Raw genomic sequence first — 122118 nt, forward strand, 5'->3', positions numbered from 1 at the left:
TTTTTTTTATTTTTTTTTGAGAAAAATATTAAAAACACGTGGTTATGAAAAAGCGAATTATACGGGACGAAAAAATCGTATCTTGTATTTTTATTTTTTAAAAGATATTTTTTTTTATACTTTCTAAAAAAAACATATGGTTAACAAGAAATATTACAAATTAGAGATGGAAAAAAATCACATCTTCCTGTTATCTCTTTGAAATCAGATCCGCTAAATCTTCTTGCGTTTCCAAATCTTGCCTGAGCCTAAAAAAGGAGTATCCAAATCTCTACAAACAGAGCATGATTAGGGTTTATTTCTATCTCTAAAATTAGCTCCACTATCTCTTATTGCCTTTTCCAAATCTTGCTACAACCATAAAAATGAGTACCCAAATCTCTACCAACTGTGCATGCATGGTTACGGTTTTTTTTCTCTTTCAAAATCTTTAAAATCAGCTCTACCAATTCTTTTTGCCTTTCTAAATCTTCCGGAGCCATAGGGTTTCTTTCTCTATATAAAAACAGTGATCCCAAATTTTGCCTGATCTTGATCAAGGTTGTTTTCTCTCTCTAAATACAGAGCAACGAAGTCCCAATTGTTGTCTTGCCTGAGCCCTATTTGTAGCTTCTTCAAGACATTTCGGATTGGAGCTTTTCAATATTACTGATTTCACAAAAATGACAGACAAAAAAATAGAGGCCTAGCCTGATCTGAGAAGTGCTAATTCGGTTAGAAGCCCAAGTTCCAAAGGAGTGGTGGCAGGCTTGCAACATGTGAGACCTGTCCGTAGATCCAAAGCATAGCTAGCCGGATTCTCTTTCTTCTTTGTTCCCTTGCGCTTAATGGGTTAGGGTTAGGGTCAGGTTTTCCTTGCCGGTCTTGTCTTCCTTGTTGCTTGCCCAAGTTAGGGCAGCCCCGGATGAAGGAAGAATAATATCACTGGGGCGCGGCTTGTATGAGGCTCGTACTACGGAACAAGTATGGGTTTCCACCATTGTTAAAAATGTGTCCAGTTGTGGCGATTCAAATTCCAATGCAATTTGTCTAATATGATAATTTTTCGAAGTCTCATCAAGCTCTTATATATGCTGCTAATATGCTCTAAGAATCATAGTGTACTTCTACACTTAATTATAAAACATTATTAGGATTATTGTTAAGGGACTATGCCATTTTATGTTATTGGGATTATTATTAAGCTATTGTGCTAGAAAACTATAATACAAATTAAACATATATTTATCTTATTTTTTGCCTCCGAATTTTGAACCTAGTCCGATGTATTGCCGATATCTTTACATTAAGAATTTTTCTTGATCCGTATTTTTGACCCAACTTTTTTATCCGATTTTAAAAATAAAAACGATTTGTTTCCAATTTTATAGTAAACCGATTTATTGATTGTCCTCGACTCGCTAAGTATGCACTCAAGTCTCTGACACAAGCTTCCACCACCAAAGTTAGAACAAGATTTCTAGTCTATTTTAGGCAAATCTATGGCAAAGCTCAGGCAATAGGTGATTTTTTATCGACTTTAGTATTTGTTTTATTATTTTATCCTAGAAAATTCAAAATAAATAAAAATTATGCACTTGGCTTGTTGGGTTTATGAAATTAGGCTTTTCATATTGAAACGTATTTTGAATTATTGGTTACGGTTTTATGTTATTCTTGAAAGGCTTTTACTATCTGCAAAAGCCCTTCGGAATGTTATCCGAAATTATAAAAATTCCACTGGTTGTTCCCATGGTTAGCATGTCGGGAACTATCAATAAATCGGTTCACCATAAAATTGGAAACAAATATTTTTTATTTTAAAAAATTGTATGAAAAAAGCGGGTAAAAAATACAAATCGGCAAAAATACTTCATATAAAGATATCGTTAATATATCGGATTGGGCCCTAAAAATTGGAGTAAAAAAAGCGAATAAATTTATAATATTATAAATTTTGAAATTCTAAAAAATAAAAATTATGTCAAATCCATCAGTAACCAATGGGTGTGGTTTCTATAAGGTTGCAACCTTAAACAATTCAATCAAGAAGCACCTCCAAAATTTATCATAGCATGTAATTTTAGTAAAAAAAAAAAAGGATTATCTTAAAATATATTTTCATCTCTAATTATAAAATTTTTATCCCCATAAATGGTTAAAATCAAGTAGATCTATAAACATGTGAAAATCCTAAAAATATGCGGTCTAAATAATGTGTTGGGACTCAAAATCTTTTTTTTTTTTTTTGCATATTTAGGCATCGATGATGTCGAGGTGATATATTCGAGGGCATTTTAACATTAAAACAACATTTTCTACTTGATTTTTGAGGTGCTCATTTAACTTTACATTTTAAGGTTGTAACTTTATATAAACTATTTCTATAACTAAATCATCTAAAATTTTTTTATTAGACTAATATAATTAAATCAATTAATTTAGATGTCTCGTGACTTTCATCTAATCTTCCAATACTAAATACATAATTAACTAGTATATACAAAAAAAAAATGTGCCATATAAAATCTACCCATTAAATACTATAAAAAACACATACCAAAAACAAATATAGTATATAAATTTATTCATTAAGTACTTTAGTTATGATATAGTGACAAATATAATATATATATTTATTCATTAAATATTTAAACATTACATCTACTTAGCCAAAGAAGAAAAAATACACGGTTTTGGTTTTCTTGTTCCAATGATTTAACTATGTCAAGTTGACCATGGTCATTCCATAACTATAGTAAAAGTTTTATAATTTTTTTAAATGAAAAGAGGTTCGTAGTAGTTTGGTTTTAGCATCTCTGTAATTACCGTTTAGAGAGATAAGAAATAAGAGAAAACATAGAGCTGGGCTCATAGCCATTAGGGTTTATAAAGATAAAAGAATGAACCATCAGGGTTTATAAAGTGAGAAGAAGGAAGAATGAATCATTAGGGTTAATAAAGAGAGAAGAATGAAGAGATCAACCCTAATGGAAGATGCCTGAATTGATTTTTAAAGAGAGAAAAGGAAGATGGGATGCTAATTTGGGGTAGTTTGAAGAGGGTGTTTTTTGGGATGTTGTTTTGGAAGAAATCCCTTATTGTATTACTTTGTGAAAAGGCCCTAACTTATTTTTAGAGGAATTTTAGAGAGAGCAGGAATAGGGTTTTTAGAAAACAACAAGCAAAGCTGAAGGATTAAGTTTGGGAAACTAATCCTATATGTACAATGGCTTGCTCCTGTAAGTTTACAGTTTAAGCTATATTGTTTATCTTTGTTATCACATAATAAAAAACAAAATATTGACTACTTGGTCCAGTAGTCACATTCTCTATTTCTCATTCATCAGTAAAAGACTGTCTTGAGCTCTAATTTTTGCCATAAACAGTATTTTTATGAAAACAATTATTACAAATAATCACAGTAATTTGCTTGTATATGATTTTCTTTATAGAATGATTTACTTTATAAAATGATTTGCTATAAACAGTATTTCATTTACACAATGATTATCTATAATAACAACTAATTTTACACAATGATTTTCCATAATAACAGTATTTCATTTACACATTGATTTTCCATAATAATAGTATTTCATTTACACAATGATTTTACACAATGATTTTCCATAATAACAGTATTTCATTTACACAATGATTTTCCATAAAAAAGCTTGATTTAAACGTCTTTATGAAAATTACGTGATTTTTTCTGACCTTTTCAAAAAGTCGCCGTGCGATTTCTAACTATGGCGGTTCCTCTATATATACAGTATTTATTTATTTACATATCTGGGTTTACTTTTAAGGTTTGATAATGTAACTTGTAAGGGTTTTTTATTTGATATTTGTAGAAGCCCTTAATTGGTAAATCTGAAAATCCAAAAAAAAAAAAAAATTTTTTGTTGGTTGCTATTATTTCTTATACTTGTAATTTTTAGATTGCAACAAGAAAGGGCTTTTATATTTGGTAGAAAGCCATTAAATAAGAAAATGAACTGAAAATGCGTAAAAACAAAAGAAAAAGTGATATGTTCAAAACACTTTTTGTCATTTTACTATTTTCTTCACTTTTAGATTGGAAAATGTAAAAGAGAATAAAGGTAGAAAAAAAATGCAAACAGTTGAAAAATGTATTTTCTCTATATTTTTATTCTCTAATTTTATTATTTCAATTTTTAAATTTTCTAAAAATTCATAGACCTGCAAAATTATTTAAAATGATTTTTATTATTTTCTCCATTTTCCCTTTTTTGTATTTTACTAGTTTTTATTAATTGTTTAATTCCATAGACCGGTCGAACCCAGTGAACCGGTCCGGTTTGACAACACGGGTTTCTTCCACTATATCATATATGGCGCCCCATTCTCTTCACTGATATCTCGCTATCACTGCTTCTGCAGCTATAATGGTGCCCATTGCTCGCATGGCGAGCCTCTTCCGCTCCTCTCTCCGCTTCTCCACCATCGCTTCTCATGAACTTGAGCTTCCTCTTAGTTGGGTCAAGGCCTCTGAGCTTTTACATAGCGATTCGCCCTTGGAAGAAAACCTTGGTCAAAGCAACATCGAACCCACTCCTGAACTTCTCTCTCATCTTCTCAATACGTCCCCCAAAGCTGGTCGCAAAGTTCTAGGGTTTTACTCTTACGCTCTGAAACACCCATCTTCGTTTATCCCCTCTGATGAAACTTCAAAGTCTCTCGTTGATTACTTTGGTCGAAGAAAGGATTTCAAGGCCATTAATCTTCTTTTTTCAGAGACCCCACCTGCTCCTACTGGTCCAAAGACCTTCGCTTCAGTGATTGATCGGCTGGTTCGAGCTGGTAGGGCAAAACAAGCGGTGGGTTTCTTTGAAGACATGGAGAAGTTGGGGTTTTCAAAGGATAAGGACGCTTTAATCGTGACAGTTGGTTCTCTGTGTAACCATGGATTTGCACGCGAGGCTGAGGAGCTCGTGAAGAGAATGGCTGATTCAATCTTTCCTGATCAGGCGATCTGCCATGCTCTTGTCAAGGGTTGGTGTGTTTCAGAGAAGCTCGATGAGGCAAAGAGGCTCGTTGGTGAGATTTACAGAGGTGGGTTTGAGCTTGGTCCCACGGCGTACAATTCGATTCTCGAATGTGTATGCAAGTTATGCAGGAAAAGAGACCCTCTTAGGCTAGAGAGCGAGACTGAGAAAGTCTTGTTAGAAATGGAGACCTCTGGTGTGGCTAGAAACACGGAGACTTTCAATGTTTTGATCAAATCTTACTGCAAAATAAGGAAGACCCAAGTGGCCATGAACCTTTTCGAGAGCATGAGTGAATGGGGTTGCAGCCCTGATTCAGAGACTTACACTCTTTTGATCAGGAGCCTCTATCAAGCTGCAAGATTAGGCGAGGGAGATGAAATGCTTGAGGAAATGAAAGCCTCTGGTTTTGGTGTAAACATTAAGACTTACTATGGTTTTCTGAAGGTTTTGTGTGGAATTGAGAGGATTGATCATGCAATGAAACTTTTTGAAATGATGAAGAAAGATGGATGTGAACCAGGGAGCATGACTTTTGATTTGCTTATTTGGAAACTCTGTGTTCATGGCAGGGCTGAACAAGCTGATAAGCTTTGCAAAGAGGCAGAAGAAAGAGGGGTCACCATTAAATCTGCTGTGTATGAAGTTGATCCTAGGTTTGTTGAGAAGAAGAAGGTTAAGAAAGAGAAGCCAAAGAGAGAGACACTGCCTATGAAGATGGAGAGGAAGAGGAAAAGGCTTAGGAAACTCAGGCTGAGCTTTGTGAAGAAGCCCAAGAAATTAATGAGAAGGGCTTATTGATGATGTTGGGTTGGGATCCAATGCTATGCTTCTGAACTAAGAGTTCAGGTGATTTTTCTTAAAACGGAATTGCAGGAAGTTTGTTTATTTCATCGCAAGAAAATGTTGAACCAAGGTTTCCTGGGTTTACAGTTAGTGTGTTTGCATTCCTACCGCAAATGTAGGAGAATGACCTCACGCATCGGTAAAGAATTTAATGAAGCAATGTCTATTGCATTGAGTTTTGTTTCTCTGTTTTAGTTTTGTGCTTCAACTGAGGTAGAGATTACAATGAAATAAAACAACATATGATTCTTAAGTTGGCTAGTTTCTGTAGGATGAGAGCTTAGTTATACATGTTTGAAATAGTTTTGGTCTCAACTTCTTCAATTATGAGATGTCAAGAGATTGAGAAATGGAAACATGAAATTTTGGTCATGGCCATGAAGCTTTGTTTATTGACTGACTCTTGTTTTATTATCTGTTTTTATGGGATGGCGGTACCGAGTGTCGTAGATCTATATTCTCATTTGGATGGAGTTTTTTGTTTAAGATGGGGCTTATGAATCTGGATAACAATGTGTTGTTGAAGTTTTGTGTATTTGCAAATTGAAATAAGTAAAGCGTTATCATTTTTGTTTCAAATTATTAACTCAAGATGATAACTGTATATGATACAAGCATTATCATTTTAGTTTCAAATTATTAACTCAAGATTGTAACTGTATATGATACTCTTTTTCTGAAATTCTATTCTACTTCAATGCTTTATATAATATGATTGTCCAATATGTAGCATTCTATTCCTGGGAATTAGTGACTTTCTAATGTCTTTTTTGTGTCATAGCAATTTTAAATAAATCCCTAATTCATACATTTGAAGATAATTAGTGTAGTAACTTAAATGTTGGGGTTTTCCATGTGGCCAAGATCATAATACTATACTTGTTTTGTGTCTCGTTAACATTTTAACATATGATAGTGTGCCTAGATGAAAGTCCCAATTTTTTAGTTTATTAGTTATTCTCGGTTTAATGGAAATAGTAAAGTTTTGGGTTTTGTTTGATAATAGAGCAAGAGGAGATTGTCAGATCGTTTGAGAAGAAACGTGAACAATAAAACACTCTATGGTGGGCAATCAAATGACCACCCTTGAGCTTTTACAGGTTGTTATGGTGAAAGACCTTATTAGGAAAAGTTTGTAGGATAAGGTATCATTGTTATTGGTGGTTTCTTACTTGATAAATGGGCTTTTTAAGGGTGTTTTTGCAGTTCTCATGCTGTCGTTCGCTGTGTTTTACATCTTCTCTCTCTTTCAACAGGCTTTGTATACATGGGAACTGGTAAGAAATATAATTTATTCGCATCTTTTATTCTTTCTTTTTGTTTTTCTCTATGTTTGTGTCCTTGTTCATTTGGGAAGTTTTGATAGATAAGTTTGACTGAATAAAATTATGTTTAGATATTCTTGAGCTTGTCCTTGCTTATATTGAATTTCTACCCAGCAATCTTTGGATCATATCTCCTACAAGATGATGGTCGTGACATTATTGCTTATGATTTTGGAGTTCCTGTAAGTATTCTAATGAACTAGGTGTTCTCTGTGTTTAGAGATATTATTATTTTTAGCTGATTAACTAGCCCTGACTAGTCAAATTGATTTTAGTGGGACATGAGTGATTGTATTATTCTTAGGGATAGAAAGGTGTGAATTGCTTACACTTGCTTCTTTAAAATGCAATAATTTGCCCACATACAGTTATGGACATGGATATGGAGAATGTGGTTAGATCTTTGTGCATTTCTCCCAATGCAGGATGCTGTCTACCTGCCACTTTGCTAAATGTATAGTACTACCTAATACATAAACATATGTATCCCACACTTTCTTTCTTTTTTTTTGATTGGTCTATGCATGCTGCACGGTGATACACATATACACTACATCATAATGCATAATATTATGTTGTATTCTTGTGGTATTTTCTATAGTTACATCATTTATAATTGGATGAAGTTTCTATAAGGCCTAGGCTTTATGAAAGCAAAATAAAGCCTCACCTCAAGTCCTCATCTGGAAACTGAAATCTCCATAATGGCTCTAAATCAATTTCCAACACCGGTAATGAAATTTGAAACTCAACAAATAGTAGAGATCTTTTGGATCTATGAACACTTTTATGGTGAAATTAATGGTCTAGATAATTTATTACAATAGACACTATTTTTAGAGCGTAAAATCCTAGTTTTTTTCACAAGCATAATTTTAAAGCCAAGATGATCATTGTAAATGTTTTCTAATACTTGAATGACAATTTTTTGATGAGTTATGAGGTGAGGCTTTATTATTTTAATAGGGCTGCAGCCTATCAAACCATTTTCCTTTATATTTACCTGTATCCTTTGAGTAGCCAGTACCTGTATCCTTTGAGTAGCCAGTGTCAGTATCGGTTCTGACATGATAGGATGCCAGTATGTTAAGGTTATACAAGTATCCTTGCATCATATGAAGGGTGTACTCCATACACCTGAATCTCAAGAGCCATCCTCTATATAAATTATATTTTGACTGCTAATTTGGAATATTTTATAGGAATGGGGTTGAGGTCAAGGTGGTAGTACCCCTTTGACTCAGCTACCGGTCTCGGTTTCTATTCCTATCAACGCTACCCCCTTTCGGAAACTACTAACGGTTTAAAAAATTGCTGATCCACTACTAACAGTTAATGTTCAAAAAAAAAAAAAATGGAAAATTTTAAATTTATTGCAGTCCAATTTACGGAAATATTTAGATGAATGACAACTGTTGTACCTTGATTTCATGTATAATCAAAGATAATGGTTTAGCCGTGAAACTTACACTCCTTATCATGCTCTGACGACATTGTACAAAGTGGAGAGAATTGTGGCCACAAGTTAAGCATGGATTGTAGAATTTTCTATGATTAGGATCTTGGGCATATGAAGAATGCATTTGGAACACATGCAAAAAGCAATGGACTTTTTATTCATTAACATTTTGTCACTTGGTGAATCACAACCGAGAAAGTCCTTGCTGGTTTGTGTTTTGAAACTTTTTGTGGCCACTATCGGAGAACAGCCTACCAGCCCATGAAAATGAAGCATCTCTTATTCTCTCATATATTAATATGGGAAGTATGGAGCCTTGCGAATCCTCAATTTTGACTCATTTGTTTAAATTTAAATGGAAGTAGATGTCATTTTGGCGCTGGCCTTCTGTTCAAGATGCTACTCTATGTATTAGACTCCAATAATGTTGTTCCTGGAGGTGGTACTTCTAATAGGTGAAATTCTTGGCCTAGACTTGGGTGGTGTTCCACAATAGTAGATTTATCTTTAGCCCCTATTTCCTCCCATGGTCCCATGTTGCTATGAAGTTGATGTATTGATTTGTAACTGATGAATGTAAAGGCTGATTGTTGTTTCTGGGCTTTTGTATGAGGTACTCATGACAACTCTGAATATATTGTCTTACTTTTGGTTTTATTTTTCAAGTGGAACTTTTATTTAAGGAAAATCACATGGCTGATAGTCTGGTTGATTCGAGTGTACCTAAAGTGGTATTCAAGGTTTGTTTTATTTTGCTGTGACCTGTGTATTGATGAAAAGGTTATTCAGCATTGAAAAACATAAGTATCTCCCATATTGCTATGATGTATTGCATTTGGGTTTTGAATCAATGTCCATGTGTAATGGTTATCTAGAGTTTAAGTTTAGTTCCCTACATGACTGGCCATTGGTTGTTTTTGCTTTTTTCTAGGACTTCTCTCTAACTGGAGCTGGAAGCATACATTTGAGAGGGTCCCGAGCCAGGGTCAGCAGGTTCAGTTCGGCCGAGTCTTTAAAAATCTAACAGAGGAGGCCCAGAAAAAAGGTAAGACTTGGGCCGGTGCTGCATACTGGCTCGGGATCCATGATGGTCTCGAGCCGAGCCAAGTTGGGCAAGTTCTGAGTCAGCTCGGTGAGGTTTTGCGCACTGGCTGACCTCATTAGCTGGTGCAGTGTATTCCATTATGGAAAATTGTGCATGCATCTATTGAGCAAGTGTAGTAATAATCTTAATTGTTCTGATGAGCAGCGGTATCATGCTTATTTCATGGATGAGGATGGATCATGGATAATCATTCTGGCTTGTATGTTTTTGTAGTTCCAAGATCTTCGTAAGTCTTAGTTAATTAGTTTATATTGTAAAAACAAGGTGCATATGTAGTTTTGTATACTTTCATGTGACAATGTTTGGCAGGGATCTTTAGTAACATAATGATGCTAGAGAACTTTGTCTTTTCTCTTATTCCTTTCTTTATTCTTGGCTCCTCTATTTTTTCTCTCTATCTTCTAGATTCTTCCTTCGCTAACCCCAAATCTTTCTAACAACAAACTATCATCCCATATCTTTTTGTACCTCAAGGGATATTATAGGTCTTTTCTTTTGTTCTTGTTTTACTGTATACTTCTTAGCACCCAGCATGTGGGAAGCCGTCACCCATTACTCATGGTTTTGTAAAACACAAACTAGACTTTAATATGTGGACATCTTTTCTTCAAAAAATTAAAAAAAATAAAAAGAAAAAAGAAAAGAAAAGAAAAATTGTTCTTTATCGCCCCAGCTTTATCTTAATATCTTCTATGCCTGTTTGATAATTATCCCTGCTGATGTAAATTATCCATCTACTCATTTCTTTTACTTCTTTTTTATTTCAATATCTTCTTTTACTCCTTTGTTATTTCAAATAGTTTATCTTCTGTTTGGTGGGGATTGATCCTTATTATCATGGGAAATATCGGATTTCTTTTGGTCTTCATTCACTATCTTTTTTGTCTTTTTGCTTTTTCTTCTGGCATGTCAAATGTTTGACAAGAAAAAGCTTATTTATTGATCAAATGTTGTTGGACCTTTTGCCTTTAATTTGTTTGGAATTTGGGTGTTCCTTGAAGCAAGAGTTCTAGTAGCTTCCACATCCCACTTCTAGGATTTTAAGATTTGGATAGGGTACATTACTTTGTATCATGGCCAGGTTTTTTTCTCTATTAGCTTAAACTTTTTCTTTTACCCCTTGGTTGAAATGAGAAAGAGAGTTCAAAGATATTTTCCATTTTGCACCTTTCTTCCGATGTATATAATGGAAATTGTTTTTAGAGACTGTCTGGTGGCCAATCAAGTCAAAGGAGTTAACCAAACATGCACGATTAGGTGCTACTTGAGTTGACTCTTTGTAACAAAGGTTCAAGTGCAAAAATATTAAGAAATCTCTTCCTTGATGCTTTCAGTAGAATTCCAGAAATGTTATTCCATTTTTTCTTTTTGTGCTTTAATTTTATTAAGTCAAATGAGTTGTTTGAGGGTGTGTTTTCTATTCAAGCATTTCTTAATTGATGTACTTATGTGATTTTACTATTTTATGATCATCCAGGTAGGGTATTTCCATAAAAATCCATCAAGAAAGTGAGAAACAATGAGTGACAATCCTCAATCGCTGCGTTCATCAGATCTTGTGACAGCTTTGTTTCTTGGTGGTTATGTACTATTTCACTTGCTTCAACGCATATCAACCGGGTTCTACGGGATGCTAAAGATGTGAAAAGGTTGAACTTTTGTATGAGAACGAATCGGCAGCCGGCAGCATAAATAGATACTTTGGGCTTTGTGGGAGCTTTTTGTTGTAATAAATTCCGTTGAGTTATGAGGCAAATTTAAGGCTTGTTCGGTTGCACATGTTATGTTGCTCTGGGCTTTGCGTTTTGATATATAGGTTAGAATGATACTTTTAAATATAATCACTTTTTTCTCCTTGGAAAACTTTGTGGAATTAATCCTTTTTTTCTTTTGTTTTAGTGAGAATAGATGTTCTCCATAATAGGGGGAGCGTCTTCCTTATCAATCATTTCCTTTATTCCTCCTTGGAACTTTCCTTGGAGCACTATAAAAAGCATAGGGAATTATAATTCGTTTAATTTTTAAATTTGAATATTAATTGTTGTTATTCTCTAATGAAGTTTGCTGCCATGCTTGTTGCTCTCACCATCGTATAAGCTTGATAGAATTGATTCTGGTTTTCAACTCGTTCTTCTGTCTTCTGCACTCCATTTTTCTTTCTGTTTAGGAGTTTAATTTTTTTATTATTATTGAGGCATGCTGTATGTGCTTAATGTTCTGTGACAAGAGAGTGAGCTCTACGTAATTCGTGGTTGTCCTTTTGGGTAGTTCAGGCATCAGGATTTGAAACTTGGGATGCAACTTAATGTCTCAACATAATGTCCCACCCCACATTTCCATGGTTAATATATTCAAAAAAAAGAAAAAGAAAAGAGCTTGGGATGCAGCTCTTATCCTCAATAAGAGAGGATACTTTAATGTATAGGAATAATATATTCTTGGGAATGTATACTATGTGATCATTTATCTTTAGTACAAGGAGGTCGTAATTAATCCTACCAATTATATAGCGTAGCGTGGGGTGTGTCACGAAGCTTTGAGGAATTTTTTGTTGGTTTTTGAGTATAGTCACAAGTACATTTATAATCATTTGATTTGAAATTTGATGGAAAAGAATAATTGTGACTTCTTTGTACTAAAATTAAACGGTCTATTTGTATATTTTTTCTATATTCTATTATACTTCTCTTATACTATGTTACAAATTGTATAAGCCAACATTGGATTCCCCCTCCATATTCTTCCTAATGAGCTTTCGTTTGCCTAGTGGATTGGATACTAGTAAAAAGGCTATATGATAAAATGTGTATTTGTTTGGGAGAGGGGGTGAGAGAGCCAACCTTGCATTTTGTTAGACACGATCATTTTGTTAGGTATGTTGAAGATTAGGAGTGTTAAATTTTTCTTTCGTATCGGCCTCATATCATTGAAATTGATTAAACGGTTGAAACTGGCTCATTTATAGCTCTCTAAAAGCCAAATGTTTTACGGTCAATCAAACATAGGTATTCAAAACTTCTTTAACATTCTAAATCAGTTATCAAATACATTATTAATAATTCCATAAAGCTAACATTCCCTTTTTTACCTTTGAGCAATCAACATGCTTTGGATCCCCCTAAATCCCCTCCCCCTTAATCTTTAGTTTGATTTATTTAATTTTTGATATTTTCTAGCTCCCTAATCACCGATCTAATTGTCCGACATCAGACATGTAAGTGAACCTGATGGTAGTTTTGAAAGGAGCCAAGAATTTTGGACGGCTTAAGTTAATATGTGGAAAAGTATACAATGAGATTTTTATATTTGGTACAAGGGGGTTATAATTAATCTTGACCATTAAATGTCAAATTCGGTGGCTATATTTATTGTATTGACGAAGCTCAAAGTATAATTTTTTTTTTCGTGACACATTAAAGCTATCCAATTTCACATTAAATGCTTATGTAAGTAAGAATTGTGACCTCGTTGCATTAAAGGTGAATGGCCTTGGTAATATGTTGGGATTTAATATGTTTTACTAATGACACGCTTCCGAAGTTCAAAGCCGAAATTCGGCCCGAAATTTCGTATCGTACGAACTTCCCGAATCGGAAATAGAAAGACGGCCATGACGCGCGAAAAGCTCGTGTATGAGCTCCGGACCCACACCTGGTCGTCATTTTTAGAGGGCAAGAGCGAGCTTCACTTCTCTGGTGAAAATAGTGAGAAAGAGAGATTCGCTTTGGCAGAGGGAGAACCTGATGGCCTCCAAAACCCTAACAGAGTTCTTCCCACCTGCAAAGCGCCTTAAACCTCTCCCACCCGTAGAAACCCTAAACCCTCCGTCTTCTCTTTCAACCGTCTGCAACTCTTACAACAAGGATTCCTCTTCAAATCTCACCCCTGATGAGAAATCGAGGATCGAAATCAACCGGTGTTTTGCCCTTGCAAAGAGAAACTTGCGCATTTGCAATGAAAGAGTCTCGAAAGCCAGAGGTATATGATTATTCTCCATTTTCTCTATCCTTAGTTTTTCATCTGCTACACAGTGTAAGAAATCGACCTTTCTTGAAAATCTACATTTGGGGAAAATTCATGAAATTTGGCAGAAATGGGTGAAAAATAATCTTAAAAAGCTCTTTGAATATATCTTCGAACTGATTTAAGAATGTAAAACTAGCTTTCTCTGCTTAAGAATTCTCGTTGAAAGTTGATAAATTCTCGGTGTTTCTCATGTTGATGGGTGATAACTGTTGATGGGTAATAAATGTCTTAGTGTTTTGGGCATTTTTTTAAGGTTCTCCTAAATTAGCTTTACAGTTTGGGAAAGCTTGAGCCATTCTCTGAAAAACATCCCGGTTTTAGTATGATTTTTGTTTAAAAATTATGTTTATCATTGGTTATTCATATGCTGTATCAGCTGAGGGGCTCACATTTGTAAAGTTAGAAGAGCTTTTGGTGGAGAAAACATGGTTAGAAGCTCTCCCTGGTGAGCTTGGGAAACCCTACATGAAGAATCTATGCGAGTTTGTGGGGCGAGAGGCAAGGGGAAGCACACCTATCTATCCACCGCCATTTCTTATTTTCAATGCTTTGAACTCGACCCCTTTTGATAGGGTGAACGTTGTAATTCTTGGTCAGGTATTCTTTGGTCCTCATGGGTTTGTTATGATTGATGTCAGGTTGTTTTTGTTTATAGTTGGATTATGAATGTCGGAATGTTATTGTCAATGAGGTTTGTTTATTGACATGGTTTAAGATTTCCTTTTGCTTTTTTATGTCTATCCAAGAGCAATACCACACATTTTGATTAGTTTAAACTATTTAGACTGAATTATGCCATGAAGTAGACCATAATTAATTGATGTTCTTTTACAGACACTGCTGTTCAAGATTATGGCAAGTTATTTAATGTGGACTCATGTCTCATTTTTTTAGCATTTGCAACCAGTCTTGCAGTTCCTATGTAAGATGATGATGCTGTTATGTTACTGATGTCTAGTTGTATGACTTGAAATTGGGCATTGGTTTTGGTTGTTGAGGTCAGAAAATTGGTTATATAAAGAAGATATGTTAATGTCACTCAACCTGATTGTGGGATTTGGGTCTATTCATTGTGAGGATCCCTCTGTACGCACTTCTGTTGATTCTTTGTTTATATCTTGTTCTGGTGTTCTGTTGATTTTCATATGCCTAAGACTTCAGTTTGAAATAATTCGCATATTGTTTGTATTTGTCTTCACGTTACACGTTACATCTTTGTTTCTTGCTCCTTGTCATTATTAACAAAAGTTTGCTTGATTTTCTCTTAGGATCCCTACCATGGACCAGGGCAAGCAATGGGCCTTTCATTTTCAGTGCCACAAGGGGTCAAGATTCCATCGAGTTTAGTCAATATCTTCAAGGAACTTCAACAAGATGTGGGCTGCTCTATTCCATCTCATGGAAATCTTGAGCGATGGGCTGTACAGGTAGGCTTGTGCTCATGATCTCTTAAGTAATTCACATGGTGTTATTAATATTGAACTTCTTTATGACAAATCATGTTTTGTTCGAAGCTCATTCTTTTTATACATAATGATGACCTTTGTTAGACTCTAGTAGTTGCAATATTAACCCTTGTTTTTGATTTCTAATAATTTGATTTTAAATATTTATTTATGAATGCTGGAAACCTTGAAGATTGTCTTCTCACTTCATTGTTCAAACTAAACTGTCTATAAAGTGGTTACATAATTATAAAGTTAGTAAACCATTAGTAAAATGTGGACTTCCATATTGTGATCTTGGGTGATGTCTTATGGTAAGAATGATGGACCAACTGTGCACATCTGAGGGGTAGAAATTTTCCTAGACTCTAGGTTTTCTCATATGAAACTTGAGTATGATTGATAAAAAGGTGCTTTTTTTTTCTCATATGAAACTTGAGTGTGATAAAAAGGTGCTTTTTTTTTCTTGTATGAAACTTGAGTGTGATAAAAAGGTGCTTTTACCCTTGACTGAGCTGCCCTATAATGCAAGAATTGGTGGTTGGCATGGTAACATCTGTTTTTCGGTTGTTTGTGTTTTGTTTAGAATTCAAGCTTTTTCGTTGAGGGCTTGAAAGCTTGGTCGAGTGCAGTAGGCATACACCTGTGAAAACGCAGAGTCAAAAGCTTGAAAACCCCCAACTCCCTGGTACTAGCTTTCTGGAATGCCAAATGAAATGCTTTTTCCCTAACATTATTGAATGGCAGTCCAGGAAGTTGATGCCCGAATTAGTACTTATCAACATTCTATACTGATCCTGTGTCAATGTTTTATGTATTTATCCTTGACTTTCCTCGTGGTCCCAAAAGCTTTGAGTTCATGTTCCTCATGGCGGTGAATTGTCACGAATTAGTACTTCATTTATTAGCTCATTATCCTTAAATGCCTTGTGATGTATTGTTACTGAATTAGGTTGCATTTTCTTGGGAACTATCTTATGTAATATGCTTTGTTTCAGGGTGTTCTTTTGCTCAACGCTGTTTTGACTGGTGCGTTTCTTTCTACAGCCCTTGATGACTGTCATTCTATTTCTTGCCATGGTCGTAATGCATATTTAGGCGTATGGATATTGTGAAGGTGTCTTGGGTGTCTTAATTGCTTTTGAGTGAGTCCTTGAATGCATACACTAATGCTAATCTTTCATAGACTTTTAAGTGCTGCAATATGTTTGCCTATTGGAAGTGGTACATATTTACTGAAAACATTCTAGCATTCAAGGAGAAATATATGTTGTCTAATCAACACTTGAGTGTGGTACAAGTATGCAAGCATCATAGCCATATATTTGGAAATGGATTGTTGTAAAATTTCTGTAAAATGCCCCTTTTTTCACTCATTGAATAGTTGGTATCTTAGTGGAGTTGATACCTTAGATGACTGGCTCTTCCAAAATGGGCATTGTAATAACGGATCAGCTGCTTAATATGCATCATCTGCTATTGCTGCATTTGATATTTTCTGAATGCTGTCTCTCAATCTATTCAGCTTGTAGAGAGGAATTCTTTTAGTATTTGTCAAATGGTGGATCCTTATATGGTTGTTCCTGACTTTTTCTTTTTGCAGTGAAACATCATCAAGCCAACTCCCATGCAAAAAGAGGTTGGGAGCTATTTACTGATGCCGTCATTCGAGCAATTTCACATAAGAAAACTGGAGTTGTTTTCCTCTTATGGGGCAACTCGGCTCAAGAAAAGGCCAGGTAAATCTATAATTGACATTTATCTTCAATGGATTATGTCTATATTTCAAAGTAGATGATCTGTTGAGTAGTCCTGACACATATTCCTTGGATATTTAATGTTGTTTTTATGTCTAAACATATGGCATTCTTTATGTAGAGGCTGTTAGTTTTCTTGAACTGCGTGTTGACCATTCCTTATTGTGGCCCTCCTTTCTTAGTTGATCTAAATAGTCCTGAAACAATAAAAAGATGTCTTCATTTCTGAAAAGCTCATTTAATATATATATATATATATATATATATATATATATATATTTTTTTTTTTTTTTCCCTTCTAAATACTGAAATCCAGTAGAGTTCTCTGGTGTTGGTGTATGATCACGCTGTTTTCTTGCTAGAGTGCTTTTATATTTAGGCATGTATGATTTAAGGTTAGGTTAGGTTATTCAGTAAGGTGCTCTGTTTTATTATGTTACCGAGAATATAGAGAGTTTCATAATTTTGTTGGTATGGTGGTTCTATCATGGAAATAGAATGGGGGTTTCTTTGACATTTTGCAGTTCCACTTGTCTATTATTCAAGCTTAAGTTACTCTTTTCTACATAAAAATATATTTGCCTTGTCTCCTCAGGTTAATCGATGCCTCGAAGCACCATGTCTTGAGATCAGCTCATCCATCTGGTCTTTCTGCACACAAAGGCTTCTTTGGATGCAGGTATTTTACTAACAACTTCTATATGAGGTGCCTTAATAAACCATTAATAGAATTGCCATTTTTAGCAGTCTTGGCCTGAAATGTAAGTCGTTGCCTTCTTTGGCTGAAATTATATAGATTTGGTCTATGAGTCCATGTAGAAATGAGTCACCTCTTAAAAATCTATTTTTGAGATGGATTTTTGGACCTAATTTTTAAGGACATGTAAAATCTCTAACATGGATATCATGTATATAAAAAAATAAATAAATTTTAAAAGTTAAATAATAATTCTATTAAAAAAACATTTGGACCGGTAGTTTCAATTGCTTTTAGATAGACCACCTATTGGCATCCATCTTTAAGATGGATGCTTTATACCTCGAGGACCACAAATGTAGAAATGCGGTCCCCGTTGCATGAAATAATTTTCCATTTGACAATATTGGCAGTAGGAAAGCAACCTGAGGAACTATTTGATCTTCTAATGGCTAGTGTTTCTAGCATCCCACTAGAGCAACAAGCTCAATCATATCGAAGTGAATGCAAGGCTCATTTTGAGAGAGAGAGAGAGAGAGAGAGAGAGAGAGAGAGAGAGAGAGCACTAGTTATGTAATTGTTTGTTGCGAATTGACTACCGAAGCTCTAATTTTCATCTAAACATCCATGGGTTTTGAACTTTTGATTATTGCAACAGGCATTTTTCTCAGACGAATCTGATATTGGAAAAAGCAGGGGTTTCCCCAATTGATTGGCAACTGTAGTTGTGCATGAGTCATCCCATTAAGTGACCAGTACGCTCTATATCTTAAAGGTTAGAGCTTACACCTGAAGAATTTGGGATTTTGTGGAGATGGAAAACCAGCATGTACTGGAAGAAGAATTCTGGCAAATCAAGAAAGAATGCTTGGGCAATTTTGTTAATTTATATGTAATATAGCAGTCTTTGCCCTAGGTTCAGATATGAATAGGCAAGCCAAGGCTTGTCGGCACTTTTGATGTATAAATTAGGCTTCCAAGACTGTTTGGCAGTTTTTGGCAAATCAAGAATGCTTGGGCAATTTTGTTAATTTATATATCTCAGTTGGGTTGATCCGAATCAGAAAGGTCCATGTTGGACTTAGACCCCATTGCATCTGGATCTATTGAAACTAGAGGGGACCTGTTGGGTCCTTTTTCAAGATGCATGCTCTTTGGTTCGAGTCGGTGAGTCATTGGGTCGACCAACCCCCACCGGATCAACTTGACCATGTTAGCAGCCCTAATTGGAATAGCTTTTACCATCTGATGCACCTTATTGATGAATGGTGGAAGAAGCTATAATTTTATTTGATGGATAATTTATTTTCAAGTGTATTTACAGATCATCTTCCATTCTCAACCAAGCGTTTTATGAGGTTTTGTATGTAACATTTGTTTTTTGTTTTTTCGATCTTGTTTTGCAGCTAGTTCTCATTTGGTCACAGTAAGTTGGCTGGTTCCATTGGAATTGGGAGCTTTCATTGACCTTTTCTAGGGCGTGTTATTTCATGCATGAATAGGAAAGTTTTAGAGCTAGAGAGTTAATGGAAATGCTGGAGTGACCAGTTTCATTATTATTTCCTTTATTTGAATTTTGAATAAGCTGGTCCTATGTGTCTCTCACTTAAGGTGAGGGACCAATAAGTGATAAAGGCGGTAAGATGAGATTTAGGTGGACTGGTTATGTGCAATGGCAATGTAGGCTATCTATTAAGAGGTTCGAGTTAGTTCAAGTGGAAGGTTAAAAAAAGACAAGAGGTAGGTTTAAAAAGATAGTTAGAAATAATGATAAACTATATGGGGATTTATAGCCTCATTGATAGTATAATATGTGATAGAGTAGAATGGTGGAATAAAATTCGTTGGGAAAAAGCTTTTATGATGATGATAATCTTATGTCTCCTTTATCGGAGGAAATCTGGGGATTTTTATTGGTATTATGTGTAAATTTTAATACATTTACGAGTTATTACCGCTGAAATTTTAATGCTAAAAAAAAAAATTATATATACTACAACTGAAATTTCGAAACTTAGCCATAAACCTTTTTGAATTGGTAAATCTAAAACGTTACAGGCAGAATTTCATTTTCTTCTATTGGAGCATTAATTCTTCATGAATGCTTTATATATTTCAAGCTTAAAAATAAATTACATCTCAAGTTTCGCATGATTCTTTGATTAAGTTTGCCATTACCCTTTTTTTTTTGAACGGTAGTTTGCCATTACCATTATTAGGAAAATGTTTCATGAGCCAACATGCCAAGAGAACAATGGGCAGCATGGGTAGGAGGTGACCTAGATGGTCAACATTAATTGAAAACAACTGAACAAAAATTTGTCAACCTGTTTCGTGCATATCTTTATTTTTTTATTTAGAGCACTTAAATGAGCTATACATGTATTGTCAACATGTTTAGTGCATATCTTTATTTTTTTATTTAGAGCACTTAAATGAGCTATACATGTATGGCTGAACAAATTTTTGCGAACATATTTCATATATATCTATTATTCTTTTTATTTAGTGCACCTGATGAAGGGTACATGTGTGTCAAATTTTTACAACTTTGTCCGTAACAAAAAATTTATAATACATAGATTCATTTTTTTGAGTTTTGATTTGCTAGGAGTGCCTGGTTTGTGTACTCATAAGGTATTTGCTTTATGGAAAAAATTTATATAAAGTATGAATCTAATATTGTAAAAAATATGGCGCGGCTCAAAAAATCCATAAAAAAAAAGTTATTCTGAAAACCTTATAGATATGAAAAAATAATTTAAAATAGTGCATCTTGTAACGTATTATCTCAATTGTCGACTTGTAAGATTTTTAAGGGGCTGTTTGGATACCTGGAAATATATTGTTTGCGAAATATACTGTAGGTATAATATATTACCTGCAAATGAATTGGTATTGTTTGAATAGTATTTAGATGCAACTTGGGAAATACATTGCTAATGTTTGGCTTTGGAAGAAATATGAGAAATACATTACCATTCAAATGTGAAAAATATGGCTATGTTTGGCAAACATGGTTAGACTTTAGTTTCAACATGATAAATCATTGGAATAACATGATTTTATTGTGATAAGCTTTATTTTTATTTACTTTTTATATAAGTCTTTCAAATTTCTCTATATATATACTTTCAAATAAGCAATAAATATATGATACCAAAATCAAAATCTTTATGGTACAAGTTAAAAAATAGGAAAAAGTTTGAATAGTAAACTAGAAGTTTTGGTAATAGCCGTAGAAAATTTTGAAGCATTGGATTATGTTGTGTGAAATTTTTTATTATGATTGTGTTGTATAATTTATGATCGATTACCAATTATTATTTTTATTATTTATGTTTTTATACAAGAGCTGATGACGGGCTACAACCCAAATTGGGATAGAGGGATGTAGAAATTTTTTTATTATAATTGGAGTAGAAATTGTCGCTCATCAAATTGTACTCATACAACTGTTCAAATCAATTTAAATTTCTCTTTTCGTATCCTCTATTTTCACTTTCAACTTAACTTAATAATTATAAGGTATAGCATATACTTGAGAGAGAGAAATGTTTATTTTAAGCGGGGATAGGGGAGAGAGATGCATGTAAAATATTTCCAAAGATTACCCATTAATAGATTTTTTACCTCGTATATTTTTGAGGAAATTTTCGATAATATCGGGTAATATCTTTCCTATTTTCTTACTATTTACTGTAAATGTCATATTTTTTTTTTTGGAACTTATGATCCTTTTTGTTCCGTTCGTTCTGTGCTCACGAGAGAAGTTTTGTAATCTATTGTCACGTAATAGATTTCTACTTACCAAAACGGCCAATAGATTCACTCAACCTGTATCATATTTGGAGCTTTGAATGTTGTAGTTGAGGATGAAAACAGTTTCTAACATTCAAAAATACTTCTTTGAAAATTTGCCGTAGAAACCAAACCTCTTCTCAATTATTTTCGTTCTTATTTTGCACTCGGCAGTGGCTGAATTTAAAAAAGAAAAAGAAAAAGAAAAAGGAAAAAGAAATTTTGAGTTTCAACTTAAAATCCAGAGAAGTAGTAATTCATAATATCGGTAGGTAATTTTCTGTGTTCCATGAGGATGAGCTTGACATATCAAAGAAAGTCGGGATCCCTTTGTCATTTTATAAAATGTTTAGGTTATTTGACTATCACAGTTTCGTTTATTATTTTATTTGACCCTAAAAAGCCCTTAACAAGTAGTGAGAGAGGGAGATCCAAAGCACATTGATCAGAGAGAGAGAGAGAGAGAGAGAGGAGGTCCTCCTTTGTGCAGACAAAATGATGACCTTCACCAGGCTTGAGGACTCCCCCATGTTCCGGAAACAGGTCAGTTCTTTTTACTTTTTAGAGAGAGAGAGAGAGAGGGAGGGATTATTTCTAGAGAGAGATTATTTCTCAGCAACCTGCTAATTATGCTTTCCTGCTTTTCTAGGTCTCTGTTACTTGCTTATATGCTTTCTTTTCAGTGTTTTCAGTTCTGATGCTGTTAATGGTTACCATTTACTGTGGCTCCTGGTGAATCATTGAGTTAATTTATTATCCTCCCATTTGAATCATTTTCATTATCTGAGTTCTGAAACTATGCTTCAATTATATAATCAATAATTGGCATACTCTGATTTATTTCAATACCTTTATTTCGATGATTTAATGGATTTTGAAGGTCTATGTGATTCTGCAATGTATAAACGAGCTTCTTCTGTAAATTCTTCATTTTTATTGCTCAAATCTTCGTTTTAAAACACGATTTTGGTTGAGGAAACTGTTTTTTTTTCTTGACAGACTCGTTGAGGCAACTGCTGAGTATGAATAGTTTTTTTTATAAAGCTTGAATAATATAAATTGAACATTATACCTAAGGAGTAGCTTTATCATTGTATGAAGAACCTTGTCTGAGCTTCTCGATTGGTTTGATTCATAACATTATGTCAGTTTGGATACTATCTTGCCTATCAAATATAAACCATGATAAACTGGGGAGTAATATGTGAGAGGGTAATTTATTCAGTAAGAACTGGATTTGTTACCTGATAATTGAGATAAAGATTGCGGGGTTCTTCATTTTTCACTTTTTCCCTAGAATTAGCATTACCCTTTGGGAGCTCAGCACAGAAATGGTCAAGATGAAATACCCCACTTTATATGAAGCAATTTTATGTGGTTATATTCTCTTCGGAGGCTTCTCTAGTTTGGTTGGTAAAAGGAAGCTCTTCACCAGATTCAATTTGTTTTTCTCTTCAGTATTGGAAAAAATAAACAATAAGAAATAGATTTTTTTTTAAATCTGACAACTCATAAAAATAAAGACAAAAATGTAGAAGTAATTTTCAACTCAAGCTGACAATTAATATTGAAATATCATTACTTGTAGTATTGAAATTTGAAATTCGGTAGCATCTTCCATATGCAAATGGGGAGAGAGGGATATAATCTAAATGATATTTTTTTCAGTAAACTTATTTATTTGAATATATGCCCCTCTGTAATTCCTGTTCAAATTTGAGTTACTGATCTATGAATTCCATAATTAATCATGTCCAATTTCACTGCATTAGGTATATTGTATGGGAGGGAGGGAGGGAGGGAGGGTCGACCACAAGACGTGATGAGCAAGGATTGCCTGTAAAAAAGCTTGATTTCAATTTCGAAAGAGGGGAAGCGGGGGTTTCAAATTTCCAATTCAAGTTTGAAAAATTACTAATGGAGAAGGAGATTAAAAAAATAAATACTAATGGAAAAGGGCTATTTATTTTTTAACTTTTAAGTAGTGGGTTTTTCTTTTTCATATTTTTACATTCTTTGGGCTATTTTCCCCCCTCTTCTATTTCCACCAAAATTGCCTGATGAAAAAAAGAGGTCAATTTCCTTCCTGTTCGGGTTCAGTTGAAGAGGGCCTCTTTGGTTTCTTCAGTGGAATCTCTCCGAGACCCTGAAAACTTCCGAATCACCCCGAAATCCATTTGGCTTCAGATTCGCTTCACCTCGGTTTGGATGTAAAACCCAAATATTTCAGCCAAATTCACTGAAGTGAAGTGAATCTAACAACATTATTTTGGAGTTTCTTCAGTCTATTCTTGTTGTGTGGTTTGTAGTTCCTTATATGGTATTAATTTTGAAGAAGCTGGATTGTGATGGAAACTTGATTAAATCCTAAACAGATAAATGGAAAGGTCTAATGCTTTTCATATATGTGAATTTTTCTAGATCCTATGATCGACTACTCTCTCTCTCTCTCTCTCTCTCTCTCTGAGTTGCTTTTGATTCAACTGAAAATGATTTGAACTTGTACTCCTTTGCATTTGATGCTTGAATAATTTCTTCCTCAACATTCTGGCATTACTATCTTCGTCTCCAGAGCATGTTTTATGGGGTACATGTTGGTCTTCTATTATTCCTTATGGCACAGATATCCCAATTTTGAAATGTCGAGCATGATACTGTATCTTGCCATTTCCTTTTTTTGTTCACCTTCTGATGAAAAACATTAAGGTCCAGTTTTAAGGACTATTTACCAAAGAATAATTTCATCTCTGTCCTGCTCACTCATGAGTAGAAAAGGGTATTGTTTGGGCCCATCCTGCTGCTCATCAGTAACGTCCATTTCTCTCCCCTGCTTATCTGGAAAGTGCCTCAAAATGCTCCTTGCCTATATAAGGAAAAGAAAAGCCCTTGTTCATTAATAACCCCATTCCTTGATAGAATGGGGGAATGCCAAATGGGGCCTATAATTTTTGTAAAAAATTATCGAGGAAAATTTACTCTCTCTTTCTTTTCTTTTCTTTTCTTTTGGTTGGCTATGCAGATTCATTTTGTAGAGCAAAATACAGAGGTACTCAGAGAGCGTTGCATAAAGCTGTACAAGGGATGTAAGAAATTTATGTGAGTACCTTGATACCTGATAGATACTTTGTCTGTTTTTATGTACCAAAGTTTATGAGTTTGGTTGAGTGCAATTTTTCTTTTTTGTTGTTTTTTTAGGTGCAGATTTCTTGAGGTAATTTCTGTCTGTGAGGAAAAAAAATAACATCTTCATTTATGTTGGTTTCCTATCTTTATCTACCCTAGACTCTCTACATAATCATCCACTTATGTGAAAAGTTCCTTCACCCATAATATACCGTATACTAATGTTTTTCTTTCCACCCTAATATAGGAAGGAAAGTGGGAGTTTGAATCTACCTATTTTCCAAACTTTAAACAAGAAAATCAGCAATAATGGAGAAAAAACATGAATGTAAATCAAGCCAAAAAAAGAACTTTCTTTTTTAATAAAATAAAATTCATTCCATTAACATAATTATCCCAATCCGACCTTTTATAAGCATATGAAAACCTAAAATTAACTTGAGACCCAAGTACATATTTAAGACTCTAAATTGCCCCTAAACAATATGAAAATTTAAGAAATACTCCTAGAAACAGTAACATGTAATAGTATCCATGAACAGTAATGTAAACAGTAATCATGAACAGTAATTATGAATAATAATCAGTGAATAGTAAATAAAAAATATGAAAAAAAATTCTCGAATTCCCTACAAGACTTAAAAACCTAATAATAAACCAAAAACTAAAACCAAAATATACATCATTTGAAATAAATAAAAATAAAAAATAAGAACAATAATGGCCTGCATCACACCCTCTGTGTAGCGAGAGATTTAGAAGCTGTGACATTAGCTAGAGATTTAGAAGCTTTGACATTTTGATTTGTCTATGTAATCTCATCTAAATACTCCTTAATTATTTGGTCTACAATCTCTGTTAGTTATTGAACTTCTTTGGGATATTTATTGCACATAGTGATCTAATAATTTTGTAATAGCTAATCACTCTACCGAACAGCCTGACTGCATGTGCTTTGTAAAATTTGGATATGCTTGCACTAGTGTTATACTCATCAGCCATACAGATTTGGAGTGTCTACAATGTTTTGGCTATTGATCTGTGAGAAGATTTTCTGCTTCTCTTCACCTTGTGGGCGGAGGTCGGTAGGTTCAAATCAAGAGTAGTCATTCTAGCATGAAACAGTGTACTAGATTCTTAACACCATGATGTGAGAGGATGTTTGAACTATAATGCTTTCCACTGATGAACCATTCTTTCCATTATGATGTGTCACGTGTTTTATGAACTACAATGGTGTTTGTATTTGGGGATCTTCTTGAGGCATCATATGGTGAATCCTCTTCCAAGAATTAGAGGCATCATATGGTGAATCCTCTTCCAAGAATTAGAGGCATCATATGGTGTGCTTTTGGTGTTGTATTTCACATCATATTGGTGCTTAAAGTTACGTGTTTAGTGTTAATGTTGGTAGATTTTGCACTTTCATAGTGTAAACCAGTGTTTATAAAGCGGTTATCCAGAGGGATCTCCCGATCTGGATTAGGAACCAGTGGTGACTAACATGGTTCCTTGTCGGAACTAGGTATTGGCCTGGTTCCCATGGAACCGCCTGGTTTTGCAAAGGAATCGGGTGGTTCTATCAGGGAACTTGCGATTTGGACCGGCCGGATCATGCAGTTCCCACATATTTTATTTTTCATTATTTTTACTTTTTAATCTTTTCAACTTTTTTTTTTTTTTGTTGGCTGATTCTCGGATTGGCAGTCTGAATTTGTGATTCACTAATCTGGGCCGATTTCCTTGCTGGCTAGTTCATCCGAAGGGTCTGGGTTTTAAAACACTGGCATAAACTTAAGTTACTTGTATTTATGTTGTCAATAAGATGAGGGCTGTATTATTCTTGTGTTAGCTACTGTCCCCAAGTATTGCTTGAGCAATGAACACTGGAATTTCTGAGCTTGAGGACATATTTAGAACTGCTTAGATTTCTTACATGGTGTTTATTATTTTATTTTTTTGGATTATTACAACTTGTATTCTTTTCATGAGGGTGACAGCGTGGAGCCGATGTGCTAAAAATTTCTAAGTTTTATCCTTTCAGGGCAGCTCTTGCAGAAGCATATGATGGTGATATTGCTTTTGCAGATGCATTGGAGGAATTTGGAGGTGGACGTGATGATCCCATCAGCATAGCTATAGGAGGTTGTTTGAATTTGAAAGTTATGATTGTAAATTTGTTGATGGTAGGAAACTAGATGGTGCATCCTAAATTCAGGCAGTAGCATGTTTAAAAATAGACATACAGGGCATAAAAAAGAGCAAGACATACACGATTTCATAAAATGATGTGATGCTTATTAGAGTTTTCACTATATTTAAGGAAGGTTAAGTTGCGTCTGGGATTCCCATTCTTAACAAATTTTTTGGGAATGGCTCAAGTTGAATTTTATTATTACCAATCTGCCTCTTTCCAACATCTTTCCTCCTCCCTATGTTCTCTCTCTCTCTCTCTCTCTCTCTCTCAAAACAAACACCCATCTGCACATGCGCACACCCTTGTACCGTTTTTCATCTACTCCCTAATCCCTCTACCCTGGGCGTGTTCTCGCTTCATTGGTTGTTTACCTGTGCGGAAAATCAACCTTCTTTTTCTACTCGGTCCCTATCATCTACCAACTCCATCCCTTTTTCCTCTACTCATCATGACTTCTCTTTTCTGTCCTTTCGCTTTCTCCTCCTCTCCTCACCTTTTTACCCACCTTTATTGTCCTTTATGTTTTCTTTAATGCATCTGGTGGCTGTGTGACCAACTAATCCCAGAACCTTTTTCTAAAAACATGTCCGGCCAGCTCATATATCTAACTTTCATTTGCATTATTGATGCTTTGAGCTTGTCACACCCTGACTCTGGAGGGCATTATACTTTTTTCATCTAGCTCCTTGGTCTTCTGTCTAAGCTACTTGGTCTATATGATATCTCCATGCCTCGGTTTTCTCCCATGATTGGGAATGTTTCACTGTAGTTTCTTGGACTTGTTTTTAATGACTTCCAGAATATTTGCCTTTTCACTTTTCTATATGTTACTACTATCTGTTATGTCCATACTTGAAGAATCAAAGTGATGCTTTCCTTAGTGGTCAACCCCTTACTTGTAGGTTTGGTAGATTAGAGACAAATCTTGGATGCTATCGTTCTTGGTCCTCTGACCGGAGAACTAGCAAGCAAAAGGGATTTCAACAAGATTTATGATCTGCAGTAAGTATGTTGCTTCCTGAGGGACCAGACCAGCTATCTTGATGTGTATGTAAAGAGGCTCTTGTGTGAAAGGAGTAGCACAAGTTGATTCAGAATCCCAATGTTGGGAGACAATTATTTTCCAAACATTTTTATTCTCCTTCTAGCTTCCCCTACCTATCTGGGTTGGCCTTTATCCCTATACTTAGTAGTTTAGCCAATTTATACAATTGTCTGGCTCAGTGTTGATTTTCTTGCATAGTGGTTTTTGTCTCCTAATGATCGGTTAAATGAGTTTGCTAGAAGTGGCTTTGAGTGTGATCTTGTTTTGTATCTTTGGTATACTTCTCCACCTGAATTATTGTACATCTGATATCTTCTTGTCTACATGGTTGTGTTTTCTAGGGCCTGTCATATCCAAGTTCATTACTGCATTTCGTGAAATTGCTAACTACAAGGAGCTTCTTCGATCTCAAGTAATGCCCTTAATGCTGTCTAATCTTTTGCTTAATTTATTACTGTCCAGCCAAAAAAAAAAAAAAAGAAAATTTCTGACTCTTAACATCTCATAACTGTTATGCTCTTTGTTTTTCTTTTCAAGTTTTAATTAAAATGTAGTTAAAATAGTATCAACGTTGATGAATATTCATTGTTTTTCTTTATTATTACTATAAGAAATGTTGACTGTATTATTTATGAAAGTATAAGTCAGTATAAAAATCAGGTAAGCACAATAAGTGGTTCTCTCTACAACCAAATTACAAGACAAAGTAGCTATGGTCCAATAACAAAGTAGACGAGTGGGTGGAGAAAGGCTAAAAGAGGGGCAAGGTTGATAAGAAAAGAAAAGGGAAGAATGTGAACCATAGTTCAAGCCTCACAATATTGCTATACGAACCAAGTTCTTGGGGGCCTTGAGGTCCTTACTTTGCTCCTTTTAGTGAGTTCGCTGAGAGATAGCTAGGGAAGTGCAGTCGGTACCCTCCTTAGCAAGCGAGTCTGCAAGGGCATTCACTTGTCTCCATGTGTGATGAATATTGAATCTCAATTGGTTGCAGAGTTTGTGGATTTCCTTGGAAACATGTTCTACGCACCATGGGCAGGGCTTTCTTGCCCAATTTATGGCATTCATGGAATCTCCCTCCTCCAGCAAGGACGTGCCCCATACTTGCTGGAATAGCTTATGCCCCATGAGAAGGGCTTTTGCTTCAGCAGTGGCTCACGTGGGTTGCCTGAGGGTCCTGAATAGGGCAGCAGAATAAAAGATGAGAACAACTATCGAAATTCAATTTGACGGTGCCTGGATTTGGAGGGATCCAGTGCATGGACCTCGGAATTCTTATGGGAGTTAGCCTCAAAATGTAGTACCAGTTCCACAAGAGATCCGAGGTAGAGAAACATGGAAATTCCAATTCCTTTGGTGTTCAATCTGTCACTGGTCCCTTAAACTTGTGATTCTTTTCCTTCGGAAAGTCTTCTGTTCGTTCCATCCAAATGAATGGACCAAACCAGGTTCATCTTTTTTTTGAGTAAATTGGACCAAGCCAGGTCCATCATAGAAGTTTTGAAAGGAGTAGCCCAGAAGCTGGGAGGGGTATGTGAGAGTACAATCTGTCAACAATCTGTCAAAGAGTTTTATTAGAGTCTCAGAATTGGCCAGCCACATTGCAATGAAGGGAAGGTGGGGGTAGCTGTTTCCTCACTTGTTTTACACATGGTGCACCAGCTTCCTAATTGTATTCCTCTTTGGTGTAAGTGATTCATGGTAGAGGGCCCTATTGTGTAAGAAGCCTTTTCTTTTGGACTATTATTGTATGATTGTTTTTTTTTCTTTCTTTCTTTATTTTATAGGAATCATGTAGCTTTCCTCTTTTATTCAATAAAAAAAAAAAAATCCCCTAAGAGGGGATTAGATCCTTGGAAGCGTTGATGCCTAATATGGCCACTCTACGATACCATCCCTTGGACTGTGATGTTACAAAAGTAACTAATTTGTTATATAACAATAAAATAACACACATAATATATGATGTTTAAGAACCGTATGGACATATCGGGGAAGAACTGTGATTTTTGGCCTACATAGTAGACACCTAGACATGTACTAAATACTGACATCCCTGTCGGTGTCCATGCAACATTGATCACCCCTTATTGGAAGTTCAGCAAAAATGGCAAGATGTTTGGGGTGCGAGTGTCCCAAAACCTGTAAGAGGATCGTGGGGAAGCCATTGGGTTTATTTCATCTACTTCAAAAGGTCCCTCGAGCCACGCAGCCTGCTCACCCGGAATGGATCTTAATTAGAGGTTGTGGATGCCAACATTAGTCCTAAGATGTGGCGTGAACAAGTTCTAAAAAAACTGAGTAATCACACCTTGTTTTTCTGCTGGTTCTACTATAGTGCAAACCTCATGAATATTTGGGTGATGATAATTGCTCTCCTATAGCTGGCAATTTTGTGGAATAATGCCGTGTCTCTATCTCCTTGCAACCATTTACTTTTGATTTTTGTAGCCAATATAATTTATCTTGTTTGAGGACTTTTTAGAATTTACACTTGGATATCACTGTCTTATGCCTTCCTTCTTGAGATAAGTTGCGTGCTTCCTCCGTGAGGTCTAGATCTTCTATTTCCCTGAGAAGATTATCATTCTTTAGCCTAATATTACCAAAATTTTGGGACCTTCCCTTTGAACAGCTGACATTTTGGAGATCAGCCCACAAAAACAGGATAGGAGGACCAGCATGAAGGGATCAAGCAGAGTAGTTCTGCCTCTTCAAGCCTGGACAACCCAAAGTGAAAAGGTTTAGAGGCCCTAAGAACAGGCTCCATGCCTAAAAGGATGGGCATGTAGTCCAATGTGGCCTTGTGAAGGGTTCTAGAGTGCGCCTCAGGGAATAGTTCTTCGCATTCGGATAAGGAACATATCCAGCTTTGTCATGACTGAATTTTGGACCTGGTCTGACAAGGTGAAGGAGGCTCTAGAGACTGGTATATTCGTAGGCCCTTTGTGATGGATGAAGTCTGAGAAGTGAAACATAATTGATGTAAGCGATGGATGTTCTTCTCATGGGACGACCATATGATGTTGATGTTACGACCTAAACACTACATAGAGCGCTGTCCCGGGGCCATTGAGTCTGATTCCCCCCCCCAGAAATCTGCTCTTTGATTTGGCCGATTGGGGCCGTAAAATGCAATGGTTTTCCAGTTGTGTCCGTTAGAGCATCGTTTAGGGCCTATTGCGACAGAAAATGAACCAAGGCTGCAGCAGAAAGGAACCAAGGCAGGAACTGATTTTGTCAAAAGCTGTGGGGTCCCATATGACCGAAATGACACCAGAGGCTTCCTAGGCGGAAAGTGGCTCCCAATCATAGGGCCAAAAGGCCCCAAACACTATGGATCCATGCAGTTTGGACAGTGTTCAAAAAGGCGGAGATGGCCACCTAAGCGCTGCTTTGCCCGTCGTGCCTCCTGATTGAGGCGCCCCTAAGGAGGGACAATTTGGGGGGGGGGATGTATAACACACACACATTTATAAAGGTAGTTAGTATATGTATATATAATATGTAATATAATTTACAATTTTAAAAAGAAAGTAGCAAGTTAAAGAGAGAAAAGGAGAGAGTGTAGAAACCCATCATCTACCTCTCACTCTATTTCTTTATATAACATTTAGTACAATATAATTGTACTACATAATGGTACAATATAAATTTATAAGATAGAAAATGAGGGAGTAAAGGCCAGTGTTGCATGGACATGGACACATGTGTTGGCGTCCAGTTCGTGTTGGGGTGTCTAGTATGTGGGCCAAAAATCCTAGTATATCCTAGTACTTCCCCAACACGTCCATACAATTCGTTATGATATATTGCATGTATTATTTTATTTTTATTATATAAATAATTAATCACTTTTATAAAATCATCATCCAAGGGATAATATGGTAGAGTCAACTCATCCTAGGATCGAATCCCCTCTTGGGCAAATATTTTATTAAATAATAGAAGGAAGCTACAACATTCTTATTTAAAAACAAAAAAAAGATCTAGCGATGGTCTATGAGCTAACATGGTAGACTATCTTATTTGAGGTCAACATGTCTAGGGATCAAATGCTCTCAACCTCTTTTTATAAAATAAAAAGGAATTCTAGAATCTAGTTCTTTTAAAAAAAAGAAAAAGAAAAAAGAAGCTATATATACAACAATTGTGGCTAGCCTGTGTGGTAGATGAGACTTTATCTGATCTAGCAATGCAAGTTCAAATCCAACTGGGTTTACTTTGAAAATAAAGTGCGCATCATGTATGTGATGTTGGCACTTATGTGCCGACACTTCCAATTGTGACACATACTAGGCACATGAAAAGATATACAGCACAAGTGTTTGTCCCTAGTCTAGGGGTATCGACATGTGAGACAACGTGTCGACATGCGACAGAAGGCCCCTGGAGGAGTCTAGGGTAATACTGGTAGAGACCCATCTCCACCCCCTGTCCTATTTTGTACTATATATAGTCCTATTGATTATAGTAATATAATTCAATGCTATAGTATTACATATAACATATTCTATAGCACTGTAATGGATTGCTAATTTATTGTAGAACTATAGTTCTAAATAATTCTATATAACATATAATAAAGTAGTGACTTGCTATAGTATATTTTATATATATATATATATAGATACTAATATATAGCATATACTATAGTAGTAACTTGATATAGTACAATGGTACTATATTATGTATATATATATATATATATATATATATATATATATATATATATATATATATATATATATATATATATATATATATATATATATATATATACTAGTTCTATAGAACTAACTTGGAATGGTGTCTTGGTAGCTCTGCCGAGAAGAGAGCTTAGGGGCTGGGTAGCTGTTGAGGAACTCTCAGGTTTCTCATAGGATATGTTGGAGTTAATGCCTATGAGTTCTTGAGTGCCCTTATGCTTTTTAGTGGAGTTCTTCAATTCCTCCAGTATGTCTTCTGTAGTATCTTCAAGTTTGAAATCTATGGCTAATAGTAGGTCGTGGATGTTGCCTCTGATCTGCTGTGGTCTATCCCCTGGATTTCTTCCAAGTCAACTGAGTAGAAGAACTTGGTCTCAAAATCTGCAGGGTGGGTCGGATTCGTCTGTCAAATTCTCTTTCTGGTCATAGCTTCATGGACCGCTTTTTAGAGGGTGTGGCTCTGAGGACTGTTTCTGATAGTTCGTGGAGGAAGGGGATTACAGAGAGTGAAGGGTTTGAATGGGGAAGAAGTTGGGAACTTATAAGAGAGAGAAGAAGAAGTTGGGAACTTGTTAGGGAAAGAAGAAGTCTGTAGGAGATTGGTGCAGGGAGGGAGGGGGAAGAGAATTTTATTTGAAGGAGGTGGGAGACTGGGGGAATGTGCATGATAGAGAAAGGGAGTAGAGGGATGTTAGTGCCTGGGAACCCGGGTTGTAATTCAGAGTGCCATCTGTAGTGCATTGGGCGGCTGAGTTGTAAGGGGAGTAGCATTGAGGTGTGGGAGCGTTAGAAGAGAGAAGGTGGAAAGAGGAAGAGAGGTGGGCGCTAGAGAGACGAGTGGGGAAGAAAAGTGAATTGCAAGAAAGGGTGAGAAAGAAGAGGGGATAGGGGAGGGCATCTTGGGGTTGAAAGGGTCTGCCCATAATGTACTCCTGGAATCTGTCCATTGGTTATTTGCTGATCAAACCTACTTCCGTCCTCGCGTGACATGACCTGCCTTTTGAGAGAGAGAGAGGTTAGTGTGGTAGTCGATGTGGCCTGCATCTATCCTTTGGCGACGTGGCCTGGATCTGATCTTTGGGGCTGTTGATGAGAAAAAACAAAGATCTTCACTGTCATTCCATGGTTACTCTTTGACAGCTTTGCCTTTAAGCTTGAGTTGTTCTCATAAAGGGTCAATCTAACTTTGTTTAATGCCTCTTATGAAAATTTTTACAATTTCATCATGTGCTAGGAATAATGTACTGGGGATTTTCTTTCCTTTCCAAAAGGGTTTTAAGTGACCTTGACTTATGTATGTATTTGTTTCCTTTTTAATCACAACAAGTGCCAAGTTGATTTTGTGTACTAGAAATACTATATTTACTTTCTGGGTCAAATAAGGGTTTTGACCTTGTCTTATTTATGTTTCCAATGATATTTTTAATGTTACTTTTATGATTTTGTAGCCTTTATATGTCCATGCTTTATCGTCCATAACTTCTTGTTCATTTCTTTGTCATTAAGAATGCCATGTAAGACTTCCTCACTATATGTTATTTGTCATGATCTTGGGGGCTTCGTACGTCACCTCGGCCTTATTCTGGAACTCTGCGATTTAAATTGTTTGGTCGATTGCATTGCATCCCGATAATTTGGTAATAAGATACTGAAACTGCGTTCCATGTGGACTTTAGCTGTCTTCTTTTGCATTCATTAGGCATACTAGATAAATTCCTTTCATGTAACTTATTGAAATCAAGTATTTGTTGAAGAACTTGAACTGGAATACATGGTTTGTGCTACATCTCAATTTGAAATCTAGTATGGCTACTTAAGTGCTTTATTTCCGACATTTAAAGCATTTGTTTCCTTGTGCTGAGAGCTAGTTACACTGAACAATATTGGCTAGCTAAAATTTCAACAGGAATGCTGCTTAAGGTTTTGATTTATTTTGTTTGAAGTGACAAGCACTGGGCCTTTGTTTTGTACTGTTCAGTGGAATTAGCTCTCAGCACATGTGGTGACTTACTATAGTTCTTATAAATGCATATGCTATTAATTGTTTCATCGGCTTTATGAGTTATTTTAACTGGAAGCATGTTCTCAATACCTATTTGCTTAGTTGATATATGGATTCAATTGGTATATCCTTCTGAATTTAGTATTGTAATATATTGTAGATATATGGATTCAATTGGTATATCTTTGTTTTACATTTACTATATTGTCGAGTTGTTTAACATGTCTTCACTATTGTAGGTGGAGCATATGCTGAGTAATCGACTAATTCAGTTTGCAAATGTAGATCTGCAAAATGCTAAGGTATCTTTCTATTTGGTTTCTATTTTGATTATCAGTTAGACAATTATGTATGCAGTTCATGTAGTTGTTATGGAGGCTGCTATTTTCTGATATCATGACAAAATGCAATTTTATTTGCCTTGGTAGGATTGTCGGCGACGCTATGAGAAAGCTGCATTTGGCTACGATCAGGTACTTTTATTTTGTCACCTCAATGTTTTTCCTTTTGGATATGATAGCTTGATATATAGTTTTAGAATATATTAGGATGTGTTTCTGATTAGGTTGATTACTTGTTAGAATCAGAGCGCTGTAACTTGCTCAATTGCTGAGGTAGAATAGAGCTTATCCAATAGTGGTGATGAACTTACTTGTCTCTCGTATATGATATTTGAGGTTTTCTTCATATTCATTTTCCACATTTGTTGTAGAAATCATGCTATGTCTTCTGTGGCCATTCTAGTAGTTTATGCCCATACTAAGCACATTGAATTGATTGTCACGTTATTTATGAAAGTGTTTGGGTCAAGGACTTGTTCTATTATGTTACTTCCCACCAAGCATGTTAAAATTTTTACCTAGCTGTATGGGTTACTCCTAATACAGTTATAAGTTGTAACATGGATACAATTTTGTTATGATGATGCCAAGCTGGAAGAAATCCCTGCGTACCTGTCAATCTGTTGTTTTATCTGTTTTCTTCCACTTCAACAGGATAAATGTTAGTAGTACATGTGGAAACATAAAAGTTATACTCTGATGTTGAACTGCTATTAGAGTAATGCAACTAATCAAGGAGCATGATCAAATATCCTTTTGAGAATTCCATTTATTAGAGGCTATTTGTAATATGTTTTTTTGGAGAGCTTTCATTTTGTATAATACAAATTGCATCATTTTTTCTGTGCCTCTTGTAACTCTCTTTTGGTTAAGTTTTGTTCCTTGAATTGAGTAAATGCTCTTATTAGAATCTGGCCCATGAAAATGTGTAGGGAATATTGTTTTGTTCACTGTTGATTTCAAGTTGGCAATATATTGAATTTTTCTTAAAATATTTCATGATCGAATATTTTAAGGAAATTTATCAAAATTCACCTAACTTTTCCACATTTAATACTTTACCCTTTTGTACTTATTCCAACTCATGGTCATGTGTATTTTGATGGGTAATACACCTAACTCTTCCACCTTTAATACTTTACCCTTTTTTACTTATTCCAGCTAATGGGCATGTGTATTTTGATGGGTATTTGGAAATTAAATCCGAAGATATGATTAAAATGTTAAATAGCTGATTTCTTATGTGTATTTTGATAAATTTCCCAATATTTTATTTTCTTGGATTGAATGTGATTCACATGTGTATGCATGGTCAGAAATTCCATCGCTCCCTCTTATCTTGACTACTCTTCAAGAAGCGTGTGTTGATGTTGTATTTTGGTGGCTCGTTTCATGCCTCACAAGTTTTCACATTTGGGGCTCCTACTTTTTATGTGCGTTATAATGTTATGTGGAGTCATTCATTGAATTCGTTGTTCATACTAGCTGTACAGTTCTATGTGGAGCTGGAGAGTCAATGAGATGGTCCTGCTTTGTTTTGTTGCTGTCATTTGTCAATAAACATTTCATGTCATACTGTTTTGATTGGGCTATGGACTTCCATGATGTATTAACTGTCATATTTCAGGCACGTGAAAAGTTTATGTCAATAAAGAAGGGCACACGACCAGAGATTGTATCTGAACTAGAAGAAGTGAGCTTTTGATCTCTATTTTTTGGTAATGACCATTGGACATTGAGCTTATGATTATCTGGCAGAATTTTCACACCCTGTTTTGTGCAGGATCTTCAAAACTCGAGGTCATCGTTTGAGAGATGTCGTTTCAATCTAGTAAGTATGATAAGTTTTTCTCCAGTTTGTTTTTTCATAGGGACCTACTTTTCAACGTTTCCAACTATTCAGTTGGTCGTTAAGGAATTCAGGTGAATGCTCTTACAAGTATTGAAGCAAAGAAAAAATACGAGTTCTTGGAATCTCTCAGTGCAGTGGTGGATGCTCATATGCGTTACTTTAAACAGGTTAACCTTGCAATTATGGTTTTATTTCAGATTATTTTCAGAGTGCATTTCTTATTTTTCTATACATAGGTTAGTGACCTTAATGATTTTATGACCATTAGGGCTATGAGTTATTTAGCCAATTGGAACCCTTCATTTATGAGGTAAGACTTTATCTCTGATGTACCTGAAACAATGTCTATTGAACATCTTGAACATTGAAGCAATCTACAATTTCCACATAAATGCTAATTCTTTTTTCAGCAGCTAATGGATTTTTGGTTTTGTTTTAAGGTTCTCACATATTCACAACAATCAAAGGAAATGGCCCATGTTGAACAAGATGAACTGGCAAAGAGGATTCAGGAGTACAGAACCCAGGTGGAGCTAGAAAACCAACGTGCTTCTGGTGATATAGAGACTTCAACGAGCGCTGATGGTATTCATGTTGTTGGCACAAATTCATACAAATCCATAGAAGCCCTGATGCAGTCCACTGCAAAAGGAAAGGTAGTTTCTCGCAACCAACACTGTTTCTGTGATTGTGTCACTTGGGGAAAGCATTCTATAGTTGCTGTTCTTGTGGAAGATCAAGTAACAAGGTTCTTAGTGGAATTTGCATAGTGAGATTCAATTCTCCATTTTGATGTTTTGATAGTGTGGATCTAATCAGTGTCATCTTCCCTTGTACTTGTACGTGTTGTTGCTTAAGAATTTTTATAGAGTGAATTCAAGCTCTTCCCTTTCTTTGGCAGGTCCAAACAATTAAGCAAGGTTATCTCTTGAAGCGATCGTCAAATTTGAGAGGCGATTGGAAGAGAAGGTTCTTTGTACTTGACAGTCATGGAACATTGTATTATTACCGAAATTCAGGGAGCAAGCCTATGGTATGGTATAGAGCATTTGGGTTTCTCTTTAAAAAATTTTTTGATATATAGTGCAACAGCAAGAAACTGCTAAAAGATTTTCTCTTATTTACTATTGTGTAATCAGGGCGGTTTGTCTTAATTTTGATTGTCCCACTTTACAATCAGAAACTATTTCAATGCTGTCTAATTATGCAAACAAGTTGAGTCAAATCATTAAACTGATCGATGAACTACGGTTGTCTTAGTTGGAAGAGTCAAATTTTTGTTGTCGTAGGTTCACCTCCATGTCCTGTACTAGGCATGGAAGTGGATGCATTTGATTTGGAAACGAATTTAGTGGCATAATTATAATCAAAACCCAAAATTTTGAGGGAATTATTATCTCTAATAAGTTGCAAGTCTTGTACACACGCACGCATGAATCTTTTAGTCTTGAATTTTTTTCATATTTTAATATCGCATTAATATTTTTGAGGAATATACTATTGACTTTGCAGAGCTATCTCTTGGGGGCATAATTGTTAAATACTTTTTTTCTCTTTATATTTGCCAGGGATCTGTATCACAGCACTCAACGTATGCATCTGAGCTTGGCAGTGGAATGTTTGGTAGATTTCGGTTAGGTCACCACAGATCATCTCAGAGTGATGAGAATCTTGGTTGCCATACTGTGGATCTTCGAACTGCAACTATTAAAATTGATGCCGAGCAGACAGACCTTCGTTTTTGTTTCAGAATTATTTCTCCCTTGAAAACATATACGTTACAGGCATAAAAACCAACCTTTCCTTCTACATAGAGCGTAGGGCTTGTTTGATGCGTTGAAGAGGGGGACTACCAAAGCCCCCTCATCCTCAAATCATGGAAGGAGCGGCTTCACATGGTAGCTAAAGCATGGAAGCTGCCCCTTACTAAAAAAGGGGCTTTTGATGCTGAGCATGGAATGCCACACTTCTACTTTGCGGCTTCCATACTCCTGAAACAAACACAGGAGATGTTTTGGTGGAACTCGGGTCTCCCACTACCCAAAATGTCACCAAAACAAACATGCCGTTGTAAGTTTTTGCATCAAAGGATGCTAAAAAGCATGGCTAAGTTTGTCATCTTTTATCTCTTTTAATAGGCAGAAAATGGTGCGGAGCGGAAGGTTTGGGTTGATAAAATAACAGGAGTTATTGTATCCCTTCTGAACTCTCACTTAACTGAGCAGGTTAGTGTTTGAAGGACCACACTTCGATGTTGTTATTTGAAGTCTTTGAAGCTTTAGGTTTACATGTACAATTTGTATGCCTATGAGTATCTAACATGACTTCAGGTTGGTCCATAGCAGTATGATGATCGAAAAATGAATATTGAGAATAGTGGCTTAAGTGACGCGTATGGATCTGGTCCTCCATCAGGAGAGTTTCATACATCCGTTGTGACATCAGAGGATGACCCGACCCTTTCAGGGCATAATAGGGTTGTCAGAATTCTCAGGGAAGTTCGGGGAAATGATACTTGTGCAGAATGTGGTGCTTCTGAACCGGATTGGGCATCTCTGAATCTTGGGATTTTGATATGCATTGAATGCTCTGGAGTTCACCGGAATCTTGGAGTTCATATCTCGAAGGTATGAAAGCCCTGCGAGCAGTTTTCTTCAGAAATACTAAATATTCTAATATTCTTGTATCTTCAGATTTTTATTTCCTCCTAGTATGTAATATTGACTGTTCTTTTCAGTGTGCTTATCCTGTCCTTATAGAAGCTAAAGTGCTCTTTAATTAGCATGCCGATAGTTTATAACTTTGCAGGATCATGTGGGTCTGATTGCTGGAAGTATCTTTCCTAGAAAGGATATTTATATAGTAATATACTTATGTTTAGTGGGATTTTTGGGTCGAAATCTTCGTTCTTTATGGCAAAAGCTGTTTTATCATGGTCTGCTATAGAAACTATTAGAGGAGCGTATGCTCTTATCCCTTTCAAGGATTTATATCAGCATTGTCCAAAATAGGGAAGAGAGAAGTTGAGAGTTAATAGCTGTTATCAGTGAGGAAACACTAATTGTATGTATATTTTTGGATCCTAAAGGCTGCGCTTCCTATTCATCTGTCTCTTGCTTGTAAATTGACAAGAATGTCTAGCGTTTGTGAAATCTGGTTGCCTGTCAAGAAAGAGATTCATGTGCCTTGGTCCCTTATTTTTGCAGGTCAGATCGCTAACATTTGATGTCAAGGTGTGGGAACCTGCTATAATGGATTTATTCCGTGAGTTGGGCAATGCTTATTGTAACTCAGTGTGGGAAGGACTTCTTCAAGTTGAGGATGAAAGGTACATAAATAAAGAAAAAGTGGAGAGCTATGATGCAACTTTTTCCCCCCCTCTCTGTTTTTTGTTTTTTAAGGCATTTTACACTTAGATGTGGACAACGGAGTATGATGACATTAGATTTTGTGTAACTCATTTTGATTGGATTGATTTCATGTAGAGGAGATGTTTCCAAAATGATCACAAAACCAGTCCACAGGGACCCCATTTTGGCAAAGGAGAAATATATCCAAGCAAAGGTATGATTTCCATTGGCTCTTCTTGTAACTATGCGGGTCAATAGAGATTTGTCAAATTAGGTGTCTCTGAATCTTACAACTAGCAGAAATGATATAGTGGTAACTTTTCTTTTATTATGCAGTACATGGAGAAACAATTGGTTGTTAAAGTAAACACTAAACCTGATTTGCCTTCTCCCGCTGCCCTCATTTGGGAAGCTGTCAAGGCTAAAAATATACGAGAGGTTTATCACCTCCTTGTGGCTTCTAGTGCAAGTATTAATATCATCTATGATCAGGCAAACCCAGATGATATGCATCATGTAACAGACCAGAGGGAGCTAGATGGTACTAATTTAAGAGAGAGAAAGCCAGTTGATCCTGCATCTTGCGAGAGACTGGTGAACTCAGGAGAAATATCAAATTGCCTTCAAGGTTGCTCATTGCTGCATTTGGCTTGTCATGTGGGGGATCGCACAATGCTCGAGTTGCTTCTACAGTTCGGTGCAGATGTAAATGCCCGTGACTTCCATGGGAGAACTCCTCTTCATCATTGCATATTGAGTAGGAACAATCCCTTTGCAAAGATTCTCGCCAGAAGGTAAATGTAGCAAAAGGAAAGAGACATGGATTCTCATACAAACAGTTGGAATCATTTGCCTATTTGATCTCAAGTAATGTTGCACAATGTAAAAACCAAAAAAGGATCACTCATGTTTTCTTCTGAGCCCGATGAAGCTGTGTGTGTGTGAGAGAGAGAGAGAGAGAGAGAGAGAGAGACGATCTCTTTGCACAGAGCCAGGGTGCTGGCCTTGGCAGCTCGTTACAATTGTATAAAATTCTCTCCCTTGTGGTTTCGAGGTCCATTGATGCCAATTTGTTGGTTGTATCCGAGAAAATCTATTGGGTCCTCACATCTGAATTTTGTCTTAAGAAATGCGAGTTAGATGTGTGCCCACTTGCTTTGACCTGAGAGCGTTGTTCCTTTACTTTATGGAACTGATTAACATGATTTTGACTGTTTATTTACGTTTTTCTGTATAAAAGATCTCGTTCCTTGTTTGATGTCTCAGGGGATCAAGCCCATCAATTAAAGATGGTGGCGGCAAAAGTGCTTTAGAAAGAGCAATGGAACTGGGTGCTATAACTGATGATGAACTCTTCATTCTATTGGCGGGTTCGAGCTGAATTCATAAACCATGCTTACTTCTACTATCCATCCAGCCAAATTGCCTTCAGTAATGTGAGAGAGATTTCAACCATGAAGTTTTAAAGGTAGGTTCTTGTTCCAATACAGTTGCCATGGATCAGATCCCAATACCAGTAGCCATAAGTCAGATCCGGGCGCTCATCAGTTGTAGCAAAGAGGAGATGTACCATTATTACTATGAACTGTGGACAGCAATGTCATGATAACCTGTACTATTTTATCTAACTTATATTGTACTTTGTTATTAACGTTAAGCAGAAAAAAAGAAATTACTAAGGCACCGTTTGATTTCAAATTTCATTAAATAGTGATTTTTTTTTATCTGAATTGTAATTGATGAAATACATTTCCTTGTCGATTATTGTTTGCTATTTAGGGCCTTCGATTGTTCTAATTTGAATTGCAATTTGCATTGTGTGGTGTGATGGTGGGGCTGATGATGGCAAAATGGTATTCACCCAAAAAAGATGGTGTGATGTGGTGGTAGTGGTGAGCAGTATGATAGTGGCACAATGGTGGTCATGGGGGGGTGGTGGTGGTCATATGTCATATGGTGGCGGAGGTATGGTACTGGTGAGATGCTGGTGGGGGGTAATTGTGGTACGAATGGAGTGGTGGTGGTGGTGAATGTGGTGAGCAGCAGTGGTAATGGTAGTGGTGCAACGGTGGTGAAGTGGTGGTGGTGCAACGGTGGTGAAGTGGTGGTGGTGCATGTGGTATTGTGGTGGCTCAATAGTAGTAATGGTGCGGTGCTGACAAACGTAAGATTGCAGTTGTGACAGGGAAGGGGTAGTGGAGAGAGAGAGAGAGAGAGAGAGAGTGTGTGTGTGTGATAAATGGCATTTTTCAACGGAGAGTCCACTTGAACTTGGAACCAATTTGAATTTAAAAATCAGAACACCTTTCAAGGCTAAATTGCAACATGGATAAATGAAAATTTGATCCGGCTGATTCCAAACAATAATTTGATTTCAATCAACACCTTTCAAGGGATGATATGGAGGGATTGTAAGATCTTTTTTTTTTATGTAAGCACATGACAATTACTTTTAGTCATGAACCATGGGATGTAAATCACACCATGTAGATCTAAAAACAATAATGCATTATAGCTATAAAGGAATTCATATTCTAAAAATAATAATGCAAACAATAATGCATTACAAAATGTGACATAAAATTCACACAATGCAGATGAAAATAGGGAATTCATACTTTTAAAATAAGGACATGTTATCACTGTCATTTTTAAGTATTCATAGATCCGTCAATTATGCATAACAGTAAAAATTTAAGATTCATAATTAAGGGTAAAAATAAATGGGATTGTTTACAAAGAGGCCATTTATCTTTTGTATATGAATGTCACATTCATGCTTATCCTTTAAATTTGAAATGGTTTTTTTTAAATTTGAAAATGGGTGGTTGTAAAAGTGTCATTGAATAGGCATAATGTTTTTACATTTTTTTTTCTTGGAGTTAGTAATGTATCTCAAGCTATTTAATTTTACATCTAATGAGTGAGAATAATTGTGATCAACATATACAAAAAAAAAATAAAAATAAAATTTTAAGACATTTCAAAGGCAAGATTGGCAATTATGGCTTTGCTTTTCGTAAAGTTGTGCTGTAAACCGAACCCTTATTTTCTAAGCCTCCTTATTCCTTTCCCTATGAAAATTAAAGTAGGAGACATCAAATATTGTAGGAAAAGTGGAAAAAAAAAGAGAGACCGATTTGACTTCGAATAAATATGAGCGATTGGGACAAAGATAAAGGTCTCATTGTACACAATTCTTTGATAGTTTATCCATTTTGGGTATTCCAACTCATGGTCTTGTGTATTATGAAGATTTTATGAAATTAAATCGAAAAGGTAAAATATTAAATAATTAATCCTTTAATTGTCTTGTAACATTTGGGAAATTAATGGAAAAATCTCTCTTTATTTTTGATATTTAAGAACCGTCTCATGTATTTTAAGAATATTTGGGTTAGTTTGTATAAAATTGAGGCTCTAACCTCTAAATAATATTGAAATATGATTTTTCGGTTGCAAAAATCTTGGTGATAGTCTGAAAATCTATTTTCATCTCTAATTATAAAATTTAAAGCTTCAAGAATAATATTGCTTTGATAGATCTATAAACACTTCAAATATTGAAACTTGACAGCTCAGATAATGCATTACAAATGCACTATTTTATATACTTGAAATTTATTTTTTCACATATATAAATCTCGAGGTCGAGACGATTGATTTGAGGGTTTTTCAACATAGAAACAACCTCTTCTAGTAAATTTAATTGTTTCAAGCCTCAACCTTATATAAAATTTTTCTTTTATATTTTAAAAAATTATATAATGTCGTAACTTTAAAATATAGAATTAATGTGTACTTAAAATATCCATCGTAAAAAGCTATTTTGAAGTTAAAAAATCTTCTAATTGAGCACCTTGCCATGGAGATATATGAATATGGAATTTTTTTTTTTTGAGTCTTAAATATAGTATATCTTGCAATACATTATCTAGACTATCAATTTTTAAATCCTCATATGTTTATAATTAAAATTTAATTAAAGATGAAAATTGATTATCATGCCGTTATAAGAATTTTTAACATTAAAATTATATCTCATAATAAAATTTTGTGGTGCACTTGTACAAACCGCACGCCCCTCGTATTTTATAGCTCAGTCTCTTTTTCATAGTGAACACCGTATTTATTGTTTTTGTTTTTCTATTTATTTGGCTTAAGGACAAATTTGGGCATCCGCAAAGATATTAAGCAGAGGACAGGAGCTTGCCTCTCTCTGAGAGAGAGAGAGAGAGAGAGGGAGCTAGTAACATAGAGAGAGAGAACAAGTTAGTTAGCGATGGCGGAAGCTACTCCTCAACTACGCATTCTCCTTCATCAGCAGCAACCCCAAAAGGAACGCTCCCCCATCACCGTTTCCAGCCACGCTGATAGAAACCGAGTTCTTGTACTTCACTTTCTTAATTTACTTTCATGAATTTTGTCTATCAACTACGAAATCCCGTTAAATTAGGGTTTTTTTTTTTGGACTGCGCAATATTGGTGTTTTTCCTGATCAATATCTGTATTTCTGGTCTTTGTTTCTTGATTTATTGTCAGTTTTGTTATGTTCTGCGCCCCTGACTCACGGTACACGTTTCCATACTTAAATATGATAGTCAAATAGAACACTACCCTACGGAAGAAATAATTTTGCATTGCAGGTGTTCAAATAGTGTACAATTTCATTTTCTCTAGCTGGAAAAAAGGCAAAACAATTTTACCATTGGGAGCTTTTGTCATTCCAAAGTGAATTACAGAAGATAAATCATGTTTCATGCGGAAAATAATTTTATTTAATTTGGTTTCAATGATCAACTTGGTGTGCTGTTTTCAAAATGATTCAAAGAGGGTTGGACATAAGTTTAATTGTACCGTGACAGCATAACATCATTTTTCCATGGTATGTGCGCTTTTGTTTTGTACCCAAGGTCTTTAAGTTTGGGTTTTGGGTTTTGGGAACTCTTAATGATGCATCTATAACATCTTCTATTCAATTTTCCCTTTTTAACAATTTCCTTCTTTTTTTGAAGAGTTTCAACAGTCTCCTTTATAAACTCAATTTTTTGATATAAGGATGCTTCGACAAGATCATATGCATTTACATAGCACTATTGATTGTGTATAGTCTACATAGCACTATTGATTGTGTATAATCTACATTTATCATATTTTTAATATAATTCTAAAAAGGTTAGAATGCCTTTCTTTCATTTTTCTACTTATACATGAGATAAATGGAAGTTCTACTTTTGTTCCAGGAAGTATTTAGACGTGCACTATCGCAAGTTGGTCCACCTGCAAATTTTGCTTTGCAGACAGTTCAGGAAGCCATAAAACCACAGGTCATAATCAATGTTCTCGCTAATGTAAAATTTCTTGTGTTTGAGACATTGTCCAGGGCCGCACTTCTTTACGAGTTCCATCATTTAAATTTGTATGGCATCATAGTGTTTATTGGCTTATCACTTTCTATGCATTCACTTGTTAGTTGTCAATGAATTGGAAAATTATATCCCTGCTAAAGCTTGAAAATTAGTCTTGCTTTGTTCATTTTTCTCAAATGCGACATATTTTGGCAGAAACAAACTGTGTTGGTGCAAGATGAGAACCAATCCTTGGAAAATGCTCTACGGGCATTACTTCAGGAACTAGCAGTAAGTTATTACATTCTAAAGATGTGTCATGCGCTTTTCTGTGTGCATATTTGCATGTATGTGTACATGCATAAATGACCTGGTATTTCTCACATGCTACCATATGCTAAAGTTTGGCTTATTTGTCAGTTTCGCTATGTAATGTAATTGACATATATATTCTAGATTTTCATTTTCCACTTTCTTTTCCAACTTGGCCTTATTGAGTTCTCTTAACTTGCTTTTTGTCTTGGACATGTAGTCCTCTGCAGTTCAGTTAGGAGAGCGCACTATGCAATATGGACAGTCCATTGATGGTGCAGGGAGTATGCCTGGTCTCATACCTCGGCTTCTTGGTTCGTATTTCTTGCAACTGCATAGTAGACGTATAAAGTGTGGCTCACTTGTAAGATTTATTTATTTGTTCTTTGAATGTTTGGATTGAAAATTCTCCGTCTTTGGAAGCATTAAATGATCACTCTCCTTGCAATTTTCCCAATTGATTGTGCTCCTTCATCTCTCTGTAGATATTGTCCTCTATCTTTGTGAGCAAAGTCATGTGGAGGGTGGTATGATATTCCAGCTGCTAGAAGATTTGACTGAAATGTCAACCATCAGAGATTGTAAAGAAGTTTTTGGCTATATCGAGAGCAAGCAGGATATCTTAGGCAAGGTATGTACTGCACTTTTTGTTTTTGTGGGTGATTGAATGAACTGCTGTTGTGCGGCTCAAAGTCTATTTGACTTTACTAGGATTTGTTAAATGCATCGTTTGGTTTCTGGGCATTATGGAATTTCTACAGAAGTGGATATGTTTTCTTGTTTGCAGCAAGAACTCTTTGGCAGAGGGAAGCTTGTAATGTTGAGGACATGCAATCAGCTTCTTCGTCGACTTTCTAAGGTAGCCAATATTATACAATTGGGATCTTGAATAATTATTGTACATAGAAAATTAATCTTTCATGAAAAGTTTTGTTGCCTTCTATGATCCACATTTCTCATGACTTGGAGCCCATGTATTCTGATGACTGCTCTTTTTGAAAGTTATAATCTGATGATCTTTCAATCTGCATCTTTCTGTCCATCAGGCAAATGATGTGGTCTTCTGTGGCCGTATCCTTATGTTTCTGGCTCATGTCTTCCCATTGTCGGAGCGCTCAGGTATTGGCTGCCATTGTATTCTCTGCAGTCTCTGTGTTTCTTTTGTGTTTTGTTCAATTGTCTGTTTAAGTCACTTTGATTGCAATCCTCTGCTCGTTATTGTCAGCTTTGAATGTAAAGGGAGTTTTCAATACATCCAATCAAACAAAGTATGAACAAGAGCCTCCTGAAGGTATTATTCTAATATTTATTGAGGTTTTCCCTGAGGAAATTATTTAAAGGTTTTCCCTGAGGAGATTATTTTCCCAACTTTACACAATTGGTTTCTGAATGGGATCCATTCCTTCCTTTTCCTGACATTTCTTTTTTATATTTCAGGAATTTCTGTTGATTTCAACTTCTACAAGACATTTTGGAGTTTGCAGGTCGACTATGTCACTCACTGCTCTTATTATCCACAGATTTGGTCTTGCTATTATTTTCATTAGCCTTCTGTATGTATGATGAATGACTCATGCTAGAAGCTCGGTTATGGGGTTTGCTTCCTTCTTTTATCTTTTTCAAATGAGTGATTATGGGTTGTAATTTAGAAGAAAGGACCTCATCTTTTCTCTTTTGGAGCAGTCATCCAATTCGCTATTAGCTCTAGTACAAAGCAGTTTTTATTTCTAGCAGCCCTTGCAGTTATACAGAATCATTCTGTAATATGCTATTAATAGTTTAATGCCATTACTTGGTGTTTAGTTCTGAGTTTTAGATCAGAAAAGGAAGCTCAATATTGCCAACTTTGGAAGTACTTATTAGCATATTATGCTGTTCTTTTACTATGTTTCAGGAGCACTTCTGTAACCCTACTTCCATGACTCTAGCTTCTGCCAAGTGGCAGAACTTCACATCCAGTTTGATGGTATATTGGAATTAGCTACTGTTGTACTTCTCTTCTGCTATTTCTTGAATACTGTATTTTCTCCATGTAGAATTTCCATGAGACTGCCTGTCCTGCTTAAGGGTGTCTCATCAGATATTTTTGCTCAAGTAGCATTTTCTAGAGTTAATATAATGATTGCTTATTCACCCAGGTTGTGATGGATACATTTGAAGCTCAGCCTTTACATGAAGATGATGGAAGTGCAAATATTCTTGACGAAGAAGAGGCAGTAGCATTCAGCATTAAGTATCTGACCAGCAGTAAATTAATGGGACTAGAGGTATATCTTTAGCTCTAGATGAACTGTGCCAATGTATAGTGACTTGTCTTGAACATGATGGTCATTTTGATTTCTCTCATTACCCTGCAGTTAAAAGATCCAAATTTCCGCCGCCATATCCTTGTTCAATGCCTTATATTGTTTGATTACCTTAAGGTATGCTAGTCATTTCACATATGGATCTAACACTAGGTTTTTCTCTGAGAAAATTGTAAAAGATGCTGCATTCCATGGTTGTGACACGGCCACATATATGTGTGGAACATACATACATATGTTCATGCATATATGTGTACGTATCATACATGTACCAGCTTGCTGCATGGAGCCTAGGGGCTTGGGCTGGTTCAGGCTCACTTTGGTTACTGAAAAGCCAGGTGGAAATAGCTTTTTTTGGTAATTATTGTCATTAACGTAGCACCAGCCTATACTTGGACGTTGGTTGAGTGATGTTTGTTTTCTGGTATGACATCCTTAGGTTGTGATTGGGTTATTCTCTCCTTTTCTTGTGTTCGCTGGTTCAGACTGGAATTGTCGAACTAATGCCCTGAATGGTCAGTTCAGGGGCACCAAACCGGGGTTGGGATGGCCATCAACCCGGTCAAAACTGGTTTGAACCAGCTAGTTCAGATTGGTCTTGATTAAATTTAGTGTATTTTGTTAATATTTTTATTTACATTTTTCAGACCTATATGATAATGCTGCTTTCTAATTATTTTCTTGATTTCTGATTTTCCACTTTTTTAGGTTTTTTCCTATTTTTCTCTATTTTTAATTTTTGAACCTGTCTGGTTAATCGGTCTAGTTCGACTGGTCTGACCAAGGACCCAGTCTGGTTCAAATGGCCCGACCAAACCAGTACCCCACCAGTTCGACCACCTGTCAGTCGTAATAACATTTAGGAGAGCTCATCAATCGATGAGGCAATGGAACTGGCTTTCTTTTTCTAGACGAGGATTCTTCAATCTTTTGCCGTAATCATGACTTCTTTTTGTTTATTTTCTGATTAAGAATGTTATACTACTGTCAGTTCATTTCTGTTTGGGTTGAATAAACACCAGCAACGGATATACTAGTATTTATTCTTCCATATTTTATTGTAGGCACCTGGAAAGAATGACAAAGAAGGACCAAAGGAAATCATGGTTTGTAGCTTCAAGTTTATGATTTGTATGGATAGAATCAATAAGAGATGATGATTTCTGAATGCCTGAGTCATTTTCTCTAACTGCATAAGCTGGTGTGTTTTATAGCTTGACATTTAATGCACATACTTGCAGAGAGAAGAAATTAAATCCTATGAAGAGCGTGTGAAGAAGCTTCTTGAAATGATACCTTCAAAAGGGAAAGAGTTTCTTGAAAGGGTCGAGCATATATTAGAACGGGAGAAAAACTGGGTGAGTTTTTCTTGCTGCCTTTGTCAAGGGGATATAACCCAGGATCTTAGAGATCATCTCATGTGTGATTTTTCCCCAACTTTGTCTAACTAATTGCATGCAACGTTTTTAAGGTTTGGTGGAAACGTGATGGATGCCCGCCTTTTGAAAAACAAGCAACAGAGAGGAAGACAAACCAAGATGGCGCTAAAAAACGGTTCGAAATTTCATGTGCTGATTGATGATATTCTTCCCTGACTAAGAATTTGATATTATCTGGATATCGTTTAACTGTTTCTGTTTTGCATTCTGATATTTTAATTTTTCTGTAGCAAGCCACGTTGGAGACTTGGAAACAAGGAACTTTCTCAGCTGTGGAAATGGGCAGATCAGAATCCAGTATGTTGTCTATGTAGCCTAGACACCATATTAATAATAATGTACTTGCTTATAAAGGACCATTTATGTCTTCCTATCCTATGAAAGTAAAGATCTAGATTCTAGTACGAGTTTCATGATGTCTAGTCGCATTGGCTGCTGCTCATGCTCCTAAGCATATTTCTTGGAAAATTTGCGTACATTCTCCATCAAGTTTGTAGTGCTAAGACTGTTGAGTTTCAATTATTTTTTCTGGATATCCAAAAAAAAAGAAAAGAAAAACTTAAACTACTGCTTGTGAATTTCGTTTCAAAAAAAAAAACCTACTGCTTGTGAATGTCTTTCTGTATTTTATATCCTTTGCTCTGAAAAAAGTTTATGGTATCCAAAAACGTTTCTGCTTGTGGATCTTCTTGCCTCTTAGAAGAATTCAAGAATGAATGTTGGTGCTGTGAATTTTGTTCTGTGTTTGGTGTGATGCCCAGCTTTGTTGCGTGGGTGGGTCTGTAGTGAGGTTCCTGTATTGAGTTCATAGACAATATTTGTTGCATTGGAATCAAAACCACATTAAAAGTATTAATTTTATCATACTGCTATGGTAGGGCTTCGCAACTGATACTTCATAGATAAAATCTGTGTAGTTTTCTTTTTTATCATCTCAAAATGCTTGACTTTATTTAATACAATATTACAATCGCTATGTAAAGATGGGGTTTTGTTTGTCGGTTCCCTTCTTCTTTGGTTAAACATATTCTTTTGGTTTTCTCCAGAATGCTTTGACGGATGCTCAACGTGTAAGAACACCCTCGATCACGGAGTACTGGAAAGCTCTTGCAGAGGATGTTAGTGCCTCTACTCATTTATAGTTGTCTTAAGTCATGAGAATATCAGAATCATAAACTGCTAAGCATATTGGTTGTAAGGTTGAAATTGAGTGCTCAGATGCAAGTTTTACGTATCTTGCACCATATAGCTATAGATTCACTCAGTTGTCTAAATTTATTTACTGCCTGTGATGAAATGCAGATGGATACTTCTGCAGGAATAGAGGCTGAATATCACCACAAGAATAATCGTGTGAGTTTTAAGTTTTGTTAATCTATTTTTTGTTTTGATATGGATGTTAAGAAATAAGCATGGTACCCCTATAGACGACACTTGAGACCCTATATAAACAATATTTGAGGCGTGATGGTGGGATTTTATTCAGGGAAACAATTGCTCATTTCATCTGAGATCCTTAATCTTTCCATTGCATGTCCATTAAAGAGTTTGGCTGTGAATATTTTATAGTGTTCTTTTTTGTGGTGATTTGTGTTTTTTTTTTTGACGAGGTTACATAGGAATTGATGATGATCCTTGACTTCTATTGTCATTAATCTAATCACTCTTAACTTCCTTCTTGACCAAGTTAGCAATTCATGTCATATTCTTAGAAGTTAAAGCTTTGAGAAATTTTTCAATTGAAAATGAGTGAGATCTTTGTGTAGGAACCCTTAAATTGATTCTTATTTTGTTATGATTAGAATTGTTTGGTTCTCTAACAAATTTATTTTTTCCAATGAGAAAAACGATTAGTTTCTGATATTTGTTATATAATTTCTTTAAGAAAGACATGTAAATTTGTTGATGAAGTATCCGCTTACCTAATACTTCACTAGATCACAAGCACACCTTATGTTTCCATCTTGTTAATTAAATCATTGTGTCATTGTTAACCAAATAATTTATATCCTTCTTTATTTTTCATTGACCCTCAACCTCTAAGTTACTGATATCTGAGCCCCCACAGATATAGGATTTCTTTACCACAATTTCATCTAGGAAAATGACTTTTCATTGCTGTTCCATTCTGCAGGTTTACTGCTGGAAGGGCCTACGATTTTCAGCTCGTCAAGACTTGGAAGGGTTCTCTCGGGTAAGGTTTTCTTTCAAATTATTTATGCACATGGTGATTGTAATGAAACAACAAAATTTATAGAAAAAATTGGAAAAAGATTGTTTCCCACTCAAAATGTCACTCAGATGGGAGTCTTTGAATTTTGAACTGCTGATGTGCTAAACCATTTTACGGTCTTACAATAAGTATAACCTACCTGCCTTTTTTTCTTTTTTTTGAGAATAACCTCCTTCCATGATTTATGCCTTTTTTTAGGATTTTAAGGTTGGGTTGTGACCTTAAAATGTAGAATTAAGGTTGCACCTCAAAAATCCATCGGAAAATGTTGTTTTAGAGTTTAAAAACCCTCTAATTGATCATCTCGACATCGAGATGTATGAATATGAAATGAAAAAGATTTCGAGTTTCAGAAATAGTGCACTTGCAACACATTATCTAAACTGTCCATTTTCAAGATTTCCATATGTTTATATGATTTGAACTATTTTTGGAGTTTAAAATTTATAATTAGAGCTGGAAATAGATTTGGGAAAGTATAAAATGACATCATTTACCTTTGATACAAGGTTGTCACATTAATCTTGACAATTGGATCTGACATTGGGTGGTTGCAATTGTTCCATTGACTAAGCTCAAACTTCAAAAGAAATTTTCACATCCAATGGTTGTAAGGAATTGTGACCACCTTGTATCAAAGGTAAATTGTCTCATTGTATACAATCCCAATAGATTTTCAGGCAATCCTAAAAATATTTTACACCAAAATTACATCCTATTATAAAATTTGGAGGTGCGCCTTAATTGGATTGTTTAAGGTTGCAACCTCATGCAAACACACCCTTTTTTTATGCTTAAAAGACTGCTTTTTGATGCAGTTCACGGACCATGGTGTTGAAGGAGTTGTGCCACCAGAACTTCTGCCACCTGATATACGATCAAAGTATCATGCTAAAGCTGGTGACAAGTCTAAACGAGCTAAGAAGGAGGAGGAAGTAAAGGGCAATGCCCCACTAGTTGAGGACAACCAGGTAATAATGCATCATTGCATCTTCACCTTTTTATGTGGATTTTTTTCTGGTATGTTAAGTGCCTATCTGTTTGTTAAGGAGGATGTTAAAGCAACTCTAATTCATAGAGCTAGATTTTGTAAATATTCCTGATGCATTTGATCATGAAAACATGGCTAACAGGCAAAACAACTTTAGGTAATTGTACCACTGTTTTTTTTTTTCCCTTGAAAAAAATGCAAAACAACTGAATGTTGCCCTCCAAATTGCATTAACTTTATTGCAGGCAAACATTTTGGAATTATTTGCTCATAGTGCAATTTAAGAAGTAAATTTTTTTCTTTGAAAAAAAATGCAAAACAACTAAATGTTGGCCTCCAAATTGCATTAACTTTATTTCAGACAAATATTTTGTAATTAATTGCTCATATTACAATTTAAGAAGTAATTTTGGTTTTCCAAGAGGACTTTCTGGCAATAAAGGGGTGATCCTCCCCAAAGAAATGAATTTCTAAATGCGTAATCATCCTCTCGCTTTTTAACATGACTAATCAACTTCCTGTGAATCAATCTGGTTTCAAAAAGAGAAAAAAGAAGCTGGTTCTTTCCATCGCATGGAGGTTAAATGATTATTTTCATGAGTGTCAAAATCTACTGTCGCTCCTGTTGCATACAACCTTATTATGAACCCACGTAGTTTATCTCAGATTTCTCCTTATTGCTTATTTCATTTGACCCAAAACAACAGATTATCAATTTATCATTAGTGATTTGATTATTCTTTTTCTCCTGTTTCTTTTTGTGAGTGGTCCATCTATTTTTCTTTTGTTTCCTTGTTATCAAATTAATTTTGCAATGATTTTCTTCACTCTCCTATAGCTAACGACATAGTGCCTATTTCCCCCCCTCTTTCCTGCCTAAAAAGAATGCTGGTGCCACAACTGAGCTAGAGGGAAGTGGCAGTGGTGCTGAGCTGGAAGACTCTGCAGCCCCAATGGACACCGATGTGGGCGCAGTGGGTGCAACAAATAGTGGCGGTCCATCACCCGATGAGGCTCAAAAGCAGAGCCCAGATGATGAAGTGGGTCAAGAGGTGGTTCAACCGATACTTGATTCTGAGCCTGAGCCTGAGCTCGATGCTGAAGGCAAGCCCGAACAAATGCTTGAGCCTGAATTACCCAAACCCGCCACTATAGATTTGCAGGATGGAGTTGAGGAGAGTCCTCAAGAGCCGATTGCTCCCTCTAATTAAGGTTAGCTTCTCAGCACAAGAGTTTATTGCTCCTATTCAAAGGTGAACTTGCAAGAGGAATGAAAGGGAAGAGAAACTGTTTTAGGCATTCCAGGGTGGGAAAGAGAAAATTAAGAAAAACAGAGGTAACTGGAGTAAGGCACTTTAGGAATGGACCAAATTTTCGAAGTGCACACTATGTGGATCTTAATTTGTGTCGGAGCTGGACACCAAGTTCTATGAATGGTCCAGTTTTTATGATGGGATTATTTTCTGGATGGGGCTTGGGCATATTCCCACATTTGGATTTGAAAAGTATTGAGAGGTCTTCTTGCAGGGGCTTCTAGAAAACGTAATGGTTGGATTGTCCCTCAAGGAGTGGTAAGGTGCTATTGACTCAGTGGGGATCTGGTAAATGTTGTGAGATATTTTTTCATATAAATTATTGTGGATTATTCAGAGAGTATTGCAAGTGACTTTATTTATTTTTTTTACTTTAAAATCTCAGTTCTTCTGGTTAATTATGTGGCACTGAGAAGTTTAATCTGGACATGTGACGGGTGTTCCTCAAACTCCTATATTCTTTTTTAGAGTAAATTAATAGAATTTTGTATTAGGGATTTATATTTTATTAAAAATGTATTCCTATTATCCCCTAAAGTTAACTTGTGACCGTATCCTGCATCTATGAATTAGTTACCCAACTCTCTATAGCTAATCTACTAGCTACGGTTTTAACTAAAATATGAGTTTTTGTATTAATATTAAGTAAACTAATTATTAAAACAGTACAATGTATCATGAGGACAAGAAGTGTCGTCTCGTATATCCCTCATGTTTCCGGTAGCAACAACCATCGATGCTTGATTTTTGAGCCTGAGCTTAATTGCTTATTTTTCCATTGGGAATTGGTTTTATATAAATTGGGTCTATTTACGTCTAGTATAAGGAGGTCATAATTACTTTCAACTATCCAATGTGAAATCTGATGGCTTCGATGTGTCATAAAATTTGAGAAAATTTCTTTTAGAATTTGAGTTTGATTAATGAAATAAATGCAACTACCTAATTTCATGTCCAATAGTAAAGATTAATTGTGACTATTTATACTAAAAATAAATAATCTTTTTATATATTTTTCCATTATACTATCTACTTTTCTCTCTCTCTCACATACGCACACATGCGCGTACGTAGGCTACAGAATGACTTTCTGAAATTGGTAATGTGCATTCCACCCTGTTTTAACAAATGAACTATTTCTAGTTGCATCAGTCCCGTGTTTACATCTCCATATGTAATCATTTTCAATGCAGTCTAATTGTTTTGGAGTACAAAAAAATTTCATAGTCATTGCACAAGGGGAGGCCACAAAAGATTTTCAAACCTGGGTACCAATGAAATAAAAAATACCAAACTGATGTCATATAGACCATTCATTATTCTCAGTTTAGATATCTACATTTTGTGCCGTCCATATAGTTTGAAACTACAGGGAAAAATAAATGAAACAAATAACAATAGTGTGAGAAACTAATCCTATCTAACCTGCCAAAAACAAATGTCTGAAAATAGATAGAAAAAAAATACAACAGTAAATGAGTTCTGCCTGATACTAGCTGCAAAATTATCTGTTTTCGCCTACTGCCTTTTTCAGCAAATATAGAATACTTCTTTCAAATGCAAGCTTTCTAAATCACATTACCATACGGTTCAATGGCCGATCTCAATCCACTACAAATCCTCATCAGAGCGTAATGCTCGGCGTGCTTGATATTGCATATTAATCAATAATTAATTAAACTTTTAACAATAAAATAATAGTACTAGTTAATTATCATCATTTTAATAATAAAATTGTTGTAAATAAATAAAATTATAATTTGGATAGACTTGTAATTACATAAGTAATTATTATATTAACTACATTATTAAATATTTTTTATTATTAAATTGGTATAATATAAAAGACCTGGTTTCTATGCGGCAAAACCTGCATATGTAGAAATACGGGCCTCTTAATAAATTTAATTTTGAGATGGATTTTAAGGCTTAATTTTTAAGGACATGTAATATCTATCATGGAGATCATGAATATGAAAAAATAAATAAAAGTCATATATTTCTCTTTATCCAATCGTCTCTTATGAATGGAGGGATAAGATTGCCCCAATCACAATGTCACGTCTCTACACGATTTTATTTTTAATTTTTTCTATAAACAGTTTTAACACCAAAATTTGGACGTTCAATCCTCTATTAAACTCACACTAGTAAAAAATATAAAAAAAAATATTTTTAATAAAATAAAATGACCAAAATATCTCTGAAAGATTCAAAAGGTATTTTGGTCACTATATTTTATCAAAAATTATTTTTAACATTTTTTATAAGTGCGCTCCAATGAGAAGATGACACGTACTAAATTTTATATTTAAAAAATTTGTAAAAAAAAACTAAAAATAAAATAATTTGAGGTGCCGGATCTAAAATCAAACGATAAATAGCTCTCTTGATCAAATTGAACGGTTGGATAGTAGAAAAAGCATAGACCTTCTAAACTGCAGGGGAAGTATAAAAACCTCTCCCTCTTTTTTTTTAAGATGGATGCTATACACTTTCTAGACCGCCTATGTAGAAATGCGGTCGAGCCCGTATGAAACAATTTTTCTAATAGAAAATATAACTTCAAATAAAGGTAAGTAGATTTATATGGGATTGTCTACAAAGATACCATTTATCTTTTATACATGGATGTCACAATTATTTTCACTCAAATTAGATGATTTGGGGTGAGTCATGAAGTTGGAGAATTTTTTTTTGGAACTTTATGTCTATTCAATGACTTTCTTACAACCACCTAGTTTGAAATTTTAAAAAAATAATAATTGTGATATTCATGTAAAAAGAGATAAAAGATATGTTTGTGGAATGAGTGGCGTAGGAAAAACAACTCTCATGAAAAATATCAATAATCACTTCAGGAACTCCGTTAGTTATTTTGATATTGTGATATGGGTGACTGTGTCTGCCCATCCGGACCTCAAAAAAGTGAGGAGGATGATCTGGGAGAGGTTGGGTTTGCCTTATGGCGATGATCATACTGAGGATATGGAGAGCCATATATTGTTTGATATCCTAAAGAGGAAAGAGTTTCTGCTCATCTTAGATGACCTGTGGGACAGGGACAGGTTCGATATAAAAGAAATAGGAATTCCTCGACCAAAGAATGGGAGTAAGATTGCGATAACAACACAAAATGGAGATGTATGCAGCGATATGGGGGCCGACTCCACAGTGGAGGTAAAGAAATTGTCAGAGGATGAATCATGGGAATTGTTCTGTGCAAAAGCAGGTCCTCATGTCGCCTCCCCAACAATAGAACCCTATGCCAGGCCTCTTCTCAAAAAGTGCGATGGCTTGCCTCTTGCCATCGTCGTCTCTGGAAGAACCATGAGAGGTATACAATCAATAGGGGAATGGGAGTACGCAAAATGGGCACTGGGGCATTCTCCATCAGATATGGCAGGTGTGAATGACGAGCTATTTCGCGTCTTGAAGTTTAGTTACGACAGGCTAGAAAATGCTTCCCCTTAAATCCTTGTTCTTGTACTGTGCTTTGTTACCTGAAGATTATTTAATAGGGGAATATGAGCTTGTGAATTATTGTATAGAAAAAGGATTATTAGATGGGCGAGATAGTCTCAATGAGGCTCGTGAGAAGTGCTATGCAATGCTCGGAAGCCTTGAAATTGCATGCATGGTAGAAAGTGGTGGTACTGAAGACACCATAAAAATGCATAATTCGATGCGCGAAATGGCCCTATGGATCACTTCTTCAGGGCAGGGGCAGGGGCACGGTCGATGCTTCCTAGGGAAGTCTGGCATTGGATTGAGGGAGGCACCTGTGTTTAGGAAATGGCAAGAGGAGGCAGAAAAAGTCTATCTGGTAGAAAACGATATAGAGGCTCTCCCTTTGTTGCCAGAGGAATGCGCAAGACTCGTCTCCTTGTCACTTCGAGGCAATAATCTCGTGAAGGAGATCCCACCACACCACTTCTTTGAAAGCATGAGTGCCCTTCGTGTACTCGATCTAAGCCTAACGAGTGTTACCCTCCTTGTCTCACTCGGTGAATCTCCGTGCGCTTCGTTTAAGCGGATGCTTGTATCTAGAAGAGTTGCCCCCAACAATAGGACAGCTTCCACAACTCCAATTGTTGGATCTATGAGGTTGCAATCGATTGGGAGAGCTACCTGATGGGTTGAGGAAGTTGATCGATTTGATATTTCTCGATCTGTCTGAAACATCCCAACTATTCACATTCCCGAGGGGAGCTTTATCAAAGTTAAGGAAGTTGCAGGAGTTGAATACCATGAACAGTGGATTGACATTTCATGTGGGACATGATGCCACAGGGATAAACCTTGCTGAGTTGACGAACTTAAATGCCACGAGCGTTTCAGTTGAAGGCGCGGCCACTTGGGACTGGCTCCAGGAGTGTGTTAAGACAGTAAATGACTTGAAATTAAGCGACTGCACCATCACAGAAGGTGCCTTAACCACCCTAGCCAGGGCCCCAAGCATGCGATGCCTGACCCTGCAAAGATGCAGGGATTGACAAGGGTCCCAACCAACGTCTCAAAGGGTCTTGAGCTAACAACATGTCAAGAGTTGGTGAGTGTGGTGACTGCAAAGGGGAGGGGGGCGTTCGAAAGATTAGAGGAGCTGCACCTCTATTCCCTGTCTGGGGTTGAGAGTTTATGCATTGGGGTGCCATGGAACACATGCTTTGGAAACCTGAAGACAATAAGTATAATGAGATGCCCCAGATTGCGGATACTATTCACACACGGTATGCCCCAACTCTTCAAAGGCGCTTGAAACCAAGCGTTATAACTAGTTTATCTTTTTCTTTTCCATTTTCTTTGTTGAATTGATGCAATGGATTGTCTTTTTTTTTGTTTTTGGTAATATTGTAAAAATTAGACTGGTTATTTTTACATTGGACGTGATAGTTCAAAAGACTGGTTATTTTTACTTAATCAAAGTCATTTTAATTCCCCTCTTATATAAATGAAGGAAAAAATTTATATAGGGCCGAGGCTCTAAACAATCAAATTAGAGCCCACCTCAAAAATTTCACTAGAAGAGGTTGTTTTGATGTTCAAATATCCTAAAATTGATCATCTCGACATCAAGATGGATGGACAACAGAAAAAATTAATAGGGTGTGATAGCAAACGTTGGCTGCATGAATGTGATATCAATCACATTTCCTTATGTTTTAAGTGACTTCTATTTTTGACTTAATCAAAGTTTATCAAAGTTATTTTTAATTGTGTATTATATAAATTAATGGGAGAGTTACCTGCCCCAAAATTAAAAGAAAAGATGGCATGGCTTCTCCGTTTCAAAATTTTTTAAGTGAATTCTATTTTTACTTAATCAAAGTCATTTTTAATTCCCTTTTATATAAATGAAGGAAAAAGTTTATATAGAGCCGAGGCTCTATAACAATCAAATTAGAGCCCACATCAAAATTTTTACTAGAAGAGGTTGTTTTGATGCCCAAGTATCCTAAATTTGATCATCTCGACATCAAGATGGATGGACAAAAGAAGAAAGTAGATTTCGAGTTTTAAAAATATTGCATCTTGTAACGTAATTTTGCACCGTCAATTTTTAAGATTTTTAAGTTTTTATAGATCTGCTCGATCTACACTATTTTTGAAGCTTTAAATTTTATAATTAAAGATGAAAATATATTTTAAAGCTATCACAAAGATTTTCAGTATTGAAAACATACTTCTCGACACTAATTGAAAGTGCGCTTTACTTTGATTGTTTAGAGCCTCGGCTCAATACAAAACACACCCTTGAATAAGTAAGTTGCAAGCGTGGCCAGTTGGACATGATCCGCAAGGGGCGGCTTTGGAAAGATGGAATTGCCTGTCTAGGTAGTTGCTTGCTGTTGCTTTTTTTAGAGTCATTAACGCGTGGACTCTAAAATTTCTGGTAAAATACGGAATGTTTTACTTAATATGGTGATATTGGTTGATGCGTCTTCGGATCAAAGCTTATCAACTGTTCAACACGTGATTGGAGAACGGTTGGGCTTGAAGCTCTCAGGTACACGATTCAGACCGTGAGAGGGAAATTCTTAGGATGCGTTTTCTGCTGATCTTGGATGGTGTGTGGGACAAATTGAAAATTGAAGATGTGGGGATTCCTCTTCCAACAGATGAGAATGGTTGTAAAATTCTATTAACAGCACGAACATCAAGTTTGTGTAATGAAATGAGCGATTCCTCTTCCAACAGTTAAGAATGGTTGTAAAATTCTATTGACAGCACGAACATCAAGTTTGGGCAATGAAATGAACGCCACCCACTCTACTCAGTTGAAGTGAAAACGTTGTCACCAGAAGAAGCATGGAGTCTGTTCGTTGATAAGCTCGGCCAATATATTTCACTTCCACCTATAGAATCCTATGCCAGAACTGTTCTCAACGAGTGCGAGGGATTGCCCTTGGCCATCATTGCTGTCACAGTAGCAGCGGCGAAGCATAAGACGTACAAGGATTGGGAGCGTGCTGCAAATGACTTGGAGCAGTCAGTCTCAAGTCTCAAAGGTATGGAGAAGAAAGTGTTTGGCATCCTCAACTATAATTATGATAAATTAGATGACAAAGCCCTGAAGCACTGCTTCTTGTATTGTGCTCTATATCCTCAACATTATTTACCAGGAGAAGAGGAACTTTTAAATTATTGTATCGAGGAAGGATTAGTAGGTAAGAATCTCAAAGATGCTCGTTCTATTTTCATGGGTCACCTTAAAACAACGGGCATGCTTGAAACTGGTGATCGTGAAAATACGGTCAGAATGCACGACATGATGCGTGAATTGGCCCTGTGGATCACATTCAATGGATCGCAGGATAACCCTATGTTCTTAGTGCACTCCCGTGCTGGATTAGTAATGGGACCAGATGCACAAAAAGTTTCCTTGATGGGGAATAACGTAGAGGCTTTACCTGAATTGAAAGCGTGCCCGAAGCTCCGCACTCTGTTTTAGAGTGCTTCAAGGCAATGATTCCCTGGATGAAGTCCCACGGAGAAATTTCTTTAAGCATATGACAGCTCTTCGTGTACTCGATCTGAGTGGCACGAGGTTGGAAACCCTCATCAAACATCTTGTCACAACTGGTGGACCTCTGCATTCTTTGTAGAAGTGGATGCCGCTTCCTTAGAGGATTGCCTTCAGATTTGAGAAATCTCAAAAAACGCCAAATACTGGACCTTAGTGGGTGTGATGTGATCAAAGAGCTTCCCGTGGTTGTTGGGGAGTTGGCCAATTTGAGATGTGCTTCTGGTATCTACAGAATCCCACCTGAGATACTGTCCAAGTTGCGCATGTTGGAGCAGCTGGTTTTGATGGATAACAATCTGAAATGGCACATTGGAGGGACTGGACAAGGGGGGGGAGGGGCGAGCACAAAAGAGTTGACACGGTTAAGCCACTTAACTTCTATTGACATTTCTTTAACAGATGTAGACATCTCCCACTGGCTTAAGTTGCTAGCTAGCAGGACAAGGGACAATGTAACGAATTATGCGTTAGATCTCTTAGAAGGGGCCATGAACCTGCAGCATTTGTCGATCTTCTTGTGCACAGGTATGATACACGCCCCCACTCGTTGCTTGGAATCTCTTGGGATTGACAATTGTGGAGATTTGGAGCATTTGAAGGTTGGAACTCAGGCCAAAGAGGACGCGTTTCAAAGGCTCGCAGTGTTGCACCTCTCTCTGTTGCCTAATCTAAAAAGAGTTTGTACAGGTGTGCGACCAAGTAGGTGCTTTGGAGTTCTGAGGACGATAGATATAGAGAAGTGCCCAGAATTGCAGATTCTCTTCACAAAGGGCATTGCGCAAAACCTTGTGAGTTTGGAAGAAATAAAAGTCTTAAATTGCGAGGGAATGGAGGAGATGATAGAGGATAAGGAGATTGGAGATTGGAGTTCATGTCATCCCAAAACTGAGGAGAATACTGCTATTCAGCCTGCCTGAACTGACTGCGATATGCCACCATGTCTTGAACTTGCCATCCTTGGAAGAGGTAAACATATGGGAATGCCCAAAGCTAAAGAAGCTCCCTCTTGGTGTTCGTAACCCAAATGAGCTGCTGAAGATTGAAGTAGAGAGACAGTGGTGGCAAGTTTTGGAGTGGAAAGATCATAACATCATGTTTCTTCTCAAATCGAACTTTGTCAAGTTCAAAACTGAACAGTAGTGGGGCTTGGATCACCAGGTAATTTGCTGAGTGATGGCAATGACTCCAAGGCTCGTAACCTCTTTCTTCTTCATTTTAATTTCATGGGGGTGATTGCATTCTAATCTACCGTTTGCATGGGAAATGCATCTTCAACTGTTCTCCTTGAAAATGGCCGGTTTAGGTCGCACTTACCAGACCTTGTATGGTAAATGCAACCCATGTTTCGTTTCTACGAATTGAACTACTTTATGGTCCTTGCTTTTTTTTCCCAAACCGCTGGCACTCAGGTATATTTCAAAGTTTCAGTTTAGTCGCCGGTGTTTTCTTGTTACCTAGTTTGCCTTGTTTCTTATCTGATCTTAATTTGCCCACAGTTCTTTTGATCAACGTTCAAATAGCCCATCAATAGACACATCAAGATGAGTTTTGAAATTGATCAAATTCACCTCAGGTAAAATGTTATATAGTTCAAATGCGAGATGTATTTTCATAAACTTTCCAATAATAAATCTTAAATTAACCATTTGTGCTTATAGTATCACTTTACATTAAAATGCCATTTTTTAATTCTAACAATTGTTTCTAACTCACAATATAATAATTAAAATTAGAATTTAACAAAGTCTAAAATTAGTATTTCCACCAATAGCTCTCTCTTTAACTATATCTATTTTTTGCAATTGCAATATCATTCTATCTCTTTCTAGACACATCTTTTCCATCTCTAATCATGTCCATATTTCTTCCTTACAATAAATTGATAGAACTGTGTTCTGGATATATCTTATTAAAAATGTATTCCTATAATATTCTAAAGCAACTTGTGACCATATCCTACATCCATGAATTAGGCGCCCAACCATATATAGCTAATCTACTTGCTACGATTTTAATTAAAATATAGATTTTTGCAGTAATATTAAGTAAACTACTATTTAAAACAGTGCAATGCGACATTTATGAGGACAGCATGTGCCGTCTCACATATCCCTCATGTTTCCGGTAGCAGCAACCACCAATGCTTGATTTTTAGCCTGAGCTTAAGCTCTACGCTGAAGCCAAGCACGAACAAATGCCCAACCCTAGATTTCCCAAACCCACCACCAAAGGTTTGAAGAATGGAGTTGAAGAGAGTGCTCATGGGCCTATTACTCCCTCTACTGAGGGTTAGCTTCTCACAAGCATGTATTAGGCTTTACTTGAGGTGAGCCTGAAAGTAGAGGGATTAAAAGGGGGCATTTGAGGGCAAGAAGGAGCAAAATCAGAACAGAGGTAACAAGAACATGACAGTTCAAATTTCAGGTTCTTCTGGATAATAATTTGTCGATGAAAAATCATAGTTTTAATCTACATATGTGACAAATGTACTCTTTAACTTAAAATGAGAGCTGGTTAATTGCTTATTCTCTCATTGGGAATTGGCGTTGTATACAATCAGTTCATTTACGTCTAGTACAAGGAGGTCACGATTACTTACAACCATTCAAAGTAAAATCTGATAGTTCAGGTGTGCCACAAAGTTCAAAAAAATTTATTTTGAACTTTGAGCTTGGTTAATGAAGCAGATGCAACCACCCAATTTCACGTCCAATGGTGAAGATTAATTGTAACCACCTTATACTAAAAGTAAATGATCTCTTTGTATACTTTTCCATCGTACTATCTACTTCTGTGTGTGTGTGTGACATACACACACATGCACACGCGCACACAGGCTATGGAATGACTATGTACTGAATTTGATAATGTGCCTTCCACTCAGTCTTAACAAATGAACTATTTCTAGTTACATCAGTCCCCTGTTTACATCCCCATATATAAACATTTTCAATGCAGTCTAATTATTTTGGAATACAAAAAAATTCATAGTCATTGCAAAATGGGAAGCCATAAAACGTTTTCAAACCTGAGTGCCATTAAAACCCAAAATACCAAACTAATGTCATATAACCATTCACTATTCTCAATTTAGACATCTACATTTGGTGCCGCCCCTATGGATTGAAACTACAGGGAAAAATAAATGAAACAAATAACAACAGTAAGAGAAACTAATCTTGTCTAACCTACCAGAAACAAATATCTGAAAATTGATATAAAAGAATACAACAGTAAATGAGTTCTGCCTGATACTAGCTGCAAAATTATCTGCTTTCTCCTGCTGCCTTTTTGAGCAAATATAGAATACTTCTTTCAAATGCAAGCTTTCTAAATCACATTACTATCCGGTTCAATGGCCGATCTCAATCCACTACGAATCATCATCTGAGAGTAATGCTCGGCGTGCTCCTGCTTGAAGAAAATCATTCACAGTCCATGCCATTAGGGGAAATTTTGAATCACTGAAAAGCTTTAATGAATCATTTTGTTTTAATTGGTATGATATTGATATGTAACTAATAATTTACCTTCACAGTTACAGTAACTAGACCAGCTCCAGTCTGTCGAGATTCATGGAAACACCTCCTCGCATCAACAGGAGTAACAGATGGTACAACTTTTGGCAACACGGTTTCGACTGCAAAGAAATCATAAATCACGCTTGCAAGATATGACAAATAGAGAGAGAGAGAGCAGAAGTTCTGGATTTCGAATATAGAGTTTGCTTTTTTCAGTAGCTTTTATACTATGGATCTGATGAAGGCACAGAGAAGATTCATTCACTCACCTTGCTTTTCAGTATGGCGTTCATGATCAAGCAGCAGTACTCTGTAACTATCTCCACTCCCTGGACCTTTTTTATCACAAAGCCTCCCCATCTCTCCTCCTGCAAATCATCTCAGATGCAGTTCACTCTGTTAATTGATTCAGGATTACCTCCTTAATCTATGGTGTGTAGTAGTAATGCACAGTTTGAATTCAAATTCCATCAAATGGTGTTTTATTTCAAATTGTATTTTACCAAAAGGTAAATTGGTCAAATATCATTTCACGTCTACGGGTGTTTGATTGTTTTTATATGAATTGTAATTTGTTAATGTGTGGTGTGATAGAGGATGGTAGTAGTGTGGTGCTGCAGTGGTGGAGGCGGCGGTGGACAGAGCAGGGTGGTGGTGGTGGTGGGGGACAGGCGGCATGGTGGTGGTGTAATAATCGTGCCATGATGGTGGAGGTAGCAGCAAACTGGTGGTGGTAGCTAGGCAATGGTGGCGGAGTGGTGGTAATGGCGGCTATAGGGCCGATAGTGGTGGCATGGTGGTGGAGGAAGAGAGAGAATTTGGGTTTTGAAAAACAACTCCAAATTGTTTTTGCAAAAAAATCCAATTTCGAAGCCCAAACTACCACTCGGAATCAAAACACATTAAAAACCACCCTTTGATGAGATCAAATTGCAACAGTTTAAATGCACATATATCCCATATTCAAATGCCTAAATTCAAGATTTGAAACTATCGTTTTCTCTAAGTAAAAGGAGAATTTGAGGCAAGAAAGCAGAAAGTGGTTGGATTCCAGGAAAATTATTTACCTTCTTCAACACTGAGAGAAGGATCAAACTGTGACTGGTCGAATGTTGGGCGCTCCAAGAGGCCTGCTCCTCCTTTGCTTGATCCAAACCTCCCACTAATCTTCATTGCTGCAAAAGTTTTTGGGCTTTTCTCCACAAGCAGAGGAAACACAGATGTTGGGGTACGAGTAAATGATGTTTTAGAATAAGAAACAAAAGATACAGGAACTGGCACATTGTTAAGGGCCATCTCGATATTAGGAATAGCCTTCAGAGCAGAGGAAGAGAGAAAAAACCACTGATCTATTATACAATATCAAAAGAAAACTCAAATGAAATACTCAATGGCTTTGAAGACTAAGGCAGAGAGAGAATAAAGAGATAAAAAGCACAAATGGAGTGCTCAGTGGCTTTGAAGACTAAGGTAGAGAGAGAAAGTAGAGAGATACAAGATAAATTATGGATTCAGGGTTTAAGTAGCAAAGATGGATGGGCTTTGAAGACTGAGGGTTTAACTGTTTAAGGTAGAGAGAGAAACTTCTAGAACAAAACTAGCAGCCTCTCTTGCACAAGATTTATCACCGGTGTTCGTGGTCCGTATTGGATGCGTAATCAGGGGGTGCAATTTTGTCTGTTTCAAAAGGAATATACGATGCACGGACGAGACATCCACCATTCATTCTTAGGATAGATGGTGGGGATGAATACTCACCAAAGAAAGTTGTATGTGCAAATTTAAGGAGAAGATTACAAGAAAAATGAGAGAAATTTCTCCTACTCGATTTTCAATTTGAAGAAATCTGGTAAATAAATATAAAAAATGGGTAAGCTTTAAAATTCTGTGATAACGAGTGTCTGGTGACAAAAATTTTTGTCCCTTAGCGAGAGAAAAATGTGACTAGCACAAGGCTGAATTATATCACCCTTTTACAAAGTGAGAATATGTCAATTAGGTAGAGAGAGAGAGAGAGAGTTCCAGCTGCGTGCTAGAGAACTTAGTGAGAGAAATTCAATAAAGCTGTGTTAGTGAATCTAGAGAGAGAAAATGGATTGGGTGGTGTGTGTGTGTGTGAGAGAGAGAGAGAGAGAGAGACAGAGAGAGAGAGAGAGAGAGCATTTCAACTGGGTGGTAGACAACTTTGAGAGAAATTCAATTAAGCTGTGTTAGTGAATTGAATTCAAACAAAAAAAAAGCTAGGTTAGTGAATCTAGAGAGAGAAAATGTGTTGGGTGGCATCACTGCCATGGACCAGGGACCTCAATTGCAAGTCCAGCCCATGCACCACCAAGAAAATCTCCTCCATTAGAGAGTGTGATCTCTCCCCTGCCACAAACTCGTGAACAACTCCATCCACCTCTACCAAACTACAACCAGGAGTCTTCTTTATCCTGTTCTCTTCCATTCTTTTTCTCACCTTTGAAACATCTTCCCACCTATTAGCTGAAGCGTAAATATTTGACAAAAGCACATGAACCCCACCATGATCAAGCCTCAACTCACTTAACTTTTTAGCCATTTCCTCACCCACTGTGACATTTCCATGCATTTTAGAAGCACCGAGCAATGCTCCCAATACATAGGCATCAGACTCCATGGGCATGCTTCTAATGACATCCATGGCATCATCGATGAGCCCCGCTCTCCCATACATATCGACCATACACCCGTAGTGCTCAACGCCTGGTTCGATGCCATGAGCTTGGCTCATGGCCTCGAAGAAAGCTCGCCCTTCTCTCACTAGACCGGCTCGGCTACATGCATTAAGCACCGCTATATAGGTTACCTCATTGGGCTTCACCCCACTTCGCTGCATCTCTCGAAAAGCCTCGATCGCTTGAATGCCATGCCCGTGCATGGCGAGACCCGATAACATGGCGGTCCAAGCATAAACATCTCTTTCAACCATTTCGCTGAAGACCTGTAAAGAGGTCTCTATGAACCCACATTTCGCGTACATGTCCACTAATGCAGTGCCCAGTATTCGATCGAGGCTAATCCCATGCTTCCTCACATATGCATGAATCCATCTCCCTTGCTCTAAGGCCCCCAATTGAGCACAACCTGATAAAACACCCACCATTATTGCATTGCTCAGAGGAATTCTATTGATTTGCATCTCATTGAATAGTTCTAAGGCCTCTTTGGCGCACCCACTTTGAGCATAGCATGAAATCATGGCACTCCATGAAACTATGTTTTTCTCGGGCATTTCATCGAAAATCTTCTGTGCTTCGTCGACTCGGCCCACTTTTGTGTAACCACTGAGCATTGCAGTCCATGAAATCACATCTCTGTGAGGAATTTCTTCAAATACCTTGTGTGCTTCATAGATACAATTGCAGGCACCATACATATGAATCAACCCATTGTACACAAAATCATACAAGACCCATCCAATTTTTATGATTTGGCCATGGACTGTGGCCCCAGTTTTGGGTGAAGAAAGCTGAATCAGAGCTCTGATGATGAAAGAGAAAGTGTAGTTGTTGGGGTGGTGGCCTTGTTGGAGGAGGCATTTGTAGAGAGAGAAAGCTTCCTCATTGAATTCTCTCTCTACACAACTTCTGATCATTGTGTTCCACATGAACATTGTGGGGCGTGAGATGGCGTGGAGCAGAGTGTGAGCGTAGCTCAGGTCACCATTTTTAGAGAGAGAACAAAAGGCTATGATTTTAGAGAGAGAAAATGGGTCCTGTGCAGTTCCTGTGATGATAAGATTGGCGTGGATTTGCTTGACCTGTTTCATGGTGAGACCTTGTTCGAGGAGAGAGAGAGACCTTTGGCTTGATTTGAGTTTTCTTGTTATTGTGTTGATCATGAGCAGGATGACTTCATCAGAGCACAAAATCTCCTGGATGATTTCATCAGAGCACAAAATCTCCTTACTTAGCTGCGTGCTCCTGTATTGAGTTGCACGCCCGTAGTGAATATTGTGGTCCTGCTGGAGCACAGAATGTTAAATCTTTAAATCTTTTGACTTTTCCCTCCTAAAACTAAAGCAATTCTCGGCCTCACCCCGGCCTTTCAAATTGTGGATTAATGATGAGGGGAGACACTTTTTCCACCATTTTTGTCCTAAATCCTCCGCCTCTAATGGCGATCTTCTCTTGCAGAGCCACTCTCTTCAAGACCTCGCCAATTTTCAACCACAAAACATGCCCTAATCTCTCCATTTTCAGGGGCTTAGCTGCCAATGCTCAGCAACAGAAAAATAAATGGATCCCAACATTAGGGTTTTCAAGGACACGGATCCCTGCTTTGAATTTTCAGAATCGGATCCAACGGAGCTCTGTAACAAAAAATGAGGCTTCGGCTTTGCGCTCTGAGAAGGCAGAGGGTTTCATAGTAGTGAATTTTTATCGCTTTGTTTGCATTGAGAATCCAGAAGAGGAGGTGACAAGGCATCGTTTATTCTTGCAGGTTCTTGTTGATATCATCTTATTCGTTTTAAAGACTTGTGTTTATTGAAGTATTTGCCGATAAATTGATTTAGATGGCGTATGATTGTGTGCTATTTCAATTACATTATTATTAGTTCTTTTTATCTTCTTCTGTTGTTTCTCTTTATACTAAACTTGTGAATTGAGCAACTTTGTATGTACCATGTACTTATATTGCAATCTTTGAGCTTGGACTCGGTGAATTTTTACATCTAAAGATATTTTGAATGATTTTTCACCTTAACTTTTTGAGGATATTTGGTTTTATGTGTAACTGCGAGCTACTGATTTGACATGAGAGGGAGGGAGGGAAAGAGGGAGAGAGAGATGGTTTTTCATTCCCTTAATAGACATCATAAACAACCAGCGCATAGTTATGTGCTTCATAGTTTGCACTTTGGTGATGAAAAGATTTATCAAGCCTGACATTTAAACTTTTTGCATTTTTTCAATTTTTGTTTGAAACAGCTTATAAAATGTTTGTTTCACCTTGGGGTACGCTTTGTTAATGGAGAGTTGTCACCTGATTTTACTGTGTTAATAATTTTGAGATGCATTTTGACATAATTTCTAAGATCACACAGTTTTCCAGGGCCGTGATATACAAGGTCGGATATATCTAAATGAACAGGGCATCAATGCACAGGTATGTTTACTGGTTCCTTGAATTATTGGATTGCAGAGTTTATGTTTGATGAATTTGTTCTTGCTCTTGATAATTTCCTATATTGCAATATGCTTGTAGTTAGCTTTGTGATGGTGATGCGAAAAGTTCAGAGGGATGTTCCTATTTAACCGGTTTTTCCATAGATGGTAGGCTAGACCCAATTTGCAGGGAATTCTAAGCACCCTAGCGTAGAATTGATGAGGAGTTGTTTAGCTGAACGTTCTAGAATTTCTCTGTGATTCATTGGGATATATGAGCGCAGTAAGGATCAGCATTAGGTGATTGATATCCTCAAATGTATTGTGCTTAACTAACAGATAATTATTATACCTTAGAAGGACATAAGTTTCTCCCATGATGTACTTTTGAAGTACATTCTAGTTGGCCAATCATGTAAAGATTGCAAGGTTATCCCTGGAGAACATTTAATCATGCAACATAGGCTTGTGATTATGGATGTCTGCCTAAAGAAATGGAAGAGAATGAGTGAAACTAATGGGTATTCAAGAACTAGGTGGTAGAATTTTAAAAAGGAGAACATACAGTTATTTATGGATAAATTGGAAAGAAAAAGGAAAATAGGATTGTGAGCATGAAATTAATGTTATGTGGAATAAGATAGTCGACTATATTAAGAAAGTGGCAAAAGATGTTCTAGGAGAAACTAAAGGGAAAACAATTTTTGACAAAGAAACCTGTGATAGGGTGAGAAGGATCAAAAGGCTATTAGTGAAAAATGATCATGTTATAAAGCTTGACAATGTAATTGAAATGATCAAAACTTAGAAGCTTATAAAAATGCCAAAAAGAACGCTAAGAAAATAGTAAGGCTAACTTAAAGCGTATGATAATCTATACAATAAACTTGAGATAAGAGAAGCTGAAAAAGATGTCTTCAAAGTAGCAAAAATGAAAGAGGAAGTGTAGGGATCTATCTCACATTAGATGCATTAAGAGTGAAGATCAGAGGACCATGGTGAAAGATGATGAATGCAAGGTGGAGAATTTATTTTCAAAAATTGTTAAATGATGAACACTACGAGAGCACAACGTTAGGAGTAACCTTTGACATAAATAAAGGTGGGGTCATAATTGCATTCACAGGATTAGGATATCTAAAGTGTAAAAAGCTTTGAGAAAGATAAAGATAGGAAACGATTTAGGACCAATTGGTATCCCGATAGAGGTTTGGAAGTGCATAGGGGAGATTGGTATACGTTAGCTTGACAAGCTGTTCAACAAGGTATTGAGAATAAGGAAAATCCCAGACAAATGGAGAAAAAGTATTTGGTACTTATTTACAAGAATAAAGAAGACATACAGAGTTATACGAACTATCCAAAGATTAAACTTATGAGCCACCCTATGAAGCTATGGGAGAGAGCGGTTAAGCAACAACTACGGTGTGAAACTAGTGTATCAGAAAATTAGTTCAGTCTTATGCTGGGGAGGTCAACCATCGAAGCCATTTTCCTACTTAGACAACTAAATGAGAACTTTAGGGCGAAGGGAAAAGACCTCTGCATGGTCTTTATACATGTAGAGAAAGCATATAATAGGGTACCTAGAGATTTAATTTGGTAGGTGTTGGAAAAGAAAGGAATCACCAAAGCTATAATGACATAATAAGAGATATATATGAGGGAGCCGCTAACTAGTCTGTGGGCAACTTGTGGAAAGACAAGTGAGTTCTCAATGATAATCGGCCTACATTAGGGGTCAATGTTGAGCCCATATCTCTTTCTTTTAGTTATGGTCGAGTTAACTAAGCACCTTCAAGATGAGGTATCGTGGTGTATGTTGTTTGCGGATGACATAGTTTTGTTTGATAAGACTAGAGGCGGCGTCAATGCAAAGTTAGAATTTTTTATGGATGTTCTGGAATATAAAAGTTTTAAAATTAGCCAAACTAAGAAAAAATATATAAAATGCAAGTGTAGCAATAATAGGAGTAGAAACAAGGAAGTAGTTATGATTGAAGATCAAGAAATATCTAAAAGAGACTATTTCCTATATTTAGGGTCGATAATCCAGAAGAATGGAAAGATTAAGGAGGATGTCACACATAGGATAAGAGCTGCGTAGGTGAAGTGGAATGTGCATACGGAGTTTTATGTGATCACCGCATACTGTTGAGACTAAAGGGGAAGTTCTATAAGACGACTGCAAGACTAACCATACTTTATGGGATGGAATATTGGGTAGTTAAACAATATCATATTCATGAGATGAGCATAGCTGAGATATGGATGTTAAGATGGATGAGTGGAAAGACAAAAAATGATAGAATTCATAATGAATATATACGAGAGAATTTAGGTGTGGCTTCAATAGGCGATGAAATGGGGGAAGGTAGATTTAGGTTGGATGGTCATGTGCAGCGTAGACCTACTACAACACAAGTTAGGACGTGTGATTTGGTTCAAGTGGAAGGCTCTAAAAGGCCAAGGGGAAGGCCCAAAAGGATATGGATAAAAGTAGTGAGAAAAGATATGGCGACTTTTGGTCTTACTGAGGGTATGACCCTTGATAGAGGAAAATAGAGGACCATGATTCATGTAGCCAACCCCAAATCATTGGGATGAGACTAAGATGATGATGATGGTGATGATGATGTCGAAGAACTTGAGCTTTGATCTTACTGAATAAGCATACCAAATTAGAATATTTGGATACTAACCTTTTGCATAATGAAGTGGCAAGCCTCCTTAGGCTTAATGAAATACTTCATTAATTTATACATAACTGATAACTTGAAATGATATAGCCATCTAGTACTACCAACAAATGAAACAAGATATGGCAATCTATTACTTTTCTAATATTGTGGCATGTGAGTGACCTTAATAATTTAGGAGCACTATCAAAAGTCCTTAATATTGTGATATTCAGATAGCGATTGTTTGAGGTGGTAACTCTATCTTCACATTGATCATAAAAGGAATGCACAAATGGGAGGCTTACCTTAAAACAACTAGAGCATGTTGCTCTAGGGGACGTCTCACTGCTGCCTGCTGATAGAGCTCTCCATAGTTATCAATCTTGCATATATAAATACAGAATAGGCTTATTTAACAAATTAAGCACTTCCATTTGGAGATGACTTTTCTACAAACTTCCAAAAAAAATTCTCATCCAAGAAGCCCAATAATAGCCCTAGAGAAAATTTACCTTCACATTGATCTCTTTGATAGTCAATTTTAGAAATTATGCAATTCACTACGAAATGGTAGCAGCTGGTCAACTGTCATGGATTTCTTTCTTGCTCATACTCAAACTTTAGGTTTCTATTTCTGAAATCTCCTGCATCTCTGTTTTAACAAAATCCTAGTTTTTCTCTATTGAAGCTCTCCTTTGCTTGGAACCCTTGGGTGCACCATCATATTTGAGAATCTTCACTTTGTGCTATTTAAGATATGCGGTGCAACCTGGGTGCCCTAAAGTTAAGTAGCAGCTATAGGCATGTACCATTCAATCCTTCTTATTTTCATTACCAATTGCTTCGATGTTTTGCAAGTTCTATTGTATTTCATTTATATTTCAACTTTGGTTTTTAGATTATTAGATGTTTCTCTTGTTCTTGAGAATTAAATTCATCAAGTTGATGCTGTATTTTGTCACTTTTTGACATCAGAGGACCAACTCATGTGCAGTACAGTGGTCCATCAGAAGATGCATTGGCGTACGTTGAGTGGTTAAAAGATGACAGTCGTTTTTCTGATATCTTAGTCCAAACCTCACCAGCTATGAATGGACATGCTTTTCCTCAACTGAAACTGCGGTATAAACCCTCACTAGTACAGGCAAGCAATACGTGCTTTCTTGAGCATGTTTTATTTTTCAGTATTTTACAACAATGCAAAACCATGCAGTTCCTAGCCTCATTTTTGTTCGTACATGTAGTGCTTAGTTTGGAATTGCTTTCTTTCAACGATTGCAAATAGATGCATACAAAACCAGAATTTGTTAATATTCCTAATAAAAGTTGAATTTTTCCATTTTACGTGGTGTTGTATTCTTTGCCTTGGACTATTGTAAAATTTAAGAACTTTTTACTTTTTGTTCTTAACATTTAACTGTATCCTATGAAATGGTTTGTCTTTTTAAATGCTTTTTTTTTCAACTCAGATGGAAGGTGGCATTTCACATCTTCCTTTGGTTAACCCTGCAATGAGAGCTATCCCATTATCACCATCTGAATGGAGAAACCGATTGGATTCTTTGAAAAATGTGGAAGGATCATCTTCTAGAGAAGATACTGGCTCGGATCAGAAGAGCGTCCTGCTTCTGGATGTGAGGAATGGTAATCCTTAGTCTGATATTTCTTCAATCTCTAAACTGCTTTTGATTGTTTTGTACTTTTGTGTCATTTTGTTGTGGATTTTGTAGCCCTTCAAAATAGAGAACTGACTTTTGTCTTGTGATTGCTTTTGTTGTGCCCTCCAAAATCATCTGTTTTGGCACACATTGTTGGTCATTTGATATTTTGAGTATCTCTGGTAGGATGGTATTTCATATAGGTGGTATTATGGTATTTCATATAAGTGGTATTATGGTAATTTCATTTAAGTGGGATGAAATATTGTTTCTGTTGTTACGAGCAATGTTCAGTGTGGTGCCTATATGACTTCGTTAAGGAATATGTGTCACAACTTGTAAGTTTTGGATCTGGACATGCTATATTTGTTTGATGGGGAATCTTTGTGTTTTTGTACTGTCTTCAGAGCATCACTTGCTATGGATATTAACCAATGTTTCTAATGTACAACAATTTTCTTTTAAAGGCTATGAGTGGGATATTGGCCATTTCCATGGTACTCAACGACCTGATGTTAATTGCTTCAGGAGCACTTTGTTTGGACTCACAGATATGGAGGTATTGTTTCAATCAACTGATGTTTCTGATATAATAGAGTTGGAGATCCCCTATTTCCATTATCTTCCTTAATTTGTTAATACTAACTGTTTCTGGCCACAGTTTCTTCTTTTTGGACCTTTCATCTGTTAATAGTCACTCTTTGCATGTCCCTTTACCAATGCCATGAAGTCTCTGATCTTTAGAATGAAACCTATCTTACCAGCTGGACTATATTTCTAACATTAATGGGTTTTTCTTTTTCTATCATTGTGGGTTTTAGGTCTGATTCACAGTCTGGCAGTTGGACCTGTGAGTTTGGTCTAGTCTTGATAATGTTATCCATTCTAACATTTTCTAAATAACATAACCAGTTTTTTTTGTTCGGGTTTTTCTGACCTATGATGTTAATTCCTATATGGTAAAAACAGGTCTTTCTTTTGGGATCGTGAGTGGTATTTGATACATCCACCTCATGTTAATCCTTACTGTGGTCTTAGAAGTTTACCTGGCATCATTCATATACTATTCTAAAGTTTAATTAGTTATATGTTATCTGTTTTTATATATTTTGGATTTTCATTCTATTTGAAGGGAAATTGACATGGTGGCTGATAGATTTGTAGGAGTAACATGAGGCAAAGATCATTGGTGGTTTGTTTTGTCTGTTGAATTTATACCTTATACAGTTTTTCTATGCTTCATATGCATTGTCATTGGTCCATAGAACTTGTTGTGACCATTTTTTCAGGATATCTGGCTACGCATTTACCAAAACAGGATATCTGACTATGAGTTTCCTGCTCTTATGTTTTTTTCCTTTTCATCATCAGGTTAGTCCTTCAGATCCTTTGGCTGGCATTGATAGGGAAGCTACAGATATTTTGATGTATTGTACGGGAGGTATCCGCTGCGATGTTTATTCTACCATGCTTAGGTAAGGTCACCTTTGCCCATGGATCTGACATGTTGAAGTTTTTTAGTTTTCGTTTTTCTTAGCAAAACATGGTCTAGATCTCTTGTCACTTCTATAAATTCTAAGAATGCTTTAAACACATCAAAGAGTATAAAATAATCTATAAATTTCTCATGGCTTTAAAAATGCAGGAAGTAATTCTAGAACAAATACATCATTGCTCCATAACACTGATTAACATTCAACTATACATCAGTGCCTTTTAAATAAGTCAAATGTGCACATTGATTTGTTTTTTATTTATTAGATTTTGAAGGAAGCTAGGTTGGTCTAAGAAGGGTGTTGACTTTAAACTTTCTCTTAACCCGTCCCATGCCCGGGTATAGGGGCTGGGTTGTGTTAGTTAGGCAGCCAATGTAAAATTTTGTCAAAGCTTATCATGAATCCTGAACATAGAGGGTATGGCCTTTAATAGAGCAGAATGGTGGACCAAGATTTGTGTAGCCGACCCCAATTAATTGGGAAAAGGTTATAATGATGATGATGATTTTGAAAGAAGCTAGGCCTGTTGGTGTCAATCTGTAGCTCCCGTCTTGCATGACCATATAGTCATTTTACCTTAAATACGTATTATCCAAGATTTTCTTTCGACTGGTTTAAGTTTCTTTTGGTTTGGTGACACTGTATCAATGGCAGGCAAAGGGGCTTTCAAAACTTGTACACTTTGAAAGGTGGTGTCTCACACTATCTTGAGAAAGAGGGTCCTGCAGAGTGGGTGGGAAATCTGTTTGTTTTTGACTCTCGCCTCTCTCTCCCCCCGTCAGCCTACAAGCCGAAGGCCATATCCAATGGATACAATGGAATCCCTCATCTCAACCCAACAAATGAAGGCAATAATACATTTTTGAGGTGTCGCATATGTGGATCATTCTTATCAGAATACAGGCATCGCAACTGTGCCAATCTTGACTGCAATCTTCTATTCTTGTAAGTTTGTAACTCATTGTCTTTTAAAATTTCTCTTTGTCTTTTTAAAATTTTTCATTTTAAGATAGTACACTAGCTATTAAGCCATGTGTTATTGCTTTTTATTTTTGGTCGCAACCTTTTTTTTTTCACTTGTCATTAGTGGCAATTGTTTAGTGCCATAGTTCAAGATTTTTTTTTTTTTTTTTGTTTCTTTCCGGGAGATAGTTCACAATTCAAGTTTTTTTTTGGATGAAAATAGCTATAGTTGTGCAAGTACAGAAATATCTATTTAATTTAACGAGTAATAATTAAATTTCATCCGAGTTTTCAGAAATCATGAGTTTGTCTTGATATAATAGGATGTTTTTGTTTTCTTGTTTGTTCTCTGATCACATGTGCCTTTTTGAAGACCTTGGCCTCCATTTCTTTTGAAATTGATCTGAAGTGCTGGTTCTTACATGTCTAAGGTCTGCAATTGCGTGGCTTTTTCTATGAAGATCTCCTGTGCAGCGGTTTGAAAAAATTCCGGGCCAATTGCTATTCTCAGAGGATTTTACGTCATTTTTGTTTTGGGGACACTTTGATTAGTTTGATTATTGAAGTTCAAATAGTTTAAAGGTAGGCTAAAAATTTCTGCATATGTAATTGTAATGCAGGACTTATACTTTTAGGTGTCGTGCTCTCTCTCTCTCTCCCTCTCTTCCCCCTTCCCCCAGGCATAATGCATTGCTTCCTTAGCGAGATGCTATAATTTTGAAATTTTTCTGCTTTGCCCAATATTCTTTAAGTTCAATCATTTGTTAGATTTTTTTCGCCCCATATGTTTCATTAGACTACTTAGCATATAATTCTTTTGACAAAAGTGTGGTTCTCATTGTAGATTTTGATGTTGAACTTATCAAGTGAGAGCTTGTTTACTGATTCATGAGTTGTCAATGCATTGTTGTTTCTTGCATGTTATGCAGATCATGTTCAGATTGTGTCAGAGAATTGAAAGGGTGTTGCTCCATGAATTGCACATCTGCACCTCGCCTTAGACCTGTTTTGCCTGGACATCGGAGGTATGAGAAGTGGCATGTCTATAGGGATGCACAATGCCCTCACAGTGCAAAGGTTTGAACTTACTTGTATTTCATTATTTACCATCCTTCCAAGAGTTCCTGATAATTGCTGTCATGAAAGTTTTGCTCCTAGAGCGAGAGAGAACAATTCTTCAACCTATCCAACTTATTCATGTTGAAAATCTAGAGTTTATGGAATAACATTTGGGAGAAGGTATGCAACCTTTAGAGGATGTTTAGTCATTGGACACTTTTTACAATATAAAAACAACATGCCATTTGGGGAAAAAAAAGCACTCAAACTAAACATCACACAAACAAGCTTACCATATATTGATGAATATAACATATTACAATAGGATAAATTAAGGGAGATGCTATGGCCAAAAAGGTCATAAGGGAGCTCCTGCTTTTTATCGGATTTGGCCATAAGGGAGCTCCTGCTATTTATCGGAGAGTTTCCAACAAATTGCATGTTTTTTTCTGGACAAATTTATATTTCTCTTTCTCTACTCTCTCCCTCTCTCTCTCACTTTTACATCTAGACAAAATACTTCTATTTATAGGGGGGTTTTCTACAAAGTTTCGACATGCCTTGGAGCCTCCTACAAATCACACATTTTTGTCGCTACAAATCCTCATATATTTTCTCTTCCTCTCATTCATACATACATCTTTTAGACAAGGGAAAAGTTTATATAGAACCGAGGCTCTAAACAATCAAATTAGAGCCTACCTCAAAAATTTCACTAGAAGAGATTGTTTTGATGCTCAAATATCCTCAAATTGATCATCTTGACATCAAGATGCATAGACATGAGAAATAAATGGATTTCAAGTTTTTGAAATAGTGTATTTTGTAATACATTTTTGGACCGTTCATTTTCAAGATTTTTATAGATCTGTCGATTTACACTATTTTTGAAGCTTTAAACTTTATAAATAAAGATGAAAATATATTTTAAGGCTATCACAAAGATTTCCAATGTTGAAACGACATTTCTCGATACTATTTGAGGGTGGCTCTAATTTGATTGTTAATTTGATTGTTTAGAGCATGGGCTCTATACAAGCCACACCCTTTAGACAAAGTACCTCTATCTAAAGGAGATATATATTTTAATCATTTACTTTTGTTACAAGTGACTGTGATTTTATTGTACCAAAACTGTATGGTCTTCGAGAAGACACTCTTAACGCAATCATTATTCAAAGTAAACTTTTTCTAAATCTAAAACCACATTCTTGCTTCTACCCCTTTCGAAACATTATTTTCCTTTCCAAAAATTTTACAAAATCACGTGAGAATAGAAAATTCAAAAAAGAAAAAAGACCAAACTGCCCTTCAATTTGTTTTCCTTCTACCTTTTCCAGTACACCTCCTTAATTAAAACATTTTCTTTCGTTTTTTGCTTTAATTCGCTATTGAATTCTGAAAATTGATCATCATCTTGAGCTCTTCCATGTTTATGTCTAATGCTTAACGCCCTACTCCATGCTTGGGCACCCATCTTCCCTTTCATTCTTCGACTTTTTTTTTCCCTTTTTGGCCTTGCTATTAGATAGCCAATGAATTCTAATTATACTACAACTTCACTTTTGAAGGTTGCGTCACTCTTAAGTCCCTCCTTTAATGCTTTGTAAATTGGTTTTGTTTTTCCTAGTTTTTAAGTTCTTTTATGATGTTTTCTCTTGTAGGTTACAGTGTCACATTTCGCAGGAGTTCTTGATTCATTTTTCTATGAAACCAAAAAATGTTTTTATTTTTCTTTTTTAGGTGACTGTTGTATTCTTTCAACTTTTTCTATATCATTTTGAAAAAATTTCAAGCTTTTCAAAAGAGATTCTATCATGTTTCTTTTGCGACCTTTTTAAAAAAAACGCATGAGCTTTCAAGCTCTCCCATTTATAAAAAACGCATCTGCTTTCAAGTTCTTCCCTTGTGTGCGTTCACATGTCATAACATCCATCTTCATGCCTTCACATGCATCTCATCCATTATCATGGCCATGTCGCATCCATCATCATACCCAGATATGGCCTGACAACTCATGAAGATTACCATCTCCCTCTATCATAAACACTCTTTTATTTTATCTCAAGTTTTGAAAGCCTTTTGAAAAAGGGTGTGGTTTGGATAAGGTTGAAACCTTGAACCATTAAATTAAGGCACACTTTCAAATTTTATCACATGATATAATTTTGGTGTAAAAAATTATTAGGATGAGAATCCATTTTCGTCTCTAATTGTAAAATTTTAAACTTCAAGAAAGGTTCATCAAATGGAGCTACCAACACATGAAAATCTTGAAAATGGATGCCAGATAATTTGTTGTAAGACGCACTAGTTTTGGGACTCGAAATGTTTTTAATTTTCTCAGTGTTTTGAGACTCGGCCGAGTTACTCGGCCTCACCCTAAGGGCGAGGTGAGTTTTATTCGAGTAGCTGTACCGATTTTTAGAAGTGCATATATATTTTTTTGCCATTTATATATTTTGAAGCCGTAAATGGTGTATTGGATAGCATGAATGCATTCTTTTTACAGGGACAGGGTTTCAATTCCCCCAAGGTAAGGCACTTATTTTTGTGTTTTGTTTTTTGGGATTAAAGAGACTTGAAAACTGTATATCATGTTGGGAAAGTATATAATGAGATCATTTACTTTCCGTACAAGGTGGTCACAATTAATCTTGATCATGGAAGTGAAATTAGGGAGCTGCACTTATTTCATTGACTAACTTCAAAGTTCAAAGAAATTTTCTCGAACTTTGTGATGCACTTAAGCTATTAGATTTCACATTTGATGGTTGTATGTAATTGTGACATCCCTATATAGAAGAGTGGTTTCAATAAGGTTGCAACATTAAACAATCCAATTAAGGCGCACTTCTAAATTTTATCATAAATATAATTTTGATATAAAAAATTCTTATGATGGCTTGAGAATCTATTTTCGTCTCTAATAAAACTTTAAACTATAAAAATGGTTCAATTCATATACATCTATAAACACATGAAAATCTTGAAAATGGACGGTCCAAATAATGTTACACTATTTCTCGAACTTAAAATCTTTTTTTCCTTTCATATTCATACATCTCGATGTCGAGATGATCGATTAGAGGGTTTTTCAAGATCAAAACAACCTTTTATGATGGATTTTTTAGGTAAACCTGTAATTCTATATTTTAAGATTGCAACCTTGTAGAAACTTTTTCTGGCCTCATTGTATATGATCCTTGTCACTATTATGTCATAAAACGAGAATAGCATAGTGGATTGCATATACGAGTGCCTATAAAATCGATTGGGGTTCGATTCCCCCCAGATAATCAGGTAGAGCCTGAATTTTTTTTTCAAAAAAAGAGGGGCCTCATTTTTTTTTTAAGGTAGATCCTGAAAATTGTTTTTTAAAAAATGGGCCTCATGGGAAGGGAATCGAACCCATGCGCCTTAAACACAGGCAATGTCTAATATTAAAACTACAATGGTTAAAAAGTTTGTACAAAAAGTATCCTAAACAAACCCACGAGCTCATAGAGATCCTCATACATAAATTGGACAAGACAAACGTTATGCCACTTCGAGTTTTATGCAAAATTGAAGCTTTTATTTATTATCATGTTTTTCTGTTTTTATCTTCTTCTTATTAAGTGAACACAACTCAGGCGAGTTACTTGGACTCTACCGAGAAACTCGCCTCGGCCAAAGTCCGAGTACATTTGCCGACTCATGTTTCAAAACATTGTTTTTTATTTTCATAGTTATATATCTCAATGTGAAGATGATCAATCAATTAAAAGTTTTTTGACTTGAAAATAGCTTTTTGTGATGTATTTTTGAGGTGCACCTTAATTCTAAGGTTGCAGCCTTATATAAACATTTTCCTGTGAAAAATGCTTTGCTCAATTGCTCGTCTTATCTTTTCCTTTGAAAATACATAGCATTGCATTTTTGCATGCAAGCTTATGTTGTCCGACGGAACAATCCCAAATAAAGACACGAGGCCAAATATTTTGTGCAGTTTTTCCTAAAAATAGTAAATAACTATATATATTTAAAAAGTAAGTAATTTGGAATAATCATGTAATTTTGAAGCTCGCCAACTTTGATCTTTATTAGAGAGGTCTCTCAGAGTGTACTCTTGTGTTTGTATCAATTCCATCGTGTTTCAAGTAGTTCTTGTGAGGAGGGAGAGGGATGTGCTTGTATAGTCCCCACTTCTTTTTTAGCAAGATAGTAGGCATGGACCCTCAAGTTATAATTTAGAGCCTTTCTTAACATTTTGTTTTCGCTCATATTTATTCTTTAGTAGAGAGGGAAAGAGGTCTTAGCTCGTTAATGGCTTGGTCATGTTTGTGCCTGCATGTCCTTATTCTCTAAGGGCATGTTGTGAATATATATCTTTGGGGAATATTTTGACATGAAAAATTCTTTTATGTGGTTAGTTGTGAAAATAATTTTACACCAATTTGTTGTTAATTGGTGTGAAAAGATGTATTGAGATCAATTGTTGTGAAAATATTTTCGCATCTAATCATATGAGATAATTTTTTCATGTGAAAATAATTTCATGGGAAATATTTTCACGCGAACCAAACGTACCTTAAGGGTATGGTTTGTATGAGGCACCAAGCTCAAATAATCAAAGTAGGGTGTAGTAGCAAGGTTTCGGTGCCACATAAAGCCTTGAGATCGCCTGAAAATCTACATTACCTCTAATTGGGAAATTTAAAGCTCTAAAAATGGTGGTTTCATATAATGTGTTATAAAATACATTGTTTTATGATTCCGAATATTTTGTCTGTTTTTTTAATCCATACATCTTAAAGTTGAGATGATCTATTGGAGGGTTTTCTAACGAACAACCCTTTTAGGTGGTTTTTTTATGTTTACATTTTTTCTTTAACATAAGAATGACACCTTATGAAAACTTTTGGATAATTTATTTCCGTACCAGATGTAAATATAGTTATAACGAATTGGCACAAATTTATGCAAATATTACATAGAAAGACACTGGTTCAATATTTCCAACATCATACGGGTATTTTTTTAAAAAAACACCACATGCCCTTTATTTTATTTTATGCATGCTTTCTACTGTCATATTTTTTAAAAAAAAACACCCCGTGCCCTTTATTTTCTTTTATTCTATGCTTTCTATTGTCATATTCTTTCCTTTGTTCTTTCCTCCCTGCTTTCCCTTGTCATTTATTTATGGGTGAGGTTTGCGTAAGATTGTCTCTTGTACTGAAGTAAAGTGCACCTCATTTATTTATGGGTGAGGTTTGCATAAGATTGTCTCTTGTACTGAAGTGAAGTGCACCTCAAAAGTTGCTTAGAGTTTTCCTTCTGGTGTTGATGGATTGAATGCCTTTTTTCATCCCTACTTGTAAAATTTAAAATTTTTAAGATGGTACAAATCAAACTAATCAATAAACATTAGAAAATCTTAAAAATAAACTGTAAAAATAACTTATTACAAAATATACTATTTTTTAAACTTCAAATTCTTTTCTTTCTATCTGTATAGGTGGAGATGTTCTATTAGAGGGTTCTCCAACACCAAAACATTATCTTTTGTAGATTTTTAAAATGCGACCTTATATAAACTTCTCCCTTTATATGTTCCCCAGCACCTCATATTTGCTTTTTCTTTTCTTTTTCGAATTTTGGGATATTGTGCTGATAAAGAGAGGACGAGAGCAATTATCCAATTTATTTTGCTCATTCTTTTCTTTGTTCTCCACTTTTCCTTGCTCATTCTTTTCGTTGTTCTCTACATTTCCTTTTACCACCTGGAGTTACCAGCATTAGCATTTCATCTATTTCACTTTGTTTATGAATGTCAAATGATATCGTGTCCATGTGGAGAGGGGCGGCAGTGGACCCGAACCCGATTCAGGACCTGCTGGGTGTTACCCAACGTAGGTCCAGGTTTGGGTTAAATATTTGGACTCGGCGGATAGGGTTTGAGTCCATATCAAACCGAAATAGACCTGGGTCGGGTGTGTGTTCGGGTTCATGTGGACCCCATCCGGATTTAATTAAGAGAAGAGAAAGAATACGGGAGTAATAGTTTAATTGAGAGAGAGAAGAAAGAAGCAGAGAAAAGAGAGAAGGCGTGGGATGGGAGAAACTATTTTAGAGAGAGAGAGCCTGGTGTAATCACAAAAGACGATATTTTTACAAATAACTCTAATCTTCTTGTCTTCTTCTTGTAATATCAAAAACCCTAATCTCATTTCTTTCGTCGTGCAATTTCAAAAACCCTAATCTCCTTTTCTGTTCTTTTTTTATTTTTATTTCCTCTTACCCCAACCACGCATTTCCTCTCATCTCTCATTAATCCAAAATATTAATTCCTCCTCTTCTTGAAACCCAAATTTTCCTACTCGAGACCCCTAATTCCACTTTCCTCTCAACAATGCTTTCCACGCCTAATCGATACCCCTGAAATCTTCCTAAACCAGACACTTCAGAAACTCCAAGTCATGGTCATCTCAAAAAGACCGAGTCCTCACACCGCAAGGTCCTTCATGAAGACTCTTATGTGGCCGCCATTGAAAAGCTCATCGAGCGAGACTTCTTCCCTGACATCACAAAAACTAAAGAATGGAATTTTAAAGAGTGGAAGTTATAGGGAGAGGTTGGAGGTCGGGGGATTAAAAATCTTCATGAGCATGGGTGTACACGTGTCCATAGTTAAACCGAGGCAGATTTAACCCTGCCATGGTGGCTTAACTCATAACGTGTAGGGCTTGGGTCCCGTGTCCGTTCCCAACATTCTGGTACCGGTATGCGGTCATCCGGATGGGTCCGGGTCGGGTACGAGTCTATCTCCATGTCCTTCGCATCCAGGTCTGGGCCAGCAGGACCCGACCCATCGCCACCCGTACATGCATAGTATTCTTTCATTAACTCTCTCCCAAAAATCTCAACGAAATATTTTTAAGACCTAAAATTTTAGGGTTCTATTCTATTCGCAACCAACTTCAAGGAGAAAAAAAAAACAATCAAATGCATTCCCTCTGAGCTTGAAAAACTAAAATCCTAAAATTGTCCATAAATCTTTCAATTTTTTGACAACTATATCTTAGTATTTAGGAAGTCAAAATCCAAATTATTTTTTCATTTTTTTTAATAAACATCTACTGATTTGTAATTGAATCCCAATATTTATATCAATCCTCCAAAATCGCTGCTTCACCCAAGAGGAGTAAGTAGAGGATATCCTGATGCTGGAGGATAATATTTATCAATTACAGATTCTTGTCCATTCGCAAAATTTCTCACGAAGGATGACAATTCCCATGTTTGATGAGTAGAGCGAGTAAGACTGGGAACCTAGATGCCCCGGGTATGACCCAGCTTTGACATACCTCTTTTGCAATGATACAAATTTGCACATTGGTAAGAAAATGGGGGCAAGGGGAGCTGTTGTTGATGTCCCGAGCTATTAAGAGTTGCGAGGATGCCATACATGTTACGCAACCGATGATTATAAGACGCTGCGCACGATTGCGGGTGCTCCTCACAAAGAGCATGGCATGTTACAGGTGCTCAAACATTTGGGGGACTTGAGCGCTGAGGATTATGATGATTTGGAGAGCATAATAGAGCAGGGCTATCAAAGCATAGAGGAGTTAGCCAGGAAATGTTCCGGGGATCTGGGAACCTAAAAATAATGGTAATCAAGATTACAATTTCTCCACACAAAAGACGTGGCTACACTACTTACAAGTATGGAAACTTTGGGTTGCGAGGGAATGGAGAGGATAATTGCAGAAGGTGAGGAGGAAGTGGTGATGGTGATTGACATATTCCCAAAGTTGAGAGAGTTAAGGCTGTGTCACCTAACCAAGTTGAGCATCGTGTGCTTGCAACTGTGTCATGAATTGATCATCGCTAGAGTCAGTGTCTATAGATAGACAAATGTCCAGAGTTAAAGAACCTCCCCTTACAGTGTTGGCACTGCACAAAGGCTACAAAATTTTGAAGTAGGGAGCGAGTGGTGGGAAGGGTTGGAGTGGGAATACCCAAACATTCTCAAGCCCAAGTTTATCGAAGAAGAGGAGGATCAGACTGAGACCGAGACCGAGACCGAGAATGAATCCGTTGTGGACAATGAGGAAGTCAGCCACAAGTCGGAGAGGAAGAAGATACCGAAACTAAGAACCAAGCCCGTTGAGGATGATGATGATGAGTTCGTCTTTTCATTCGTGTAAAACTTGTCATTGCTTTCAAATATGATTGTGCTTTGATGAATGTAACCTCTTGCTCATTTGTTTAGCGTTTGGTGACTTCATATGCACTAGAAAATCTTTAAAATGAATGATCTAAATAAGGAAAAGGTTTATATAAGGTTTATACAAACTTAGATTTTCAAATAAATAAAGCCAATAAGAACACGAAATTTAATATCAGCAACATAACACCTTCCCAATCTATTGAGTTTCTTAATTAAGAAATTTTAATGCGTCAAAGATTAACTTAAACAGGGATACAAAAATAGTTTAAAATTATGCAGAAATTCATCTTAATAAAATATCTCTTTATTCTATATTTGTAACTTATTAATCTCTTGATATTGAAAATATTAGTGTTAAGCAAAAAGGCCTTTTATCTTTTCTATATTGCACAGCCCCTCACCCCTTCTTAACATGAGTTTTTTACCCAAACAAAACCCAAAATACCACCCTCAAACGGTTTGGACATGAATTTTTCACCCAAACAAAACCAAAATATCACCCTCAAACGGTTTGGTTGCAGGTAAAAAGCTTTAAACATCAAAAATGACTTAAGAGAGAGAGAGGTTGTCTTGTCTCAATTAGACCAGAAAATAAAATGAGGGTCTTCTGTTGGAGATACTACTGAAGAGGACAGTTCAACGTATGTGGCCTCTCTCCTTCACTTCTTCAACGGTCTCGATTTCATCTTCCTCTCATCCTCCATTTATACCAGGATTATCGCCGTTCGTACAACATCTCTCCAACACCATGAAATCACAGGAAGCACAGAGAAAGAAGAAATGACAACAAGCAACAAAGAGAAAAACAATCACTCCATCTTTTTTCTTGTCTGCCTCTTTAGAGAGAAAGAGGACTAGTCTAGAGAGAGAAAGAAAGGGACACCTTATTTTTGCCCTAAATATTCACACACAATGCACCAAATTTTTAGAGAGATAGGAGGACCAAATTGAGGAGGAGCAGATAGAGAGAGAAGGGCATTATCGTCGTTTTACCTCTTTGCCTAAAAGTAGGTCTCTCTGTATCTTTACCTCTATCTTGGGTCTTCTCCCCTAACAAGTGGCTCTCTTTCTCTCTCTAAAAATGGGTTTCTCTATTTCACTTTAAATTAGTGTTTCTCTTTCTTACAGTTCTTGGATTTCAGGCAAAATTTATCCCTCTTTCACTGCATTTGATTTTGGGTAGGTGTGCAAATTAGGCAGGGGAATAGTCTCTTTTTGCCATTAGAGGACCTTCAATTTCTCTCTTGTGGGTGGGGTAACATACTGGACGTAGAGAGCCTTGTAAATTGATATATGCGATGGAGACGAGCACATGCTTCCGAGATTCTGCTCCAGAGTAATGTAATGATAGGGAGAGAGATTTCCCGAGAGAGTGCAGAAGTACTGGTCTGCTGAAAGAGAGAGAGAGAGAGAGATTGGGGTGATGTGAGAGAAAGAGATTGAGAGATTTGGCGGAGATGGAGATGGAGATGGAGATGGAGATGGGAGATGTCTTTCGAGATTTTGGGAGAGTGAAAATGGAGAGAGTGGATGAGATTTTGTCATTTCCGTAGAGAGAGAGTGTGGGGGTAGAGAGAGTTCGGACTTAGAGAGGATTTTGCTGAAAAAATACAAAGGAAGTTATTGAAAAAGGGTTGAAGGTGTCATTTTAATTTTTGTTTGGTTCAAAACTATATGTTAAATGAGATTGGGGATTGTAAGATAAAAAAGATGGAGGTATTTTGTTTACAAGTAATATTTTTATTTTTTAATAATTAAAGTTTTAAAAATTTTGTAATTACAATTTTTTATTAAAAAAGTCACATTCATGTCAAAATATGACAGAAACTATTTAATATAACACCTTTGAATTTTTTAATTTTAAAATTTTAATTTATTATTTTAGACAATTATTTAGACCTTTTTAGAAAAGAACAATGTTTATTTATGTGTGAGGCTCTAAATGATTAAATTATGGTGCACCTCAAAAAATTCACTAGATGAGGTGGTTTTGATGCTAAAAAATCATCAAATTGATCATCTCGATATCAAGATGTATGGACATGAGAAACGAATGGATTTCAAGTTTTGAAAAGAATGTATCTTGTAATGCATTTTTTTATCATCAATTTTTAAGATTTTTAAGTTTTCATAAATTTGCTCGATCTACACTATTTTTTAAATTTTAAATTTTAAATTTTATAATTATATATGAAAGTAAATTTTAAGGCGATCACAAAGATTTTCAGTATTAAAACCATATTTCTCAATACTATTTGAAGGTGCACTTTATTTTGATTGTTTAGAGCCCTGCCCTATGCAAGCCACATCCTTTAGAAAAAGGATCCTGAAAATAAGGAATTCGTAGCGTTGTTAATATTACGAACAGTTTGATAATAAGTTTTATAATTTATAAGATGATTTGCCAAATTTAAAATATGATATCACTAGATAATTTACAATTATGCCAACCTTGGACAAGGGAGGTCAAAAAGACACAAAATAAGATATAGAGTTTGAGGGGATTATGACTCATGTCTATAAAGTTATCATCAATATCGAATCCTAATTGTATAGAGCTCCACAATTTCCAAGTTTCAAAGTAAAAGGAATGAGTGTTACGATATGAACTTAATTTATTTCTTTGAAATGTAAATATAAAAACTTTTCAAAAAACATTTACGCCATTCAAAAGGCGATATTTGAAAACGCAATTTCAAAAAATGGGTACTTAAAATTTGGGAATTGAATATTATCTTCCTCTTCTTTTTTTCCTATTGCAAATGGAGAAATTTTGGAAACTTTTATTTGCAGTATTTTATTATTTTTTTTACCAAAGTTAAAACCTTTATTGATTAAAAAGAGACTAGAGGTGATCTACATCATCGGAGATAAGTAAGGCTGATAACTCTACTCCTCTCTTAACGAGGGAGTCAACCCAGGAATTTGCCTCTCTATATACATGTTGGAAAGAGACCACAAGGCCATCAACCAAATCGAGAATCTCGCACCACATGGGTCTTATAGACCAAAGGGACGCACTACTGATTTGTGCACCAATTAATGACATTCAGATAGTCACCTTCGACCACGCAGCAAGAACCTATATTCTTGGATTTAAAGATTTTTAAGCACTCTCCCAATATCATCTCTAACTACACCTCCTATCCTTGCTTCTCCTGGATTGCCATACAAACTTCCATCAAAATTTAGTTAATGATCCTTGACTAGATGGTACCCACTAGCTTGCTTTTATCTACCTTAAGATTAATCCGATTGTGAATATTGAACCACACATCAACTTGGGATATACCTCGACATTCTTTAGTAATACTCAAGCAATTCCACATAAAAAGGGAGATATTATTAAAACTCTATCAAGAGGTAGATAAACCCCTTCAAAAACTCTTCTATTGCTCTCTTTCCACAGCTCCCACAACACTGCTCATCTCCCCACTTTCCAAATATGCCATCGATGCTTGACAAACTGCTAAAGGCTAGATGAGACACAATGCCTTCCATATTCTCAAGTAGAGCAACACTAATTCCCAATCTATTCAAGAGTAAATAGCAAAGTTTAGAGCTGAAGGGGCAATGCACAAATAAGTGAGAGTAGGACTCTCCATCACTTTTACACAACAAATATATATTTGGTACGCTTTTACCTCGCTTAATAAGGTTATCAATTGTTAGTACTCTCTCTTGTGCTACTAAGCATATGAAAACTTGTACCTTACGTGGTATTGGCCACTTCCACACCAAAGCCAACTGAGGCATAGACCACCACCACTTGTCATTAAAAATAAGAGAATAAAGTGATTTAACTGTAAATTGGCTATCCATCTCAAGATCCCAAATAATTTCATCTTTCATCTTCAACTCTCCTTGAAAAATAAAAATCCCCTTGGTCCTAAAACAAATTGGTATAATAACTTAAAAGTCTATCATCCAATCTATTATGAATGAAAGACCTATGTGATCTTTTGCCGGAAAAATACAATTTTTTTTTTTAATAATAATTACCCTTTGTAATTTTGGCAACAAGATCACTCACAGATGGTCTTATTACAAACAATAGAAATTCCAAAAATAAATGGCACGTCAAATAAATCTCAACTACTTGATGCTATTCATACAACCTAATACTATGTTTGAGAATATAAAATAAAAAAAACTAACAAATAAAAGAAATGATGTTGGAGATTACATCAACTAAGCTTTTTACACCCCACAGCGAGTCACCACTTCCAATAGCGCAGGATCTGTAGTTTAGCTTCAATCTCGAACTCGGATAGCTGATTTCGACCAAACTAGATAACCACCCCTTAAAATCTCTACTAAAACTTTAACCCCCAAAATTAACTTAGGTCTAGCAAGAAGAGAGAGCACCACCAAAAATCTGGAGAGAGAAGAGTAGAGAGAGAAAGATGGAGGAGAGAGAGTGGGGCATGTCCCTCTAGTAGAGAGAGGTGAGAGAGAGAGAGAGAGAGAAGAGAGGTTGTGCGCGTAGAGATTGGGGAAGAGCACCCGTATTCATAATGTATATTTAGGTTTATGGTTTTTTAGGGTTTTCCCATAATTTGGCTCTTTTATGAGATTGAATCTAGACCGTTGATCAAGGTAACTTGTGGGGTGAGAGATCTGAGTCATCCATTCCATAGATGGGCCATCAACATTATGGAATGTGCTTGAACCATTATCCCCCTTTCTTTAAACCATTTTCCCATCAATATATTTAAATAAAATAAATATCATGCATTACATAAAATTACATGATCCATGTCACATATTCCATAAGGACATGTCAAATATTATCAAGTAAATAAATACTACCAAATATATATAAGATAAAGTCAATATTTATTATCTATTCAAATTGATCATATGTCTTTAAAACAAACTTGTTATAAAACAAATAAAGCCATGGTCAATATTTCCCTTCCAAGATTTGACCACATGCCACAAATGAAACTTTTCTTAACTTAAAAACTTGAACATAAAGTAGACAAGAGAATCTAAAGAGGGTGGGGCGTGCCACCCTTTTGTAGCACATGTGGGCCCCTACCTACATGCCACATGGTGGGCCCATGTGCAATTTGGGTCCCAATAAAATTTTATAAAAAGTATTAAAATTAAATTAAAATGAATTAACATATATTTAAATTTTTTATAACTTTATAAAATCAATAACTGTATTTTTATAAAACCAAAAATTACAAATAAAATATTGAGAGATTCATAAAAATTCAAATAATAAAATGAACACAATTAAATTAATATGATGGGAAAATGATTCATATGATTTTAGGAATTCAATCTGTAAATATGGGGTACTCCACCTCTAACTGTGGACTATAGACCACACTAGCTTTATCGAACCGACCCAGTATTTTCTATGACCCACAGTTCAAGCAGGGGCTCATTAGTTGGTCGCCAAAGTCAGGTCGATAAATTAAGGGGTCGCAATCTCAGTCTGTGGATTACAGGTCCTTCCCTTGAGACGAGTCAATGTCATGCAAGGGGTATCTCTCGCACATGCATACGCTTCACCTAAAGGTGGATATCTGGCTTTCTCAAACGATCTATCGATATGCATGTCGTGTGATGGAACATGGATGAGGTTTTGGCCCCCTTCTTAGCAGGCTTATCATCACACACAAGGGTCTCACAGTCCCTCAGCTTTCTCATCTAGGCATATGCTTCGACTTCATCAAGGGCTAACCCCAAACCCTCATCGGTTAATTCTTTATGCCCAGGTATCTTGGGTTTTTCAACCGCCTGGCCTAGATCGAATAGCACAATTCGGTATAAGCAAATATTATTTGCTTAATATGGTCTTTGAGGGACCACACTCCCACTGAGTTTATGTTTCACTATAATGAAAGTATTTCAATACACACTTATAAGGCCGTTAAATGCCACATAAACCTAACATATTATGCCGAAATTGAATATTCCATACTACTTGGTTGCCAACATATTCACTAACCTCAGCCACCATAGCCTCAGGGTTTTTAACCTTCTCAAAAAGCTCAAGATACGCATATTTCAGTGCCACTTCACCAATCCACTTGTGGTGTCAAATTGAGACTTTGGAGCCTAGACCAACACACCATTTCACATTTCTAGAAATCAGAGGCTTACATAAAAAAATGTCCCTAGAAAAAATTGATCTCTTAGAACTTCTTCTCCCTCCTCCAATCCAAAAACGAAAACGATCTTCCCCATATTTTGCACCAAGGACCAGATAACACAGCTGGCCCTTAGACTTAAAACTTCTCCACCGTCACTTACAAAGTAATGCATCGTTCATAAGAGACAATCTTCTTATCCCCAAACCCCTTTCTTTTTTAGGTGTGCAAATTCTATCACATCTTAAAAGGTGGTAATTTTTGCCGTCTCCAAAAGAGCCCCATAGAAAATTACACATCATCTGCTCAAATTTGTTAACCACCCTTCTTGGCAATTTAAGCATCAACCACTGATAGATAGGTAAATTCGCCAAAAATATGATCTAAGCAGCTTCATTCGCCCTCTCTGATACAGATATTTCGGTTTCCACGGATCCAACTTTGTTTGTACTCTATGAACTACCCTATCCCAAACACAAACCGGCAACCGAGAGTCCGAAATAGAAAGTCCAAAATAATTAATAGGTAAGCATCTACCTTACAACCTAACAAAGGTCTCGACTTGGGTCGGTCAATTTTAGGCGGACAGAGGCATCAATAAGAGATACTTCGGGGAACGTGCTAGCCACCTAGAGGATCATTGAGAGGGAGGCCTTTGGTAATGTGGTAATTATGGAAGGAGACTCCCTTAGTACAATTAGATGGTGTTGAAATAAGCAGAAGATTTCTTGTACGGTCGCTATTTGAAATACATGATACAATTAGAGGCTGGCCATGTTTAGATTTTATGTTATTTATTGTTATCCCTTTAACTTTGGTTTTGATGCTTTAAATAAATAATAGAAAATCAATTTCAATCAAAACAAACCTACTATAGTTATAAATAAGGATGGTACTAGATCATTTATCTTCCATACAAGAAGCTAACTTCTAGCCGTAAGATGTGAGCTAAATGTGTCATTTTCTTACGCAAAGTTCAAAAGTATTTTTTTCGGACTTTGAGCAAGGGATAAGGCATACACTTATCTACTTGATTTTACATGTGACAACTATAGGTGATTATGATTTTGTTATAAGAAAGATAAACGGTCTAATTTTGATATGGTCTCTCTTTAATAAATTTATGGTGCTTTTTATCTAAAACTTAAATTTTGAAATAGTTTCTTTCTCTAAAAATTTTGAGATAGTTTCTCTCTCTAAAAAATTTTAGGTACTTTCTCTATCTAAAATTTGGTATAGTTTCTCTCTCTAAAACTTAAAAAATCTAAGATTGTTTCTTCTTCTAAAAATTTGAGATAGTTTCTTTCTTTAAAATTCGATACAGTTTTCTCTCTAAAATTGAAACATATTTTTTCTCTAAACCTAAAATTTGAGATAGTTTCTCTCTCTAACTCATGGGGGTGTCTTGGAAGAATTAATTACATTTGATAAAGTGGGCAGCTCCAATGTGTGAAAAAAAACCTATGGAAATATTCCCTAACTCAAAATATGTGGTTCAATTTTTACATGAATTGACCAATTTGTGGTAAAAAAATTTTACCCTGGGGAAAATTTCCATATGTATTTGACACGTAACAAACGTGCGTAATATAACTTTCACATGAAAATATTTTCATACATGTTTGGTACACGTGAAAATCTTTCACAAAAATATTCACATGAAAGAACTCCTCGATGTGATTAAGTATGGGAGTCTTTTCATATCAATTGGTCTTATCGCAAATTTTCACATGAATTGGCAGCCAATTAGTGTAAAAAAATTCACATTTGATTAACATAAGGGAGTTCTTTCATGTGAAAGTATTTTCCTGTGTACGAAATATACCCTTAAAACATAGCAACCTCAATAGTACTTCGATTTCAATTTAAGGACGATGAGCTAGACCAATATACAAATACATGGGCAAGCCAACTAAGCCTTAAGCTAGCTAAGAATTTTTTACACCTAACAAAGTGTAATGTAATCTACATGACCATCTCAAAGCAATATAAAAAATTGATTGGAAAAATTGTCAATCCATAATACTTTTGTATTGTTGTGAGGTAGCATTGGGTTTGAAGGTCAATTTCCATAAGACTTCAATGATAGGTATCAACTGCCCTATTGCTCTGACCCAGAATTTGACAAATTTGATATCCTATCTGGGTATGCGTCTTTCAGATACTAGGCATTCTATTATTGTTTGGAATAAGGTGATAGAGAGAGTCCAAGTAAAACTTGATTTTTGGAAGCCAAAATATCTTTCTAAGGGTGGAAAGGCTATGTTGCTAAGGTCATATTTAGCTAATTTATCTATTTATCTGCTATCTCTTCTACAAATGCCAGCCTCAGTAGGGAAAAAAATTGAAATGATGATGCACAATTTCTGTGCAAATCTTTTGGAGAATAAAAGAAATTTCATCTACTGAGATGGGATCGAGTATGCACCCTAAGAGTGAATGAGGTGTTGACACTACGAAAATTAAATATACGAATGAGACATTGCTCTGTAAGTGGTGGTGGAGGAGTTTTCAGTTTAAAGATCAGCTTTGGTATCAAATCTTGCCTTCAAAATATGGTCTTGACGTGCATAGGATGTGGATAGGAGGAGGTAGAAACATAGATACGTCTTCTTTGTGGAAATCCATTTATAGATGCAAGCCAATGATCACGGGTTACTTTTAGTGGAATGTTGGATGTGATGATAATCTCTCCTTTTGGTATCATAAATCAATAGGTTATCTCCCTCTTAAACTTGCCTTCCCGGATCTATTTTACTAAAGTTTCACAACCGAATTCTAAAGTTTTTGATCTAGTTGATTTGAGAGGTAATCTCGTTTCATGGAATGTTCATTTCCCATACAATAGGCTTAGTGAGACTAATTTTTATTAGTGGAGTGAGTTGTTGGGTATCTTGGAGAAGATTTATATTTCACAATGGGCTACGGATGAATTGATCTTGGAGGTTGAATGCGATGGTTTATTTTCTTTCAAGTCTTGCAATAAATTGTTCTTTCATGATAGATGGAGATGGTCATTGCCTCTTGTTGCCAAAATATGGAAGTTGCCTATTCCTCACAAGATGCTGGTGTTTATTAGTTGGCTATTTAAGATAAAATTTTGACATTAGATAACTTGATTAAGAGGGGTAAAATCTTACCTAATATCTGTTTGATGTGTAAAGCAGATAGGTAGGGAATCGGATGCACACCTACTCATCCATTGTTCTTTGCCTCAAGGATATGGTAGTGGTTGTTTGGGTTACTTCAGGTTAAACCTACTCTACTCGAATTTGTGACAGACTTAGTATCATAGCCATTCAACATTTACCTTATGCATGTAGGATGGTGTGGAAAATAGCGAGAGGGGTTGTTCTTTGAGAACTTTGGAAAGAGAGAAATATGAGCACTTTTGAAGGTGAATGTTTATCATTTGTAAGATTGATTACTAAAGTCAAATTATCCATTTGGTTTTGGTTGTCGATTACAAAAAACGGATGGGGGATTTCACAACCAGACATTATGATTAACTTGTAAAATCTGTTTTGTGATGGGAGGTGTAAGGATGAGACCGAGATGTATTTGGCTGGCACCAGCGTTGGGTAGGTTTAAATTAAACTTTGATAGGAGTTCTCTAGGTAATCCAAGTTTAGCAAGCATTGGGGGTGTTTTGCGTAATTGTTCTGGTGATGTTATCTTTACATATGTTGGACCAGCTGATGTAGCTACCCCAAACCACTTTGAAGTACTGGCATTGCTTCAAGGTTTGAAATTTTTTATCTCTTGAAACCTTAGTAGTTGTGTGTGATTGAAGGGGACTCATTGAATGCTATAAAGTGGTGTAACAAGGAACAACAGATTCCCTAGGAGCTCAGGTCTTGTTGGTTACAGATCATGGATTTAGTTGTCGCGTTGTCTTTTTCTTTTCTTCATGTCTAAAGAGGCAAACTCCTTGGCTGACTTTCTGGTTGAAGGAAGGGCGTCTTTGCCTTCTCTTTCTATTTCTTCTAATGTAACTTCCTTTTAGCATGACTTTATAAATAAAGAAGGTAATATTTGTCAAAAAAGAAAAAAAATGTCTATCCAACTCGGAATCGGAGGAGTTAGAGTGAAACTTATGGGTCTTCAAGCTTATAAGCCCGCAAGTAAAGAGTGGTCCAGTTTGAAGTTGAACCAAACCAGAGTGAACTGGGCGACTTTTTATGAAAACTCGAACTATCCCCGAGTCCGGACAGGTTCTTGGGGAATCGCCTCCAAAAACCCACATTTTGGGGTTTTTCTGACTGGTTTCATCATTTATATAATCTGACTGAGGTTTTAACGATTCTTTAGGAAAAGGATAGACAATTAAACACAAGAATGTTCATCGCCATGTTCTATCTTTTGCCCAGAGAACTTAATCAGTTGATTACCCAGAGAACTACCCTAAAAAAACTTAATGTATCCATGGAAATTATATTAAACTAATATAATGAACTTAATTAATTTATATCTTATCACATGATAAAAAATTAAACACAAGAATGCTCCAAAATTAAATCCAAAAATTGGATTGGTATAAATGCTAGAAAGTAAAGTTATAAATTTTAATAGCTATCAAGTAATGCATCCATGAAAACTTTAGTAGACTAATAGCATTAGCTTAAATAATTTATATTTCATTAGATGGTCTAAAATTAAATTTGCATACATACATATATGAAAAAATTTATATAAGCGTAAGGCCTTAAACCATCAAAGTAAGGTGTACCTCACAAGTTCATTAAAAGAGGTTGTTTTGATACTAAAAAATCTTCAAATTGATCATCTTGGCCTCAAGATGTATGGACAAGACATGAGACAGATTTCAAGTTTTTGCAATAGTACATCTTGTAATGCATTTTATGGACTATCAATATTCAAGATTTTCAAAGGTGCATAAATCTACTCTATCTACAATATTTTTTAAGCTTTAAATTTTATAATTAAAAATAAAAATAAATTTTGAGATCTTCATGAAGATTTTCAGTACTGAAACAATATCTTTAGACACTATTTAAAGGTGTGCTTACTTTGATTGTTTAAGGCCTCAAGCATTATACAAACCACACCATATATATCCTCACTCTTCCCCTTCCTCTTTAGTGTTTTTTATTTTTTTGAATTACGAATTTTAGTAGAGAATATGTTTTCTTTGGGAACACAACGTCAAGGAAGTTTTGTTTGTGGAAGTAGGAAATTTTTTTTTGCAAACATTTCCTTATTTTGGATTATCACAAATAATTTTTTAGATGTATATTATTTGGAAGCTTCAAAAGATAAAGTGGGATTATGTAGCTTATTGAGTTAATCTTCGATAGAAAGTTATCATTTTTTGTATTTGATTTAATCCTAATGTTCGTAAGTTCTTTTCTCTCTAAATTTTAAAATTCTCAATTCACTAAATTGGAAGGTTTAAAAGATTGCGAGTGTAGGAATAGAAAAGGTTTTTTAGGAAAGTATTTATGAAAAATATAAAAATAAGTGTTTTTAACGACTTCATAAAAAAAATGTGTTTTTTTTTTATGATCTTTTAAAAATTTTGAAGCTTTCAACGTCTTATAAAGTATCGATATTTTGACCAAATTCAAACTTCAAAATAATTTTTCTTGAACACATCCAAGCTATCAAATTTCACATCGAATGGTTGTAAGTAATTGTGACCACCTTGTGTCAAAAGTAAATTATCTCATTATATGCAATCCTAAATTTTTATCACCCAAACATATTGAAATCGACTTTCAATGTTCGAATGCAATTGAGTTTCTTGAATTTCTATTTTTTTTTTATAGGAAAATAAAAAGATAGAGAGTCGTTTTTAAGCATGCTAGGACATTCTTTTCCAAGGATTAAAAAAAAGGTGATCATTCTTATAAAAGATTGCTTAGGTGTCGGGGAAGCATAACTACATTGCATCCTCCAAGATATCTCACATCCAACTTTAAGATTGATGGAGCATGGTGCTCCCTCTAGAAAAGATAAAAAATCAACGACCTAAAATTTTTCTTCAAAATATTATCATTTTCACTTTTTAAAAATTATTTTTTATATATTAATGATCACCATGTTGGAAATAATATATATGAAAACAATTAGGGGGTAAGGTTTGTATAAAGCATCAACCTTGAGCACTAAAAGTTAGGCTCATCTCGAAATCGTGCTAAAAGGTACAATTCTAATCCTTATTGCCTAAAAATATATTTCCATCCCCATGTATAAAATTAAAAGATCCCATAATTGTGTAGGTCAAACACATCTATAATCGTTTAAAATTTTGAAAATTGACGGTCTAGATAATATATTTTAAGCTACACAATTTTTAGGATATGAAATCTTTTTTTTTTTTGTAGCAATACATCTCGAGGTCAAAATAATCTATTGTAGGATTGTTTTTTGCGAAGTAAAAACCTTTTTTAAGTGGATTTTTATGATGCACCTTACTTCGATATAGTAAGGTTGACACTTTATAAACTCTTTACAAAATTAAGTCCAAAATCCATGCAGTTTCTATAAGGCATAGGCCTTATAAAAAAAAAAAGAGAGTAAAGCATTAGCTCTAAATATATTTCCACCACTGATTATAAAATTTGTATTATAAAAGATGGTATAAATCTTATTAATCCATGAACACTTCAAAATAAATAGTTTAAAAAATGTATTGTTCCTAAATTTTTTTCCTCCACCGTATTGATCAAGGTTGAAAAGCTTCATTTGAAGGCTTCTGATGGAAAAGCATCGAATTTTTAGGTGGGGCGTAAGTTTTTCCATAAAATTTTGGCCTTATTTTAACCTTTTTTTTTCTTCTCTTGAAAATGGAAGAGGGAAGGCGTATGTAGATATGCGTCCCAGGACTCATCAAACTGTGGTAAAAGATGACGCCATTTTGAGTCCTCTCATGAAAGGGTGGAGTTTGCATACGGATGCACCCGTAGGTGTAGAGATAAGGTGCACCTTCAAATTTTATCATTGTACATAATTTTGATGAAAAATATTATTAGAATTATTTTAAAATTTTTTTTTATATCTAATTATAAAATTTTAAATATAAAAATGATTAAAATAAAAAATTGATCTATAAGTGTATGAAAATCTTGAAAATAAACGATGTAGATAATAGGTTATAAAATACATTATTTCTGAAAGTCAAAATCTTTTTATTTTTCTTAATCCTACATCTCGATGTCAAGACGATGAACAAGGGTTTTTCTAACATTAAAACGACATTTTTTTTGGATGGATTTTCGCGGGGCATCCGCAGTTTTACATTATACGGTAGCGTCCTTACATAAACTTTTTCCCTCACGAAAAGACCGGTTTTTCATTATATTCGAAGGCCCTCATTTCCCTCCCTTTGTGAAATCTCTCTCTTATATAGATGAGAAATACTTTTGCTCGATACTAGAGAGAGAGAGAGAGAGAAGGTTTTCTCCTTACGCTTGTCCTCCTCCTCCTCCTCCTCCTCATTATTTACTAGGAAACCTGTGAGTAATTTCACGGCATTCTCTAATTCTCTTTCTTCCATTCCCAAATATCTGTAAGTTATGTCAAGACCATCTCTCTTGATCTGTTTTAATTTCTTGTGACATGTCAAATTTATGGTTGATTGGTGCACATCGGTTGCCTTTCACAATCCATTTCTCTAAATTCTGGTTGATTTCCGTATTCATTTGGTTATTTATTTGGGGAATATCTCTTCTTCTAATTAAATCTTGTTTCGGGATATTAATCATAGGAATGGGGAATTTAGGGCATGGAATACATTGAGAAAGATTTGTATGTGGGCTAATCAGGAGTGCATTGTTCAGAACAATCTCTTTTTCTGAATTTTATAGTACGAGAGTATGTGTTATCACGAAATTTTAGTTGGTATATTATGAATTCAAGCCTTTGAACCTTTTCTTGGCTTTCAATAGAAATATTTATTTTTTTGTCTATATAAAATAAAGCAATAAACAGGTTTCCAATTGGTATCCTAATCAGGATCAACCTTTTTTAAATCATATTAAAACTAACTGTGTTATCAAATGCGGGACGCAGACTTGATGCACTCAGGGCTTCGATTTTCTATGCAGCTTGATGTGGCCCCCATGCGGGCTCATCACCTCCATACAGTCAATAAATTTAAAAATATTTTAAAAGATTATGAAAAAAATATAAGACTGCATGTAATAAAATTAATATATGATTTTCATGACAATAGGCATCTTAATGGCTTTTACCTCTGATATATCCATTGCCTGAGCTATTGATAGTCTCATAAAGAGCAACAGAGTTTACTGCCTCTAATCTCTAATAGTGTAATGTAATTAACATATAATACAAAGTAATATTCATTGAATTAGATAAAACATATACCAATTACCAAGTTACCAAGCAAGCACTTCGAAAATATATTAGCATCTAGCATGTATCATCGACCAAGCTACTGTTACACTGTAGGCTGTATAATAGTACATAACATCCAAACTCCGAAGACAATGTCATATTAAATAAAGAAGATAATGAATATAATCGATGTTTCAACTCTTGATCCAACAAGTCATATGATCCATCAAATGCATCTCCTAACTCTGAAGCCAAGGCAGTAGAGCCATCATCATCGGTGTCGTTAAGCCCATCATCCACATATACTTTTTTTGAAAACTTCAGAATCGAGAAAAAAATAGTCTGTAATCTCTAGGCTTTAATCCCCTTTAAAGCATAAAAAAATGGTTCTAAGGGGTGTTGTGGGGTTTTATATCCCCCAAACTCCTCCCACCCTATGCGTCGGGGAAAATGACCTTAATGCCTCTCTTCTTGGGCTTTTCCGCCCAAGAGCAGTGAGCCGGATATGTAGGCATGCGCCCCCAAATGCGGGTGATGTGCAGCACACTGCTCAAATCGATGAGGTCACATGATGCATTGTGTGGCCACATTTGATAACACTGAATACTGTGTAACTAATCAGAATTTTGTAGTAAGTTGATTGAAATATCAAAGAGCTTATTCTTAATTTCTCTCTTTTTATCTTTCTAATACATTTCTTTTCTCATTCTTCTTTTTCAGGTTTTGTTATTTTTTCACACTATTTCAATTAATGTCCTTGAAGATGGATCATAGCTAACTTGGCACAGTTTAGTTTCCAATGCTTTTAAGTTTACTAATCTCAAGTGAAAAGCAAAAGATTATCATGCTGGCTTCAGATTTTTTTCTTTTCTATTCAATTTTTCTGAATTTGTGACAAGCCAAACAACCTACTTATAGACCCATTTCGTAAGGAATTTGGCATTTTTTTATTTCTAAAGACATATTGCTCTCACCTGAACATTTTGCAGAGAAATCATGTTGCATGTCCTATTCTGGACATTTTTCTTATATTTGTTTCGTAGTTAATGTGTAGGAAGATGGCATCAGGTGATTCAGACATAGAAGCATTGAAGGACTTGCCAGATGTTAGCATTCTAGAGAATCCTTCATTCAGGGATTCTCTTGATTTGGAAGGATTAGATGCTAAAGAACCAAGATCTTGGACCATAAAAAACTTGTCTTCAACAGCGAATAGCATTCATGACTTGTTGGAATGTCCAGTGTGCATGAGCTTTATGTTCCCACCTATACACCAAGTAAGATAAATATGTCTCTTTTATCTGCCTTCTCTATCTCCTTTCGAACCTAAAACTAGATGGTTTGTGACAGAGATCAATATATCACTAGTTTATATGCTTGATTACTCTTCCTTACATTTGAACATATGGGTTTGTGTGTTGCTAGATCTGTTGATAGACAAGCAATGATGAGAAATGCTTTCTTAATGCATATATGATTTAATTTTTTTACTTTTACTAATTGTGGTCATGGAAATTCGTAATACTCTTTGTTCAAACATATTGTGTTTACATATGGTAGAAATATCATATTGTTTTCGAAGGAGGAAGGATGTGCCTGTTTATATGTGGGCTTTCTCTAATGCTACATAGAAAATCCCTGTCTCTTGGCTCTCTAGTTTTTGCATTTTTATATCTCGAAAGTGGACTGCCTTTCTTTTTTTGCAGATAATTTAACGATAATGTATAATGTATATAATTTTCTTACACCAAAGCGTAGTACTTTAAATTTCCTTTTCTTATTTCTTTGTTATATTTTCCGTTTTTCGATGGACCACTAGGCTGGAAGAGTTTTCTTGAAGAAACAACTTGAAACAAGAGAAAATTTAAGTATTGTAACTCACTTGTATCGCAAATTTTACTTTTAACAAATATTGCTTGGAAACAAGTACATGGAGAAGACCTTATACATCAAGAGGCATCATAAGAAGCTCATCCCATAGTTACTGGGATCCACCTACCAAAGGGTCGATTCCACTCTGAAATCCCAATCCTGCGTTCCGGGGAAGGGGAGCTCACACTCCTCCCGGATTCTTAAATTTTGAAATCTTGATCCTTCCTATTAGGGGTCGAGGTCCTAAGTTACACATGATCCAGTTCCCTAGCATTATAGTATAGCAGTATATAATAGTATTGCAATGTTGTATAATACACTAGTATAGTAGTTTATCAAATGAGTTATACTATTGCGGTATATGCTACATAGCATAGTGTAAATTATGTAGTTGCATATAATGGATTTAAGGGAAAACATCATAAAAAGGGATGAAATCCCTTAAAATATCCTTAAAAGTGTTAAATTATCCATATTAACATTTGAGAGCATACTTTTTCTTTTTCATCTCACTTAGATATCTCTTAAAAAAAAAAATTGAATACCCCAATTGCCTTTGTTTACTATTTGGAATTAGGAACAAAGGGGGGCATTTCAGTAATTTTGACCTCCAAGAGGCCTCACTCGAACAACGGAAATACTCTAGTTGTTCCACATTACAAATAAGGTAGATTGTTCAATATGAGTAATGCGGAACAACTAGGGGTATTTTTGTAATGCAATGCATGCAAAGATTTAAGTCCATAATGAAAAAAAAATACCCGTACTTGTTCCACATTACTAATATTGAACAGTGTGTTCCTTATTTGTAACGAGGAACAACTAAGGGTATTTTTGTCATTTGGGTGAGGACTCTTGGGGTTCAAAATTATTGCAATGCCCTTCATTTTTTCCTCATTCCCAATACTGAACAATGGCAATTTGGATACTTGTTAAAAAAACTGAAGGGTATCTAAGTGAAATGGAAAAGAAAAAGTATGCCCTCACATGTTAATAAGGATAATCTAACTCCTCCAATGATTTTTTAAGAGGTTTCATCCCCTTTAATGATATTTTCCCTAGATTTAAATACAGTAGCATATGGTACCAGGAGTATATAATGTATGACATAGTACTGTAGTATATTTTAGCAGTGTAGTATTGGATAGCAATGTTGTATATATTATAGTATAGTATTGAATAACAATGTGGTCTATTATGGTAGTATGTAGTAGATACTATACCATTTAACTGTACTCAGGGCCCTTGATTGATTTTCAAATAGATAGAGCTCAGTCCTGTATATTTCACCATCCGAGCACTATATGTTTAGCAATGTTCGAAAATTCGCTTGCCCAACCGCCTAGGCGAAAAAATTTTAAAAACGACTAGGCGCTTGCTAGGCGGGGTCATTATGCGTCTTGCGTCTGAGCGCCCTCCTAGGCGGGCAAGGAACTACAATCTAGGCGCCGCCTCGTGACAGGTTGAAAAAAAGAGGGTTTGGATTAGATTTTGATACAATATATTATGTTATGAATCATGTGTTTTTTTTTTTTTTTTTGTTTTACGATATATTTACATGTTTATAGTTAAAAGATTAATATTTTTTGTGATTAATTGTATTTTTTCTCATTTGGATGATGAAATTGAGCATATGTCATATTCTTTTATAAATAATTTATTCTTTTTTTGTACAATGTGTCATGTTTTGATAATCTATTATCTGTGCTTTACTTTATTTGATAAATAATTGATTATGTGACATCTTAATGAGATAATTCTTATATGAAAGTGAAACTAATATCTTGTATATTCATTTAAGTCTTACAAGTTATAATCTCTTTGAGTCTGTTATGTGATTGTACTATTACGTTTTGGTGAGGGCACCCTGTCTCTGGGCGGGCGCCTAGGCGGCCAGGCACCTAAAACACCTAGGCATCCGAATCCGCATTTTTTAACACTGATGTTTAGATCTAGTTTCCCTACATATTGGCATTGCGATCCCTAGATTTCGAAGTGTATGAACCTTGATCCCATCATTGGGAGCTTTCTGCTTGCCACAATCCCGCGGTCCTGATCCTTATCTCGTATCCAATTCTATCCCAATCCTGGTAACTGTGGCTCATCACTAACATGCACATCCTTACATGAATCACCTCCTCGTATGCACGATAACTTATAATTGTACCAAATATAGAAAGTCCTTGATCTCTTGAATCACCTTGGACTCCTCCTTGTGACGATCACTTGGTATTGGTCCCAAGCATATTGCCTCCCATTTTATAATGCTGAGGGGACCTTCCCCCAAACCAAGCATTGGATCCATTATTAAGGATTCCTTTAGAGTTTAAGATCCGAGGGTGAGGCACATGTCTCTAATGCCTTCACAAACTTGGCTGATAATGCAGTTTCTTTGATGACCATGATATTGTCCCTGAGTCTGAGTGAAGACGCATACCAGCATACTCTTATGGTCATTCCACACGTGCCCAATGACTGTCATTATTGTCCAGAAAAAGATGATCTAAAACCTGTCCTTACAATTTCAACATTTTGTTGTTCCCCATACCTATTTTAAAGTATTTCTTCTTATGTTCCCACACAAGATGACCCATCAAGTGTTGGTCAAGTAAACATGGGAAAAGTTTATATAAGGTTGCAACCTTAAAATGTAGAATCACAGATGCACTTCAAAAATCTATCGGAAATGTTGTTTTAATGTTGAAAAAGCCCTCTAATCAATCATCTCGACATCGAGATCTATGAATATGAAAAAAAAAAGTTTTTGAATCTCCGAAATCGTGCATCTTGAAACACATTATCTAGACCGTCCATTTTTAAGACTTTCATATATTTATAAATCTACTTGATTTTAACTATTTTTGGAATTTAAAATTTTCTAATTAGGTATGAACATAGATTTTAAGATAATATACTAAAAAAATTTTACAACAAAATTACATATTATGATAAAATTTTAAGGTGCGCCTTAAATGGATTGTTTAAGGTTGCAACCTTATAGAAACCGCACCCAATAAACATTCTCTCTAAATTTTTGCAGACAAATGCAACTTTTTTAGAAAACTTTTTGTTTGGTTTCATTGGACTCCTAACTATTCCTTTTAGGCCTGCAGCACAACATCTAAGTTCCAAATTCAGATTAAGTACCCAAAAAAGTACATTATATCAGTCTAACAGTCTTACTTTCTAAATCTTTTGAGGAGATCTTAAATGTATTTTTGTTGTGAAGAATAATTCCGTTACACTAGTTTGTCTAACTGGATTCCTCAGAAAAATAATTCATGGGATTCATATTCTTTCATTTCTAAATTGAATAATATATGGATTATTGGTTCCAACGTAAATTAAATCATCATCATAAATACATACCACAAGGAGATCTTTACCCTCTGTTTTTCTGTGTTGCATGGATTCTTCACCTTGGGCTGCATGCCTGGGCCAGACATGTCCATTGGCACAACATGGACATGGATTCTCCATTCCAAAGAATCATGGGGAGTACTCTTAAGCCACATGGACACATAGAGTCCGACATTTCTGGACTCTTCTCATGATTTGTCGGATTCTTCTCCTAAAAGAATAATATGATATAACATTATATTTTAAGCTTTTTTTTATTTTAATCTTAAGTTTTTTTCCACTTGAACCCTAAACACAGAGAAGAGGTTTACGTCTCAAACCTCAAATTCATAAACCCGAATATCTCCTAGCTATATCACAGGCAAGCACTTGTGAGTTCCTCATTAGGACTTTGTTGGTTTCTTGGATTCTCTGTCAGTTCTTCTATCATTCTATAAACATTATGTGCATTAGATTTTGATAAACTTGTATAGCAATCACTAGCATTTTGAATTGTCAATCAGTCATGCTCGTTTTTTTTTGGAAGAAAAGTCAACTTGTATCATATTAATAGGATTAGTGCTATTACAAATAATTAAAGTTGGCGGCCCACAGTTCGGGTGCTCTATATACACGCAACGTCTCAAAAACGTTAGGCGGCCTGCCTGGTTCCCAGCGCCTAGGTAGGCGCCCAGAACCTCGAGCACCCTACGGTGCAAATTCTTAGTTTTTTTTTATATATTTGCTATCCAAATGCACATATATGCATATATTTGTGTCAAAATTTGTAATTTATTCCATTTGAAATTGAAAATATCGCAAGTTCGCAACATACCTTTTTTATATACAAACATATCACATGTCTCAGCCTCTCAGGTTCAAAATAAATTTATTCAAAATTTTGAACCATACAAAACATTTAAAAGTCTAATAGGCTACTGTAAGTCTCCAACTCTCATATTCTCCATATTCCATATCCATAAGGCATAAAATAAACCATAATAACATCGAAGTCTCCAACTCTACAAGTCATCAACAAACAATCTTAGCAACTGCTTTTGATTCTCATAAATAAGTTTAAGATTGAGGGTTTCTTGTTTTTTTTCAGTTTGGGGTTGAAAAATAAACCCCTAAACCTTTTTTATACAAACTTGGAGGTTAAAATGACCCCTTTTGCCCTTTTGGGCAAAGTTTAAAAAAAAAAATCGTAAACTATGCTGGGCGCCTGCCCAAAACTGGGCGCTGGATGCCCATGTTGGGGCACTGGGCAGAAATGTTTTTGGGCACCTAAGCGCCAGGTGGTCCGTTTTTTAAACATTGAATACACGGGTACCCAAAAATGGGGACAGTACAATCACACAACTACATAAGCAGTCTGGCAACAATATGCTAGTATGAGAGAGGACACTAACTAGAGAAAGAAAGAAGGAAAGAAAGGGGGCGCGCTCCTCATCTTGTTGCGTGCGTGCGCACACACACCTCAAATCCAACTTTTCAGGGGTTAGAAAGAATGTGTGAAGAAAACAAGAGTGCTAGAAAATTGTTGAGTAAAAAGATTGTTAAGTTGTTCTGAATGACTCAAAGAGATGGGAGTTTCAAAGACGAGCTTATACATTGTGTTTGTCTGTATGTGTGTCAAAGGAAGGGAGGCAAAAACACTAATTTTCAAGTAAAACAAATCAAATTTGAGTTACAATGTAATTAATCAAATTTAAACCATTATTTTTAGTGCATTGTTGGTGCTCAAAGGGAGCTAGGTCTAATAAGCCAGGAGAAAAAAAAAAACACAGAAATAACATGGAAGGGAAATTTTGAGGGAAAATTATAGATACCCCCTAGATTACACTTTCTAGGTATGCCCAACCCCAACATTTTTCAAGTCATGCCACAAAACCCAATGTCATTATTTTTGCATCCACTCCCAAAGTAAAAAACTAGTATTTTTTTGATAATTTAGAGAAAAACTATCTCAAAATTTTTAGAGAGAGTATCAAATTTCAAGTTTTAGATAGAGGAATTATCTTTAGATTTCTTAGAGAGGAGCTATATCAAAAATTTTATAGCGAGAAACTATATCAAATTTCATATTTTTTAGAGAAGAATTATATTAAACTATATAGTATTGGGATTAATGGTGTGGTTTAAAAAGTACTTGTGGGAGCATGCCAAGAAACTAAGGTCCAGGGGGGTTTCTATAATTTTCCCAATTTTTACGGCAATTGTTGGAAGTTCTTTTGGAAGCTCTAGAAAATGATAAAATCAGAGAATATTACATTTTCTTGGAAAACATAGCTTCTTTGAAGTTATTTTGAAAATCATGCCTTTCAAAACGTTGTCCAAAGCAATATTGATAATCATGCCTTTCAAAACTTTATTTTGAAAATTATGCCTTTCAAAACCTTGTCCAAAACAAGGGGAAGCAATTTAATTGAAATTTAATCTTATAGTTTGTAGCTCAATATTGGTTCCTTTACTTAACACGTTTTTATTTATTCTGTGTTGTAGTGTCCAAATGGTCACACTCTGTGTTCTGGTTGCAAAGCACGAGTTCAGAATCGCTGCCCCTCATGCCGATATGACCTTGGGAATATCAGATGCTTGGCTCTAGAGAAGGTGGCAGCTTCCCTGGAATTGCCATGCAAGAACCGCAATCTTGGTTGCCCTGAGGTCCTTCCCTATCATAGCAAGCTCAAGCATGAATCTCAATGCACTTATAGACTCCTCTCATGCCCTTATGCTGGTTCTGAGTGTACTGTGGTAGGTGATGTTCCATTCTTGGTGGCCCATTTGAGGGATGATCACAAAGTAGATATGCATAATGGCTCCACCTTCAACCATCGGTATGTGAAGTCAAACCCCCATGAGGTGGAGAATGCTATCTGGATGTTGACCGTGAGTATCATTAAGCCCTTCTGGTCCCGCATTTTGTGTTTTCTTGGGAGTTCTTGAAAATTTTAGTTTTCCTTCATGAGGTCCTATGGAAAAATTCAGGGAGAAAATATGGAAAAAATTAGAGAAACAGACAGAATTATTACATCTGTTCTGTAATGGATTATCTTTCTTATATTTCATATAAATGTTTCACTTAAATTTTAGGCATTGCTGCAAAAAGCTAATAGAATATAATCCATATGGTTATTATAACAACATTTGTGAAAGGATTATCAATATCCCATCAATATGTTGGACAGTCGAGGGATAGTGGGACATATTATGGACTTAATGATATGCTTGGTTTGACCAACTCCCCCTCCGTGACCATCCAACCTGTTGATTGGACAGTGATAAACCTTATGACTATCTGTTCTCATGACCACATGCATTATGCTCTACTCTCCTAAATACAAAGGGATAAAATCCAAAAGATAAAGCATAAAATACTATGATACCAAGGTAATATGCATTTTCAAAATATTGGGATATTTATGCATTTTTTGAAAAAAACGATGATATCTGTCACAAGGAAATTTGGTGCTTTTTATCCATACACTTCGCGAAATCCCACTTCTGATGAGTTTGCCTTTTGTTCAGGTATTTAATTGTTTTGGGCACTACTTCTGCCTGCATTTTGAAGCTTTTATGTTGGGAACGTCTCCTGTCTACATTGCTTTCCTTCGATTCATGGGAGAAGATGATGAGGCCAAGGACTTCAGGTACGTTTTAGAGGTTGGTCACAATGGGAGGAAGCTAATATGGCAAGGAGTCCCTAGAAGCATCAGAGACAGTCACAGGAAGGTTAGAGATAGCCATGATGGGTTAATTATTCAAAGGAACATGGCTCTGCTTTTTTCAGGAGATAGAAAAGAATTGAAGCTGAGGCTCACAGGGAAGATATGGAAAGAGCAGGCTAATGTTCAACCACAAGATTAATTCCAAAGAAGAAAGCAACAATATATATAACCCATCACTCTCCTATTAAATGGGAAGCAAAAGAAAAACTATAAAACCCATCCTCCGAATGTTGTATGGAAGAAGAGAAACAGAAAGCCCAAAGATCATTATGGTAGGCTCTTTGTTTTTAATCATAAAAGCTGCTGGACAATTTATTCTCCTGTGCAGAACATTTATGAAATTTCCTCTCAGAAGCTGTGGTTATTCCTGAGCTCGAGGTGTGATTTGAAAGCCTGGAATTTTGTATTTACTTCACTTCTTTGTGTCTGTGTGCCTTGTGAACCAATTCTCTGTGAACAAGTTTTGAAGCATTCTGGATGTTGCTTGGAATTTGTTTATAATACCTGTCATTTTTTCGTGGCTATTTGATAGCTATTGTTTTTCCATCTTTCATAATTTTACATGGGAAACACACGCAGAATCTAGATCCAGCTTTGAATTTGTTATATAATAGGTGGTCTTGTAATATCTAATGCTTTCCCATCTGTTTTGTTCTATATGGAAAGATGTGCTCCCTTGACATCACTGTTCATGGGTATTTTCTGATCCAATTCACAGGGAACAATTTTCATTAAAGGGCTTTCTGGATGATGCTCTGAATGTGTTATTAAATATCTACTTTGCTTTCATTTCCTTCTGTGCTAGTTTTAGTCTTCAGGATTCTTATAGATGGAAACACATGGAGTATTATTCTTTGATTAATTTAAAAGTCCTTGTCTTGAATACTACCTTGTCTTGATCGCATGCTGTATCTTTGCTTTGATACTGTAAGTTCTTTAATCTATATTTTGCATAGACCACCAAATCAGGTTTCAAGTTTTTAAAAAATTTAAGCTTTTCTATTAGATGAGTACACACATTCACTTTTATCATCACTTTGTAATAAAAGCTTGTGCTCGTTCACTTTTATCATCACTTCGAAATAAAAATTTTTAAATGAATATTTTGTTTTTAATTACATCTTTATTTAAAAGTTTTAGCCTTTTCTTTATGCCACTTCACATAAAGCATTTTCTAATGCAAAATTTCTTTAATATAAAAGTTGTGTTTTCAGCAAGTATACCCAAACAGATTTGTATATTAAAGAAGAATACAATACTGTATTATCTTCAAATCAGTCTACATGCAGCATTGATCTTTGCTTCAATAAAAAATTATCAAGCTGATCTGTAAATTATGAACATGTTTCCATTATGTGAACATGCTTATAAAATTATAATAAACTTATGACCTTTGTATCTGCTAGCATTGAAATTTGTGAAAAAATATTCTACACCTTTATTACTCAACATAACCATTGGGAAGCTTAAGAATAACGGGGGAAAGGAATTTCTGGTTACTATAACAGATTAGTTACTATAGAGATTTATAGAGATTGTCTGAAGCTGAGGACAGAAAACATTCATCCAGTTATTGTTTTGGAAGCTTTCAACATGGATGAGCTCTCATCTAAATTAAAAATTGCAGTACACATTTCAGAAGAACCTGATTTTCATTGGATAAACAAAAACAGAAAAAGGACAAAAATTCAGTGCGTTATAGATGATAAACCCCCTGGTCTCCTCCCTTGTAGCAGGCAGTTAGTCTTGTCTCACTCTTTTACTCTTTTCAGGGTTGAATTTTTTTTTTTCCCCCGAACTGATCAAGGAGAATATGAAAGGCGTCTTTCTTTCTCCAGTTTACATGTTTTGATGGATCCCTAAACCGAAAGACCACATCTCTGGTTCATTCCGATCATATGATTCCGGAGTCGCTTCACATCAGATAGCTTAAGGGGCTTTAATATGAAATCTTCTGCACCTTCTGCTAAGCATCTGTTGAGATAAAACATAGAAGTTTCTTCAATATACACATACATATTCAAGCATGTATGGTACTATATACCAGCAAGAATTTGTGAGAGCATGTCCACATGCATAAATATACTAAGCATATACACATTCCAACACATAATCATCACGAACCACATCTATGCATTTACATATCCACATTGACACATACACATCCACATTGACACATACAGACATACATGCAACCACACATATACAAACCACATCTCTGCATTTACACATCCACATTGACACATACAGACATACATGCAACCACACATAATATATACGCTATACATAGATGTACATTAGACACCGACACACGCATGCTAGTACACATTGACACATACAGACATACATGCAACCATACATAATATATACGTTATACATAGATGTACATTAGACACCGACACACGCATGCTAGTATATACAGATGCATACAAAACAATGTTAAAAAAAAAATTCATGTGAGCTAAACACGTACGCATCTTAACAAAAATTCTCCCAAGCGCATGCATATGGTGTACAACAAATGAGGATAGCTTGCATATTTAAAAGCACAATTGCTCAGACATAAAACATGTTAAATTACGTTACCTAATAACATACAAACTGCCATAAGCCAACCGCATTCACATATACATGCATGCTTATGTTAAGCATACAGTGTATAGACATACATGTTCAACGTATTGACATACACAATGTACATATATGCCAACCTCACTCACATATACATGCATGTCCATGTTAAGTACAACCTCACTCACATATACATGCAAGTCCACGTTAAGTACAACCTCACTCACATGTACATGCATGTCCATGTTAAGTACAACCTCACTCACATATACATGCAAGTCCATGTTAAGTACAACCTCACTCACATGTACATGCATGTCCATGTTAAGTACTCTACATATAAACATATATTTGTGAATGCATAAACACATACTTGCTTACAACCATTTATCCAAGTATCCATGTGTAGAGTCACTCACAGTTACAAAACACACCCAAATGTGTAACGACACAAGTGTCAGTGAAGTATGCGCACACACCTATGCATGTCCATGCATAATCCATACAATTACATGCACATCATTCACTTGTAAATATACACTCATAGATAAATTTATACAACAAACATAAACATAGTTAAATATCTATATGGAATGGTAGATACAATATACATTAGTGTTCGCAAAATCGAACAGGAACGGTTAACTGGACATGGGGCTGGGAGCAGTTTGAACTGGAACCGGACTAATCAGGGCAGTTAACCAGACTGACCAGTCAAGTAGATTTTTTGTTTTTAAAATTGGTCAAAAACCCTAAAAAAAATAAAATAAAAATAGAAAAACTTAGATTAAGTGTATAATATCTTACTATATACATTTATCTTACCAAAAAAAAAATTGAAACAACTTTTTATAAATTAATATTTGAGTACTATGGTCCTGTACATGATGCCAAGCAGGTCACATAAATCTTTTTGTTTCCTAGATTAGGATATTCTTTGAAGATATTTTTGCCATGTAATATCTTCTTCCAAGAATTAACATATTCATCCCAAACCTTACATGAAAAACTAGTTTCTTTTGTACAAAAATCGCTCACATTAGGAATGAAAGTTGATGCACGTTTTGGAAATAACAAAAGTAGCTTGATGCTATTAAATCAAATAAAAACACCAACTAATTAAGATAGGAAAAATAAAAGGCCTCTTCCATATAGTTAGATAAAGCATAATTCATACAATACTCTTTCGATGAAGATAAATAAGGCATACTTCACAAAAAGTACATCATATGATAAGCAACAAAACGAAAAATCAATGCACAACACATTGATATGTTCTATTGTTTTGTTATATGTATCTACCATATCCATATTAGTGTGTTGTGCATTGATTTTATCAAAAAATAAGAACAGTGGAACAAATAATTTTATCAAAAAAATTTTTTATTAAATTTTATTAAAAAACTATAATTTTATCAAAAAAATAATTTTATTTCTATATTCATCATAAAATTTTTTTTATTAAAAAACCACAATTTTATCAAAAATAATAATTTTGGTAAGTAAAATAGAAAAACACTTCCCATATTCATTAAAAAACATAAGTTTTTATTAAAAAGATAATTTTATTAAATTCAATATAGAAAAAAACTGCCCAAATTGATCAAAAGACATAATTTTATTAAGCGAAATGAATTTTTTTTAGAAAAATCAAATTGAGCAACATTTCAAGCAAGAAACGACCCTCAATGTTCTGATAATCAAACAATATGCAATTTTCATGACCTCGTGCAAAAAAAAGTTCATATAAAAAAATTTACTCAATCATAAATAAACATACCAATTTGATAAAAAAAGACCAACAAATGGATTAAAAATCTGTGTTTTTGGATTGAACACAAGTTATCTGAGCAGCAACTTTTTGGGCAAAATCAACCCTTGATGATCTTTGGTTTTCTGAAAAAAGTAAAACTTGAATCTAGTAAATACTTTGAATAGCAATCAAACCCCTCAAATTTCTTCAAGAACCATTCGGTGTTGAGGAGATTATTAAAAGAATGGCGGAAATTTTCAAAAACCTAAAAAATCCGCCATTTCAATCCAAAAAGCTATTTTTTTTTCAATGTTTAAATCCAAATTACTTGTTTTCTATTCATTATATAGTGATTTAAAACATTAAAACACGAAAAACCCAAAAATGGCCGCAAAACGAATAAAAAAAGGTGAAAAATTGGAGTCACAGTTTTCCTGCTACATAGAGCAGGCCTTTTTCAAAATAATGCCATTATTTATGCAGTACCGTTATTTACTAAAAAATGCCGTTATATCGACAAACCTGTCCAGTTAGCTCAAAACCGGCCGGTTTGACAAACACAGCCGGTTCGACCCTTAAACAACCGGTTTTGGGCTGGAAATTTTTTTAAGGTTATCACCTAGGCTACTAATACACACACGAAATCGGTCCTAACCGGACTCAGAACCCTAGCAGTTCCGAATGGAGAACCTCAAGGCAGGAAAGGTTCCTTTCAGTTGAACAAGGGCGCGTACAGCATAAACATGATTTGTATGCCATAACAATTAACATTTTCTTGCTTTTGTACAGCATAAACATGTTTCGATGAGTAGAGTATATCATCTGAAATTAATTTATTGTGCATAATATTTTTTGTTTGCTCTTGGTGCATTTCTTGTTTTGTATAACATATTATTTAGTTATTTAACTTTTCGGTAGTTTTTAGCTATTTTTAGTTACGTTTAGCTAAAAACATGTGATTTTGAATAAATTACTTTGAATACAGTAAATACAGCTTTCCAAAAAATAAACTTATGTGTGAGACTGCCCATGAGTTTATCTCACATAATTTTAAGAAGGACACTGTCAAACAAGATATATTTAACTACCATGATTAATTTTATTAAAATGGCTAATTATCAATGACTACGAATACATCCAAAAAAGCTTTCACATGCGAAAATTGAGCACTCGTTAAGAGTCTTACCTGTTGATCCTTGTAGGTACATTTTCAGAGGACATGATAACTACTGGGATTTCTTTAAGGGTTTTTGATTCCTGTTTCGTAGAATTTTATGTGTCACAAAACTGTTTAAAGATCATGTGAAAGAATTAAAAAGAAAAACATGGATGCGTCATAAACCATATTACCTTCACTCTCTTGAGCAGGTCATATCCTGTCATTTCAGGCATGCAGTAGTCTGTAATTATCATATTGACCTTTGGGTTCTGCTAAAATAAAACATTGAAATGTCACTTATTTTACCAGGAAATGGAAAAAAAAAGTCAATTCAACTAGTTTAGTATATGGGAGACCCACGTAACCAATCCATAGAAAAGTGACAAGAAATACGATAAAATGAAAAATAAAGCAGGGCTCAAATGCAAAAATTACATTAACAAAACAGAAAAAACATAGCAGGAATTGCAGTGCCCCTCGAAACATTTGCGCCTTAAAACTCTGATCTAGCCGAACTCATTTAGCGCGTATATATGTATCAGCTTCTTTCAATTCTTAACCACTCAATAACACAAAGAAAACAAAGGTGTCTACAAATGAGAAATGTTAACTACAGACAGTGAAATGTGGCCACCTCATATGACTCTTCTTCTCCCAGTCCTAGCAGCTCCAAAGCCCTCGGCCCACTCTCTGCAGTTGTCACTGCAAATCCAAAAAAGGACAATCACTAACACACACAAGTCCAACCCAAAGAACCCCACAACCTTAAAAAATTAAAATAAAACACAATAACCCAAAAAAAACAGCAGAAATATTTGTTTTTCACACCTTTATACGCAGAGCTCCTCAACAATCTCTCAATAACTATCCTATCAATAAGGCTATCATCTACTGCTAAAACATGAAGCTCTTCCTCCTCTGTTTCACCTGTGGAAGAAGAAAAAGAAATTTGGAGAGAAGATGCCATGGCTAAATTTTCCGGCGCCTCACTCCCCATTGCACAAAAACCAGCACCCCACTTGTATAAAACCACACACCCCACCAGGAATAGTCCGCCGAGAAGCTCGCCGGAAAATCTATCCGGCGAGAATCTCGGAGCAGTCAGCCCGAATTCCGGCCAGATTAAGATTCGTGCAAGGGGCAAAAGATACAGAGTCTCTGCATTTGCACAGTTGCTGTTAAAGAGTCGAAGGGCCCCATGATAAAAAGCTTTAATTTTTATTGGAGACGGAGAAAGTCAACCGGGGTTAGCCGGGAAAGTGGGTCATAAGTGGCCGGGATATTGATGACTTGCTATTACGGGGGGCGGGGGGGGGGCGAGGTGGGAGGGGTGGTACTTGAGGGGGCGGGAATCGAAGAGATTTGGGGGCGATTTTGTTTGGTTTAAGAAGGAATTTTTTAATGATATTTTTGGGGGGTTTTGGGGCCTGGGGATTTGATTAATGGAGGGTAAAAGTAGCCGTTGGGGCGGTGACAGGGTGCGAGACACGTGGAGGGTAGATGGTTATGACACGTGGAGGTAGAACATGGGTTTGGGCGGTGGTGAAATCGTAGAGAGAGAGAGAGAGTCGTATGGGGGGGGGGGAGGGGGCTTCGTCTTATAGAGAGAGAGAGAGAGAGAGGGGACTTTTTGGTTGGCTTCATTCTAGAGAGAGAAAGAAGTTGTAGTATTGGGGAAGTGGACTTCATTTGCCCTGTCTCTCTCTCTCTCTCTCTCTTTGGGGCGGGGGGGGCTTATGTTTTTTATCTGTTTGTGATTACGAGTCTCTCTCCTCTTGTTGGGGAGCTTTCCTCTTTCTCTCTCTCTCTCTCTCTAGGCAAGCAAATTGGCTCTTTATTTGTTCTGATCCTCTCTCACTGTTAATCGCTTGTGACACTTCATCTCTATTGTGATCTCTCCATCTTGATTTCTTGTGATCTTCCCTCGATATTGGGTGATCTCTCTCTCTCTCTCTCTCTATTTTTGGATCATATGATCGATATCTGCAAATCTACTCGATCTCTCTTCATCTTTACCACGACCGTCTCTCTCTCCTTTTCTTTGTTTTTTTTTTTTTCTTTGGCAATTTTGGTACTCTTATCATCTGACTTCAGTTCGAGATGGATTCTCTGCAGTCCTTCAAAATCTTTTTTATCAGTTTATTTATTTTGGGACTCTCTCTCTCTCTCTCTAATAGACAAAAGTTTGCAGCAGCTTATTTTGGAACTTTCTCTCTCTAATCTACAAGATTTGTATCTCTCTCTAGAGTAAGAATGACATCACTTGCCCATTTTTGCAGTTGGTGTATATTTTGTCTATCTTTAATGAGTATGATGAATATGACCGGTTTAAATGAGCACTGAATAAACTGGTCAGTGAATCTCATGATCAAAATGTCCATTTAATTTAGGGAAATCTAACATTTAATATTTGAATTATTTAGCATCTTATTTATATTTTTATTTAATTTCAAGGTAAAATTTATTAAAACGAAAACTATTTAACATTGGGAAAAGTTCATAGAGGGATGAAACCCTAAACAATCAAATTGAAGGCACACTTCAAAAATTTACTATAAGAGGTTGTTTCGATGCCCGAAAATCTTCAAATCGATCATTTCGACATCAAGATGTATGAATATGATAAAAAAAAAATTAAATTAAATTAAATCTTGAAAATAGTACATCTTGTAATACATTTTATGGACCGTTCAATTTTCAAGATTTTCAAATGTTCATAGATCTACTCAATATACAATATTTTTTAAGCTCTAAATTTTATAATTAGAGATGAAAATAGAAATTCAGACCAACACAAAGATTTCCAGTATTGAAATAACATATTTCGATTCTATTTCAAAGTGCGCCTTACTTTGATTGTTTAGGCCACAACCTTTAACATTTATCTTTTTGTTTTGATTAAATTTGAATAAAAAAACCAAAATAAGTTTAATACTTTAAAATAAATATATACAAAGAGGCCATTTATTTTTACGACAAGGAGGTCACAAACACTATTGCCCGTCAAATTTCTAATCGGGTGGTTGTTAAAATACCATTGATTAGACCTAAAATTCAAAACAAAAATTTATTGAACTTCGTGACACATCCCAAGCCATCCAAGTTAACGATAATGACTAAAAAATAATTGTAACTTCTTTACAACAAAGATAAATGGTCGCATAATATACAATATTTACTTGAAATTATCGAGGCATTTTGATAAAATATTAAAGCAACTTTGGATGTGTTTCCCAATTTCAAACAAAATAATTTTTCTAGTAGCTCATCAAAATCACACCGCAAAATTACACTGAAAACAATAATAGACCGGTAAACAAATATGGTATTGTACCACCTTAGATGTCAACAAAAAAAAAAAACTCAATGTTGCTAGCATCGAAGGGAAAAACTAATAAATAAAAAAAACCACTAAAAAATAAGACTGGGGTGTTAAACTTGAGAAAAAAATATATGACCGATGCGATAATATTGCATTTATTTAATAATCTACAATGAATTTTTTTCTAAAATATTAAATAGTTCAACTTGTAGATGATATTGATAAATAACGAGGTTTATATAGGGTGTCTATTCTATACTAAAAGTACGTCATCTCTTTAAATTTTGTTAGAAGATGTAGTTTGGATGTCAAAAAAACTTTATACAAACTTTTAAAAGTTATTTTCATCCCTAACCGTAAAACTTAAAATTTAAAAAAGGCGACAATAAGCATATCTATAAATACTTGAAAATCATGAAAATAAATAGTCCAGATAACTTGTTACAAGATGCACCATTTTTAAGATAAAATTCTTATTTTCCTATTGAAGTAGAATTATCATTGCGGGTTTTTCAACTTCTGTTCACTTTTTTTCTAAGGACACGATTAGCATATGGCCAAGCCCACACATGTAGAAATGCGGCCTACACAATAAATATATATTTTAAGTATAATTTAATCCTATTTTTTTAAGAATATATAATATTTAACATGGAGATCATAAATATGAAAGAAAAATAAAATAAAAACTATAAATGATAATTATATTAAAAAAACATTTGGACCGTTAGTTACACTTGTTTTTAGATTGACCACCTATTTGCATCCATCTTTAAAATGGATGCTTTATACCTCCAGGCTGCATGATGTAGAAATGCGGTCCAGCACGCATGAAACAATTGTTCTTCTTCTAGTGGATAGTTTAGATGCACTTCATTTCTATAGTATAAGGTTGAGACTTATACAAATTTTCCTTTGGATAAATTCCCTTTTAATAAATTAACTCAAGATAATATTTAGTACATTTCATTCTCCCTTGGGGAGCATACTTTTCATTTACTCCATCTAGTAAAACCCAGAATTCTAAAACCCCAAATACTAGCGAAGTAACCTTTTCAACCCATAGACTAAGATCAATATTATTTTTTTAAAAATTGCACTGGTAAAAAACAATGTCCCAAGATTGAAAGTAGACGGTCCAAATTTTGGAGGGCGAGATCCAAGTGTTAGAAACTAAAAAATTCAGATTTTTTTTCTTTTAGAAACAATCACCCAGTGATATTTAGGTTACTCCAAATTTTAGATTAAAAAAATTATCCTAACTAGATCTTGTGACGGATAGAGTAAATGTTCTGCATATGCTCCCACAAGAGCATCGTATACGCACTAATTATTTATACAAAAAGATTATGAGGGGGAATACTGTCCATTTACTCCCTTGGGCAAAACCCAATCTAAGATTGTTTTTAGGACTGAGTTTTGGAGATGTAACCTCTTCAACCCATTTATTATTATAAATAAAAAAATTTAAAACTGCATTCTCCATGGTCTTGAAAAAATTAATGCCTCAAAATTGAATAGAAACTATCAAATAATTTTTAGGCAGCTTCCAAAAATTTCGAATAAAAATGATCTTCTCAAATTACACTTCTATCTGAGGGAGTACATATACAATATACTCCCACTGGAGCGTCACATAAGCTCTCAACATCTACGTCTATAATGTAGATTACCTTTTTCTTTTATTTTTTTGTGGTAAGAATGAAGTTTCTATAGGGCCTAGGGTTTATTAAATTAAAATAAATGCTCACTCAAATCTCCATTCGGAAAGCACTATGGGCATAAGAAATCTTCATAATCTAAAATCAATTTTCAACACCGATAATAAAATTTAAAACAAAAAAAATGGTAAAGATCCCTAGATTTGTGAATACGTATTTTTAGGGTGAAATGGATGGTCTAGATGATTTACTGCAATTTACATTTTTAGAACTTGAAATTTTTTTATTTTTTTTCACAACCATAATGTTGAAGATCCATTTAAAGGTTTTTAACACTTGAATTGCAATTTTTGATGAGTTATGAAATGAGGCTTTACTTATTTTGATAGGGTTGCAGCTCTATCAAACCATTTTCCTTTTTTGAATATTAGATTAAGTGAGACTATCTTCTGCAAAAGACAAAAGGTACCGTGTCCCGAAAGCTCCTGCGGGAGCATAGTGTGCTCCCTCTTTCTCTCCAACTGAGGCTCCTATTACTGAGGGTCCTGCTACACCTCCTGGTTCACTTTTGCACAGGTCGTGTGCTCTCCCTAAGGAAAAAGTTTATATAGAGTCGAGGCTCTAAACAATCAAATTAGAGCCTGCCTAAAAAATTTGTTTAGAAGAGGTTATTTGATACCCAAATATCCTTAATTGATCATCTTGACATCAAGATGCATGGACAAGAGAAAAAAAAAGGATTTCAAGTTTTGGAAACAGTGCATCTTATAACACATTTTAGACTGTCAATTTTCAAGCTTTTCAAGGTTTTATAGATATGCGGGATTTACACTATGTTTTATGCTTTAAATTTTATAATTAAATATGAAAATATATTTTAAAACTAACAAAAAGATTTCAAATATTGAAACCACATTTCTCGACACTATTTTAAAATGGGTTAATACTTTGATCATTTAGGACCTCGGCTCTATACAAGCCCCTTTGATCTCCCTTTTCCTTTGTGATGTCACATCCGTCGATCATTCTCTCTCTTTATTTGGATGTTTGTGTGTGATAAAACCAGAAAATTGACAAATACCATGTTCAGGGAAGAATAATGATGATATATTTAGGCATAAAAAGAAGTCGCTTTAAAGTGTGAATCTTCTTATATTACATGAGTAAGGTACACCCTAAAAATCCATTGGAAGAAAGTGGTTGTCCTGATATTGAAAATTCTTCCAATTAATCATCTTGATCTCAATATGTATGAGTATAAAATAAAATATCACATAAATGGTTATACATTTTGGAGAATATAATATAAATGGTTAAATTATTTGTAAAATAATTGAGCTGGTCAAGTCAACCAATTTAGTATTAGAATAGTTAGTTTATGAGAAATTTTTGCTTCCATGCCTATACAAAAAAATTATTAGAAAAGCTCAATGGTTCTTGATTCAGAACCATAAAATAAGCTGGCCATTTCGGTAACATGACCATACTAAAATAGCTTGAGAAAATATAACATACATGCTCCTGTGCCTCGCTGGTTCCAAGGAACAATAAGTGAGTTGTGGATTCCTAATCAACAAGTATGGGTAAAAGTAAAACCATCATTTTCTTGGGGCTCTTTATTCAATCAAAATCCTGATATCAACCCTCCATATTTCAAGGTTAGGAACCAGGGACAAGGATTTCAATTTTTTTTAAAAAAGGGTTCCAGGTTCCTCAGCCTGAACAAGAGGGTTATTAATGTCATTTTGTTGGGCTCACTTGATTTAAGTAAAATAACAATACTATAGTTTTAAAGCTGAGAACAAACATATCCAATGAAAAGAATGATTCCAAGGCTCTTGAACAACAAACGTTACATTTGTTATTTGTTTTTGTCATCAATTTAAATCAAATGATGTAAATACTCATCCTATTTAGACTTGCAAATCTAAAGAGGTTAAAATGTAAAAATAACTCTCGATTCTTAACTTAAAAAAGCAAGGTGGTATTTTTGTCAGCGACTTGAGCCATTTACGTAGGCCAGATCATAAAAAATTTCCTTACTTGTTCAAGGTTCGATATTTGAAAAGTCAAATTTTTCCGAGAGGTAGTTGGGTGCTTGCGAAACGATCTCGATAACGCTAAATTTGTTGATTTGACCGCCTTGATACTTCTTTTTTGTGGTTTGATATTGTTTAGATGATTTTGAAGGGGTAGTTAGCATTTTAGTTTGGAGTAAGGTCATCTTACAAACCATGTAGCGCCAGTGACTATTTTCAATGTTGGGGAGTTAAAGGGCCATTTTGAGCATATGATATGTTTCTTTAGGGTGAGGGTTAGGCTAGAGCAGCGCCTAGTCAGGCCAACCCTGGACCTTGAGGGCTGGCCTAGCCCCGGCCTTGGGCTTATCAGAGCCCAGCCTTGACAGGTAAAATTAAAAGAAGACAATACAAAAAAAAAAGAAAAAATAACGGTCGGGCCGGTCCTAACCGAGCTAGGCCTGTCTTGACCTAACTTAGGCATGACCT

General features: G+C 35.6%; 8 protein-coding genes, 1 non-coding gene and 1 pseudogene across 72 annotated transcripts; 7 read left to right on the forward strand and 3 right to left on the reverse strand.

Annotated features, from left to right (window-relative positions):
* The first annotated feature begins 4322 nt into the window (after positions 1 to 4322).
* On the forward strand, positions 4323 to 11589 carry PNM1 (Pentatricopeptide repeat (PPR) superfamily protein). 5 transcript variants are annotated; one of them, XM_088847054.1, is made up of 6 exons: positions 4323 to 5976; positions 6844 to 7114; positions 7277 to 7344; positions 9553 to 9666; positions 9871 to 9925; positions 11204 to 11589. In XM_088847054.1, the coding sequence occupies exon 1, from the start codon at positions 4392 to 4394 to the stop codon at positions 5790 to 5792; it is 1401 nt and encodes a 466-aa protein (XP_088703180.1). In that variant the 5' UTR covers positions 4323 to 4391; the 3' UTR covers positions 5793 to 5976; positions 6844 to 7114; positions 7277 to 7344; positions 9553 to 9666; positions 9871 to 9925; positions 11204 to 11589. The 5 variants fall into 5 exon arrangements, with proteins under 5 accessions (XP_088703180.1, XP_088703182.1, XP_088703181.1 ...); XM_088847056.1 differs by lacking the exon at positions 9871 to 9925 and having other exon boundaries at positions 6844 to 6937; positions 7031 to 7114; positions 9553 to 9753; XM_088847055.1 differs by lacking the exon at positions 9871 to 9925 and having other exon boundaries at positions 6844 to 6937; positions 7031 to 7114.
* Positions 11590 to 13392: 1803 nt separating this feature from the next.
* On the forward strand, positions 13393 to 18711 carry UNG (uracil dna glycosylase). The gene is made up of 7 exons (XM_006847859.4): positions 13393 to 13704; positions 14129 to 14349; positions 15021 to 15179; positions 16196 to 16226; positions 16801 to 16936; positions 17550 to 17633; positions 18310 to 18711. Exons 1-7 carry the CDS (start codon positions 13470 to 13472, stop codon positions 18374 to 18376), a joined length of 933 nt encoding a protein of 310 aa, XP_006847922.2. The 5' UTR covers positions 13393 to 13469; the 3' UTR covers positions 18377 to 18711.
* A 3179-nt stretch (positions 18712 to 21890) lies between these two features.
* LOC18437657 (ADP-ribosylation factor GTPase-activating protein AGD4) lies at positions 21891 to 41769 on the forward strand. 50 transcript variants are annotated; one of them, XM_088847091.1, is made up of 20 exons: positions 21891 to 21995; positions 22136 to 22196; positions 24472 to 24548; positions 26620 to 26720; positions 28159 to 28229; positions 34768 to 34830; positions 34957 to 35001; positions 36497 to 36562; positions 36653 to 36700; positions 36785 to 36888; positions 36990 to 37031; positions 37162 to 37377; positions 37623 to 37754; positions 38290 to 38505; positions 38860 to 38946; positions 39064 to 39348; positions 39928 to 40049; positions 40207 to 40285; positions 40408 to 40865; positions 41338 to 41769. In XM_088847091.1, exons 9-20 carry the CDS (start codon positions 36685 to 36687, stop codon positions 41450 to 41452), a joined length of 1872 nt encoding a protein of 623 aa, XP_088703217.1. In that variant the 5' UTR covers positions 21891 to 21995; positions 22136 to 22196; positions 24472 to 24548; positions 26620 to 26720; positions 28159 to 28229; positions 34768 to 34830; positions 34957 to 35001; positions 36497 to 36562; positions 36653 to 36684; the 3' UTR covers positions 41453 to 41769. The 50 variants fall into 50 exon arrangements, 47 of the variants coding, with proteins under 47 accessions (XP_088703217.1, XP_088703223.1, XP_088703188.1 ...); XM_088847097.1 differs by having other exon boundaries at positions 39067 to 39348; XM_088847062.1 differs by having other exon boundaries at positions 36793 to 36888.
* Positions 41770 to 44232: 2463 nt separating this feature from the next.
* On the forward strand, positions 44233 to 54392 carry THO1 (nuclear matrix protein-like protein). Of its 2 annotated transcripts, none has more exons than XM_088847106.1 (21): positions 44233 to 44461; positions 45315 to 45398; positions 45636 to 45710; positions 45952 to 46045; positions 46217 to 46362; positions 46519 to 46590; positions 46778 to 46850; positions 46957 to 47022; positions 47169 to 47215; positions 47626 to 47697; positions 47870 to 47998; positions 48089 to 48154; positions 49102 to 49143; positions 49279 to 49395; positions 49509 to 49591; positions 49707 to 49773; positions 50523 to 50594; positions 50779 to 50829; positions 51611 to 51670; positions 52528 to 52680; positions 53539 to 54392. In XM_088847106.1, the coding sequence occupies exons 1-21, from the start codon at positions 44354 to 44356 to the stop codon at positions 53548 to 53550; spliced, it is 1689 nt and encodes a 562-aa protein (XP_088703232.1). In that variant the 5' UTR covers positions 44233 to 44353; the 3' UTR covers positions 53551 to 54392. The 2 variants fall into 2 exon arrangements, with proteins under 2 accessions (XP_088703232.1, XP_006847924.1); XM_006847861.4 differs by having other exon boundaries at positions 53585 to 54392.
* Positions 54393 to 56806: 2414 nt separating this feature from the next.
* Positions 56807 to 62100, forward strand: LOC18437661 (putative disease resistance protein At5g63020). The gene is made up of 4 exons (XR_016040099.1): positions 56807 to 58139; positions 59968 to 60020; positions 60389 to 60522; positions 61053 to 62100. It is a non-coding gene; the product is annotated as a putative disease resistance protein At5g63020 (transcript).
* A 1959-nt stretch (positions 62101 to 64059) lies between these two features.
* On the reverse strand, positions 64060 to 68481 carry LOC18437662 (ATP-dependent Clp protease adapter protein CLPS2, chloroplastic). Its single transcript, XM_006847865.4, has 4 exons — positions 65629 to 68481; positions 64831 to 64929; positions 64571 to 64680; positions 64060 to 64451 (listed from the first exon to the last, which is right to left on the reverse strand). The coding sequence occupies exons 1-4, from the start codon at positions 65855 to 65857 to the stop codon at positions 64371 to 64373; spliced, it is 519 nt and encodes a 172-aa protein (XP_006847928.2). The 5' UTR covers positions 65858 to 68481; the 3' UTR covers positions 64060 to 64370.
* LOC18437663 (Rhodanese/Cell cycle control phosphatase superfamily protein) lies at positions 66559 to 80334 on the forward strand. 6 transcript variants are annotated; one of them, XM_020669647.2, is made up of 8 exons: positions 66559 to 69028; positions 69641 to 69694; positions 73374 to 73518; positions 73844 to 74018; positions 74500 to 74591; positions 75404 to 75507; positions 76183 to 76473; positions 77421 to 80334. In XM_020669647.2, the coding sequence occupies exons 2-8, from the start codon at positions 69672 to 69674 to the stop codon at positions 77572 to 77574; spliced, it is 984 nt and encodes a 327-aa protein (XP_020525306.2). In that variant the 5' UTR covers positions 66559 to 69028; positions 69641 to 69671; the 3' UTR covers positions 77575 to 80334. The 6 variants fall into 6 exon arrangements, with proteins under 6 accessions (XP_020525306.2, XP_020525304.2, XP_088703233.1 ...); XM_020669645.2 differs by having other exon boundaries at positions 67153 to 69028; positions 73350 to 73518; XM_088847107.1 differs by having other exon boundaries at positions 68627 to 69028; positions 73350 to 73496.
* Positions 66746 to 68426, reverse strand: LOC105420940 (putative pentatricopeptide repeat-containing protein At5g40405 pseudogene; annotated as a pseudogene). The gene has a single exon (XR_016040997.1). The product of XR_016040997.1 is annotated as a putative pentatricopeptide repeat-containing protein At5g40405 pseudogene (transcript).
* An 18647-nt stretch (positions 80335 to 98981) lies between the features above and the next one.
* On the forward strand, positions 98982 to 109669 carry LOC18437665 (E3 ubiquitin-protein ligase DIS1). Of its 4 annotated transcripts, none has more exons than XM_020669608.2 (4): positions 98982 to 99150; positions 101258 to 101480; positions 107920 to 108306; positions 108946 to 109669. In XM_020669608.2, the coding sequence occupies exons 2-4, from the start codon at positions 101262 to 101264 to the stop codon at positions 109282 to 109284; spliced, it is 945 nt and encodes a 314-aa protein (XP_020525267.2). In that variant the 5' UTR covers positions 98982 to 99150; positions 101258 to 101261; the 3' UTR covers positions 109285 to 109669. The 4 variants fall into 4 exon arrangements, with proteins under 4 accessions (XP_020525267.2, XP_011624671.2, XP_020525266.2 ...); XM_011626369.3 differs by having other exon boundaries at positions 99127 to 99359; XM_020669607.2 differs by lacking the exon at positions 98982 to 99150 and adding an exon at positions 99182 to 99412.
* A 965-nt stretch (positions 109670 to 110634) lies between these two features.
* LOC18437666 (two-component response regulator ORR3) lies at positions 110635 to 116056 on the reverse strand. Its single transcript, XM_006847869.3, has 5 exons — positions 115457 to 116056; positions 115263 to 115330; positions 114820 to 114897; positions 114656 to 114726; positions 110635 to 111119 (listed from the first exon to the last, which is right to left on the reverse strand). The coding sequence occupies exons 1-5, from the start codon at positions 115623 to 115625 to the stop codon at positions 111005 to 111007; spliced, it is 501 nt and encodes a 166-aa protein (XP_006847932.2). The 5' UTR covers positions 115626 to 116056; the 3' UTR covers positions 110635 to 111004.
* Positions 116057 to 122118: the final 6062 nt, after the last annotated feature.

The sequence above is a fragment of the Amborella trichopoda genome, chromosome 9 (genome assembly GCF_054954075.1).
Source record: "Amborella trichopoda isolate Santa Cruz 75 chromosome 9, AtrichopodaSantaCruz75HAP2 v2.0, whole genome shotgun sequence".
Classification (NCBI taxonomy): Eukaryota; Viridiplantae; Streptophyta; class Magnoliopsida; order Amborellales; family Amborellaceae; genus Amborella; species Amborella trichopoda.

What these genes read in the sequence shown, in the direction of transcription:
- PNM1 (XM_088847054.1), top strand. Translation starts at nt 4,392, where the DNA reads ATGGTGCCCATTGCTCGCATGGCGAGCCTCTTCCGCTCCTCTCTCCGC.
- UNG (XM_006847859.4), top strand. Translation starts at nt 13,470, where the DNA reads ATGGCCTCCAAAACCCTAACAGAGTTCTTCCCACCTGCAAAGCGCCTT. An exon ending in GCTCAACGCTGTTTTGACTG is followed by an intron (nt 16,227 to 16,800) that starts GTGCGTTTCTTT and finishes TTCTTTTTGCAG; the next exon opens with TGAAACATCATCAAGCCAAC. An exon ending in AAAGGCTTCTTTGGATGCAG is followed by an intron (nt 17,634 to 18,309) that starts GTATTTTACTAA and finishes TTATTGCAACAG; the next exon opens with GCATTTTTCTCAGACGAATC.
- LOC18437657 (XM_020669339.2), top strand. Translation starts at nt 24,370, where the DNA reads ATGGGGGAATGCCAAATGGGGCCTATAATTTTTGTAAAAAATTATCGA. An exon ending in ATATGCGTTACTTTAAACAG is followed by an intron (nt 36,889 to 36,989) that starts GTTAACCTTGCA and finishes TATGACCATTAG; the next exon opens with GGCTATGAGTTATTTAGCCA. An exon ending in ATTCAGGGAGCAAGCCTATG is followed by an intron (nt 37,755 to 38,289) that starts GTATGGTATAGA and finishes TATATTTGCCAG; the next exon opens with GGATCTGTATCACAGCACTC.
- THO1 (XM_006847861.4), top strand. Translation starts at nt 44,354, where the DNA reads ATGGCGGAAGCTACTCCTCAACTACGCATTCTCCTTCATCAGCAGCAA. An exon ending in TCTCATACCTCGGCTTCTTG is followed by an intron (nt 46,046 to 46,216) that starts GTTCGTATTTCT and finishes ATCTCTCTGTAG; the next exon opens with ATATTGTCCTCTATCTTTGT. An exon ending in ACTTCACATCCAGTTTGATG is followed by an intron (nt 47,698 to 47,869) that starts GTATATTGGAAT and finishes TTATTCACCCAG; the next exon opens with GTTGTGATGGATACATTTGA.
- LOC18437662 (XM_006847865.4), bottom strand. Translation starts at nt 65,857, where the DNA reads ATGGCCCTTAACAATGTGCCAGTTCCTGTATCTTTTGTTTCTTATTCT. An exon ending in ACGCCATACTGAAAAGCAAG is followed by an intron (nt 64,681 to 64,830) that starts GTGAGTGAATGA and finishes ATTTCTTTGCAG; the next exon opens with TCGAAACCGTGTTGCCAAAA. An exon ending in TAGTTACTGTAACTGTGAAG is followed by an intron (nt 64,452 to 64,570) that starts GTAAATTATTAG and finishes TTCTTCAAGCAG; the next exon opens with GAGCACGCCGAGCATTACTC.
- LOC18437663 (XM_006847866.4), top strand. Translation starts at nt 68,648, where the DNA reads ATGATGAGGGGAGACACTTTTTCCACCATTTTTGTCCTAAATCCTCCG. An exon ending in GGCATCGTTTATTCTTGCAG is followed by an intron (nt 69,029 to 69,640) that starts GTTCTTGTTGAT and finishes ACAGTTTTCCAG; the next exon opens with GGCCGTGATATACAAGGTCG. An exon ending in GTTTATTCTACCATGCTTAG is followed by an intron (nt 75,508 to 76,182) that starts GTAAGGTCACCT and finishes TATCAATGGCAG; the next exon opens with GCAAAGGGGCTTTCAAAACT.
- LOC18437665 (XM_020669606.2), top strand. Translation starts at nt 101,250, where the DNA reads ATGTGTAGGAAGATGGCATCAGGTGATTCAGACATAGAAGCATTGAAG. An exon ending in TGTTCCCACCTATACACCAA is followed by an intron (nt 101,481 to 107,919) that starts GTAAGATAAATA and finishes TCTGTGTTGTAG; the next exon opens with TGTCCAAATGGTCACACTCT. An exon ending in ATGCTATCTGGATGTTGACC is followed by an intron (nt 108,307 to 108,945) that starts GTGAGTATCATT and finishes CCTTTTGTTCAG; the next exon opens with GTATTTAATTGTTTTGGGCA.
- LOC18437666 (XM_006847869.3), bottom strand. Translation starts at nt 115,625, where the DNA reads ATGGGGAGTGAGGCGCCGGAAAATTTAGCCATGGCATCTTCTCTCCAA. An exon ending in GAGGAGCTCTGCGTATAAAG is followed by an intron (nt 115,331 to 115,456) that starts GTGTGAAAAACA and finishes TTGGATTTGCAG; the next exon opens with TGACAACTGCAGAGAGTGGG. An exon ending in ACCTGCTCAAGAGAGTGAAG is followed by an intron (nt 114,727 to 114,819) that starts GTAATATGGTTT and finishes TCTACGAAACAG; the next exon opens with GAATCAAAAACCCTTAAAGA.